The sequence below is a fragment of the Nomascus leucogenys genome, chromosome 11 (genome assembly GCF_006542625.1).
Source record: "Nomascus leucogenys isolate Asia chromosome 11, Asia_NLE_v1, whole genome shotgun sequence".
Classification (NCBI taxonomy): Eukaryota; Metazoa; Chordata; class Mammalia; order Primates; family Hylobatidae; genus Nomascus; species Nomascus leucogenys.
In genome coordinates this window covers 117,683,069-117,824,343 of record NC_044391.1, presented here as the reverse complement: position 1 = coordinate 117,824,343, position 141,275 = coordinate 117,683,069, and the positions used below count along the sequence as shown (strand labels likewise).

At 47.4% G+C, this 141,275-nt stretch overlaps 5 protein-coding genes, 1 long non-coding RNA gene and 1 pseudogene across 9 annotated transcripts in view; 4 read left to right on the top strand and 3 right to left on the bottom strand.

Annotated features, from left to right (window-relative positions):
* Positions 1 to 20,450, top strand: part of MELTF (melanotransferrin) — a 27,911-nt gene extending 7,461 nt beyond the window's left edge. The window contains exons 6-16 of the mRNA XM_004089717.2: positions 837 to 904; positions 4,994 to 5,181; positions 5,916 to 6,096; positions 6,771 to 6,922; positions 11,411 to 11,507; positions 12,382 to 12,576; positions 13,232 to 13,388; positions 13,473 to 13,540; positions 15,468 to 15,655; positions 18,025 to 18,223; positions 18,688 to 20,450. Coding sequence (XP_004089765.2) covers positions 837 to 904; positions 4,994 to 5,181; positions 5,916 to 6,096; positions 6,771 to 6,922; positions 11,411 to 11,507; positions 12,382 to 12,576; positions 13,232 to 13,388; positions 13,473 to 13,540; positions 15,468 to 15,655; positions 18,025 to 18,223; positions 18,688 to 18,767 — 1,573 coding nt within the window. The 3' untranslated portion in view covers positions 18,768 to 20,450. The remainder of the gene's footprint in view (positions 1 to 836; positions 905 to 4,993; positions 5,182 to 5,915; positions 6,097 to 6,770; positions 6,923 to 11,410; positions 11,508 to 12,381; positions 12,577 to 13,231; positions 13,389 to 13,472; positions 13,541 to 15,467; positions 15,656 to 18,024; positions 18,224 to 18,687) is intronic.
* LOC105740517 lies at positions 17,391 to 18,525 on the bottom strand. Its single transcript, XR_001116560.2, has 2 exons — positions 18,154 to 18,525; positions 17,391 to 18,027 (listed from the first exon to the last, which is right to left on the bottom strand). It is a non-coding gene; the product is annotated as an uncharacterized LOC105740517 (long non-coding RNA).
* Positions 20,451 to 34,251: 13,801 nt separating the features above from the next.
* LOC100603165 lies at positions 34,252 to 35,131 on the top strand (annotated as a pseudogene).
* A 16,526-nt stretch (positions 35,132 to 51,657) lies between these two features.
* On the top strand, positions 51,658 to 74,819 carry PIGZ (phosphatidylinositol glycan anchor biosynthesis class Z). 2 transcript variants are annotated; one of them, XM_003280120.3, is made up of 3 exons: positions 51,658 to 52,278; positions 69,237 to 69,447; positions 72,479 to 74,819. In XM_003280120.3, the coding sequence occupies exons 2-3, from the start codon at positions 69,237 to 69,239 to the stop codon at positions 74,005 to 74,007; spliced, it is 1,740 nt and encodes a 579-aa protein (XP_003280168.1). In that variant the 5' UTR covers positions 51,658 to 52,278; the 3' UTR covers positions 74,008 to 74,819. The 2 variants fall into 2 exon arrangements, with proteins under 2 accessions (XP_003280168.1, XP_030678887.1); XM_030823027.1 differs by lacking the exon at positions 51,658 to 52,278 and adding an exon at positions 64,741 to 64,924 and having other exon boundaries at positions 72,479 to 74,807.
* Positions 74,820 to 76,651: 1,832 nt separating this feature from the next.
* Positions 76,652 to 77,573, bottom strand: NCBP2AS2 (NCBP2 antisense 2 (head to head)). The gene has a single exon (XM_003280119.4). It carries the CDS (start codon positions 77,479 to 77,481, stop codon positions 77,182 to 77,184), a length of 300 nt encoding a protein of 99 aa, XP_003280167.1. The 5' UTR covers positions 77,482 to 77,573; the 3' UTR covers positions 76,652 to 77,181.
* A 1-nt stretch (position 77,574) lies between these two features.
* Positions 77,575 to 85,107, top strand: NCBP2 (nuclear cap binding protein subunit 2). 2 transcript variants are annotated; one of them, XM_004089715.3, is made up of 4 exons: positions 77,575 to 77,774; positions 81,085 to 81,266; positions 82,880 to 83,018; positions 83,446 to 85,107. In XM_004089715.3, exons 1-4 carry the CDS (start codon positions 77,604 to 77,606, stop codon positions 83,515 to 83,517), a joined length of 564 nt encoding a protein of 187 aa, XP_004089763.2. In that variant the 5' UTR covers positions 77,575 to 77,603; the 3' UTR covers positions 83,518 to 85,107. The 2 variants fall into 2 exon arrangements, with proteins under 2 accessions (XP_004089763.2, XP_012366107.1); XM_012510653.2 differs by lacking the exon at positions 77,575 to 77,774 and adding an exon at positions 77,841 to 78,485.
* A 693-nt stretch (positions 85,108 to 85,800) lies between these two features.
* On the bottom strand, positions 85,801 to 140,929 carry SENP5 (SUMO specific peptidase 5). Of its 2 annotated transcripts, XM_030823025.1 has the most exons (10): positions 140,713 to 140,929; positions 127,473 to 129,016; positions 113,675 to 113,780; positions 113,383 to 113,521; positions 113,034 to 113,081; positions 109,842 to 109,919; positions 97,310 to 97,447; positions 92,618 to 92,701; positions 90,815 to 90,865; positions 85,801 to 89,689 (listed from the first exon to the last, which is right to left on the bottom strand). In XM_030823025.1, exons 2-10 carry the CDS (start codon positions 128,983 to 128,985, stop codon positions 89,579 to 89,581), a joined length of 2,268 nt encoding a protein of 755 aa, XP_030678885.1. In that variant the 5' UTR covers positions 128,986 to 129,016; positions 140,713 to 140,929; the 3' UTR covers positions 85,801 to 89,578. The 2 variants fall into 2 exon arrangements, with proteins under 2 accessions (XP_030678885.1, XP_030678886.1); XM_030823026.1 differs by lacking the exon at positions 92,618 to 92,701.
* Positions 140,930 to 141,275: the final 346 nt, after the last annotated feature.

Below are 141,275 nucleotides of genomic sequence, written 5' to 3'. Positions count from 1 at the left end.
TTGGCCATGCACACATTCTCTCTGACTCTCTCAGAGCCTCAGAGCCCTCTCCTGATGTCGCCCTCCCCGACCTGCTCTAATCCCTGTGTATTTTCTGCCCGTGGGGACCCAAGCAGCCCCTTTGCCCAGCAGGTCTAACCTGCCTCCAACACTGGGCAGTGACATCAGCAGAACATGTAAAAGGCAATGGTCCCTCCCACTGAGGATTCTGTGGCATGGCATGAAAAGGCCTTCTAGTCCAATCCCCTGCCTCAGGGCAGAATGCTCCTCAAAACACCCTGAAAATTAGCCCAGCATAGTGGCAGCACACACCTGTCATCCCAGCTACTTTGGCGGCAGAGGCAGGATGATCACTTGAGCCCAAGAGGTCAGAGCTGCCGTGAACTATGATTGCACCACTGCACTCCAGCCTGGGCGACACAGTGAGACCCTGTCTCTAGAAACAAAACAACAAAAACAAACACACAGAAAACCGACGCCCTGAGAGTCACGGCTGCTGATACTATAATAGCAGCTGCCCTGGGAGTGCCTTCTCCCTACAGGCCTGAGCTAGGCTGGAGAGGGTCTATACTGGATTATAAGGAGCCTCTCATCCTCAGAGCAGCCCTGTGGGAGCTACTTTCCCACCCCCCTTTACAGATGATAGGGGCTAGGAAGGGGCCACAACTTGGCAAAGCCACACAGCCAACCAGCCAGGGAGCTGGAACCCAGACCACATGACTGGAAAGCCCATGCCCATCGTGGCCACCCCTGCAGCCCAAGCCAGGCCTCCAGAGGTGGAAGATGGGCAGGGGCAGAGGCTCAGCCCATCCAGACCCACAGCTTCTCCTCCGCAGGTGCCTGGCGGAAGGGGCAGGGGACGTGGCCTTTGTGAAGCACAGCACGGTACTGGAGAACACAGATGGTGAGTGGGGGAGGGGCACGGGCCCAGAGGAGCAGGGAGTCAGGCCAGGCCGGCCTGGGGCAGGGACCCTAGATGGCAGAGTTGGGATCAAACGCCCTAGTGCAGTGCTGCTCTGAGTCTCTGGGTGACCTTGGACAAGTCCCACAGTCTCTGAGCCTCAGCACTCCCAACTGCAAAAGAGCAGAGGCAGGTGTCACCAGTGGAGTGCCCACTGCCCACAGGGCAGGAGAAGGGGGTCAGCGAGCAGCTCTGCTCTCCTCTGATTTGAATATAGCATTGGGTTCTGGTTCCACCTGAAGATGAGGGGCTGATTTTTTAAGCAATTTGCAAACCCCTGCACGGGATCTCACCTACCAGCCCTTCCTGGCATTTTTCTCCTCTTGCCTGGAGAATTTGTCCCTCATCCCTGGGAAGATTTAAGATACAGGTTGGTGTTGGGGTTGGGCACGGTGGCTCACGCTTGTAATCCCGGCACTTTGGGAGGCCGAGGTGGGCCGATCACGAGGTCAGGAGATGAGACCATCCTGGCCAACATGGTGAAATCCTATCTCTACTAAAATACAAAAAACTAGCCAAGCGTGGTGGTGGGTGCCTCAAATCCCAGCTACTCAGGAGGCTGAGGCAGGGGAGTTGCTTGAACCCAGGAGGCGGAGATTGCAGTGAGCCAAGATCATGCCACTGCACTCCAGCCTGGTGACAGAGTGAGACTCCGTCCAAAAAAAAACAACAACAAAAAAACAAAGATTGGTGTTATATATTGAGCCATCGTGTCATTTAAGTTTTTTAATTTTGAAAGAACTGAGCTTTGGAAAACTTACAAGAATAACTCAAAGAGCTCCCTTCTATTCTTCACCCAAATTCTAGCTGTTTAGCATTTTTCCACATTTGATTGTGTGTGTGTGTGTGCGTGTGTGTTCTGACCCACTTGAGAGTACATTTGCCTATGTCATACCCCTTGAATACTTTAGTATGTATCTCCTAAGACAAGGAGGTGTGTACCTAGCCACAGTAATCAAAATCAGGACATGCAACTTTGATACAATCCTGTTATCCAATCTATAGCTGATATTGCAGATTCACTCACCGTCCCAGTTCTGTCCTTCATACCCATTTCTTTCAGACCAGGACCTAAACTCTTACCATGCATGGGGTTTAGTTGTTAGATCGCTTTAGTTTCCTTTATCTTGGAACCGTTTCTCAGTCTTTGTTTTTTATGACACTGGCATTTTGAAGCATCAGGCCAGTTATTTTATAGAATGTCCCTCAATTTAGATTTGCCTGAAGATCGTTCCTCTTTTTAAATTGAGATATAATTTACATGCAGCAAAATTTGTTCTTTTTGAAGGACAGTTCTATGAGTTTTGCCAAATACGTACAGTTGTATAACCACCAGCACAAACGAGATCTTGATGGGGCAGACCCTTCAGCCCAGGAGTTCCTCAGGCCCCTGCTAGTTATCCCCCTGCACCTGCCGGCAAGCAGCAAACACACTGTTCTGCCTGCAGTTTTGCCTCTCCCAGGACGTCTGATGATTGGGGTTTTTTTTTAAATCATTGTCATTCTTTGCTGTTATTAATCATTGCCTTTTAAATCAGAAAGTCCATCATGAAGGCAAACATGGACTAGATCTGAGAAGGAGGAAAACGAGTGCCCTGCACACGAGGAAGCACGTAGGACAATGCGCTCTAGTGCTGGGCAAGCCTGGAAATGGGCTCCTGTTCACAGGCCCCAAGACGAGTCTGACAAAGGAGAATTCGGAAAACGGGCAAAGAGTAGGGATATGTTGGGATAAAAATCAGCTCTTTCAAACTTGGGTTTTTTTTTTGAAATGGGGGTCTCACCATGTTGCCCAGGCTGGTCTCAAACCCCCAGCCTCAACTGACCCTCGCATCTCAGCCTCCTGAGTAGCTGGGATTACAGGCATGCACCTGGCAGCTTTTTCAAAGTTTTGATGGTAATCTAAGGCAATCTAAGGAAGTAATTTTTTAAGTGACTTTATACAAAAAGATTGGTAAGAGCAAAGGGGTAGAAGTGGCATAAATGTCTAAAGCAGGGAAGTGACAGGACTTTCATTGTTCTTGGCTGAGGAGAAGCGGGAGTGGCTGATGGAAGCACCTAAATGATGCATTTGTCTGAAGGCAAATGATGCCCCAGAGCTCTAACCAAAGGTTTTGCAGCAGCCGAAAAACAGAGAAAAGTTGGGAAGCGGGGGTAGAACTGCACTGAATCATTAAGAGTGCTGTAAACATGGCCATTAAAAATGACCTTTGTGGAGTTTTCCTAAACTATCACTCTAGTGTGGGTTTTTGGTTTTGTTTTAAAATAGCTTTGCAGTGAAAGCTTTCATGACCATACAAATTATCTTTTTTCTTCCTATTTCCTTGTAGAGGTTTTTTTCCTCCTTGTCTTAAAGTCATAAAAATATTGTTATGTGGGACCATCTGTGGTTTAATTATAGTCCTTAATATTCATCTTCTCAGTAGCCCTGTTTGGTGTTAATAGCTACTCTTGCAAATTTTCTTTTCTATTGAGAAACAAATGAATTTGTGGAAAGTTTCCAATACTGTGGAAAAATACTCTACCAAATAGGATGCCAAATTGCCTGTCAACTGTGTCCTTAACTAGGTTAAAAGTGGTCAAAAAGAGGCCGGGCGCGGTGGCTCACGCCTGTAATCCCAGCACTTCGGGAGGCCGAGGCTGGCAGAACACGAGGTGAGGAGTTCGAGACCAGCCTGGCCAACATGGTGAAACCCCATCTCTACTAAAAATACAAAAATTAGCCAGGCATGGTGACGGGCACCTGTAATCTGAGCTACTCGGAAGGCTGAGGCAGAAGAATCACTTGAACCTGGGAGGCGGAGGTTGCAGTGAGCCAAGATCGTGCCACTGTACTCCAGCCTGAGCGACAGAGCAAGACTCCGTCTCAAAAAAAGAAAAAAAGCCAGGTGCAGTGGCTCACGCCTGTAATCCCAGCACTTTGGGAGGCCGAGGTGGGTGGATCACGAGGTCAGGAGATTGAGACCGTCCTGGCTAACACGGTAAAAACCCCGTCTCTACTAAAAAAATACAAAAAATTAGCTGGGCATGGTGGTGGGCGCCTGTGGTCCCAGCTACTTGGGAGGCTGAGGCAGGAGAATGGTGTGAACCCGGGAGGCGGAGGTTGCAGTGAGCCAAGATCGAGCCACTGCACTCCAGCCTGGGCAACAGGGCCAGACTCCGTCTCAAAAAAAAATGGGGGGGTGGGGTCAAAAGACAGGAAATAAAATAGAAAAAAACGACTTGAAAGAAATATGAATAGTTGCAGTTATGGGAGTTTCTCCTTCCTCTCTAGCCCCAGGGTGGGTAAATTCCTTCGGGGTTTGTTTCCACCGTGGCCCCTGCTCCGGGAGCCTGGTCCCCTGCCCCCTGCTCAGAGCCAGACGCAGTGCCTCGTGGCAGCCGCGAGCTCATCCTAGACTCTTGGTACATCTCTCTCTCACCCAAAGCCTTTTTTTTTTTTTTTTTTTTTTTTTTGAGACAGAATCTCACTCTGTCGCCCAGGCTGGAGTGCAGTGGCGCCATCTCGGCTCACTGCAGGCTCCGCCTCCCGGGTTCACGCCATTCTCCTGCCTCAGCCTCCCGAGTAGCTGGGACTACAGGCGCCCGCCACCACGCCCGGCTAATTTTTTGTATTTTTAGTAGAGACGGGGTTTCACCGTGTTAGCCAGGATGGTCTCGATCTCCTGACCTCGTGATCCGCCCACCTCAGCCTCCCAAAGTGCTGGGATTACAGGCGTGAGCCACCGCACCAGCAAGCCTTTCTTATTTTCTTACTCTTTTTATCTTGATTTCTAAGTATTGTATTACTGTCAGATACCTCCATTCACTTCAGCAATAGAAATTGGTGAGGGCTAGAAAATGACAGTAACGAGATAGAGTCTGTGTAGGTACCTGGAGTTGGGTGCTGCCACCAAGCTCTGCCACCTTCTGAATGCTGAGTTCCCATGTCCATGACACCCAGCCACCCCCAGATTCCCTCTCCTGGGCATTCCCCGCCACCTGCCCCAACCCCTTTCGGAGCTGGCTCAGCCCAGGCTTCCTGCTTCCCAGGGAAGACACTTCCCTCCTGGGGCCAGGCCCTGCTGTCACAGGACTTCGAGCTACTGTGCCGGGATGGCAGCCGGGCCGACGTCACCGAGTGGAGGCAGTGCCATCTGGCCCGGGTGCCTGCTCACGCCGTGGTGGTCCGGGCCGACACGGATGGGGGCCTCATCTTCCGGCTGCTCAATGAGGGCCAGGTGGGCTCAGGGTCCCCCAATCCCCCTGCACAGCTTCCTGGATGGTGCCGGGCCTTGGGGTCGCCCAGCAGGGTGGGACCAGGAGGGGCAGGACCCAGATACTGTCCTTGGGACAGACCCCAGCATCGGGCCAGGTCAGAGTGAGGAACCAACTGTGCTGGCTGGCCAGGAGGAGGGCTGGCCAGGGGAGGGGGGCCCAGAGGAGGGGGACCCAGGGACTCAGGCACCCTCAGAAGAAGCTCCTGATACTTGTGTCTCTGAGAGCTAAAACCAAAACATATGAGCAAACAAACCAAGTAACAAAACCAATGCCTTTCAAAGCACACCATTAATTACATGTGGCGAATAAGGTTTGGCTAAAACCGCTGCTTATGACAGCAATAGACTTCTGACTGCTGGTGCTCCAGGCTCAGTTAGTTTTGCCCCATCCAGGCTGCTACCACCAGCCCCACGGCGTGTCCTCAGGACTGTCCCACCCCTGGCCACAGTCATGTGTCCAAACAGCTGAGTGTGAGGAGGCCAAATGAAATCAGAGCAGACCCAGAACTGGCAGGGCCCAGGGGAAGGAGGCAGCGGATCAGGAGAGGCGCCGCAGAAGAGGGAGGCCTCACCTGGCCCTCAGAGTGGGTGCCTGGTCTGAGGTCAGGGAAGAAGGAGGTAGGGGCCAAAGTGGGAGGGAAGGATATGGCCTGTCAGCACCCTCACCACCCTGTACCACACTCCTTGACACACAGCGTCTGTTCAGCCACGAGGGCAGCAGCTTCCAGATGTTCAGCTCCGAGGCCTATGGCCAGAAGGATCTGCTCTTCAAGGACTCTACCTTGGAGCTCGTGCCCATCGCCACGCAGACCTACGAGGCGTGGCTGGGCCCCGAGTACCTGCACGCCATGAAGGGTCTGCTCTGTGACCCCAACCGTAAGTCCACCTGTCCCGACTGCTGCCAGCTCCAGCCCAGCTCAACCTCGGGCATGGCCAGGCTCTCTGGGAAAGTGGCCGGGGGGAAGACACTCAGCAGGGAGGCCTCTGCGGGAACCTGTCATTTCCACTCCTCTGCCCCTGGGGCTTTGGGGAGGAAGCATCTCTTCAGCTGTATGGCCTATTGTACCTCAGAAGCCCCACCCGGCCACAGCGGGGTAGGGTCCAGACCATCAGAATCTGTCTTGGGAAGGGTCCCCTCGCCCCTCCATCCACAGCCGTGGCGTCCTGTCAGTTCTTCTACAGCCTCTCGCTCCTACTCCCCGCCTCTATCCCGTGGCTACAGCCCTGGCGCAGGCGCTGTCTTTCGCCTGGACTATTACAGTAGTCTACGAGTGAGCTTCTTGCCTTTAGCCCCCCTGGCCCCATATATCCTCCACCTCCAGCCAGGGAAATGGGTGACACACACTGAGTTAGATACACGACAGCCATGGTCTTCCTCAGGCCTCACACTTGCCCCTTTTCTGTATGAGGAAGTGGGATCCGATGGTTAAATAACTTATCCCAGCCACTCAGCTGACAGGAGAAAGGCCCAGAATTTCCCTTGGGTCTGACTCCAAGCTCTTCCGTGGCGGTACTGGCCTGGCAGTGACCGCTTGCTTGCCCCACTCCAGGGCTGGCCCCCTACCTGCGCTGGTGTGTGCTCTCCACTCCTGAGATCCAGAAGTGTGGAGACATGGCCGTGGCCTTCGGCCGGCAGCGACTCAAGCCGGAGATCCAGTGCGTGTCAGCCAAGTCCCCCCAGCACTGCATGGAGCAGATCCAGGTGGGGTCACGCAGGTGCAGCGTGGGCCAGGTGGGCGGGTGGTGGCAGTGCCTGGGCGGTTCTTACTACCCACGCCCCCTGCTGCCTGGGGAACAGAAGAATGTCTACTGCAACAAGCCCACAGGGACAGGCAGGGAGGAGCGACCACCAGGCCGGCACCCACCCCAGGGGACAGGCAGATGGGGTGAGTCCCCTGGAGAGCCTGGGAGCTCCTCGCTGAGCAGGGGCGCCAGGAGCAGAAGGAGCGCTGGCCCAGCTGGGCACTGATGCCCTGTAGCCTGGGGCAAGCCCCTTCCCCTTCCTGAATCTCAGCCTTCCCTTGTGCAATAGAGAGTGGGCGTGGATCATTGTTCAACTTTTTCTTTTCTCCTAATTTTTCTAAATAGACAAATAATATTGTGCATATTCATGAGACACATACTGATGTTTCGATACGTAGAATACATGGTGATGGGAGCAGGGTAATCAGCACACTGTCATCTCAAACATTGCTCGTTTCTCTGCGTGGAGAACATGCAGTATCGTCCTACCTGTTTGAAACTATGTATTATTGTTAACTCCACTCATCCTACAGTCTATAGAACACTGGAGCTTATTCCTCCTGCCTCTCCCAGCCGGGTGCGGTGGCTCACACCTATAATCCCAGCACTTTGGGAGGCCGAGGTGGGTGGATCACTTGAGGTTAGGAGTTCAAGACCAGCCTGGCCAACATGGTGAAACCCCGTCTCTACTAAAAGTACAAAAAATTAGCCGGGCGTGGTGGCACACAGCTGTAATCCCAGCTACTCAGGAGGCTGAGGCGGGAGAATCGCTTGGACCCGGGAGGTGGAGGTTGCAGTGAGCCGAGATCACACCATTGCACTCCAGCCTGGGTGACAAGAGCAAGACTGTCTCAAAAAAAAAAAAAAAAAAAAAACTCTCCCTATTCCTCCCTTCCCTACCCTTCCCAGTCTCCAGTATCCTCTGTTCTACTTTTTACTTCTGTGAGACCAACTTTTTTTAGCTTCCACATATGAGTGGAACATATGGTGTTTCACTTTCTGTGCCTGGCTCATTTCACATAACACGCTGTCCTCCAGTTCCGTCCGTGTTGCTGCCAATGACAGGATTTCATTCTTTTTTATGGCTAAATAGTATTCCACGGTGCATGCCAATGACATTTTCTCTATCTGTCCTCTGTTGTTGGACACCTGGGTTGATTCCATATCCTGGCTATGGTGACCAGTGCTGCGATAAACATGGGGTGCAGGCATCCCTTCCACAGGCTGATTTCCTTTCCTTTGGACAGATTCCCAGTGGTGGGATTGCTGGACCATATGGTATTAAATAGTTCGATGTGTAGTTTGTGGAGGGCCTTCCACACTGTTTTCTATAGCGGCTGTCCGGGTTTACATCCCCACCAACGGTGTGTAAGAGTTTCCTTTATGCTGCATCCTCACTAGCATTTGTTATTTTTTATCTTTTTGATAACAGCCATCCTAACTGGGGTGAGCTGATACCTCCCCGTGGCTTTGATTTGCTTTTCCCTGATGATTAGTGATGCCTGCTGGCATTTCATATGTCTTCTTTTGAGAAATGTCTGTTCTGATCATTTGCCCATTTTCAAGTTGGATGGTTTTCTGCTGTTGAGATGTTTCCATTGCATGTATATTCTGGATATTAATCCCGTTTGATGAGTAGTTTGCAAATGTTCTCTCATTACGTAGGCTGTCTTCATTTCACTCTGTCGATTGTTTTCTTTGCTGTGCAGAAACCTTTTTGTTTGATACAATTCCATTTGCTTATTATTGCTTTTGTTGCCTATGTTTTCAAGGTCTTTTCATAAAATCTTTTCTCAGACCAATGTCCTGAAGCGTTTTGCCTATATTCTCTTCAGCAATTTTATTGTCTTGGGCCCTGCATTTAGGCCCCTCATCCATTTTGAGTTGGTCCCTGCGCAGGGTGAGGGGTAGTTTAGGGCCCCATTCATTCTGCACTTGGACATTCAGCTTCTTCCCAGCAGCATCCACCGAAGAAGAGATCACTCTTTTCCCAAAGAGGTTCTTGGAACCTTTGTCAAAAATCAGCTGGCTGTAAAACTGCGGGTTAATTTCTGGGTTCTCTATTCTGTCTCATTGGTCTATATGTCCGTTTCTATGCCTCTATCTTTGTTCTTTTTGCTTAGGATCGCTCTGGCTATTCCAGGTCACTTGTGGTTCCATACAAAGTTTAGGATTGTTTTTTCTAATTCTGTAAAGAATGTCATTGGGATTCTCATAGGAGAGTTCAGCATTTTTGACGCGCCGTGCACTCAGAATACATTTTGCACGGATCACAATCTAGTGCACGAAAACTTTTCTTTCAGATAGAAATTTAAAAATGTATGTCCTTTATATACAGAGATAGGACACAAACGGTACCCGCTATTTTCTAATGTATTCTCTTCTAATCCTTTGTTTCCTGACACTTGTCATGACCCATTCAATTGATTTGGCCCCCATGAATAGGCTCACCGTCCGCAGCTAGAAGCACTGGCCTGATCTCTAGTGCCTGTTCACCTCTTTCCTGGTTCGCTTCTCTGCCTGGGGACTAACACCAGATGCAGGGGAGGCCCCAGAGGCCCTGCAGTCAGGGAGGACTGCTGTGGTCACGGGTGTCCAGCCTCGGCCCAGAGCCCCGGCTGTCAGCCCCTGGGTGTCCACACTCCCCAGTTTTTGTTTTCAGAGCAAGTAGGTGGGGCCTGCTCAGGGGGTCCCCAAGCACAGGGCCCTCAGCAGTGCCAGCTCTGCCCAGGCCAGGGAACCACATCGACCGGAAGGCCACAAGGAGGAGACCGGGCAAGAATACAGGGTGAGCAGGCCTATGACGGTGACATCACGCAAGCTGACACTCCCTGTGTGCCCCGCACAGTGAGGGCCACTGTGTGGATCATCTCATGTAACCCTCACAACAGCCCTGGCGGTTGTTGTGACCATCAGCCCCACTTTTGGGTCTGGAACTGGGGAGAGAGAGGCTGGGGAAGTAACTTGCCCAAAGTCACCAGCCGGGATGTGCTGTATGAGCTTCCCCACACCGCGTTGCCTGAGCCAGGCCACAGCCATGTCTCCACACTTCTGGATCTCGGGAGTGGAGACCACCCCAGCATCAGGCCAAGGAGTGCCCAGGCCCGAGGCGAGGGTGTTCCAGGAGCTTCCGCAGGCACCGATGGAAGCCTGTCCTTGTGCAGAGCTGAGCGCAACTGTGTGTGACGGTGACAGAGGAGCCTCCGCCGGAACTGCGGAAAGGGCTCGGGCTCGGTGGGAAGGGTCTTTATTTCCTAACGCCTGGCAGGCTGCCCTATTGTTCCAAGAGTGCCAGAGTAGGGAGAGGTGCAGGGAGGGAGGTTTCAGCTCCCTCTGAGTGACAGCCTCCTCTCAGTCTGGGCTCACAGAGGGCCAGGGGGCTGCCCTGGGGCCTGCGGGAAGAGGAGAGACTTCAGGGGCTCCTCAGAACCCCAGCAAAGAGCTCAAAGACCCTCAGTTCTAGCTTCTGAGGTTCTCAGAGAGGAGTCCAGTGTGGCTGTAACACCCATTCCTGCCCTGCCAGTTACCCAGGGAAGGGACCATCAGCCAGAAGGGCCCTGGGCTGCGGTGCAGGGTCTGTGTCCTGCCCAACAGCACAATAGGAAGGGGGAGGCCTGAGCGGTGGAAAAAGGGCCCTGAGTGGTGCACCCTCCTGGCCCGAAATATCAATGCCACTGCCTGTTATTCCACTGCCATCACTTCATGCCTCTTCAGGAATGGTGTGGGACGCCTTCCTGGGGCACAGGTGTCCCCACTCTCCTCCACTGTCATCCCCTTCCCTTGAGGTTAATCACACTGCTGTGGCTTTGTTACCATTTAGCCCCTTGGTGGGGTCCTGGGGCCACCTGTCAAGAGGCTTCCGAATAGACAAGTAGGGTGGGTGCAGGTGACGTGGAGGACCCAGGAGTGTCCTGGGAAGAAGACACTGGACCCTCCCACTGCCTCCGCAGGGAGAGCTCCATCCCTCAGCCCTGGAGCCTCCTCCCCAGGCCCTGAGACTGCCATCGTTTCAGATCCGGTCATTCTTCCATCTGTACACGCATCTAACAGACAGGCATTGCACCACACGGTGTGCTGGTCCTTGGCCAGGTGCCGGAGAGGCGGTGCCCGGCTGTCGGGGGGCTGGCAGGGCACAGGGAGGCCCACGCCGAGCATGAGGGTAGGGATCGCGCTTGCTTTGCTCAGAGCAGGGGCACAGGGGACCCTGGGTGGCCACACACAGGAGTGCTGCGTGGGTGTTTCTGCTCCTGGCCAGGCGTCTTCACAAGGAGAGGAAGGGGCAGACTGCCAGGATGGGGTGCTCCCCACCCACATTCCCCAGGGGAAGGAAGCCTAAGGCCACAAACTCCAAGAGACCAGGCCCTGCCGCCTCCACAGGCACAGGACCCCGACATCCAGAGCCATCCTGGGCTCACCCCGGCCCAGTGGCTTCTTCTGTTCCCTTCAGGCTGGGCACGTCGACGCTGTGACCCTGAGTGGCGAGGACATTTACACGGCGGGGAAGACGTACGGCCTGGTTCCCGCAGCCGGGGAGCACTATGCCCGTGAGTGCAGGGCCTGCCGCCTGGCCTCAGCCGGGAGGTGGGGATATTTCTATAAATGTAAACAAGTGCCCCCCTCAGCCATTTTCAGAAGCTCCATGCCTCTCTCCTGGAGACAGTGGCTGCCTGTCACCAGGCCTGCCCCAGGCCTCAGTTTCCCCAACTATTCAACAAACGTCTCTAAGGGGCTGGCAAACTTTCTGTAAAGGATTGGAGGATAAATACTTGAGGCTTTGCAGACGACAGACAGTCTCTCTTTCAATAACCCTTTCAAAATATAAAAACTCTTCTTAGCTTACAACCCAGGCCATACAGGAGCAGGCCTCGTGCTTTGCCATCTTGGACCACTGGGGCCTCCTCAGCCTCTTCTGGCCCTAACCAGCCATGGAAAGTGGCCCTTCAGAGTCCCCCTGTCAGCTCGTTTGCACCTTCTCAGGGGCCTGGGTGGGGGCTTTGGCCTCTGTCCTCTTACTGGTGACCTCAGCGGCCTGGGTCCCTTCCACCTGGGTGTGAGCAATCTCTGGGCTGTGGGAAAATGCTTCTGCAGCCTCAGCTGCGCCTCCACTTTCCTCCTGGGAAGTGAGAAAAATACCACCTGGGTTTAAGGAAAGGAAGAAGCCCCCGTGGGGAAGGACTGCTGGGGCCAGAGGAAGACAAGGCTGGAAAGTGGAGGCGAGAGGCTGCTTCTCACAGGGGACGCAGGAGGGGCCTCTGCTGGGCCGGCTCTCGGAACACCCCGGCCTCAGGCCTGGGCACTCTTTGGTCTGCATAGCTCAGGCAAAGAGACAGGAAGGAGTGGGTTTGAAGGAAGGACCCCCCAGGCACTTGCCCGGGCTCTCAGATGAGGGGCCCCTCGCGTGAATCCCTCTCTCCCCAGCGGAAGACAGCAGCAACTCGTACTGCGTCGTGGCCGTGGTGAGGCGGGACAGCTCCCACGCCTTCACCTTGGATGAGCTTCGGGGCAAGCGCTCCTGCCACGCCGGTTTCGGCAGCGCTGCAGGCTGGGATATCCCCGTGGGCGCCCTCATTCAGAGAGGCTTCATCCAGCCCAAGGACTGCGACGTCGTCACAGGTACCCCCTTTTTAGGAACGCAGACTGGGGAAGCCTTCTCTGGGGTTAGCTAGGGACCCGCAGCCTGTTGGGGAGGTGACCTTGTTGGAAGGTGGCCAGACTTCTGCATATGTGCCCGGGTATCTCCACAAGCTGGGGACAGAAGCACCCACCATATGCCATACATGAAGCCCTTCCCGTGTGTTAGATCACACAACATTCATGGAAACTGGCAAGATCCTTGGGCTGACAGGCCACACACCTCTGTCCTGGCTGTTAACTCAGAAAACATACAAGCACTTTTTTTCTAACCACTGACACAAGCACACAGAGGGCACTAGGGTTGGCAGCTCCCACTCCCAGACAGCTGGACAGCTGCTCTGATTGGAACAAAATAGTGAGGTAGTGAGACGCTTGTCCCTGAGGGAGTTCAAGCGAAGGCTGGGTGATGTTCGGTGATGGAGTTGCCGTATCTAGACAACCTCTGCACCTCTGCATTCCCCGCGCTGAGATCCTCCAGGAGACACTCCACTCAGAGCTGAGGGGAGCTGAGCGGACAGGTGGCCTTGCAGTGTAGGGTCAGGTGGGTGGGCAGACCTGGGGGGAGCGGCCCGCCCAGCTCCCTGCCACGCTTTCCGCTGCTGGCCCCTCATCATTGCCCTTCCCTCCACCCCAGCGGTGAGCGAGTTCTTCAATGCCAGCTGCGTGCCCGTGAACAACCCCAAGAACTACCCCTCCTTGCTGTGTGCGCTGTGCGTGGGGGACGAGCAGGGTCGCAACAAGTGTGTGGGCAACAGCCAGGAGCGGTACTACGGCTACAGCGGCGCCTTCAGGTACCCGGGTGGCCTGGCGGTCTGGGGCTGTGTGCAGAGGCTGGGACCCTCCTGCCGACGCCTGCCCTGCCCTCTGTGTGGCAGGTGCCTGGTGGAGAATGCGGGTGACGTTGCCTTCGTCAGGCACACAACCGTCTTTGACAACACAAATGGTAGGTGGGGGCCAGAGCAGGGCCAAAGGTAGGTCGGGGGGACTGTTCCCATCCTCAGCACAGTCCAGACACCATGCTGGGTTGGGGCCAAGCAGCAGCTCAGAGAGGCTGAGTCTGGAAGGCTGTGCCCCTGGGAAGCTGGGAGCCCCAGGGGTCACAGGGTAAGAACAGACCTCAGACCACACATCCAGGGGTGCTGGATACATGATGGTCTTTACTGGTCTGGAATTCAAGTCCCTAATCCACCGAAACGGTAGAAACTCAATCCCAGTCGATTTGGAAAGACCCCCTTCTGGGGGTACTTATGTAGCGCCACGCTGTGAGGTGGGAGTGGCATGAGCCTCTCCACAGGGTCTTGAGTTCAATCAGTGTCTGGTCTGTGTTACTGGGCAGGTCACTTTCTCATGCAAGGAAATCTGTCTGCAGCCCCCAAGCCACACCGAGGCAGGGCGCGCCCAACACACCCCACAGGCGGTTGCTTCCTGGAGTCACCGTCCTGGGCTCCACCTGGGATAAAGAGCTCAGGAGCGCTCTGCTCCGGGACCCCCGTGCATACATGGTCCTACCAGAGCACACGCTCCCCCAGCTTGTATCACTTCCCCTTCTTCTTGTTCTCCGTGAAGGAATCTGTGTCCGTTTTGAAGACTGGAGGCTGTTTTCCTCCAACGCCAAAGGCTTGTACGGTCTGCATACCCTGCCTACACCCCAGGCTTTGATACCACAAATGCTGGAGGCCCAGTCTTCTCCACTCACTCCCAACATGTCTCCTCCTGGAGACTTAGCCCAGAAACGCACAACTGTGGCCCGGTGGGGAGGGGACTGGACAATGGGAAGCAAGACATGCAGGGGAAAAAAAAAACGAAAATGAAAACATCAGTTAGTATTTCAAAACTTGGATCTTGCCTCCTATGGGGGTCACCAAGGCAGTAGGACCATTTGCCCCAGCAGAGCTAGGGAGGGTTCCAGGCCCTGAACCCTTCCTGTTACCACAGCCCAGCTCCCCTGCCCAGCCCGCTACCAAGAACACGTGAAACCCTCCCCCAGGGAGGGGCCGTGTGCTCCTGCATGAGCCCAGCGGGCCTGCCTGGTCCCAGGTCTGTGCATGGCATGGTCTGGGATGGGGTCAGGGGAGGCGGGCAGGTGCTGGAGAGGCCTTGGAAGGTTCACTTGCAGTGAGTCACCCGCCTCCCAGGGCCGCTCCTTTCCCTTTTATCTTTAGCTCTCCTCAAGGCCCACCTGGATTTCCTGGAAATGGGAGGACGATGGATACTAAGTGAATGCACAGAGACACGAAAATGTGATTCCTGAGGGCAGCATTTTCTCAGGCAGCACTGGGACCGCCTGCTTTAGAATCACTGGGATGCTGGTTTAACATGCAGATTCTTGAGCCTGATCTGAGACCTTCTGAATGAGATTCATTGCAAGCAAGGACCCTTGAAGCTGCCTTCTGCATCCACAAGTGATGCTATACCCTGTTCCATTTGAGAACTTCAGCCCTTAAGGAGGGCAATCACCCACCACCTTCAGGGAGCCACCCCACCCTCAGGCTTGAGGATGTAATACATAGATGGGGTTCTCTGCCTGGGAGTGATTAACAGCCTCAGTTTCCTCACCTGTAAAATGGGGACAACACCACCTGCCCTGCATTACTGTTGTGGGGATCAAGCAACACGTGTAAAGTGCTTGTCACATAGTAGGTACTCCCTACTCCCTGCTAATGGCAGCTCCTGCTAATGGCATTAACACAGCTGGGTTCTTTCACCGCGGTAACACAGCAGAGCACGTGGAGAATGGAGAGGGTTGGGGAGCTGGCCAGATGTTGCCACCTCCCTGTAGTGAAGGCCTTGGGGTCCCAGGATAGCAGCTTCTCTTTACACTTCTCCCCACTCCCCGAACGTCCCCACACACACTGCTTTACCCCCCTCAGGCCACAATTCCGAGCCCTGGGCTGCTGAGCTCAGGTCAGAGGACTATGAACTGCTGTGTCCCAACGGGGCCCGAGCCGAGGTGTCCCAGTTTGCAGCCTGCAACCTGGCACAGATACCACCCCATGCCGTGATGGTCCGGCCAGACACCAACATCTTCATCGTGTATGGACTGCTGGACAAGGCCCAGGTGAGCCAGGGCGGGGCTGCCTCATTGAGGGGTGTGCAGCAGAGGTAAGCTGAGCCCCTGGGAGGCCTCAGTCTACCTGGAGCAGACCTCTGGAGAAACTGAGGAAGCCCGGGGGAAATTCTGTGATTTTCACTTATGCAAGGACGTCCCTTCAGAAACTGTCCCCTCCGCCTCCTGCATCGTTGATTTTCCCTTCTCAGTCAGACCATTCTCACCAACATGAAACATGCTGTGGTTTCTGCCATCCTTAAAGAACAAACTAACCTCTTGGTCTCACATTCACCCTCTTGCAGCTATAATCCTGCTCCCTTTTTTTTTTTGGAGACGGAGTCTCGCTCTGTCACCCAGGCTGGAGTGCAGTGGCGCGATCTCGGCTCACTGCAAGCTCTGCCTCCGGGGTTCATGCCATTCTCCTGCCTCAGCCTCCTGAGTAGCTGGGACTACAGGCACCCGCCACTGCACCTGGCTAATTTTTTCTATTTTTTAGTAGAGACGGAGTTTCACCGTGTTAGCCAGGATGGTCTCGATCTCCTGACCTCGTGATCCGCCCACCTCGGCCTCCCAAAGTGCTGAGCTACTGTGCCCGGCCAATCCTGCTCCCTTTCAAAGCAAAATTCCTCCGGAGTGGTCTGCTGTGGAGTTAACAAGTCCTCTCCTCTGGCCTCTCTTAAGGATGGAGACTACCCCAGACAGGCTCCAACCAGGGCCCTGAAGCTGTTCTTGTCAAGGTCACAGTGACCCATGATGCTAAACCCAGTGGCCATTTCTCAGTCTTCATTTTACTTGACCTCTCAGCAGCACTGGCCACAGCTCTCCCTCCTCCTGGAAACACCTTCCCCTGCAGCCGCCCAGGTCCTCAGCCCTGCCTGGCTGTCCTCTCACTCTCTGGCCACTCCTCAGTCTTCTCTGCTGATTCTTCCTCATCTCCCTGACCTGTTAGCCCTAGGATTCAGTTCTCAGCCCTCTTCCCTGTCTACGGCTTACCCTTGATCTCATCTAATCCCATGTCATCAAATACCATCTATATACAGATGGCTTCTAAATTTACATCTTCAGACCTCAGTCTCAAACTTGCATATTTAACTACATACTTGACATTTTGACTTGTGTTTCTAACAGTCATCTCAAATGGATCAAGTCCAAAGTTGGACCCCCGTCCCTCCTTCAGTCTTCCCCATTTCAACTAAGAGCAACTTTAGCTTTTCCATTTCCTCAGGAGTCATTTTTGACTCCAGTCTTCCTCTCGTGCTCTATAGCCGATCTATCAGCAAATCCCATTGGTTGTGCTTTCAAAATATACCTAGAATTTAAACCCAGGTTGTCTCACAATGGAGCCACTGGTTTCTAAGCACTCCCCCTCCCCTGACTTATGTTGAAATTGCCTTCTCCACACCCACCAGCACCACAGAACTGCAGAGCTGGCTGGCTCACCAGGCCTGTTCCTAAACTTTGACATTGGGAAATGATGCATGTTCCTTCCTATCATCTTCCCCACAGAACCCCTCTATCCCAGGAGGGCTTTACTCTGGGTCCCTGGGTTTCCCTAGGGGGTTGCTAAGTCCTCTGAAGTAATGTGGGAGAAGAATCCTGGGTGGGTGTGCATTTTTCTGGGGAGAAGGCTGACAGCTTTCATCAGATCTTCAGGAGGATCTGCGAGTCCCTCCAAAAAGACTGAGAGCCACCTGACTCCTTGGTTCCTCCTTGATCAGTACTTAACACCTTACATAGATATTCATGCATGTTCTCCAGCTGTCCTTTATTTATATTTGTATTCGTAAGTTCTCATACTACTTCTGGTCTTTTTAGTAGCTCTTTTAGGGCTGTAGCCACATTCCAGTGATTCTGAGCAGGGTGGAGAGGAGTGCAGCATCCCTGGGCGGGTGGGTCAGTGAAGACACGCCCAGCTCACCCGATATTCTGTGACTGGTTGCAGAACACAAGTCCCTCTCGAAATTGTTTAGGTTTGTGGGGAGATATCTGTAAGATAGAGTGAGACAGCCTTATGGAAAAGGCCAAGAAACGCTGAGCAGGCCCTAGCAGAACACTCAGGAATCCCACCCACACGATCCCTCGTTTCTGGGTCTTTCTTCCTGGACATCTCAGGCCTCAGGCCTGCATCCAGGAGCTGGAGCACCACAGTGCTTCTGAACGCCTCTTCCCGTGGCACATGCGGGCCCAGTGTCCCCACACTGGCTTGGGTGACAGAGGCCAATCAGCTGTCAAGCTTATGACTTCCATTCAGAGTCGTGGGGCCCTGAAATTACTTGCTCTTTGGGTCACTGTATGTAAAGCAATTTGCAGCAAGCGGCACCGGGCGGGTGACCCTGCCTGAGGCCAGTGAGAAGCAGGTCTGCTTGCGGTGCTTCCAGGACCTGTTTGGAGACGACCACAATAAGAATGGGTTCAAAATGTTCGACTCCTCCAACTATCATGGCCAAGACCTGCTTTTCAAGGATGCCACCGTCCGGGCGGTGCCTGTCGGAGAGAAAACCACCTACCGCGACTGGCTGGGGCTGGACTACGTGGCGGCGCTGGAAGGGATGTTGTCTCAGCAGTGCTCGGGCGCAGGTAGGGCAGGCCCGCCCTGCCGCCTCCCCTAGTGCCATTCAGACCCCTTCACCCCAGAACCTTGAGGGAGCGGGGTGGGGGCTGCGGGTCTGGGGAGGCGGGTGGAGGTCCGTTCACAGCAGTGCAGGTGGGGTGTCCCGGGAGGATTTTGGCCAGGAGGCTGCGGGCCAGGAGGGCAGGAGCCCGGCAGGTCTCCCAGACGGACCTGGGTAATGAGTGTAAACGCTCAAAACGGCGGTGAGGGGAGGATCTGGGGCCACGGCAGAAATATGCATGTGGCGCCTTTCTGGAAAGAATGAATATGCAAAGGCAGCAGGGGAAAGGAGCTTTGCAATTGAGCAGAAAGAGGGAGGCTGGGGCGAGTTCGGGCCCGAAAGATCCTCCCACCCCCACCCCAGAGTTGGTGCCTGAGGCGGCCACCGCGGCCCGGGCTTCGGGGCCTGACCCGCCACGTTCGTCCCCAGCAGCCCCGGCGCCCGGGGCGCCCCTGCTCCCGCTGCTGCTGCCCGCCCTCGCCGCCCGCCTGCTCCCGCCCGCCCTCTGAGCCCCGCCGCCCCGCCGGAGCCCGCGCCCTCGGAGACCCGCCGCGCCCCAGAGCTCCCGGAGCTGCGATTCCCGCCTGGGGAGTTTCCGCGGCGGCTTCGCGCTGGAATCCAGAAGGAAGCTCGGGAAGGCCGGGCCCGGCGCGGGCGGAAACAGGCGCCTCCCCGGGAGCCCTGCCGCCCACGGGCGCCACCTGGCGCTGCTACCTGAGGCGCCGCCCCCGGCCCGCGCGGCCCTTCCCGCCAACCGCCGCCTCCCGCCACCTGGAGCCGCGCGGGCCGCACCGGAGGAGGCCGGTTGCCCAGGAAACCGCTGAGTCCGGGCTTCCCGCCGCCCGCCCCGCAGAGTCGCCCGAGGGGCCCGCCAGCCTCCTCCCCGCAGCCCTGCGTCCCCGTCCGCGAGGTCCCCTGGGGACGAGGTGGCCACCGAGGCACCTACACCCGGAGGCCCTCCAAGGAGACCCGGCCCTTGGGACAGCGGCCTCTCCTGGCGGGGGAGGGAGGGAGACCGGACCAGGGTGACGGGGAGAAACCCACCAGGGACCCCTAGGGGAAGGGCGCGCTCGGGGAGAAGCCTTCGCCAGCAGGACCTTGTCCGGGGTGGGGGCTCCAGCTCCTCCGACCGCCCGTGCGCTGGGAGGGAGGCCGACCCCGGGGAACTGCGTGCCCTGCCTCGTCCCCCACTGTGGCCGCGCCAGCTCCATCCCGGGCCAGCCGCGTCCACGGATCCCCCTCCTGAGTCTCCTCAGGCTCTCGCCTCCCCTACCCCCATGGGATGCCCACCGCCCGCACCCACGCCCAAGCCTGGCAGCAGCCGCCGCCCCCAGCCTGAAGGGAGCCGGAGGTGACCCAGGCCGCGGGCTCCCGAGGCCCCCTGAAGGGCTGGGCGTGGGGACATGCCATTCTTCTGGGTTCCGAGCGAGCGGGGGTGAGCTCCGTCTCCTCACCCGGCCCTGCACCTACTGGGCCTGGGGACCACTCACTCCCCGTTCCCGCCCCTGCGCGAGGCAGCAGAAAGAGCCTGGCCAGGGCCTCTCTCTACTCCATTTTGCCACAGTTGTCTGAGAAGCCAGAAAAAGTTTCCAGAACTGCCAGCCCTTAAAAAAAAAGAAAAGGAAGAGAAGAAATGGGAGCAGGCAGCCCTCGTCAGCAGACGGGGAGCCGCGTGGGCCCGGAGCTATTTGCATTCCGGTCTGCGGGGGCTCGGGGATGCTGGTGACAGGCCTGGTTCCTGGTGGCTCGCCCCCACCTGTGGGCGTCGGGAAGGATCCCTTCCATCTCTCAGCCGCAGAGGAGGCCCTGGCAGCGTCCTGGCTGTAGCCATGCAATCCCAAGGAGTCCTGGTCACCCCACCGGGAGGGGCCACAAGGACCTGGGCCTCTGCCACCAAGCTTTGTCCCCTCTTGCTGTAGGGAGCCAGTGATTCTCCTCCGACCCGATGATTGCTTGCTTTTTTTAAAAGGGAGATTTGTGCGGTGAGAAGTGTGTTTCTGTGTGGCTACTCTGGGCTAGTGTGCTGTGGGCCACTGAAGGTGTGGCCTGCATGGGTGTAGTGTAAGTGACGTTGGATTGTCAGGTGGCAGTAGGGGGCCCCTGCTGTGTCAGTGCGAATGAAAGATGTTGGTTTGTTTCTAAAATAAAGCCAAACAAGCCTGCACGTGCAGAGGCTTGGACCCTGATAGAAACTTCCTGCTGCCGAGTTGTTTTGTTTTGTTTTGTTAGGCGCTCAAAGGCCTACCTGCTCCACCCAGAATGGCAGATTCCATTCCCCAAGAGCCAGTCAGGGACCACTCTCGTCCTCTAGTCAGTGAGGCCCCCAACACCCTTCTTCGACCTGGACTGGTTCTCTGGCTCTTGTAGGGCCTCCGCTGTCCTGGCACATTCCAGCTGCCTGCACCCCATCAGTCTCTGAGGTATCTGCCCCTCTGGGGATGGGTGCAGAGAAGGGTGCAAACTTCTCTGCTGCCCCCTGCCCCACACCTCCAAAATAAGCGGCCCACATCTTTTCTCTGGCAAACTCGCTGCTAACTCACTGGAGGGGAAGCGTGGGGAGCTGATCTCCCAGAGACCCTACAGTGGGTGCTCTGTGGTATGTACTGAGGTGGGGGTGGGCCCGGCTGGTCTTTATCAGTGCTCTGCTCTCCCTCTGGAAGGGCAGGTTTCTCTGCTTCCCTCTCTCATGGCTTCACTTGGCCCCCACACCACCACTCCTCACCGCTGTGCCCATCTCCCAGGGCCAGGTCTTGCCCACCACTGCACACAGGCCATTTGCCATGAAGTGGGCTCAGTTATCACAAAGTCAGTCAATTCCTGGGGACCTAGATGGCCAGAGCTGACCGACCTTGTCTCTGCATCACATGGCCCAGTCTCAGCTGCACGGTCACTCCAGCTCGCCTCATGCCACCACTTCCCCACCCTGAACTTTTGGAAAAGGAAAGTTAACTTTTGGGCACCCTAGCTCCTCATCTGAAAACACACAGCAGGATCACCGGCCTGATGGGGCGGCTGTGAATGAAGATCGAGTCTAAGACGCAAAACACTCAGCGCAGTGCTTGGCACACGGCGGGTGCAGGAAGGATGTTCACTGTCACTACTGCTGCTACTCCAGAGCCTGTTTTCTTGTCTTCAATTTCAAATTCCTGGGAGAGATCATCTGATTGGCCCAGTGTGCGTCAGGCATCTACCACTTGACCAGTCAGCACAGGTCAGAAGCAGGGTGTATAGCGGACACGTGGCCACCGAGGCCCCAGAAAAAGGAAATGAAATCCTTGTGAGTCAGGCAGCCATTCCCCAGTGCCCCCATGGCTACCGGGCCTGTTGTAGGGCTATTGGCCATTTGTGGGCAAATACTCACTGATACCTACTTGTCAGTACCACCCCTAGACCTAGGCAAGAGGGACCCTAGTTCTCGGTTTTGTGCTTTCAAGCAGTGCTTTCAGACCTTGGTGCGCACATTAATTGCCTGGGGATCTTGTTAAAATGTAGATTCTGGTTCAGAAGGCCTAGCGTGAGGCCGAGAGTCGGCAGTTCTGACCAACTCCCAGGTGGTGCCTGCGCTGGTGGTCCAGGGACCACACTTTGAGAAGCAAGCCTTCAGAGGCCTCCCCCAGACCGCACCCTACACCCCACCCACAGAGGGAGGAATCACAGGGAAAAGGGATGCGTTCACTCAGGGGTCATCTTTTTTTTTTTTTTTTTTTGAAACGGAGTCTTGCTCTGTTGCCCAAGCTGGAGTGCAGTGGCACAATCTTAGCTCACTGCAACCCCCACCTTCCGGGTTCAAGCGATTCTCCTGCCTCAGCCTCTCAAGTAGCTGGAACTACAGGCGCCCACCACCATGCATAGCTACTTTTTGTATTTTTCGTAGAGATGGGGTTTCACCATGTTGGCCAGGATGGTCTCGAACTCCTGACCTCGTGATCCGCCCACCTCGGCCTCCCAAAGGCCTCCCAAAGGGATTACAGGCATGAGCCACCGCACCCAGCCCCAGAGCCCATTTTTCACACCATGTTCCAGACACCCAGAATCCTGGAATTTATACCCCAAACAGCCCTGAACCAGCTTCCAGGGTTAGGAGGGCCCGTTACCTAGATTCTGCCTCCCAAGGTGGCCAAAGCTCTTGCAGGAGGTGTAGTTGAGCGTGATGAGCAGGCTGCCGTGTCCTCTGCAATGCACAAGGCCCTCGAAGCGTGGGTTGCAGCCTGGATGGGAAGAGAGCGGGTGGGCTATGGTGGGGAAGCCTGTTCTCTCCGCACCTCCTATTCTAGGCTGCTGAGTCTTTATAAAGGTTTGTTTGTCAAAGTAGGAGGACAGGACACATTCTCTTTAATAGCTTGTTAGCTTGATTTGTAACATTTAAATGTGGAGCCACGTGGTAGGCGGGCCTCTGTTGGTACTCCTGTCCCAGGCCCCACAAGTGCTTGGGGTCGGCCAGCCTGCCATGTGCACAGCCCTGTGCTCAGCGCTCTGGAAGGTACAAAGAAGTACATGGCCTACGAGCCCTGCCCTTGGTCTCACTTGGAGAGGCCACTGAGCTGTGTGGTAGAACACTGCTGTGCAGGAGGGACGGTGACAGGATAGATAGACAGGGCCTTGCGGCCCACACGGCACAAGCCATCACCCCCAGCTTCAGACTCCTCCCCAGGTGTTCTTGACTGTTTACAATGAGGATGTACTCCTCAGGACGACGTTCTCGAAAAAGATTCACACAACATTTACGATAGGTATAAATGCTACAATTTTTAAAACAGATATATTAGGCTGGGTGTGGTGGCTCACACCTGTCAACCCAGCCCTTTAGGAGGCTGAGGTGGAAGAATTGCTTGAGCCCAGGAATTTAAGACCAGTCTGGGCAACATAGTGAGACCCCATCTCTACAAACAATTTTTTAAAAAATTAGCCAAGTGTGGTGGCCCACACCACTCCAGCTACTTGGGAGGCTGAGGTGGGAGGATCACTTGTGCCTGGGAGGTGGAGGTTCCAGTGAGCCAGGATGGTGCTACTGCACTCCAGACCAGACCCTGTCTCAAAAAGATATTCCAATTTTGTGGAATAAAAACCAGCTCACTCACCTAAGATTCAGGAAACTTGAGTTCTCGTTCCACTTTGGTATTCACCCTGGGCCAATACTTTCTCCCCTCCCCATCTCAGTTCCCAAATCTATAAACTGAGAAGCGGGTATCGTGCCTCGACGATTTCTAGCTCTAACAGTAATTCTTGGACTAAAACACATCTGAGTCTTCACAGGGTTGCTGTCTGTGCTGAAGTGAGAGGGGCTGGGTGGGCTGTTTTTGTTTCTGCCTTTCTCAGCTGCCTCTGGGTTGGTGCTAACAAGCCAGAAGCTGGGTTTCACAGCGGAGAGTCATATACGTCAAAGGTTCTCACCTTGAGCGTGTATGAGGATCACCTGAGGGCTCATTAAAACACAGACTGCGAAGCTGGGTGCAATGATGTGTGCCTGTAGTCCCAGCTACTTGGAGGTTGAGGCAGGAGGATTGCTTGAGCCCAGGAGTTGAGGCCAGCCTGGGCAACATAGTGAGACTCCCATCTCTAAAAATGTGTATATTGGCCAGGCATGGTGGTTCACGCCTGTAATCCCAGAACTTTGGGAGGCTAAGGTGCGAGGATTGCTTGAGCCCAGTAGTTGAAGACCAGCCTGGGCAACATAGACCCAATCTCTACACACACACACACAAAAAAGTGTTTTTAATTAGCCACGCGTGGTGGTGTTTGCCTGTGATCCCAGCTACTCAGGAGGCTGACAGGGGAGGCTCGGTTGGGCCCAGGAGTTCGAGGTTGCAGTGAGCTCTGAGCTATGATTGCACCATTGCACCCCAGCCTGGCAGGTTCCCAGGTGGTCCGATGCTGCCGGTCAAGCCACCTCACTTTGAAGAACACTGCTCAGGGCAACGTGAGCTCACACCCCATAAGCGCATTAACAGGTGCCTGCCCCAGGGGGTCCAGGGCTTGGGTGGGAAGGGTGAGTGGTTCCCCCTAACCAGGGAACCTCATGGAGGAAGCTGGGCCCAGCCTGGAAGACAAGCCAGGTCTGTGTCCATGGCCCCCGTGGGCTCCATGTGGAGAGGTGGAATGTGCGGAAAGGTGCCTCAGCGCCTCGCCCGGGTCTCCGAGCAAGCGGGCTGCGGGTAGAATGGCATTCTGACTTCACCCTTTCCTAGCATGTGGCTCCCCCGTCTCTCTGGCCCTGCACTCCCCACCCTCACAATTCTGAGCAGGGCCCTCGAGAACAGGAGAGAACTCAGAGATTAGCATGTGAAGGTCGTGTGTGGTCAGAATACCCTCCTTCCTCCTTCCTAGCTTCTCATGTCCCTGGAAACCTCCAACTCCACAGAAAAAACAAATGTTACCTGCTCTACTGTGGTCAGTCTTTGGGTCATTGGAGGTTGAAGAGAAGGGCCTGGTGCTTTACCGGGCATGGCATTCTTAGCCAAGATCCCCATCCAACAACTTGTGGCAGACTCTGCTGCTGGTCTTCTCCCCTTCTTCCTGTCTAGCAGACCCGTTTTGTTCAGGTGGCAGTGTGCCCAACTACACACACTCACTCCTGCGTGCCCCGGCAACTCAGTTCTGGCTGAAGAAACCTGAGGCGTGGGTTTCAGGGCGGCTTTTTAAGAGGAACAGAGAGCTGGCACCGCCCATTGCCCTGGAGCCCTTCTCCCTCTTCCTGCCTGGAAAGTGGACAGGGTCGCTGGAAAATGGAGCAAGGAGCACAAGGAAAAGGACCGCGTGGTCCGGACAGCAGAGCAAAAAGACAAAAGCATTCGGCTCAGGTGGCAGCACCCAGGCCCGGAACAGTCTAGACGCCCTGACAGCTGATTCCTGTCTTCTCTTGTTTCAGCTGGCTGCATTCTGAATTGATATAAGTGGTAACAGTGGAAAGAGCTCGAGATGGGCCCTTGGGGCTCCTAGGCTCTCGTCCTGGCTTTGTGTGGCTCAGGGAAAGTCATGGCCCCTCTGTGGGCCCTGTTTCTTCATCTGTGGGGTGACCCAGAAGGCCTCCAGGGTCTCCTTAGGCCCTTCTGTAGCTCAGATCCAAGAACCAGAGCTGGCCCCAGCTGAAAGTTCCCGAGATGGGCATAAGTGGGGGGTTTCAGGGATGGGGCAGGAAGTCACCTTGTGAACAGGTGACAACTGGGGTTGGGGTCTTCTCAGTGTTCAGCCAAAAGGAAACCTTGAAGCACAGAATTTGAGGGGTCTGCAATATTCATTCCAGTTGTTGGAAGCATTTTAACATCCCAAAGGGGAATTGTTTCTAAGTATCTCTTTGACACCTTGGGATTCACATTTGTCCCTGGCAGAAGCCCCAGGGGATCTCTGCAGACCCGTTCCCGGCCCCACACGGCTTGTAAGTTAGGTGGGATGGCCGGTTGGAGCTGCCTCAAGAGAGAAACCTGAGGCCCTTTTGATTGGTGGCAACCAGGTCATGAGGCAACCTCTGTGATGTGTGGGCCAGCTTAGGCCTGTGTCACGTGGCAGAGCCCTGGTTCTGGGGGCAGAGCCATCCCCTCCAGAAGTACAAGGTCTGAGACTGGGGAAGAGGAAAGAGCAGGGTACTGTCAGTAAAGAATGAAACAATGGGAAGTAGATGCAGCTGCCCCAAACCACACCATCCTCCACCCTGGCCCGGCCACAGCCCTGTCCCGGCGTGGATTCCTTAAAGCACCTGTCGGGTCTGTGGGCTTTCTAGGGAGGCGGGAGGGTGGGGGCCTACTGTCGCAGAGGCAGAATGCACCAAAAGCACTTTTCAAAGGCCATCTGTGGGCAGAGGCACTAACTGGAGACTGCAGCAGATGTTTGCATGATCGAGCTCGTGTGAGTTGGCTCAGAAACAGTCGCCCTCCACAGAGGCAACCTGTGAGCCTCCGCTACAGAGGATCACTGGCCAGATTCCACCACGAAGGCTCTGGGATTCTGCCTGCTCCCTCCTTCTCTTCCTGCCCTCTTTGGAAGGCCTCCTCCAGACTCCAAGCCCAGCCTGTGATGGAATCACCACAGCCCCAGTAAACCAATCTGTGACCGTGGGACACACCGCAGGGGTGGAGAGGAAAGCTTGCCTCTGAAAACAGTAAAACACATTCACCTAGGTCTCTTCCCTTGGCAAAAATGTGTGCGTGTGTGTATGTGCACGTGTGTGCGTGTGTGTCTGTGTCTGCGTGTGTGTGTCTGCTTATGTGTCTATGTGTGTCTGTGTGCATGTGTGTGTGTGCGTGTCTGTGTGTCTGTGTGTCTGTGTGTGCATGTTTGTGTGCGTCTGTGTGTGTGTCTGTGTGCGTGTCTGTGTGTATCTGCATGTCTGTGTCTGTGTGTGAATGCGTCTGTGGTGTCTGTGTGTCTGTGTGTGCATGTTTGTGTGGTCTGTGTGTGTCTGTGTGCGTGTCTGTGTGTATCTGCATGTCTGTGTCTGTGTGTGAATGCGTCTGTGTGCATGTGTGTCTGTGCGTGTGTCTGTGTGTGCGTGTCTGTGTGTGTGCGTGTGTGTCTGTGTGTGCGTGTCTGTGTGTCTGTGTGCGTGTCTGTGTATGTGGGTGTCTGCGTGTGCGTGTGGTGTCTGTGTGTGCATTTGTGTCTGTGTGCGTGGTGTCTCTGTGCGTGTGTCTCTGTGTGTGCATGTGTCTGTGTGTGCATGTGTCTGTGTCTGTGCACGTGTGTCTGTGTGTGCGTGTGTGCGTATGCATGTCTGTGCGCATGTGTGTCTGTGTGTGTGTGTCTGTGTGTGTTGGGGGCAGGGGAGTTGCAGTTTCACTGCAAGGCATAGTTTTAAGAAAGGGAGGCTAACTACAAATGTATACACAATGTTGGATACATGTCGTTATGGATACATTAATCCAAATCCACAGAGGGACAACTGTGGGCTCTGAGTGATAAGGCTGTGTGTAAAGGAAGGGCTGTGAATTGTGACACACGCACCACTCTGAGCGATGTAGTGACAGCTGTGCCTGTGTAGGGGCGGGAGGTAGACAGAAAATCTCTGTACCTTCTGCCCAACTGGCCTGCTCTTTCAACTGCTCGTAAATATAAAGAAAGTCTGTGTTTTTTTAAAAGGCCTCACCTGGCCCATCTATAGACCATAGTCTGATCATGGAGAAACTACCCCCATCGCCTCCCAACCCCCTTTCTTATTATCCACCCCCGACCAAGTGCATGAGAATTGTCACCCCTATGGTCATCTGGCTGTGGGTCTCTCTCCTTCCAACGGTGAGCTTGACTTCGATCCCACCGTCTCAGTTCCTGTGCCGGAGCCTGGAGAGAAGCAGCGGCACTAGGTCAAGGCTTCCATCCCGGCCGGGATGCCCTCGGCCTGCCAGCCGCCTTCGGCCTGAGTTTCTTTAGCCCACTTGCCTCCTGGAGGAAAAGCCGAGCCCCCTGCAGAGCTGCAGGCCGTCCTCAGGCCCCCCAGACTCCAGCAGGAAGCCGAGCAGACTGTCACGGGGACGACTAGTCACGACGTTAGATTCGGACTCGGGGCAAGGGCCCCTCTCTGCCTCTCCCCCAGAACTTCCCGAGGAGAAAACTGTCTCTTTGTGTGTGTGATTCTGCTGCCCTGGCCCCTTGGGGAGGAGCCCTGGATTTCCTGAAAACGAGGATCTGCCGTTGCAATGAGGCAGCACAGCCCCCGGATCTGCCATTGCAGTGAGGCAGCACAGCACCCTTGCTTGCTGTAGGGATTGTTCTTTAAGACCAACCTGCTGAAATGGACCTAAGACAGCAGCTGGACAAATGGCCAAGACAGAGGTGTCATCGTGCCCATGCCTCAGTTTTTTGTAATAAGAGACATACTGGAGACAACCTAAATGCCCAGTATTAGGTTGGGTAAATGAAACACGGTTGATGCCTTCATTCCCAGTGGAATGCAATGGATGATGGTCTGCAGCTGTTAAATGAAGGGTACAGCTATATTTACCGATGTGGAAAGAGTTCCATGGCATATTGTTGAGTAAAAAGAGCAGGTTATGAAACAGTATATAATCCCATTATCATAAAATCTCACATACAAACTCACACGCACACTCACACACACAGAGCTGTCTGGAAATCTGTTCACCAAACTGTTAACAGTGACTAGCTCCAGTTGGTGGAATTTAAGGGTAATTTTTACTTTCTTTAAACTTTAGTTTCAACTCTTTATTTTGAATTTTAAAGCCTTTTAAATAACTAATCAATATCATTTTGGAATGAATAAATAAGCAAGCAAATAAAAAGTAAAACAGCTGGGTGCAGTGGCTCACGCCTATAATCCCAGCACTTTGGGAGGCCGAGGCAGGTGGATCATATGAGGTCAGGAGTTCAAGACCAGCCTGGCCAGCATGGCAAAACCCTGTCTCTACTAAGAATACAAAAATTAGCCGGGCGTGGTAGCGGGCACCTATAATCCCAGCTACTCAGGAGGCTGAGGCAGGAGAATTGCTTGAACCTGGAAGGCGGAGCTTGCAGTGAGCCGAGGTTTCGCCACTGCACTCCAGCCTGGGTGACTTAGCAAGACTCCATCTCAAAAACAACAACAAAAAGTAAAAGTAAAACTTCCACTGTCCCAATCACAGTCCCAATGTCACCTCTCAACTCTGAACAACGCAGGTGGCCTCAATGAGGAGGCTGAGGGGGCTGCGGAAGGAGCTCCGGCTTGGAGCTACTCAGTCCTGGATGTGGACGTGGTAGATGTGGCCCTGTGACCAGCTGTGTGGCCTTCAAGCTGTCACTTAGCCCTTCGGAGCCTCCATGTCTTCCCTGAGTGCCTGCCTGCGGGCTGGCTGGGACGGGATGCAGGGAGGCACCCACAGCCCAGAAACGGGTGCCTGAGCAGCGTCCTCTCCAACTTCCCCAACTGCTAATGGTCCTGAGTGCACACTCCTGCCAGGCTGGGGCAGACGCAGGAGGAAGAAAGGGAAGTCTAGGAGGCAAGGGCATCCCGAGGAAAGTGGACTAAGATCCAGGCCCAGCTGGGGCAGCGACAGGTGCCCTAGCATCAGAACCTGGGAGGGCTCGGGGGAGGAAGGGGAGGGCCCGAGCCCAGGATGAAACAGGCTGCTTCGGGCAGTGTGGGCCCCAGAAAATCTCCTCCAGACTCCTCCATCCACTACCGTTCGCTTATTCACACTGTTGGCTCCAGGGCGCTCCCATCCCGCCCAAACCCCTCTCCCTAGTTCTCGGGCTTGTGTAGGATGCTAGAGCTGGAAGGGACCGCGGTGAATCAGCTTGGCCAATCAGCTCGCCTCACCCCCTCATAGTTCAGGAAACCGAGGCGTTTAGGAGACAAGGCTTCCTGCTGATGTGGACGCAGCCATCACAGCTCTGGACTTGAACCCAGGGTCTGGTTCCCAGCTGCGGCATAACGGGACACACCGTGCGGGACCAGCCTCCATCAGCACATCCCTCCCACCAGCTCCCCGCCGGGCGAGTTGGAACAGCCGTGCCACAGCCATGTGCCTGGTCCTGCTTGCCAGCTGGCCGGCAGGGGACGCAGCACCAAGATCCCATTTTAGAGTCTGTTCCTAGGATCCTTCCTGGCACCAACTGTCACAGGTTGGGTTCCCAGGAAAACACTCGAGGAGAGATTTGTGTGCAGGCTTCTCAGGGAGTGCTCTCACAAACAGTGCCTGCCGGGGGTAAGAAGCCACGGGACAGGCAGACAGAGGAGTGAGTGCCATGCAGTAGCCAGGAAGGCCCCGGCTGGTGAACCTTCCGAGTTATCTTGCCTTGAGGCAAGAGGGCCTGGCCTTTCTATCCCTACGGCAGCCCTCACGGACGCAGGTTTGGAGATGGGGGTGACCTTGAGCGAGGTGGTTCTCTTCGGCTGAGGGCACCTCCCAGAGAGAAACCCAGCTGGGCCCCACCAAAGCCATCAACACTCCCGGCAGCTGCAGGAACCAGAGCCTCTGTCCTGAAGGGGCACTGGCCAGGGCCCCACAGCGGCCACTACAGAGAGGTGGTGACCTGCCCTGAGATCAGGTCGCCCGTGAATGGTGGCCCTGAATTCACTTCCAGAGGACCAAAGCCCACACCTTAATCCCAGTAAACATATGAACATCTAACACTTAGAGGGTGGGCTTACATGCACTAAGCCCTGCCTATAAATGTCATTGTTTAACCCTCAAAGCAACATCATGAAGTATTAGTATTCAAGACACAGTTTACAGATGAAGAAACTGAGTCTTGGAGATGATAGGTGATATGTTTGGCTGTGTCCCCACCCAAATCTCATCTTGAATTGTAGTTCCCATAATCCCCACATGTCATGAGGGACCCGGTGGGAGGTGAATGAATCATGAGGGTGGTCCCCCACCTCATCTGCTGTTCTTGGATGGTGAGTTCTCCTGAGTCTGATGGTTTTATAAGGGGCTTTCTCCCTTTTGCTCAGCACTTCTTTCCTCCCCCTCCGCCATGATTGTAAGTTTCCTGAGGCCTCCACAGCCCTGCAGAACTGTGAGTCAATGAAACCTATTTTCTTTATAAATTACCCAGTCTCAAGTATGTCTTTATTGGCAACATGAGAACGGGACTAATACAACGGGTAACTTGCCCAAGGTCACTCAGCTAATAAGCCAGGATTGAAGCCCAGGCAATCCGATACCAGAGCCGCTACATGATCAGGCCACACTGATACACTGGACCTTGCCCGGCAGCTTGTGGATAAACATCCATTTCGGGGAGAGAGTGGTGAACTTTGACCTTGGCAAGCTGGTGGTCTGCAGACTGATAGCGGCTCGGAGGAGGCAGAAGCTGCCTGGGATCTTCCCATCCCTGCAGGCTCCCTGCCCTAGTCCCCGTGAGCTCCAGTGCTCAGGGGGACGCAGCCTGGCAGGAGAAGTCATCCCGCTCAGCCCTGCTCACAGCCCATGTCTGTAGAGCAGCAGGTGCCAATACCAGCCAGGCAGCTTGTGTTCGGCCACACAGTCTCTGCAGAGCCCTGGTGCCTTGGTGTACAGAGCTGTAAAACAACATATTGTCCCTGTTATCATCAAGCTCGTTGCTCCCTCGGGTCTCTCTGAGAGGGTCGCTGGTGAAAAATGATGATGGTGCACACAGCAAAATGTGGGTGCTGGCCATGTTCTGCAGGGTCACCAGGCCCTGCAGAGGTTGACTTGGACAGCCAGCCACCCCACATTCCTTGGGAGAGGCACCTTTCCTACCACTTGTGAGAGGCTGTCCTGAGAACCAAGATCCTCATTCCTCAAAGGTCTTGAATGCGTGAAAAAGGAGGCTGCCCTAAGGAAAGAGACCAGAGGTCCCCGGGCCATCCTTCAGCCCAGCTTTTCTCTGTCACACTCAAGAGTCTGTATTTGGGAAGGGCCTGTCTCCCCTCCAGGCTGCCAGCGAGCCCTTTAAGGGCAGGGACAGAGCCTGCCCCCTGCCCAGTACATTCCCAGTGCCCAGCCTCACCTGCCACAGGGCTGTCGCCCAGACAGTGTTTGCTGAACGCATGAATGAGATGAGACGTTTGTTTTGCCTCCCAGAAGTTGGACTGGTCCCGGAGCTTGGTCCTCCCTGGCAAATCGTGGAGTGCAGAGCTGATTTTAAAAAGGATCACTGTTGGCGTCACGGCTGGCCAGTATCTGTCCCTGGTCCAGAGGCTGACCCCCCGTCCCAGGGGATGTGTGTTGGTTTGCCAGGGCTGCCGTAACAAGGTGCCACAACCTGAGTGCCTTACACGACAAGTGTATCGTCTCACAGTCCCGGAGGCCGGGCGTCTGACGCTAAGATGTCAGCAGGGCTGGTTCCTCGGCCTGCAGAGGCACCACCTACACTCGGCCTCTGTCTTCACACAGCACTCTTCCTGCGTCTGTGCCCAAATTCTCCCCTTTCAGGAGGACATCAGTCATACTGGATTAAGGCCCATCCTAATGACCTCATCTTAACTAATGACATCTCAAACAACCCTATTTTCAAATAATGTCCCATTTTGAGGCAGTGGGTGGGGGTTAGAGCTTCAACACAGGAATCTGGGAGGGACACCACTCAACTCATAGCAGCTTGTGATTGTTCTGTTGGTCAGGGCTGGGCACAGAACACCCCATAGGCTCTCTGCCCCCCCTCCCCCCAACCCTTGTTCCCTACCCTCACCAATGCTAAAATATGAAGATGATGAAGATGATGTCCAGGTGACGTGCCAACCCAGAGAGATCAAACCATCAGGCAGCATTACCCCAGCCCCGGGGCGTGCCCTGACCCTCCGCTTAACTTCCCTTGGTGAAGAGGTGAAGGAGCAGGTGTAGATGAGTCTCACCCGCAGCTAGACGGGCTCAGAGTTCTCTCTGGTGCTAGTTTTGGTACATGTGGGAGGGAGAAGAAGCCGGCTTTCCCAATACCAGGCTCTGGGCACCAGGCTTAGTGCCACCGGGGCGTGCTCATGCCCGACCCCAACTCTCTCACTCTACTTTCTCTCCTCCTTTCCTCCCCTCCAGCTCCAGCTGTTGCTGGTTCCTAGAACCCAGACCACCCATCGGGGACTGGAAAGGAAGAGAAATGACCCCAGCATTTCCCAGGAATGTTACATTTTGACAATCAATTTCCAACTTTAGGTGTGACCTCCTCTTCTCCCTCCCAACTCCCCACAGGGGAGCTGTTAGCATTCTCCCCCTTCTACAGGACTGGGAAATGAGGCTGTGAGAGTGAGGAACTGAGGGACTTGCTGGGATTTGAACACGGGCACAGCCAGCCCCAGAGGGTGGTGGTGGCGAGCCTCCACCAGGCCAGGCTGGGAAGCCTGTGCTGCCACAGGCCTGGCTGGGCCACCTGCCTGCAGCCTCCAGGACATTCGAGTCAAAGTCCAGATCCAATTGCCTTTATCGCGTCTGCTGCAGTTCTACACAATCATCTCAAGGACACCGGCCAGGTGGCCCCCAGGAGCAGGAGGCTGGTCAGCGTTTGTCAGAGCAGGGCTCATCACTGATAACAAAAGTGCTAGCCACGCCACTGCTGGAGGCAGGCTGGGGACTGTGCTTATCTTTCAGAGGACGGAATTCCACAGCAAAACTTTTCAGCCTGCAGTGGCTGCTCATCTGAGCCTTGGTCAGGGCGTGAGGTCCGTCCTCCTCTTGCTGGGAGTAACCTAGAGCAGAGAGCTGTTCTGCCTAAGGTCTGCCCTGCCATTGGCCCTCCTGCCTGAAGGCTCTTTTGCCCTACGGCTAGGAAGGAGTGACTTGTAGGGAAAAATGGGGCCATCTGCCCCAGATACTAAGGCATGGAGAATGATGTAACATATTCTCAACACACGGGCAGGTCCCCGTGTGGATGTGACGGATGTGTGTACACAAGGGCAAGCATGTACACCCCTGCTTCCAGGCCTGGCCCCCTGCAGAAAGACAGAGGAGCCGGATCCTGCTCAGCAGAGAACAACAGGATCTGCCCTCGCCCAGGACGGTCTCAGGACTCCAAACGCATGAGGCCTCACTCTATTCCTGTTTCATTTCCATTAGAGGCTAAGAACTTATTAACAGCCAGGCTTCCTTTCTTTCTACTCCAACTTCAGGTTCCTTCTGAGACTTCACCGAGGAGAGGGATGGGGGCTGCTTTGAAATGCATCTGCTTTGCTTAGTCTCTTCTTAGGCAACTTTTAAAAATTGTGATAAAATACACCATTTTCACCATTGTAAGTGTAGAGTTCTGTGGCGTGGACTCTGTTGTGCAGCCATCATCCACCATCCATCTCCAGAACCCTTTTGTCCCCATCTGAAACTCTGACCCATTAAACACGGACTCCCCACTTCCCCAGCCCCTCAGCCCCTGGCAACCACCATTCTACTTCCTGCCTTGATGAGCTTGATCATTTTAGGCACTTCACATAAATGGGATATACATACTGTATTTGTCCTTTAGTGACTGGTTATTCTCTTTGAAACTCAGCCTTCAGGTTTCATCTATGTTGTAGCATGTATCAGAATTTCCTTCCTTTTGCCTTTCCGTGCTACCTACAGAGGGTTCCATCTGGCATTGTTCTGGATTCTCGTCGTAACTTAAAAGCAAACTTCCACAATGTCCGGAGCCCTTGATGTCCTGCAAATGAAGAAAGAGGATGTCCTTAAGTTCCTTGCAGCAGGAACCCACTTAGATGGCAGCAATCTTGACTTCCAGATGGAACAGCGTATCTATAAAAGGAAAAGTGGTGGCATCTACGTCATAAATCTGACGAGGACCTGGAAGAAGCTTCTGCTGGCAGCTCGTGCCATTGCTGCCATTGAAAACCCTGCTGATGTCAGTGGTATATCCTCCAGAAATACTGGCCAGAGGGTCGTGCTGAAGTTTGCTGCTGCCACCGGAGCCACTCCAATCGCTGGCCACTTCACTCCTGGAACCTTCACTAACCAGATCCAGGCAGCCTTCTGGGAGCCATGGCTTCTTGTGGTTACTGACCCCAGGGCTGACCACCAGCGTCTCACAGAGGCATCTTATGTTAACCTACCCACCATTGCTCTGTAACACAGATTCTCCTCTGTGCTATGGGGACATTGCCATCCTATGCAACAAGGGAGCTCACTCAGTGGGTTTGATGTGGTGGATGCTGGCTCGGGAAGTTCTGTGCGTGCATGGCACCGTTTCCCTTGAACACCCGTGGGAGGTCATGCCTGATCTCTACTTCTACAGAGATCCTGAAGAGATTGAAAAAGAGCAGGCTGCTGCTGAAAACACTGTGACCAAGGAGGAATTTCAGGGTGAATGGACTGCTGCAGCTCCTGAGCTCACTGCTACTCAGCCTGAGGTTGCAGATTGGCCTGATGGCGTGCAGGTGCCCTCTGTGCCTATTCAGCAGTTCCCTGCTGAAGACTGGAGCGCTCAGCCTGCCATGGAAGAGTGGTCTGCAGCTCCCACTGCTCAGGCCACTGAATGGGTAGGAGCAACCACTGGATGGTCCTAAGCTGTTCTTGCACAGGCCCTTAGGCAACATGGAAATAAGGTTGATGGAAAATAAACATCAGTTTCTAAAAAAAAAAAATTCCTTCCTTTTTAAGGCTGTATAATATTCCTATATATAATATATTATATGTAGATATATAATATAATATTATATATAATATATAATATAATATTATATATAATATATTGTATATCATTATATATAACATAAATAATATATAAATAACGTATGTACTATATAAATAATATATTTCTACATATTATATTATAGGATTATACAGGCTAAAAATATTATAGATTATATAAACAGGTAATATATAATATTCGTATGTATATAATATACAGATTTGTTTATGCATTCATCCATCAATGGGCACTAGGGTTCCTTCCATCTTTTCGGTGCTGCTATGTGCATGAGTATACACATCTCTGTTTGAGTTCCTGTTTTCAAGTCCTTCTCTATATGCCCAGAAGTGGGATTGCTGCGTCCTGTGGAAAGTCCATGTTTAACCCGGGGGGAGTCATCATACTGTTTTCCACAGCAGTGGTGCCATTTGACATTCCTACCAACAGGGCACAAGAGTTCCCATTTCGTCACATCCTCACTAACACTTATTTTCTTTTTTCTGATAGTCATCCTAATGGGTGTGAAGTGGTATTTCGTTGTGGTTTGGATTTGCATTTCCTTAACGATTAATGATGTTGGCCATCTTGTCATGTACTTACTGGCCATTTGAATACCTTCTTTGGAGAAATGTCTATCCAAGTCCTTAGGTAACTTCGCATTTTTAAAAAACTCCTTGATGCCCTGAAGGTTGTCATTGGGGACCATTTCTCTCTGAGATTTCCTGTGGCCCATCCCTGCGCTTCGCTTGCTTCCAACACAGGCGTTCCTCTGGGAGCAGGAGGCAAGATGGGAAAGGGAGCTGGAAAGACAAACATCGCCCAGCCTTGGGACCAGCCTGGAGAACTTTGCTCTTGGGGATTTCAAGCTTGTTGCTTGAGAAATCCAGAAACTCAAGCTAAGCTGTGGCCAGTATGCCGTGCTTCCCCCAAGACAGAGAGGCCAGCTTTGAGGGACTTTGTCTGGGCTGGGAGGGCTGCTGACACTGCGCTCCTGGCAGGAATGTGCAGCCCCTGCCTCCAGACCTGTCTTCGGGCCCCCAGCTTGTGATTTTCTAGGGAGAACCTGCTGCCTACTGGCCACATGACACCCACGGTCACACGCACAGGCCTTTCTGCTGATAGGAAAGATTGTAAGTACGTCTGTAACTGGAAGGTGTGTACAGGGCTGGGCTCATCATCCACCTCGGTTCAGAGTTTATTGCCAGTACCAGCCTCCAGGCCCTTCTCCTGTTTCATTCCTCTTCCCCACCACTTCATCTCTGGGCCCAATTCCTGTCCCCACCTCCTCCTCACCCCACCACGGCCATCCATTGCAAGGTGTCTGATGTGTATCCCTGCATCTTTGTCAAACGCATGTTTTTGTGTGTGTGTCTTTAATATACACTGTCCTGTGCTAATAAATTGCATTCTCTTTCTCACTTTATTGTTCAGTTAACACTACGTTTTAAAAACCATTCATACTTTAGTATGTGTTTCTAATTCATAGAGGATTCCATCCTGCCTTCCATATCTGGGAGATAGACAAACAGGTACCGCCATTTCCTGATACACCTGCACTCTTTTTTTTTTTTTTTTTTTTTTTTTTTTGAGTCTCACTCTGTTGCCCAGGCTGGAGTGCAGTGGCGCCATCTCGGCTCACTGCAACCTCCGCCTCCTGTACTCAAGTGATTCTCGTGCCTCAGCCTCCTGAGTAGCTGGGATTACAGGCGCCCACCCCCATGCCCGGCTAATTTTCTGTTATTTTTAGTAGAGGCGGGGTTTCTCCATGTTGGTCAGGCTGTTCTCAAACTTCTGAACTCAGGTGATCCACCCGCCTCAGCCTCTCAAAGTGTTGGGATTACAGGCGTGAGCCAACGCACTCGTCCCTGATCCACCTTTACTCTTAAGGTATGAACTAAATTAATCTAATCATCTATGCCTGCACTTGCTTTTTCTATTGAACTATCTCTTCCTGAGAAGGTGGCTTCCTTAAGATCTCCAACTACAATTGTTGAGCTGTTTCTTCCTACAGTTCTGCCAGTTGTTGCTTCATAGTTTTTTCAAGACTATTGTTTTACGTGTGTGTGTGTGTGTGTGTGTGTTTGTCCATTTTATCATATGCTATATCCCTCTTTGATAATATGATGGTTTTACCTTCAATTATATTTTTTAGCTGTTAATATCACTACTCTTTCTTTGGTTCATATTTACCTGCTATATCATTTATCCGTCTCTTTTCAGTCTTTCTCTATCCTTTTAAGTATATTCCTCACAGTTCTCAGTATCAAGACTAAGAGTTTCTGCCTAGGTATTTTCTGCCTTTTTATTTAGCTACTGACATTTTATTTATAGTTATTATTAATACTGTTACTTTAGGACTTATTTATACCTTATTTTATATATCCTATTTACCATATGTTTTGTTAACTTTTTCCCCTTTCCTTCTGCTGATTTGAAAGTGTGTTTTAGAACCCTGTGAAATGCACCACTGAAGAGAAGGCTCTTAGGAGTCGTGGTGACTGAGAACATCACAGTATCCTGGCTGTGGTCCTGGAACAGAATTGGGCATTCGTGGAAAAACTGGAGAAATCCAAATAAAGTCTTCAGTTCAGTTAGTAATGTTATATCAATGTTAGTTTCTTAGTTTTGGTAAATATATTGCAGATGCGTAAGATGTTAACATGAAGGAAATCTGTACTACCTATACTACCTTTACAATTCTCCCACAAATCTAAAGTTATTTCCAAATAAAAATTTTAAGGTACATCTAGGTTTAAAAAGTACATGTATGCCCTGTAATCCTAGCACTTTGGGAGGCCAGTGTGGGCGGATCACGAGGTCAGGAGTTCGAGACCATCCTGGCCAACATGGTGAAACCCTGTCTCTACTAAAAATACAAAAAAATTAGCAGGGCGTGGCGGCGGGCGCCTGTAGTACCAGCTACTCGGCAGGCTGAGGCAGGAGAATGGCGTGAACCTGGGAGGCGGAGCTTGCAGTGAGTCGAGATGGTGCCACTACACTCCAGCCTGGGGGACAGAGCCGGATTCTGTCTCAAAAAAAAAAAAAAATACATGTATGCATGTATGTATGAGCAGGCAACAAGAGATTATCAGGAATGAACAGATAGCTTTTTAAAAACTTTTGAAATGAAACATACAAATCTTAAAATACCAACTAGGGAATTGGGAGTTAACAAGCTACCAAAATTGCAACCCTGAAAGACAAATAGAAGAAAAACATAAAGGAACACAAGTGAGGATGTGTGTGTGTGAAGATGCACATGTATGTGTAGCCAGGTCCTCAAAAATGTAGAACAGAGAGGATGAGGGAAATAAGATATTCATAGAGATAATGGCCATGATATCTTCAGAACTCGTGAAAAACATATTAGAAGTCTAGGAACAAAAATGCATCCCAAGCAGGATAAGTAAAAATAAATCCTTATATAGACACATCTCAGTGAAAATGAAAATGCAAAAGACAAAGGTAAGATTTTAAAGACAACCAGAGTGAAAGGGCAAGTCACCCACAAAGGCTAACAGAAAGACAGCCAACTTCTCAGCAGACACAACAGAAGTCAGAAGATAGTGAATACAGTCTTGCAAACGTTGACAGAAAATAACTGTCAACCTAGAATGATGAACCCTGCGAGACTATCTTTCAAGATTGAGGGTGGTAAAAATGGGGAGTTTGTCATCAAGAAAGTTGAACTAATGAAAGAAAAAAATTGATCTCAGAAGAGCAATCTAAGATACAGGATAAAAGAGAGAATGCTGAGTAAATGGAAATAATGTATATAAATTCTAATATTGTCCTTAAAAATTATAGTAATTGTATTTATAGATATCATCAAATTGCTCTACTCAGAGGCTTTACCATTTTATAATCACCAGCAACATAAGGAAGCACCCATTTCCCTATCTCTCTGATACTGTGATTTTTACTAAACCAATAGTTGAAAATGGTATTTCAGCCAGGCATGGTGGCTCATGCCTGCAATCCTGGCACTTTGGGAGGCCAAGGTGGGTGGATCGCTTGAGCACAGGAGTTTGAGACCAGCCTGGGCAACATGGCAAAACCCCATCTCCACGAAAAAAAAATTTAAAAAATAGCCAGGCGTGGTGGTGTGCACCTGTAGCCCCAGCTACTCAGGAGACTGAGGTGGGAGGATCACTTGAGCCCAGGAGGTCGAGGCTGCAGAGAGTCGAGATTGTGCCAGTGCACTCCAGCCTGGGCAACGGAGCAAGATCCTGTTTCTAAAATATATATATATATAAATAAAAATTAGCATGTGGTATGTCTTTCTGTATATTTAAATCATCTTTTGTATCTCTTACAATTTTAAAATTTAATTCATAAATATGTTTCATGTATCTCATTAAGTTTGTTCCAAATTGTTTCATTTTGTGTCATCATTGTTTGTTGCTTTTGTTGTTGTTGTTTTTGTAAATGGACTTAAATGAACATTCTTCCATTAGTTTTTCTGTTAATAACTAGTTGTTGTTTACTTATGTGAAGTCTATACTTTCTGAATATTAATATCAAACTAGACAATTTACAGAATTATTCAGTAAATTTACTGAATTTAATTTTACTGAATTATTGTAACACTTTCTTAATAGATTTTATTTATTTTTATTTTTTATTTTTTTTTATTTTGAGACGGAGTCTCGCCCTGCCACCAGGCTGGAGTGCAGTGGTGCGATCTCGGCCCACTGCAATCTCCACCTCCCGGGTTCAAGCAATTCTCCTGCCTCAGCCTCCTGAATAGCTGGGATTACAGGCACCTGCCACCATGCCTGGCTAATTTTTGTATTTTTAGTAAAGACGGGGTTTCACCACGTTGGCCAAGCTGGTTACGAACTCCTGACCTCAAGCAGTCCACCCACCCACCTCGGCCTCCCAAACTGTTGGGATTACAAGCATGAGCCACCGCACCCAGCTAGATTTTATTTTTTTAGAGCAACTTTAGGTTCACAACAAAACTAAGTGGAAAGTGCAGGGATTTCCCACATGCCCCCAAACCCTCGCCACCCATACCACCTCCCCCACCATCCTGCACCAGAGTGGTACATTTGTTATGGCCGATGAGCCTACATTGATTGACACATCATTGTCAACCAAAGTCCACAGTTCACATTAGGATTTACTCTTGGTGTTGCCTGCTCCATGGGTTAAGATGTGTCTTGACATCTATCACTGTGGTATCATATAGGATAGTTTCACTTCTCTGAAAATCCTGTGGGCCCTACCTATTCATCCTCTCTCCCGCAACCCGACAACCACTGATCTTTTTAATGTCTCCATAGTTTTGCTGTTTCCAGAATGTCATATAGTTGGAATCACATAGTATATAACCTTTTCAGATGGGCTTTTTTCACTTTAGTAATACGTGTTTAAGATTCCTCCATGACTTTTCACAGCTTGACAGCTTATTTCTTTTTAGTGCTGAGTCATGTTCCACAGTCTGAGCGTACCAGAGTTCATGCATTCACCTATTGAAGAACGGCTTGGTTGCTACCAGGTTTTGGCGATTATGGTTAAAGTTGCTGTAAACATTCACATACAGGCTTTTTTTTTTTTTTTTGAGACAGAATTTCACTCTGTCACCCAGGCTGGAGTGCAGTGGTGCAATCTCGGCTCACTGCAAGCTCCACCTCCCGGGTTCACACCATTCTCCTGCCTCAGCCTCCCGAGTAGCTGGGACTACAGGCGCCCGCCACCACGCCCAGCTAATTTTTTGTATTTTTAGTAGAGATGGGGTTTCACCATGTTAGCCAGGATGGTCTCGATCTCCTGACCTTGTGATCCACCCGCCTCGGCCTCCCAAAGTGCTGGGATTACAGGCGTGAGCCACCGCGCCTGGCCTCATGTAAGGCTTTTGTGTAGACCTGAGTTTTCAGTTCATTTGGATAAATATCAAGGAGCTCGACTGCTGGATTGTGTGGGAAGAGCACGTTTAGTTTTGTAAGGAACTGCCAACTCTCTTCCAAACTGGCTGTATACCATTTTGCATTCCCACCAACAATGAATGGCCCTTCCTATGGCTTTTCATCCTCACCAGCATTTGGTGTGTAATTTCTGAATAAAATCCTTTGTGTTTTCCAACTATACAGTTATTTTGATCTGAAAATAATAATTTTTCTTCCATTCTGATTTCTCTATCTCTATATTCTACCTCTTGTCAAATTATATTGGCTAACACATCCAGAAAAATATTAAGTAATAGCCGTAAAAAGGGATAAACCTCTTTTGTTCTTGACTTCAAGTTTGGGAGAACTTTTATTGTGTCCCCATTAAGTACAATGCTGGCTTTTATACTGAGATAAGTATATTGTTTCGTATTAAGAAAATATACCTGTTCCTATTTTATTAAGAGTGTTTACCAAAAATAAGCTGTTGAATTTTTCAGTATCTTTAGGAATGATCACATCATTTTTCTCTTTTATATGCTAAATATTAATATGATCAATCACATTGATAGATTTCATAATATTAAACCATTCTTAAATTTCCGGAAGGTAACCTTTTTAGAAAAAAATCTCCTTAGGTCTGGCACGGTGGCTCACACCTGTAATCCCAACACGAGTCAGGCGGATCACTTGAGGCCAGAAGTTCAAGACCAGCCTGGCCAACGTGGTGAAACCCGTCTCTACTAAAAATACAAAAATTAGTTGGGCGTAGTGCCGCATTCCTGTAATCCCACCTACTCGGGAGGCTGAGGCAGGAGAATCGCTTAAACCCGGGAGGAAGAAGTTGCAGTGAGCCAAGACTGTGCCACTGCACTCCAGCCTGGGCAACAGAGTGAGACTCCGCCTCAAAAAGAAAAGAAAAGAAAATCTCCTTAAATTCATAAAAACAACGAAACTTATGTGTGCCCTGATCTCTGAAGAGAATGTTAAATAAATGCATAAATATGAAAAAGCTGCTCATGAAGTGCTCCTGTGTTTTTGGCACACCCAAGTTCCTCCACGTATGGAAAACCCTGGGGCCTTTTGGCTAGAAAGACAGAGGCAGAGCGCCCACGGGGACCTCCCTGTGAACGCAGAGCCTTGCTTAGCTTCCGTTCAGCCCAGGGACTGTTTGTCTGAGGACCCGCCTCAGGCCGCGAGCTATAGCGCTGGGGGGCCCCTCCAGCCTCCAGGTGACTCAACACCACTGTTAGACTCACTAGGCAATTCTGGGAATGATCTGATATCTTTCTAACGTTTCTCAACTTCTTTCACAATGCTGGGGGCCCAAAGCCAGCCCTGCGCTCCTGAGAAAGGAGACATGAGGAGCAGAAGGTCAGGGTCAGCGGGGCACGGTGAGTCTTTCGAGTTTCTTGGGAAATGCTTCCTGGGCTCAGCAAATACAAAATGGGAGCCTTCTGCTTCCACAAATCAAAATCCTGTGATTGCCCCCTCTGACCTCAATTCCTTTTTTCTTTTTTTTTTTTTTTCTTTTTTTTTTGAGACAGAGTCTCACTCTGTCGCCCAGGCTGGAGTGCAATGGTGCAATCTGGGTTCACTGCAACCTCCGCCTCCCAGGTTCAAGCGATTCTCCTGCCTCGGCCTCCTGAGTAGCTGGGACTACACGTGCACGCCATCATGCCCAGCTAATTTTTGAATTTTTGTAGAGACGGGGTTTCACCATGTTGGCCAGGCTGGTCTTGAATTCCTAACCTCAGGTGATCCACCTCCCTCGGCCTCCCAAAGTGCTGAGATGATAGGCGTGAGCCTCCGCACCCAGCCCCCTCAATGCTAATGCTCTCTTTCTAGCCCTCTCTTCCCAGCTCGGATGGGCCCTTGGCCCCAGGTCTCCAGTGGCAAGTCCGGGCGGGCTCCTGGGCCGACTCCTGCAGGCTCAGGCCATCCGCGCCGTAGACACAGCCTGGCCTCCCAGATCTTGGGCAGCTTGGGCTGCACAGAGAATCCAAAAGGCTTGCGAGGAGCCCCAGCCGGTGAGTCCATGGAATGTGTTCGTGATTCGCTGAGATGGAGCCGAAGGGAAACAGCCCAGGGCAGGGACACTGCCAGTATTAGGTAGAACCAGATGAAATTGCAGATAATTTGCTGTTTTTGACCTACGAAAAACCAGCATTATCATACTGTTCAACCAAACCCAAAGGCTGCCTTTGAGACCAACATAATCACAGAACCAATTCTGTGGTGCCACCCAGTGGTCAGAAGAAGAAAACAGAGCTTGATTCTTAAATGATGATGCTGACGATGCTGCTGCTGACAGTGACGCTTCTGGAGCTTCCATGACGTGCTGGGAATAGAAGTTTCACCCAAGTGATTATTTAATGTTTCTGTGTTTGTCGCAACAATCAAGTATACTTATATAATACAAACAGCTCTCCTGAGGTAAGCAGGTAGGTAATATTATTATTCCCATTTTAGAGGTGAGAAAGATGCGGCTCGGGGGGTTTAGCAAGTGGCGCAAAATCGCACAGCCAAAGGAGGCAGACCCAGGTTTGAGCTCAGAGCCTGGCTCAGAATCATGTTCTTCACATGCAGGTTCCCTTTCCACGTTAGGGAGAAGGGGAGGCTCCCAAGCCACAGATCCCAACTCTGCGAGGTCCCCAGGCAAGACTGACCTAGGTGCACACACCTGAATTTCTCAGCACTTCACATCACATCAGAACAGAGGATGAGCCGGGCGTGGTGGCTCGTGCCTGTAATCCCAGCACTTTGGGAAGCAAAGACGGGCAGATTGCTTGAGCCCAGGAGCTCCAGACCAGCCTGGGCAACACGGTGAGACTCCATCTCTACAAAAAATACAAAAATTAGCCGGGAGTGTGGTGCTTGCCTGTAGTCCCAGCTACTCGGAAGGCTGAGGTGGGAGGATAGCTTGAGCCTGGGAGGTCGAGGCTGCAGTGACCTGAGATCGTGCCACTGCATGCCAGCCTGGGTGACAGAGCAAGACCCTGTCTCAAAAACAAAAACCAAAACCCAAAGAACAGAGGATGTCAGTGGAACCATTACAGCAGGATATTAAAGTAATAATTTCAGTCCCAGCACGGTGGCTCACGCCTGTAATCCCAGCACTTTGGGAGGCCGAGGCAGGTGGATCACCTGAGGTCATGAGTTTGAGACCAGCCTGACCAATATGGTGAAACCTTGTCTCTACTAAAAATACAAAAATTAGCCAGACGCCAGTTACTTGGGAGGCTGAGACAGGAGACTTGCTTGAACCTGGAAGGCAGAGGTTGCAGTGAGCCAAGATTGTGCCACCGCACTCCAGAGTGAGACTCCATCTCAAAAATAAATAAATAAATAAATAAATAAAGTAATAGTGTCAAAAATTGCATTAAAGAAAGTTCATTAAAATAAAAAAGAAAACTCTGTGCTATAAAGGACATTGATCAAGTAATTAATTGTTGGCTTTGTGAAATTCATTCTGGAAAGTTATCTAAAAATTAATCAGTATTTGTATAATTTGGATTCACTGTTTTGATTCAAATCTTCTTGAAGGATAAAAATATCCTTCAAATCCTTTGAATGGCAAGGTCCAAACATTACCATTCCATGCTGCCATTAATCACAGTAGGGGGGGTAGAGGCTGGGAGGAAAAAGGCTGCTTGCCAGTCAGGCTGAGGAAATGGCAAAGCAGGCAGGATGCGTCCTCCCCCAGGGCTCCTAATATGGGCTCTGGGCAGCGGACTCCCCATGAACACAGAGTCAGGAGGGAGCCACAATGGCCGGTCCCTGCAGATGTCCCATGAGCTGACACCATGCGACTATCGGCGCCATCGTGGCCTGAGAGGGTCGGGGCTATATCAGGGGTCTTACCCCCAAGACATTGGCTTCCTAGAGATCACTGGTCATATGACAGATGGGGAAGCCGAGGCACCTGAAGAGGAATCAGCTGACTTGGGGTTACACATCTAGTGGGTGGCAGAGCCAGGACTGTTACTCAGGCTCTGACTTCCCGTCCAGATCCTTCCAGCTCCTCACCGAGGTCAGAAGCGCTGCTGCTCTGACTGACCTGTAACTTGGTGAGTTAGGAAAACCACAGGAAGGCCAGACCAGGACTTCAGGTGTTCCTGAGCCTGGTTCTGCCTGGGAACTTTGTGCCACTCCATGCGGGCCTGGGGCAGAGAGAGAGGGAGACAAAGATGCTTACAGCATGGGCTCTGCACCCATCCCCCAGCTTCCTACAGTGTCTTGGCACCCTTGGGGTGCTCAGTCGTGCTTACCAATGGTGACAACGAGGACAAGGAAGAGGAAAGGTGAGAGGGGACAAAGGAAGGGGAGAGGACTTGATGACAGGGAGAAGCGGGGCTGGACTATTTGAGGGAAGATTACAGTGAGGCTGACCCAGAGAAGGCCTTAGAGTTACTCAATTACATCTCAGACTAAGGAAAGGCTCTTATATTAGGGGCTGTTTCTCATTTTAAGTTTTGTGGGCCGGGCACAGTGGTTCACGCCTGTAATCCCAGCACTTTGGGAGGCCGAGGTGGGCAGGACCACTTGAGGTCAGGAGTTTGAGACCAGCCTGGCCAACATGATGAAACCCCCACCTCTACTAAAAATACAAAAATCAGCCGGGTGTGGTGGCGTGCACCTGTAATCCCAGGTACTTAGGAGGCTGAGGCAGGAGAGTCGCTTGAACCTGGGAGGCGGAAGTTGCAGTGAGCCGAGATCGCACCACTGCACTCCAGCCTGGGTGACAGAGTGAGACTCTATCTCAAAAAAAAAAAAAAAAAAAGTTTTGTGTATCTATCCGAACTTTTACAATTGTGCACATATATTACTTTGGTTAAAAATGTAAATTAAAGGAGAAAAGACTTCGATCAAACACAAGAACCTAAAGGGTGACAAAGCATTGCTGTGGCAGCTAGAGAGGTATAGATCCCCAGCAGGCAGGGGCCTGAGGGGAGGCAGATAGCACCTGCCAGCTGGGCCAGAGAAAAGAAGGGGCCTTTTCCCTTCTTGCCCCAGCAGGGTTCCACAGTAATCTTATTTTGTCCCATGGATCAACCACTGTCCTCATCAGAGGCTCTTAACCTTTGTGGGGTCATGGGCCCTGTGAAATCAGAAACCCTATTTGCCCCAGGAAGAACAGTGTACATGTATGCATACCCCTAAAACTGTCCGAATAACTCCCTGGGTTTACAAGCTCCTGGTTCACCCCTGCTCCACGCGCTGATGTCCAACCAGACTGTTTTCCCAGCCAGACTTCCCTTCTGAGCTTTAAACCGACACATTCAACTTTCCTCTGCATGGAAATCTCCCAACAGTACCTCAAAGTGTCAAGTAGCTAAAATCAAATTTAAAACCCCCCTAAATCTGCTCCACCTCCTGTGCTCCCTGTCTAGGGACTGGAACTGTCATCCACCCATTTGCTAAGTATGACATCCGCTGTCAACTTGGAGCAGTGGTTCTCAGCGCTGGCTGTACATCAGAAGCCACCGTGGCGGTCTGTAAAACACAGAGACCTGGGCCTCCCTGCTGGCCCTCAGACACAGAGCCTCTGGCAGGAAGTCCAGCATGGCCAGTCTGAAAGAAGGCTGAGAACCACTGCCCCAGGCAGAACATCTTTCTGTCAGTCTCACTCCAAAACAGTCACCAAGTCCTGTGGCTTCTAGCTACTGAATTCCATGGCATTTATTTAGAATAGGTCATTCTCAAGCACGATACGAAAGTCAACTCTTAAAACAAGATAGACCAAGCACGGTGGCTCATGCCTATAATCCCAGCACTTTGGGAGGCCAAGGCAGGAGGGTTGCTTCAGGCCAAGAGTTTGAGACCAGCCTGGGCAACTTAGTGAGACTCCACCTCTAACTAAAAGAGAAAACAAAAAGGATAATCAGAGGAAGTTTCCCTTCCGATCATCATCTCCCAGTTACTGGCCAGCCTGCCTCCATTTGAACCTCCTTCAGTCCTTCCTCTGCAGCCAGAGTCAATGTGCCAAACTGCCAATCTGGCTGTGTTATTTCCCTGCCTAAAGCCTTTCAGCGGCCCCTCATCACTCCCAGGATAAAGTGCATGCTCCTTAGCAAAGCACATGAGGTCCCCGCCCCACCCCTGTCTGCGTCCTGCCTACTTCTAGCTCTACATCTTCCCCACACCCAGCTACACCTACACAATCCACAAAAACACAACTCTAAGCAACCAACAGGCCCTCTGCCTGGATTCCTTTGTTGCCCCTCTGGGAAGGCTTCCTGGACTAGACCTGGCTGGATTAATTGGGTGCCCCCTTCTCAAGGCGCCCAGAGCACCTCCTGCTTATGTCCAGCACTGGATTAACCACAGGTGATTTTTGACAAAGGTGTCAAGGTAAAGATAGCTTTCTCGACAAATGGTACTGGAAAAGTGGATATCTAGATCTATATCTAAAAATGAGCCTTGGCTGGACGCGGTGGCTCACGCCTGTAATCCCAGCACTTTGGGAGGCCAAGGCCAGTGGATCACTTGAGGCCAGGAGTTCGAGACCAGCCTGGCCAACATGTTGAAACCGTGTCTCTATTAAAAATACAAAAGTTAGCTAGGTGTCATGGCGGGTGCCTGTAATCCCAGCTACTCAGGAGGCTGAGGCAGGAGAATCACTTGAACCCAGGAGGTGGAGGTTGCAGTGAGCCGAGATCATGCCACTGCACTCCAGCCTGGGCAACAGAGCGAGACTTCATCTTAAATAAATAAATAAGACCCTTTATTCTTACCTCACACCACACATAAAATTAGTTTGAGTGTATCATAGACCTAAACAAAAAGCCAAAACTATACAATTCTAGAAAAAAATATAGGAGAAAATATTTGCAACCTAACCTTAAGGTAGGCAATCAAACAAAATGTTTAATAAATTGGATGCTGTCACAATTAGAAACTTTGGCTCTTTGAAAGGTAACATTAGGAAAATGAAAAAACAGGTGGGTGTGGTGGCTCACACCTGTATTCCCAGTATTTTGGGAAGCTGAGGCAGTAGGATCACTTGAGCCCAGGAGTTCAAGACCAGCCTGGGCAACATAGCAAGATCTCATCTCTACTAAAGATAAAAAATTGAAATAAAAATAATTAGCCAGGCATGCTGGCGTGTGCCTATCATCCCAGCTCCTCAGAAGGCTGAGGTGGGAGGATCACTTGAGCCCAGGAGTTCGAGGTTGCATTTAGCTACAATTATACCACTGCACTCCAGCCTGGGAGACAGCATGAGACCCTGTCTCATGGAAAAAAAGAAAAAGAAAATGAAAAGACAAACCATAGAATGCTATGGGCTCTCATACATTGCTGGTGGTAATGTCAAATAGTATGACCACTTTGAAAAACAATTTCTTACCATGCAGCCAGGCACGGTGGCTCAAACCTGTAATCCCAGCACTTTGAGAGGCCAAGGCGGATGGATCACGAAGTTAGGAGTTCAAGACCAGCCTGACCAATATGAAACCCCATCTCTCTCAAAAATACACAAATTAGTTGGGCGTGGTGGCGCATGCCTGTAATCCCAGCTACTCGGGAGACTGAGGCAGGAGAATCACTTGAACCCAGGAGACGGAGGTTGCAGTGAGCCAAGATTGCACCACTGTACTCCAGCCTGGACGACAGAGAGCGACTCCGTCTCAAAAAAAAAAAAAAGGCTGGGTGCGGTGGCTCATGCCTGTAATCCCAGCACTTTGGGAGGCCGAGGCGGGTGGATCACGAGGTCAGGAGATTGAGGCCATCCTGGCTAACACGGTGAAACCCTGTCTCTACTAAAAATACAAAAAAATTAGCCGGGCGTGCTGGCGGACGCCTGTAGTCTCAGCTACATGGGAGGCTGAGGCAGGAGAATAGCATGAACCCGGGAGGCAGAGCTTGCAGTGAGCCGAGATGGCGCCGCTGCACTCCAGCCTGGGCGACAGAGCAAGACTCCGTCTCAAAAAAATAAATTAATTAATTAAATAAATTTAAAAAAAAAGACTCACCATGCAACCAAGCCATCCCACCTACTTCCAGGCATTTTACCCAAGAGAAATTAAACATATGTATATTCAAAAAACGTTCTAGGAAGGCTCAAGTCAGTTTTATTCACAATGCCTTCAAACTGGAAACAACGCAGACGTCCAACAACAACGCCACATCCTCCTTTGGGGTCCTGAGACGGTGCCTCCCCACCAGCCCAGCCTGGCCAACTTTAGTCCATCAATGTCCAAATGGACAAACAGCCTGTGGCATATCCATACAATGGAATACTACTCACCAGTGATAAGGAGGGAACTTGATACACACTCTAGTAAATACCTGAAATTTTAGGTTGCTTCAGTTTCCATTTTGAGTATAGGGTTAACAATTTCATACTAGAAGCAGGGCTTAGTCACCTTGGATACAGTTTCCAGCTCTCTGCCTTCTCCCAGTTTCTCAACACATTCCACCCAGATATCTGGTCCTATGTAGCCACCTCATGGTAACTGCCTCCCTGTGGGATGTATACATACAACCAACTAGACTCGCCCCACTGACGCCCACACCCTGCACGGACTACACAGATATGCCCCAGTGACCACTCCTAAGTCACAAGGTGGCCCCACAGGACTCCAGTCCGCTTGCTCTAGGTGAACCAATTAGAGCTCCCCTTGGGAAAACTGCTTGAGTAATGCCCTGGACTCCAGTAAAAGCCTCAGCCCACAGGTCGGTCTCTCTCTGGCTCCCCCCCACGACGATTGTGTACAGTGTCCCCAAGACCTTCCCGATGGCCCTCGGTGTGCCCTCTTCCCCTGTGGATCTGTAATAGGACCGCTTCTGTTAGTTCCTGTGTTTCATTGTGTTGCCTGCTCTGTGTCGTGCCTGACTGAGATGCTCAAACCTAACGTTTTCCCTGGTCAGGGCTTTTCCTAGACAGCAGCCATCTTGGTAGGAATAAACTAGATACAGGTCAGACAAGAAGCACAAGGAGATCTGCCAGGATAAATATGTCTCCTGGGAGAGGGACACCTGGTCACAGGTCAGCCGGGATACAGAGATGCCCCACGAAAGGCCCACTGCAAACACCCACGACCAAATCCCAGGAGCCCGTCAGGGCAGAGTTGGCCTTTACAGTGGCTATCCGGGGAGGCCTCAAGACCAAGGTAAAGGAAAATACAACACACACACGCCACATGGGTGATGCTCAGCTGCATCGTGGTAAGCGAAGAAAGCCAGGCACAAAAGACCACACAGTGAATGGTTCTCCTTGTATGCAATTCTGAGAAAGGCAAAGTGCAGTGACAGAAATCAGATGAGCAGTTGTCTGGAGCCAGGGTGGAGGGAGGTGAAGGATGAGCTGCAAAGGGGCAGGAGGGTACTTTTGGGAGGACAGGACTTCTTAAACTGGGAGGGAGGCCAGCCTGGTGGTTTCATGTGTCAAAAGTCATGGAACGAGCCGGGCATGGTGGCAGGGCCTATGGTCCCAGCTACTCGGGAGGCTGAGGCAGGAGGATCACTGGAGCCTAGAAGTTCAAGTCTGCAGTGAGCCGAGATCGTGCCACTGCACTCCAGCCTGGGCGACAGAGACCCTGTCTCTAAAAAATAAAAAATTCATAGAACTGTATACTTCCATGTACTGTACTTAAATTTCCTGGTATTTATCGTATGTATATAATACCTCATATCTTAATAAAGTCGTTTTTAATGTGAGGGTTGCTATGGGGCATGGAGGGCGATCTGGCTCCCGACCCTCGGAGGCGGCGTCGGAGTCGGAGGCCGGCGGGGAGGTCTGGTCCGCGGCTCGGCCTCGCCCGGGCTCCTGCAGCGCTCTCCCGCCAGGGGGCAGACGTGGGGCCGGCGGCGCGGGCGGGAAGCTCAAGCGGCGGGGACGCGGTGGTGCCGTCCTCCCCCGGCGTGGTGAGGGGCCGCGGCGCGCCACCCCGCTCTCAGCGCAGCCCGCGGCGGCGAGGCCACCGGGTGGGACATGGGTGCCCGCGCGTCGCGAGTCCCGAGACAGAATCTGGCCCCTGGGCACTGGCTCTCTGTCCACGCGGCGGCCTCCCTGCAGCCCCCTAGGGCCGGTCGCCCGTCCCCGCCTGCGGAACGCGGAGGGGCAGCACGGCCCGCGCCCGGCCACTCGAACCTGCTCCCCGGCGCCGCGTGACCGTGTCAGGTCCCCGTCAGCCTCGCTGTGCCGACCCCCGGGCGCCTCCACAATGGCCCGGAGGCCACTGATGCCTGGACGCCTGGGTTACACGAGGCTCTCCCACCCCGACAAGCCCGCCGATCCCACAGGCACAGGCTGAGGAGAGGGAACCGCGCGCCTGCCCCGCGCGCCGCCGCCGACCCCTCTGGGTCGCACCTCCCCGCGGACGCCGCTCTCACGCGCAGGGAGAGGCCCCTCAGGGTCGGCCCGGAGCGGCTCCTGCGGGGGTCGCGGCTCTTCTCCCGGCCTCCTCTCGGCTTCACTTTCCTGTCAGGTCTGGGGCTGGCAGTTCCCAGGCAGTCACGCCGGGGAACACCTCACACACGCGGATCACCGCGGGGCTCAGCAGCCTCCCTGTGCGCTGAGTCACTTGTCATGAGTGACTCCATTGTGAGGCGTTTCGGGCCACGAAGCAGGACCGTGGGCCGCACTCCGGGTCCGCGCCCTGCCCTCGCCGACCTCCCGCGCGTGGAAGGGGGACGGCGGCGGCGGAGCTCCCCGCCACAGAGAGCCCCGAAATGGTCATTCCGAACAGGAGAAGTGTGGCCTGGGGTTCCTGGTTTAAGAGGCCCCCGCGCTGAAAGGCTGTTCGCCGAGGAGGGGCTGCCGGGGAGGGAGCTTGAGCGCGGCGGAGCGAGACCCGTCCCCGCCTGGCGTGGCCCGGCCCGAGGGACAGCGGCGCCCCCAGGACCCTCCCCAGCGTGGCCCCAGCTCGCTCCGGGACCGCGGGGCCAGGCCGGGCGGGAGCGCGGGGACGTACACGGCGGCCCCGCCCGCGCGCTCCTCCTCCCTCCCGGCCGGCCCTGCGCAGGCGGCGGTGGCCCCGATCTCCGCGCTGCTGAGGCGCGCCCGGCCGCTCCCACGGCCTCCCCTCCGCCCTGCGGTCCCGCCGCCTCCGGGGCCGCCTGGGACCCTGGCCCTCGCCGGGCAGGACGCCGCCAGCGCTGAAGGCGCAGCCCGGAGGCCGCGCGGGTGAGTCGGTGCGCAGCCCCAGCGGCTCCAGAGGAGCGGGTGCGGGGAGGGCGAGCGGACCCCAGTCGGCTCCGTTCCCACCTTGCGCGCAGCCGGGAGACCAGCAGGCCCAGCCTCTAGGGAGGAGGCCAGGGGAGCTGGGGGCCGCCCCCCACGTTCTCGCAGGCACCTGTCCCTAGGCCGGGGTCCGCTGGCTCAGAGCACTGACCCGCCCCGGACCTAGGGGGACGGAGGCAGCGGTGACATTTGCCCAGGAAGGGCGGCCGTGGGTAAACTCCACTCCAGAGCACGGGCCTGGGCCCAGGTTGAGGCCTGGGGTTGAATCCGCTTCTGCTAGAGGCCAGTGTTCTCAGGGAGGCCCATAACCGGACTGGGTCTCAGTTCCCCCAGGTATGAAACAGGGACAGGGCATGAGGAGGGGACCATGCCACGCTGCAAAGCTCTGAGCACGAAGCCGAGAAGAATCTCGGCTCCCGGCCTCGGGGGCTGCACTTCGGGCCAGGCCTGCACTCCCAGGATGCGAGCATGGCCTCCTGGCCCAGGGGTGGCATGGAGGCGCGGAAAAAGCAAAGGCGACCCTGCCAGGGAGCGCCCAGCGCTCCGGTTGGTGGTCATGGGGCCTTTGCGTGGGACTCACAGTGTGGCCGGGAAAGTTCTGTAATGAGGACATTTCTCATCATTCCTTCTTCTCAAAAGTCATTCGTCAGCCCCAGACACCTTTGCCTCGGAAAACTAGGAACTACTTTCAAAATCCTCAACACCCCCATCTCCTGCTACAGAGCGGAGTCCCCACTTTGCAGAGGCACACTGCAAGGTCGCGGGTGGTTAAATGGTGCCCCTGCTTGATGAAGATGCCTTGCTCTCTTTCACTGTCTTTATGTGTGTTTAATGTTGTGTGTTGCGTTCTCTGTGAAGCGAAGGATAAACACGGGCCCTTTCAGGCAACCAGATGAAGAAGGCGGCCAGCATCAGATCTTCCCATGCTTCAAGGTGGAGCACCCTGCAGGGTTTACTGCAGCGCTCAGGGTCAAAGTGAGGATGCAGTGCGGCACCAAAAGGCAAATGTACTCTGGAGAGCCACTCTCACCTTGTACCCCTGGAGTAGACCCCGAGGACTGGAGGACTGGAACACGATCTTAGTCCTGAGGGCCGGAGACGCAGCCTTTGGTGGTTGCGCAGGGGCCCGGCTTTTCCCGAAGTCTTAAAGCCTGCTCCAAATGCCAGATTCAGAGAAAGGGGCCGAACCTTGGGCCCGCCGCCTTCTCCCATAAGCCGCGACCCAGCAGCTTTGTTAGGAAGTTTACCCGCGCGGTGGCTCACGCTTGTAATCCCAGCACTTTGGGAGGCCGAGGCGGGCGGATAATGAGGTCAGGAGATCGAGACCACGGTGAAACCCCGTCTCTACCAAAAATACAAAAAATTAGCCGGGCGTGGTGGCGGGCGCCTGTAGTCCCAGCTACTCGGAGAGGCTGAGGCAGGAGAATGGCGTGAACCCTGGAGGCGGAGCTTGCAGTGAGCCGAGATCGCGCCACTGCACTCCAGCCTGGGTGACAGAGCAAGACTCCGTCTCAAAAAAAAAAAAAAAAGGAAGTTTACATATGAAGGTAGGGACCTTTCTTGGAATGAGCCACACGCGATGGCTCTGCCATTCCGGACGGTGCTCGTTCACTGCTGTCCCTGGAGCAGACACGGTTCTGCGCACACACCTGGGCGCCGGAGAAACATGGGGCACCAAAAGCGGGCCCAGGCCCTCGGACTCAGCGAACTGGACAGGTGTCCCCATCACCTGCGGCTGGCAGCAGCAGTGTTTCTACCCCCTTCCCTCCCCTCCTCCCGCTCCACAGATGTGCTGTCTTTCCCGGCCTTCCCCCGTGCCCAGCACAGTAGCTTCTGCTTGGCTGTTCCCCTGTCTCCCAGATGGTCTCTCCTTGCTGCTTGCCCTACACATTCTCCCACACACGCGCGCGGGATGCCCCTGGCGGCGTGTTTGTCAATGCCTGCTCCCCTGCCCCACAGTCCAATCTCCACGACTCTGGGCCCTGTCCCTTCATTCTAAAGCCTTCCGCTCACGAGCCCTCCCAAGGACCGACCCCCAGGAGGCTACTGGAGATGCAGGATTTGGACCCGCACCTGACCCGCACCCTGATAGATCCCTCTGAATGAATGAATGAATGAGCAGGCTGCATCCTGATTAGGTTAAGGTGAGTGGTTGCCACGCTTGGCGTTGGCTCTGTCCCCTGGGATAAAAGGCGAGGCAGCCACATGGACAGCTCCTCCAGTGAGGTCTCAGACTGGAGAGACGCCAGCGGGCGGGGGTCGTTCCCTAGAGCTGCCGCATTTGTTATGGTCGATGCCCCACTACCTTGTCACCTTCTCCGGAGGACCTCCTGCACTGTCCTTGACAGATGGGCCCCAGTGGGCCCGCCCAGGCTGGAGATGAATCTCAAAGGGATTCCATGCCTGGGAGACCTCAGCTAAGCAGGGCAGAGAAATAATCAGACAACAGTCAATGCATGGCGCCTGCAGAGTTTTGCACAGGGTCCTTCAGAAGGAGGTTAGGGAAGGCTTCTTGGGGGTTAGGGCAGTTAAGCAAAATGGATAAAGAAAGCAACTACTTATGTCTGCATATTTTCTTCATTTCATCTTCACAACAGCCCTGAGATAGGTACTCGTTTTACAGCTGAGGTATAAATTGGGGTTCAGAGAGATTGAGTGCTTTCACCATGAACAAGTGACAGAGAGCAAGGACTTGAACCAGGTTACTTGACGCCACTGCTGGTCTTAACCTCCATGTTATTAGCATATTGGGTAAGTGAAACCCTGTGAGCCAAGAAGCTGGGGTGAGAAACAGCACAGAATAGAGGAGAGGGCTGCAGAAGGCGTGATGTTTCTGGAGCACCGAATTCTACTCACGAACACAGGAGTGGAGGCGGGAAGGGGACACTGGAAGCCGTGGAGGGCCTTGTCAGCCACCATAAGGAATGTGGACCTGGTCCTCAGGGTGGTGAGGGGATGGCCCCCCATCCAGAGGCTTCTCACAGGGGAGTGATTCAGCCTGTCTCTGCCGCAGTCAGGAGGAAGGATGCAGTGAGACAGGGAAAGTGGAGAGGCGGATGGCGGTGCAGTCTACTCCAGGTCATGCTTCTTAACATCTCCCTCATTATTCATACACGGAAAATGATTGCTGTTGTATGACACACTGGTTAACAAAGGAGGGGGCTGTTTGCAGACAGAAACAACCAACCCAGGGCCTCCAGCCATCCAAAGATTCTGCACAGCCAGCCACCCCTCAGGCTAAGAAATCCCAGGCACATGCGCACCAGTCACAGCATACCCGGACCCAGACAGTGACAGTGGAGAATGAGGAACAAGAGCTGGGTTCAAGGAATAATTAGCAAGCAACGTTGGCATTACATAGCGAAGGGACAAAGGAGGAGGGAGATAGCCCGTGGGATTCTGGACTAAATTGGGCAAATGGTATGACATGGTTAGGCTTTTGTGTCCCCGCCCCAATCTCATCTTGAATTGTAATCCCCAAGTGTTGAGGTAGAGACCTGGTGGGAGGGGATGGGATCATAGCGCGGTTTCCCCCATGCTGTTCTTGTGATAATGAGGGAGTTCTCATGAGATCTGATGGTTACATAAGCGCCCGTCATTTCCTCCGCTCACACTCTCTCTTGCCACCTTGTGAAGAAGGTGCCTGCTTCCCCTTCTGCTATGACTGTAAGTTTCCTGAAACCTCCCCAGCAATGTAGAACTGTGAGTCAATTAAACCTCTTTTATTTAGAAATTGCCCAGTCTTAGGCAGTTTTTTATAGCAGTGTGAGAATAGATTAACACAGTAAATTGGTACCAGGAGTTTGGGACACTAATACATGGTAGTTCTCTCATTGCTGTAGGGAGCTTGGGGACAGGGCTGGTTCCAGGGAAGGTGATGAGTTCTTCTGGGCTGCCCTGTGTTTGAAGTAGGTACAGAAGCCTAACAGGCAGTGGAGCAGGGCAGTGGAGTCAAACAGACCGGGTCCAACTTCCAGCTTCACCAACTTATTAGTTCTGTTACCTTTTGCAAAAAGCCTGTTCATTTGTCTTTAAAACAGGGATAAGAATAGGTTTATAGAGGCTGAGGTGGGAGGATTGCTAGAGCCTGGGAGGCGGAGGTTGCAGTGAGCTGAGATCATGCCACTGCACTCCAGCCTGGGTGACAGAGCAAGACGCTGTCTTAAAAAAAAAAAAAGGATAAGGTTATAGACTTGTGATAATTAAATAAGGTACAAAGCCTGGAAGGTAATATGTATCTAATAAATGGCAGTGCTAGGCTGGGCACGGTGGCTCACGCCTGTAATCCCAGCACTTTGGGAGGCCGAGGCAGGTGGATCATGAGGTAGGAGTTTGAGACCAGCCTGGCCAAGATGGTGAAACCCCATCTCTACTAAAAATACAAAAATTAGCCAGGCGTGGTGGCACATGCCTGTAGTCCCAGCTACTAAGGAGGCTGAGGCAGGAGAATCGCTTGAACCTGGGAGACAAAGGTTGCAGTGAGCCGAGATCGTGCCACTGCACTCCAGCCTAGGCAGCAAGCAAGACTCCATCTCAAAAAAATTAAAAAAAAAAAAAATAGTAGTGCTAGGCTGGGCACGGTGCCTCATGCCTGTAATCCCAGCACTTTGGGAGGCTGAGGTGGGTGGATCACGAGGTCAGGAGATCGAGACCATCCTGGCTAACACAGTGAAACCCCATTTCTACTAATAATACAAAAAATTAGCCACTCTGGTGGCGGGCGCCTGTAGTCCCAGCTACTCGGGAGGCTGAGGCAGGAGAATGGCGTGAACCCGGGAGGCGGAGCTTGCAGTGAGCTGAGATCGTGCCGCTGCACTCCAGCCTGGGTGACAGAGCGAGACTCCGTCTCAAAATAAATAAATAAATAAATTAATTAATTTAAAAAAGGTAGTGCTATTATTATTGTTATAGTATTCCTTATTATTATCAGTAAATCTGAAGCTCAGAAAAGAAGCAATTTCAGAAGGCATCAAGTAGAAATGGAAACCATGAGAGTAAATGAGATGATCCGGAAGAGTGTATATGGAGGACGTTGAAGACCAGGAACATTGACATTTAAGGGGTGGACAGAGGAAGAGGAGCCTAAGAACAAATGGCCTGAGGAGGAGGAAAGCTGTGCGAGCCCGTGGAAGCCACGTGTAGCAGCCACACAGCTGATCCTCTGCCTCCTTCCTCCTTCCTAACAGAACCTGTTGTTAGGGTAAAGCTCCCACAGTGCTAGCTCCAACCCAGGAGTGAGTCTTCATCAGTAATCTCATTTCCCTTGCCAGTGGCTGGTTTGGGAAGGTGTATTTGATGCAGTTCTGTTCAACAGCACTTGATAGAAAGTCTGCTGGTGAACTTCTGGAAAAGATTTCCTTGATCTTAAAAAGAAATGCAGGTGCAAATCAAAACCACAATGAGATACCACTTCACACCCACTGAGATGGCTGGAATCCAAAAGTCAGATAACAAGTGTTGGTTAGAACCGTCATACATTTCTGGTGTTCGGAATGTAAAAGACACAGCCACTTTGGAAAACAAGCTGGAAGTTTCCCCAAATGATTAAACATCAAGTTACCATAGGATGCAGGGACTTTACGTATATACCAAGAGAAATGAAAACATATGTCCACGAATAAACTTGTACACAAAAGTTTATAGTAGCACTGTTTATAATAGCCAAAACATGGAAACGACTCAGAGGTTCATCAATAGATGAGTGGACACACAAAATGTGGTATATCCACACAATAGGATATCACTTGGCCATGAAAAGTAAGGACGTACTGATACCTGCTACAACATGGATGAACCATGAAAACATTCTGCTAAGTGAAAGAAGCCAGCCACAAAGGCCTCCAGACTGAAGGGGGTCTGCCCCTCCACACCTGTGGGTATTTCTCGCAAGGTGGAGACAAGAGACTGAGAAAAGAAGTAAGACACAGAGACAAAATATAGAGGAAGAAAAGTGGGCCCAGGGGACCGGCGCTCAGCAAGTGAGGACCTGCACCGGCACTGGTCTCTGAGTTCCCTCAGTGTTAATTGATCATTATCTCTACTATCTCAGTGAGGGGGATGTGGCAGGACTATAGGGTAATGGTGGGGAGAGGGTCAGCAGGAAAACATGTGAGCAAAAGACCCTGTGTCATAAATAAGTTTGAGGAAAGGTGCTGTGCCTGGATGTGCACGTAGGCTAGATTTATGTTTAACTTTACATAAACAACTCAGTGCAGTAAAAATCAGTATTGCCGCCAGCATGTCTCACCTCCAGCCATAGGGCGGTTTTCTCCCACCTCAGTAAATAGAATGTATGATCAGGTTTTACACCAAGACATTCCATTCCCAGGGGAGCAGGAGACAGATGCTTTCCTCTTAACTGCAAAGAGGCCTTCCTCTTTCACTAATCCTCCTCAGCACAGACCTTTTATGGGTGTCGGGCTGGGGGATTGTAAGGTCTTTCCCTTCCCACAAGGCCATATCTCAGGCTGTCTCAGTGGGGGGAAACCTGGACAGTACCCAGGCATTCTGGGGCAGAGGTCCCTGCAGCTTTCCCCAGTGCACTGTTTCCCTGGGTAATCGAGAATGCAGAATGGCAATGACTTTTACCAGGCATACGGCCTGCAAACACATTTTTAACAAAGCACATCCTGCACTGCCCTAAATCCATTAAACCTTGAGTCAATACAGCACATGTTTCTGTGAGCACAGGGTTGGGGCTAAGATTACAGATTAATAGCATTTCAAAGCAGAATAATTTTTCTTAGTACAGATCAAAATGGAGTTTCTTATGTCTTCCTTTTTCTACACAGACACAGTAACAGTCTGATCTCTCTTTCTTTTCCCCACACGGACCTTACGATTTCATTCATAGGGAAGTTCAGGATAGGGAACTCTATAGAGACAGAAAGTAGATTAGTGGTTTCCAGCGTCTGGGGTGGTGGACAAGGATGGGAGGTGATAACTAAATGATACGGGGTTCTTCTTGAGTGATGAAAATTTATAAAATTGACTGTGGTGATGGTTGCACCTGTCTATGAATATATCAAAAACCATTGAATTGTACACTTTAAATGAATTGCATGGTATATTAATTATATTTCAATAAACCTGTTTTAAAAAGAGATAGCCTCAAAAATACAGACACTTCTCAGTGTTGTCATGTCTGGATGGGATGGCTGGAACTGAGGGTTATGTCCACACAGAGAGAAAGGCAGCATCAAGACTGACCTGAGAAGCGGCAAGGGACCCTGGCAGTACCAAGCCTGGTTGTTTTTTTTATGTGACATGATGAATTGTTTCCTGCTTTTTCTTTTAAGAGATGGGGGTCTCACCGTGTTGCCAGGCTGACCTTGAACTCCTGAGGTCAAGCAATCCTCCTGCCTCTGCCTCCCAAGGAGCTGGGACTACAGGGGTGCACCACCACACCTGGCAACATGATGAATTGTTGAAGCAGCATTGTTTTTGTTGTTGTTGTTTGCAAACAACTAAACGTTTTATGCAAAAAGGAGTTAATATAGGGAATTAGCTGCTTAAAAACCTTTGGAAGTGCTGGGTGATCAAGCTCTAGGCTGAATCCCCAGGAATGACTCCTAGAACACTGCAAAACTGACCAACGGAGCTACTACTTCTGTCCCCTATCAGGAAGTGGGGACTCAGGAGACCAACACTGGAACGATTGCATTCAAGAACACAGCACTGTAATTATGACTCAGGGTTAGAAAGCCATTGCCAAACCACCACAGCCGCCTGTCAGCAGCACCCAACGAAGCCAGTGAATGAACATGGAATACTACTTCAGAAACTGTATCCATCTCCTATACCTTACTTGCTAGAAGAAAACAGTCAAAGCAGCAGGAAGATGGTATTTATTTGACTTCCACCTTCCAGATGTCTCTCATTTAATGACCAACTTATTTGCTCTTTATTCCTACTTCCGTCTCAGATCTATCTGGAACCATTTTTCCTTCTGCCTGATATATACTCTTTATAATTTTCTGAAGATATGCTTGTGAAGACCTTTCAGTTTTGGTTTTCTTGAAAATCTCTTTATTTTGTCCTTGTTCTTGAAAGATTTTTTTCTTTCTGGGCATAAAGGATAGGCGGGTAGTTGTTTTCTTTCTTTCTTTCTTTCTTTCTTTCTTTCTTTCTTTCTTTCTTTCTTTCTTTTTCTTTCTTTCTTTTCTCTCCACCCTTCCTTCTTTCTTTCTTTCATCTTTTTTCTTTTTCTTTTTTTTTTTTTTGAGACAGAGTCTTGCTTTATCGCCCAGGATGGAGTGCAGTTGTGCAATCTCGGCTCACTGCAAACTCTGTCTCCCAGGTTCAAGCAATTCTGCCTCAGCCTCCTGAGTAGCTGGGATTACAGGTGCACACCACCACTCCCAGCTAATTTTTGTCTTTTTAGTAGAGACAGGGTTTCACCATATTGGCCAGGCTAGTCTCAAACTCTTGATCTCAGGTGATCCACCCGCCTCGGCCTCCCAAAGTGCTGGGATTACAGGTGTGAGCCACCGCTCCCGGCCGTTATTTTCTTTAGCAAATGAATACTGTCATCCTTAAGGGCCTATTAGCTGCAGCCACTTCTGATACCAAATGGTGAAGGTTCAGTACAAGAAATAGAAGCCAGCAGAAAAGGAATTTGATACAGGCAAATAGGTAGTAAAAATCATTCGGTACACTGAAAAATGATCTCTATTCAGGCCTCCAGGAAAAACTCTCTGAACACCCAGAAGTAACTCCATAAAGCAGCAACCACTCTTGCAACAGTCAGGCTACTGTAAAGCCACCTGTAGAACTTAGCTGGGTTTCGTAACACAGCACTGTGGCCACCATAACTGCAGCTGTGTCCTCCATTCCCACAAAGCGGGGACTGGATAGTGGAAAGCTGATGCACGAAAACCCCATGTCTTCAACGATCTTGTTTCCCAGGAGAAAACAAAGAAAACTGCAAAAATATGGCCTGTCTCACATCTGCTTTCTAAATTCTGAAAACCTAATTTGCATAACCCAACTTCAAGAGTATCCACAAAATGTAGCTTTTTGTTTCCTACCCCTCACAGTACAGTAAGACACCCTAAAAGGAGCTAGGAATAGTGGAAGGATCCCTGCTGTCGAATGGCAGGCAGTGCGGGAGCCTGAAGTGGCCAATGGTTTTGACAACGCGGAGGCCAAGGAGGCGAGAGCCCCTCTCTAAAAAAAAAAGAAATTAAAAAGCGAGGAGTGAATTCAGTGAATGCAGATGGTTTGAGGATCCCTGTGAAGGGAGGAGGACAGAAAGGTAGTAGTAGAAAGAGGGGACATACAGTTTCAAGGGAGTTTTGGTTGGTTGTTTCTCTAAGAATGGTAGAGAGATTCACGTGTCTATTGATGGAAAGGAAGGTGTCAACCAAAGAGAACAAAGGGAAGGAGTAGATGCATGATGGAAGGAGAACTTGCAGCTGGTGGGAGGGGATGCTCATGATATATGGAAAGATGGTCATACTTTGCTAAGTGACAAAGCAAATTTTAAAGCAAACATTGTATGATCCCCTTCCATTTACAAATATATAATAGATACATTGAAAATACTCACTGAATTGTCAGACATCCCTTACAGAGACAAAACTCAATTTCAGTGTTGCAAAGCTACACTACTGAGATGGAGCAGCCCCAGGCAATGGCACAGGCTTGGGCAGGGTGTGTAGTAACTGGAGGGCAAAATAAGAGTGGGTGAGGGTGAGATAGAGGACAGCAGAGCCATGCTATCGAAGGCCACATGCCCATGAGACTGGCTTGCTCATAGCGGAAGTCATGATGCCAACTTGCCCACCCTCCCACATGCTGAGGAACAGCCTGCCATCAGTTCTTCTGGAGCCCAGCTCAGAGACCTAGGTATAGCATCCTCCATTCCCACTCACCCTCAGCAGATGCCTTCAGCAGTTGTGGAGATATACAAGTTCCCCCATAGTAGTTTTGAGACACATCCTGTGATTGCAACACAGTCCCCTCATGTTTCCTGCACCCCTCCCCCAAATCATGACCAGAAGGATCTGCTGACCAAGGCTGTCTCTTAGATAGATGACTTCCTTGAGAATAACTTGACACAGCTTAAACTAATTTAGCTTTTCTCAATCCCTGTCTTAACTCTCAACATGACTATTTCTTACGCCAACGTTATGCCAAAGTGTAGATATATAAGAATAAATAAATATAATCCTATATTTTCCAAGAAAATCATATATCAAAATGTTAACAGTGTTTTTTGTTTGTTTGTTTTTGTTGTTTTTTGTTTTTGACGAAGTCTTGCTCTTGTCCCCCAGGCTGGAGTGCAGTGGCACGATCTTGGCTCACTGCAAACTCCGCCTCCCATGTTCAAGCAATTCTCCTGCCTCAGCCTCCCGAGTAGCTGGGATTACAGGTGCCCACCACCACGCCCTGCTAATTTTTGTATTTTTAGTAGAGATGGGGTTTCACCATGTTGGCCGGGCTGGTCTCAAACTCCTGACCTCAGGTAGATCCACCGGCCTCAGCCTCCCAAAGTGCTGGGGTTACAGGCATGAGCCACCGCGCCCAGCCTAACAGTGTTTTTTTGAGTGACAGGAACTGCATGTAATTTCCATTTTCCCCTTTTGGCTTATTGCACTTTTTGCTTTTTCTACAACAATCTTGTATTATGTTTATGAATAGAAATAAAATAAAGGTTGTTAAACAGGACACAAGTGGAAAGTTGTCCTTGAATTATAAAAGGAATAAAGTGCTGAAAATAACTAAAATGCTGGGTAAAATAGTATGTAAGCCAAATAAAATGTAAGTAATACTTGGGCATGAAGACAGGGACTTAGAGAGGTATGCAAAGCGCAGGAGCCAGATTTGGACTTGAGGATACATACAAAACTGTGAATTTGAGAGCCTCCTTGGCTTCCTCATTATCCAAACCACTGGCCACTTCAGGCCCCTACATTGCATGCCATTTGACAGCAGGGACCCCTTCCACTATTCCTATCTCCTTCTAGGGTGTCTTATTGTACTGTAAAGGCTAGGAAACAAAAAGCTATTTTTTGTAGATACCCTCAAAGTTGGGTTATGCAAATTAGGTTTTCAGGACTTGGTAGCTTCTCGGGACTAGCAGGACAGAAGATAAAACCTACTGCCCACCAGGAGGGAAGCCTAACAGGAGACTCCCCGCAAAACTGTGACTCTAGAGGGCCACGTTCTAACATAAAGGTGGCCTAAGAAATAAATTTGGCCGGGCACGGTGGCTCACGCCTGTAATCCCAGCACTTTGGCAGACTGAGGCTGGCGGATCACGAGGTCAGGAGTTCGAGACCAGCCTGGCCAACATGGTGAAACCCATCTCTACTGAAAATACAAAATTAGCTGGGCGTGGTGGCGCATGCCTGTAATCCCAGCTACTCAGGAGGCTGAGGCAGGAGAATTGCTTGAACCCGGGAGGCAGAGGTTGCAGTGAGCCAAGATCAGGCCATTGCACTCCAGCCTGGGTGACAGAGCAAGACTCTGTCTCAGAAAGAAAAAAAAAAAGGAAGAAAAAATATTCCGTCCCTACAGGACTGAAAGGAAAATTGCCCTAGCTGGATCCTGATGCCAATCAAATTGAGCTGGGGGTGGGGTATCTCCCTTCAGAATTTGTAATCATGAGCCTGCCCTCATGAATTTACATGACCAGGCACTATCCCCCTTCCTAAAAGATACACACACACACACACACACACACACACACACACACACACACAAACCTGGAGCCAAAAATTTGATTAGAAATGGTCCTAGGCTTGTAATGCCCACAGTTACCTGAGAGAAGCAAGTGTAAATCCTTTCAAGAGGAACTCAGAAATTTGCCTTCATCCCTGACCTCAAAGAATTCCCACAGTAATATTCCAAAGAAAATGAGCAGCCCATAAATAAAATAATTTACTAACTATACAAATAAACAGGGCACTATGAGTGAGATCCGGCAGAAACAAGACAGCAGATTCAGATCCAGACTTTAGACGCTGGAGTTATCAAACCTAGTATATCCAACGAGTATGTTTGATGTCATTTAATAAATAAAAGAGAGTCTTGAAAATATCATAAAAGAGCAAGCACATGTGGAAAAAAAATCAAACAGCTTGTAGAAATGAAAAATATAACAACTGAAATTTAAAACTCCATAGACAGGTTTAACATCTAGATACAGCTGAAAGGATGATTAGAGACATGTAAGACAGAAGAGAACTTACCCGACATATAGCCAAGAGAGCTAAAGATAGGGAAAATATGATATAGAACTTAAAGAGACATGGAAGATAGACTGAGAAGGTCTGTGATATGGTTTGGCTGTGTCTTCACTCAAATCTCATCTTGAATTATAGCTCCCATAATTCCCACGTGCTGTAGGAGGGACCTGGTGGGAGATAATTGAATTATGGGGGTGGTTTCCCTCATACTGTTCTCGTGGTAGTGAATAGGTCTCACGAGATCTGATGGTTTTATAAGGGGAAACCCCCTTTGCTTCCTTCTCATTTGCTTGCTTCTCATTCATTTGCTTCTCATTCGCTTTTTGCCTGCTGCCATGTAAGACGTGCCTTTTCCTTCCACCATGATTGTGAGGCCTCCCCAGCCACGTGGAACTGTGAGTCTATTAAACCTCTTTTTCTTTATAAATTACCCAGTTTCGGGTATGTCTTTATCAGCATCATATAGTCTAATGAGGGATTACTTTCTATAAATGACAAAAGGCCCTAATCCACAGGTTCGAGAAGCCAAAAAACTTTCGACTATAATAAATAAAAAGAAATGTGCACCCAGAATCATCATAGTGAAGACACATAACATAGTATACTAAATATTAAAATATTAAATAATATATGGTATTTTATAGCATATTGGAAACTGAGTATATGTAACTTCCAAACTGTTAGAGAGAAAAGAGAAAAAAAACTAATCCAAAAGAAGGCAAGAAAGAACAAAAAAAAAAAATTGAAAAAACAAGAAAAGAAAACACAAAATAAGATGGTAGAAATAAATGTATCAATAATAACACTAAATTGGCCAGGCGCAGTGGCTCACATCTGTAATCCTAGCATCTTGGGAGGCCAAGAAAGGCAGATCACCTGAGGTCAGGAGTTCGAGACCAGCATGGCCAACATGGCAAAATCCCATCTCTACTAAAAATACAAAAATTAGGCAGCCATGGTGGTGCGCGCCTATAGTCCCAGCTACTCGGGAGGCTGAGGCAGGAGAATCACTTGAACCCAGGAGGGGCAGAGGTTGCAGTGAGCCAAGATCATGCCACTGCACTCCAGCCTGGGCAACAGAGTGAGACTATCTCAAAAAAAAAAAAAAAAAAAGAAAGAAAAGAAAAGGGTGGAAAATGATGTACCAGGTAAATACTAAGTTTCCAAAAAGTGTGTATAGCTACATTAATATCAGACAAAATATATTTTAGGACAAAACAGAACTAGAGATTAAAAGATTACTATATAATGATAAGATACTCAATTTTCCAATAAGGCATAACAATTATAAATTTCTACAGATATAATAATATAGCTTCAAAAATGAACTAAAATTGACAGAATTACAAGGAAAATTAGACAAGTCAACTATTTCATGAGCTAGTTCAACACACATTTCTGTGATTGATAAAATAAGCAGTAAAAAATCAATAAATTAAGAATATAAAAGATTTGGGCCAGGCAGGGTGGCTCATGCTTGTAATCCCAGTGCTTTGGGAGGCCAAGGTGGGAGGATTGCTTGAGCCCAGGAGGTCAAGACCAGCCTGGGCAACAGAGCAAGACCTTGTCTCTACAAAAAATTTAAAAATTAACCAAGGATGGTGGCACGTACCTGTCTTCCTAGCTACTCAGGAGGCTGAGGTCAGAGGATTGCTTGAGCCCAGGACGTCGAGGCTACAGTGAGCCATGATCGTGCCACTGCACTCCAGGTTGGGCAACACAGTGAGACCCTGTCTCAAAAAAAAAAGATTTCAACAACACAACTAATAAGCTTGATCTAATGACAATTTCTAGAACTCTATATCCAGTAAGTATAGAATGTATGGTGTTTTCAAGCATCCATGGAATATCTACAAAAATGACCATTAAAAATTAAATCCTTCAACCATAAGGCATTAGTGGAAGAAGAAATTACAATGGCAATTAGAAATATTTAGAATCAAAAGTTGATGAAATTATTACATAGCAAAACTTGTGGTGTGCAGTTAATAGTGTATTTAGAGAAAAATCTGTAACCTTTAAAACTTCTCATAGAAAATAAGGTTCAAAATTAATGAGATGTGTTTATATCAAAAGATTTGAAATAAAACAATAAAATAATCACCCAAAAGAGTAAAAGGAAAGAAAAAATAAAGATGAGCAAAGAAATTAAAAACAAGGGCAAAAGTTGATGTTTTGAAAAAATTCCCAAAATCAACAAAATTCTGGTGAGGATTATAAAGAAAGAAAAAAGAATGCACAAGTAAACCAATATTAGGAAAAAAAATAAGTTTAGAATATAAGCTACCGTACAAACTACAGTTAGAAGATTTAGTTTCTAATGTTTGATAGCGGAGTAGGGTAACTGTAGTTAACAACGTTTTCTTTTTTAAAAAAATTTTATTGATTGACTGAGACAGTCTTGCTGTGTCCCCCAGGCTAGAGTGCTGTGGCGTGATCTCAGCTCACCACAACCTCCACCTCCTGGGTTCAAGCAATTCTCGTGCCTCAGCCACCTGAGTAGCTGGGATTACAGGTGCACACCACCACACCTGGCTAAATTTTGTATTTTTTTGGTGGAGACGGGTTTTTGCCATGTTGGCCAGGCTGGTCTCGAACTCCTGACTTCAAGCAATCTGCCTGCCTCAGCCTCCCCAAAGGGCTGGGATTCCAGTCGTGAGCCACTGCACCCGGCTTTTTTTTTTTTTGACAGGGTCTTGCTCTGTCACCCAGGCATAAGTGCAGTAGTGTGATCATAGCTCACTGCAGCCTCAAATTCCTGGGTTCAAGTGATCCTCTTGTCTCAGCCTCCTGAATAGCTGGGACTACCAGCACACACCACTGTGTCCAGCTATTTTTTCGTAGAAACGGGGGTCTCACTTTTCTGCCCAGGCTGGTCTGAACTCCTGGTTTCAAGCGATCCTTTCATCTCAGCCTCCCAAAGTTCTGGGATTATAGGTGTGAGCCACCTGACATTACACCTGACAGCAAGAACTATTTAAGGTCAGAATTTAAAATATCAAGAAGTCAGGGCAACATCACTATTTCTGGAGGAGGGACAAGCAGGTTGTCAAGCTTGCTTTCCTGTCAGCGATGCTCTGGACTTACAGATCCGGCATGCAATGGGCTCAGATTGTCACTGCTCTTTGAGTTACATAGCAAAACTTGTGAGATGCAGTTAATACCATATTTGAGTTGAGGGAGTTAGAATTCTCATCATACAGAGTTACAGATGTTCCCATCACCTTCCAAAAGGCAGATTCCAGGGTGTGTGAAAGTTGGAGGGAGTGACTGGAAACAATGGGGTTGAGTGTAATTTTTGCAGGGAAACAGGTGGCATCCGTTGACTTTCCCAAGTTTTCAGAAATGCAAGCAGCAGCCTGCCATGCTGGCCTGTGGATAGGAGCTGGAGATCAGGATGGGGCTGCAAGACCCAGATTTGTTTGGTACCCTAATCTTCCTTGCAAATGTCACATTGAGCAAATGTCTTATTTAGACCCTGTATAAGTCAGGGTTCTCCAGAGAAACAGAAACAATAGGGAATAGGCTTTATCATTTACTATGAAAATTAGCTCATGCAATTATGGGGGCTGGTGAAGTCCCACAATCTGACACCCGCAAGCTGGAGAACCAGGAAAGCTGGTGGTTTAATTCTGTCTGAGTCGGGAGCCTTAGAAACAGAGGCGCCTACAGTGTAACTCCCAGTCCTAGTCCAACGGCCTGAGAACTTGATTCATGGAGGTGGGTTGGGGGGCACTGGTGTGAGACACAGAGTCTGAAGGCCCAAGAACCAGGAACACCGATGTCTGAGGCGGGAGAAGATGGCTATCCCAGCTGAAGAGTACAAATTCACCCTTCCTCCACTGATGTCTGAGGGCAGGAGAAGATGGCCATCCCAGCTGAAGAGAGTGCAAATTCACCCTTCCTCCACCTTTTTATTTTATTCAGACCCTCAATGGGTTGGATCATGCCCACCCACATTGGTGTAGCTGATCCTTAGTCTACCAATTCAAAGGCTAGTCTCAGCCGGGCGCAGTGGCTCACGCCTGTAATCCCAGGACTTTGGGAGGCCAAAGTGGGCGAATCATGAGGTCAGGAGTTCAAGACCAGCCTGATCAACATGGTGAAACCCCGTCTCTACTAAAAATACAAAAAGTAGCTGGGTGTGGTGGTGTGTGCCTGTAATACCAGCTTCTCGGGAGGCTGAGGCAGGAGAATCACTTGAACCCAGGAAGTGGAGGTTGCAGTGAGCCGAGATCATGCCACTGCACTCCAGCCTGGGTGACAGAGCAAGACTTCGTCTCAAAAAACAAACAAACAAAAAAACCACAACGAAGGCTAATCTCTCCCTGAAATACCCTTATAGACACTGCCAGAAGTAATGTTCTACCAGCTATCTGGGTATCTCTTAGCCCAGTCAAGTGGACACATAAAATTAACCATCAGACTCCTTAGCAAATATGATCAGCAAGTAACCGAGTTACTCAGCAGAGGCCTCCATTTCCCCATCTGTAAAACAGGGATCCTAAGACCCACTGCCCCAGACTGTGGAAAGGATTAAATGAAATATGCATGTCAAGTGCCTGGCAGTTAGTGGGCATAGAGTATAAAGTAGCTATTATTATTATTGTCATTTTTATTAAATGACAGATCCATTTTGAGTTTGTTCAGACAGTTGAATACATTATAATTTACATCGTGATAACCAACAAGTGTTATCCTCAACAGATGCAGATCTGTGGATCCAGCGTAGCATCTGCAGCAGCCGGGACATCATTCCAGGTTTTGGGCCCGGTGTGTTGGCAACAACTGGATCTGAAGATGGCAGTCAGGGTGCTTTGGGGTGGCCTCAGCCTGTTCCGAGTGCTGTGGTGTCTCCTTCCACAGACGGGCTATGTGCACCCAGATGAATTCTTCCAGTCACCTGAGGTGATGGCAGGTAAGACTCCGCATGTGTGGCTGAGACGAGTTGCAGCAGAGTCTGGTTGAGAAGCTGACGGGAGACTTTGTGGGGAGGGAGTAGCATGTCTGTGCAGATGAGTAGTGAATCCACAAGCAGAGCAGCAGCCTCTCTTTCTGGGGGAAGAACTTGGAAGTGGGGACTTCATATCTCCTTCCCGAGTGGTAACACTGACCTTCTGGGTAATGCTAATAAACCACCAGTCTCTTTGATGTATCCCTGCTTGGATCAACAACACAGGTCATTCAGAATGAGAGCTGTGTTGGACTTCCCAGGGGAACACTTTTAGAGTTGGGCTTCCCCAGTGTTTGGCAAGAGCTTCCATAGGGCTGTGATCTGAGATAATGAAACTTCTTTTCTGTAGATTCAAGTGAGGGGTAAGGGAACCCAGACCTGGGACACTCACTTATCTGTTAGGTGGTATGGGACACACCATGAGGGTAGTTGCCTTGCCCATGCCGTCTCGCCCAAAGGCCTTGAGGCCTTTCAGATGTGATGGGCATATGGCATCATCCTCATAGTTCAAGACGGCTGCTTGAGCTCCAGCCATCAAGTCTACAAGCAGTCTTTCCAGCCAACAAAGGAGAAGGGCATTACTTCTCTCTTTAAGGTCATATTTTGAAGGTCACATGCTTTTTGCCCATTTCTATCACACTGGGCAGAATATATCATGAGGTCACACCTAGCTGCAAAGGAAGCTAAAAATTATAGTCTTTATATCTGACCAAGTGCTCAGATAAAGAGTCAAAGGAGTCAGATGCGGTGGCTCACGCCTGTAATCCCAGCACTTTGGAAGGCCAAGGCATGTGGATCACCTGAGGTCAGGAGTTTGAGACCAGTCTGGCCAACATGGTGAAACCTCATCTCTATTAAAAATACAAAACATTAGCTGGGCATGGTGGCAGGCGCCTGTAATCCCAGCTACTTGGGAGGCTGAGGCAGGAGAATTGCTTGAACCCAGGAGGCGGAGGTTGCAGTGAGCCAAGATTGTGCCACTGCACTTCAGCCTGGGCAACAGAGCGAGACTCCATCTCAAAAAAAAAAAAGTCTCATGAAGGAGGAGGGAATAGACATTTTGGAGGCATCAGCTTTCTTTGCCACAGGGCTCAACAGGTGAATTTGTTTTTTAAGTTAAAAGGCTCATCTTCTTTCCCTCACATTTTTTAACCAGAAAAGCAGCCAGATAGATTTGATCCTGGATTTTGCTTCCCTTTCACCATCTAACATAGACAGATAAAACAGCTGAAAGGCTGGAGAAATAAGTAGCAGAATCAAAGAGCCTGAATGATCCCCAGGCTGTATAATCAGCTCAAAACAGCCAGCAGGTGATCAAGCAAGAGGCGCTGTGAACGATGAGGCTTGGAGTGGAGCTGCTTCCTCACCCCACCCCTCAGAGCTCTGGGACGTTGGGGCACAGGGTTACAGAACAGGCAGCAAGTATTTCTTAAATTATGTAAGTACTACTTGGATATATTCTTCTTATAAAAAACTTAAGTATCATAGGCAGGGTGCAGTGGCTCACGCCTGTAATCCCAGCACTTTAGGAGGCTGAGGCGGGTGGATCACCTGAGGTCAGGGGTTCGAGACCAGCCTGGCCAACACGGTGAAACCCCATCTCTACTGAAAATACAAAAATCAGCTGGGCGCAGAGGCAGGTGCCTGTAGTCCCAGCTACTTGGAGGCTGAGGCAGGAGAATCACTTGAACCCCAGAGGCGGAGGCTGCAGTGAGCCAAGATAGCGCCACTGCATTCTAGCATGGGCGACAGAGTGAGACTCTGTCTAAAAAAAAAAAAAAAATTTAAGTATTGTAAACAAACTAAACATAAATCACCTCTGACATAACGCTGATGGCTTATCCCCTACCCCTCTTCTCTCCTCCCATCTCCTGATAAGTCATTATCAGAGATGGGGCTCTGCTGTCAAGCTTGACAGGTGTAAGGACAAGGGTCCTGGTCCTTGACTTTTGAGATCTTGGAACCCTGAGAAGAGGTTAGGCCTCCCCCACCTGCCTGCCTCCCACACACTCTTCCCAGGACACACTGCCGCCTCATCTCCCAGGGAGGCACCTCCTGCCCTCTGCACTCTGAGCTCCCCTGCACTTGTTTCTGCCGCTGCTGACAAATCCTCAAAATCCTAGCAGCTTAAAACTGCACCCATTTGGGAGTTCACAGTTCTGTCGATCAGAAGTGCGGCACGGGCTCTCTGCTCACAAGGTGGACATCAGCATATGGACTGGGCTGAGTTCTTGTCTGGAAGCTTTCTAATTCTAGCAGAATCTAGTTCATTTCAGCTGTGGAACCCATGGTGCGGTTTTCTTGCTCTTAGCTTTCAGAGGCCACCCACATTCCTAGCCAATGGCCTCTTCCATCTTAAAGCCAGCAGTGGCATGTCAAATCCTTCTCGTGCTTTGAATCTGACTGCCACTTCTGCGTCCAGCTGGTGAAAACTCTGTTATTAAAAGATTGTTGTGATTGGGTCCGGCCCACCCCATAGTCTCCCTATTTTACAGTCAGTGCTCCTGTATACCGTAACCTAATCACAGCAGTACAGTCCATCCTGTGGGCCAGGTGCAGTGGCTCAAACCTGTAATCCCAGCACATTAGGAGGCTGTGGTGGAAGAATGGGTTGAAGCCAGGAGTCTGAGATCAGCCTGAGTAACACAGCAAGAGCTATGATCTCGCCACTGCACTCCAGCCTGGGTGACAGAGACGAAGGAAGGGAAGGAAGGGAAGGAAGGGAAGGAAGGAAAGGGAAGGGAGGGAAAGAAAGGGAAGGAAGGAAAGGAAGGAAGGGAAGGCAGAGAAGGAAAGGAAGGAAGGGAAGGGAAGGGAGGGGAGGGGAAGGAAGGAGGGAGAGAGGGAGCGAAGGAAGGAAGGGAGGAAGGGAGGAAAAAATCCATCCTGTGCACAGTCCCAGGGATTATGCAGGGCACACACCAGGGGGTGGGAATTTTGCCCACTACAGCCCTGAGCTTGGTACTGGCTCACCTCTGCCTCTCTCTCTCTGCAGAGGACATCCTGGGCGTTCAGGCCACCCGGCCCTGGGAGTTTTACCCCAGCAGCTCCTGCCGCACGGTGGTCTTCCCCCTGCTGATCTCTGGCTCTACCTTCTGGCTGCTCAGGCTCTGGGAGGAGCTGGGGCCGTGGCCTGGCCTGGTGAGCGGCTATGTGCTGCTGGTGGGGCCACGACTCCTCCTCACTGCTCTTTCCTTTGCTCTGGATGGGGCCGTGTATCACCTGGCCCCACTGTTGGGGGCGGATCGCTGGAACGCCCTGGCCCTGCTGTCTGGTTCCTACGTCACCCTGGTCTTCTACACAAGGACCTTCTCCAACACCATTGAGGGACTCCTCTTCACGTGGCTGCTGGTGCTGGTATCCTCCCATGTAATGTGGGGCCCTACACGCAAGGAGCCTGCGCCGGGTCCATGGTGGCACAGCTGGCTTCTTGGAGGCATTGTGGCTGCTGGCTTCTTCAACCGGCCCACCTTTCTGGCCTTTGCTGTGGTCCCCCTCTACCTCTGGGGCACTCGTGGAGCCACAAACCCTGGCTTGAAGTCCCTGACCCGGGAGGCCCTGGTGCTGCTCCCTGGGGCGGCCCTCACAGCAGCGGTGTTTGTGGCCATGGACAGCTGGTATTTCTCCAGCCCCGCTACAGCCAGGACCCTTGTCCTTACACCTGTCAACTTCTTGCACTACAACCTGAATCCCCAAAACCTGGCGAGGCACGGCACGCATGCGCGGCTCACTCACCTGGCAGTCAACGGCTTCCTGCTCTTCGGGGTGCTGCACGCCCAGGCCCTGCAGGCTGCGTGGCAACAGCTGCAAGTCGGCCTCCAGGCCTCTGCACAAATGGGCCTCCTGAGGGCACTGGGTGCCTGGAGCCTGCTGTCCAGCCCCAGGTCCTATCTCCTTCTCCTCTACTTCATGCCTCTGGCCCTGCTATCTGCCTTTAGCCACCAGGAGGCTCGGTTCCTGATTCCCCTCCTGGTCCCCCTGGTCCTGCTTTGTAGTCCACAGACCCAGCCTGTGCCTTGGAAGGGCATCGTGGTCCTCTTCAATGTCCTCGGCGCCTTCCTCTTCGGCTGCCTGCATCAGGGGGGCCTGGTGCCTGGCCTGGAGTACCTGGAGCAGGTGGTCCACGCCCCTGTGCTCCCAAGCTCACCCACCCACTACACAATCCTCTTCACTCACACCTACATGCCCCCCCGGCACCTCCTACGCCTCCCAGGCCTGGGGGCACCAGTGGAGCTGGTGGACATGGGTGGGACTGAGGACTGGGTCCTGTGCCAAACCCTCAAAAGCTTCACCAGACAACCAGCCTGCCAAGTGGCTGGTGGGCCATGGCTCTGCCGCCTCTTTGTGGTGACACCTGGCACCACCAGGCGTGCCGTGGAGAAGTGCAGCTTCCCCTTCAAGAATGAAACACTCTTATTTCCCCATCTGACCCTGGAGGATCCACCAGCCCTGTCCTCTTTGCTGAGTGGGGCTTGGAGGGACCACCTCAGTCTTCACATCGTGGAGCTGGGGGAAGAAACCTGACACTATGACGAGCACCCACTGCCCAAGACTCAGCCATGGAAGATGCTGCCCCACCTTCTACTTGGGTAGCTGGGCTGGGATGCTGGGACAGGACCCCGGTTCTCCTTCACGACTCCCACTGCTGCCTCTCCTGGGCACAGCTGTTAGCTATTCTGCCTTCTGGGTGAGCTGGCACTCTTCTCCCTGAGACCAAAGATTTGACCTGTCAGTCTTGATGTAAGGTCCCCAAAGACCAGGTTAAGCGACGACATCTGTCTGTTCCTGCCCTGTTGCTTCCAGCCACTGTGATGTTTGAAATATGTAATAGTACCTGGTTGTGAAAAAAGACAATGAACTGCTAGTGACATTCCTCAATGACCTCTCCCAAACCTCCCATGATGCCTTACCCTTGCTGTCATGACAATCCTCTGGCTTCCTAAGACCCATCTGCCTATCGAAATATGTGCAAGTCAGTGAGACAAAGTATAGAGAACAGGTGGCCCAGATCCAGGGGACCCAACTTCTAGCCCCTTGGTCTGTCACCCCCTCGCTGTGTGATCTTGAGAAAGCCCCTTCCACTCACCCACCCCACTTCCCAGTCTGTTGGGATCAGAGGATCTTTGAGGTGTCTGTCAGCTAACATTGTGTCATTTCTGGAGTCCACAGTACATGTCCCCTGCCTCGACAGGCACAGCTCTCACAAAGCTCTTCAAGCATGGAAGTGGGAGTTGTGTTGTACTTCATGGCACTCTGATGCCTGCTGTCTCAGTGTTTGGTTATTATGCAAACAAGTAATGTTTGAAATATATAATAGCACTGGAGATTTTCTCCCTTCTTTTACTCCTGTTCCCGAGAGGTGGTGGGAAACTCTCCAGCCATTTCTGCACCTTGTCCTTGAGAGTCATTCTCCTGGCTGGGCATGATGGCTCCCACCTGTAATCCCAGTACTTTGAGAGGCCAAGGCAGGCAGATCTTGAGGTCAGGAGTTCAAGACCAGCCTGCCCAACATGGTGAAACGCCGTCTCTACTAAAAATACAAAAATTAGCCAGGCGTGGTGGAGCGCACCTGTAATCCCAGCTACTCAGGAAGCTGAGGCAGAAGAATCACTTGAATCCAGGAGGCAGAGGTTGCAGTGAACCGAGATCCACTGCACTCCAGCCTGGGAGACAGAGCAAGACTCCGTCTTGGGGGAAAAAAAAAAGGTCATTCTCCCAGATTAGGGAGCCAGATGTTCTTCCTCCTTAGAACCGTGGGTCTCAAGCCCTCCCATCCTGCCCCAGAGAGCAGAGAACACACGACGCTCAGCTAGTGTCTGGTTACCAGCCTCAATTTTTCCGATGGCTTCAAGCTTTCTAGATTGCATGATTAACTGTGCTGCCTAATTAGAAATGATCAGAGCTGGGTGTGGTGGCTCACACCAGTAATCCCAGCACTTTGGGAGGTGGAAGCAGGAGAACTGCTTGAGGCCAGGAGTTCAAGACCAGCCTGGGCAACAAAGTGCAATGCCATCTCAACCAAAAACAAAACAAAACAAAATTGTGGCTGGGCGCAGTGGCTCACGCCTGTAATCCCAGCACTTTGGGAGGCCGAGGTGGGCAGATCACAAGGTCAGGAGATCGAGACCATCCTGGTCAACGTGGTGAAACCCTGTTTCTACTAAAATACAAAAAATTAGCCAGGCATGGTGGCACGCGCCTGTAGTCCCAGCTGCTCAGAAGGATGAGGCAGGGGAATCACTTGAACCCGGGAGGTGGAGGTTGCAGTGAGCCGAGATCACACCACTGCACTCTGGCCTGGTGACAGAGTAAGGCTCCGTCTCAAAAAAAAAAAAAAAAAAAGTTTTTAATTAGCTGGGCATAGTGTCATGGGCCTGTAATCCCAGCTACTTGGGAGTCCCAGGGAGGAAGATCGCTTGGCCCAACAGGTCGAGGTTGCAGTGACAGCTAGTATTGTGCCACTGCACTCCAGCCTGGGCAAGAGTTAGGCCCTATCTCAGAAAAAAAAAAAAAAAAAAAAAAAAAATCAGAAATTTAGCTAGGAGCTTCAAATGACAGGACATTTCTATATACAATGGATTTCCTAATCATGGCTCCACTAACTAGCTGGACCATAGTCTTAGTTTGTATCCCTGACCCTGTAAAACGAGGGATAGGAGTCCAGGTAACTCGTTCCATGGCAGGCAGTAGTCTTTTTTTTTGAGAAAGGTTCTCGCTGTGCTACCCAGGCTGGTCTCATCTTAGGCTCATGGGATCCTCCTGCCTCTGCAGTGGCTGGGATTAGATACAACTGCCACCAGGCCCTGCCCCTAGGCAGTAGTCTTAATGCTTGTCGTGGGGGGTTGGGGAAGGAAGGCGTTGAGTATCAGGGTAAATGCTGCAGAGCTGTTAAGGACTTAGGCCCTGGAGTCAAATGCCTCTGCTCACATCCCACTCTGCAAGACTTTGGGCAACTTAAGCAGCAGCCTCTGTTTCCATCGCAGTGGCTCTTGCCTATAATCCCAGCACTTTGGGAGGCTGAGGCAGGAGGATCGCTTGAGCCCAAGAGTTCGAGACCACCCCACCTCTACAAAAAAATCCAAAAAGTAATCTGCTTCCTCATGTGAATGTGGTTGTGAGGAGTGACATAACACATAGAGTGCAATGAGCAAGTCCCAGCACAGAAGACTCATTTCATAAAATACGTGTTTATTATTACCATAGGCCTACAGTCCCCGGTATTCTTAATGCATCTTGCCTGAGAAGTATCACACTCATGCCTATCAACCAGCTCATACATTTAATCAAAGGAATTTGGCAGCTGTAGGGTTGTCTTTTCATCCATATCGTCCCTGGAATTAAGTGTCCTGCTATACCAGTGCAGATTCAGCAGCATCTGTCAAGAGTTTCAGTCCCATTTGCAGAGGAAAGGCTCTCCGGCTTCGGTCCGTGGCTCTCCGTAGGTGCCTTGTCTGGACCCAGCCTACCTTCATCTCTGTTAGGTTTCGGGGTCTTTCTCCACACTGTGTCTTGTCCAATCACAAGACTTCAACGGAGCCGGCGGTCTGGCCTAGGCTCTTACGCGTGGGATGTCTGCAGGCCAACAATCCGAGTCGGGATTCGAAGCCGCGCGCAGTGCCCGGAACGACCCCTCCACGTCGAGGCCAGTGTAGAGCCCGGAAAGAAAAGCAAGCGGCCTCGGCCCCGCACAGCCCAGGATTAAATGTTTGCGCCAGGGCCCCTCTGGCTACCTGGTGGTGTCCCCGAGCGGCCTCGGAGGCCGCGACGTAGCTCCTGGGTGAAGGCGTCTCTGAATCTCTCAGCGCGGCGGCACAGGGAGCCCACCGGCCCAGCCGCGAGGTCCTGCAGGCGGCGGGCCGCGTCCTGGCCCCGCAGCTGGGCCTGCAGCAGTGCGAAGGCCGTGAGCTGCGCGGCACGTCGGATAGGCCGCGACTCTGACAGACGTTCCACCAGCTGCGGGCTGTGCAGCAGGGCGGCCAGCAGCCGCCGCAGAACCATCTTCCCCAAGCGCCCAGAACCCGACCTCGCCACCCTTGTCTTCCGCCCCGCGGCGCCCGACTCGGACGTTATATGCGCCCGCGCAGCTTGATGACGACACTGTCGCCCTCGGATTGGGTCCAATGAGATGCGCGCCTCCCCGCGTTTCCGCTTCCGCCATCGCAGTCGCAGCCTCGTGCGGGGAGTTGCTGCATTCACGTCCGCTTCTCGGCGCTATGTCGGGTGGCCTCCTGAAGGCGCTGCGCAGCGACTCCTACGTGGAGCTGAGCCAGTACCGGGACCAGCACTTCCGGGTGAGGGAGGCCGGGCCGCGAGAGGGGAAGGCCCTGGGCCAGAACGCTGAGAAACGGTTTGCTCTTGTCTCATTGTGTTGCCTCCCATTCAGCTGCAATCCGCAAACGCCAAGTGGGGCCCCGGTGCCTGCGAGCGAGGCAGGGAATGGGTGCTGGGAGGGTGCTTGGATATCACTGAAGCCACTCTCTCTGGAAGACAGGGAATTTGAGGCTCGCTTTCCCATTCCCTCGCAGCCGCTCCCTGTACCCCAGCCAGTGCCGAGAGGTTTGAGCGGTGGTGGAAGTGGTGGCTCCCGTTTCCACGGTTGTGCCTCGGCAGATGACTACGTAACAAGGGGGAGGGGTGCCCTTCTCTCTCCCAGAGTATGTAGAGGCGCCTTCCTGATGCAGATGCGGGGCGTTTTACTTTGTTTTTTAAATCGGCGAAGCAGTGCCCTTCGGCGATTCGGGCCCCTTCTCTGGGAGGATGGTGTTAGGGAAGCTGTACGCGGTGCGTGGGAGACAAGTGGAGTCCTCACTCCGCCCTCGGGGAAGCTGCGGAGTGGGGAGGTGGACCCGCCAAGCTAGACACTTTGAGGGTGTTCGGATGTAAAGATCGGAGAATTGCTGGATTTCAGAAGAGGGAAATTTTTAGTCCGGACTATATCACAGTATATTTTGTGGAAAAAGGGGAGGCAGCAGATGTTCATAGACTTCTCAGTATCAGCAGAGGTAGGGATGGAATACGGTTGGGGGTTGGCGGGGCGGGACTCATTAACCCAATTATTTAGTAAACGTTTATTGAGTGCTGTCGCCAAAGCCTTGTGCTAAACCCTAGAGGGAGAGGGAAGACAGTTTCTGCACTCTGCGAGCTCATAATCCCCTGTAGTGAGGATTCAGAAAAGGGAAAAATCCTCTTGTGATTGGGAAATGAAGGGGCGCATATAGCAGAGGGTAAGTGTGGAGAATGTGTGAAATGTTACTAGAGTAGGGAAAAGGAAATTTTGTTTGACGCCACATTAGGGAAGCAATTAAATTTATTTAGTCAAGGCGGCTCACGCCTGTAATCCCAGCACTTTGGGAGGCTGAGGAGGGTGGATCACGAGGTTAGGAGTTCAAGACTAGCCTGGCCAAGATGGTGAAACCCTGTCTTACTAAAAATACAAAAATTAGACGGGCGTGGTGGCGGGCGCTTGTAATCCCAGCAATTTGGGAGGCTGAGGCAGGAGAATCGCTTGAATCCGGGAGGTGGAGGTTGCAGTGAGATTGTGTCACTGCACTCCAGCCTGGGCGACGGAGCGATATTCCTTTTCAAAAAAAAAAAATTATTCAGTTAATCTATTTTATTTTTTGAGACAGAGTCTCGCTCTGTTGCCTAGGCTGAAGTGCAGTGGCGCAATCACGGCTCATGCAGCCTCAACCTCCGGAGCGAGCCTAAGTGATCCTCCCCACGTCAGCCTCCTGAGAAGCTGGGACCACAGGCTCTCGCCACCACATCCGGCTAATTTTTTGTAGAGACAGGGTCTCCCTGTGTTGCTCAGGCCGGTCTCGAACTCTGGGACTCAAGCGATCCACCTGCCTGGGCTTCCCAAAGTGCTGGGATGCCTAAGTGCCAGGCATGATTTGCACTTCCACCACTTTTACAGTTACTACTTGAGACAGTTCCACATCCTGACCATTTTGAACTTAAAGCATCCTGTGAGATGAAAACTGAAAACTTTTGACTTTGTCTGTTATTCATCTCCTCAGTCTAAAACCTATAGCTTTTTTTAGATGGTAATGCCATACTGTCATGTGGAATTTCTAGCATTCTGTGAATGGAATCCATATTAATATACTTTAAGTACTTACACCACAGTTATCTTAAACTGTAGGCTATTTATTTGGATCTTACTTACATGTGTGAGAAAAGTAGAAAGAAAAAGAAGATGCCTCCTGTCCATGTTAACAAATCAGTAACAAGTAAAATGAAAGGAATTTACTTTCTCTAATGTCTCACTCCAGAGTTCCGAAAACCTCTTTTTAACATACAATGACTACTGTCCTGTGCACTTTTTGTTTTGTTTTTGAGATGGAGTTTCACTCTTGTTGTCCAGGCTCAAGTGCAATGGTGCGATCTCAGCTCCCTGCAACCTCCACCTCGCAGGTTCAAACGATTCTCCTGCTTCAGCCTCCCGAGTAGCTGGGATTACAGGCGCCCACCACCATGCCCAGCTAATTTTTTGTATTTTTAGTAGAGACGGGGTTTCACTATGTTGGCCAGGCTGGTCTCAAACTCCTGACCTCAGGCGATCCACCTGCCTCAGCCTCCCAAAGTGCTGGGATTACAGGCATGAGCCACCGCGCCTGACCCCGATGAGCCATTTTGGACCCAGGGATTTGTCTGTCAGGTGTGTTGGATGAAGCCCAGTTATATTCTTGTCTCTGGCTTCATCCTGTCATCCCAATTTGGAAGCCCATTAAGAAAGTGAGCTCTGTTTTGTTTTTAGTGATCACTACATTTTTTCCTAAACTCAGAGAAAAAATATATGAGCATGTAAAGCATCAAAGTTGTTGCTTTGAACAATCTCTATGGGGTTATTAAAAGAGGAACTCTATCTCTGAAAATCCACTTTTCACTATAGAGGATAAAAGGGCCCTTTGTCATATATTGGGTCAAGGTCCAGAATCTAAACTTGGGCTTAAAGGATGCACTGCTGAGGATATGATGTGTGCAGGGAAAAGGCAAGCCGCTTGTGTGGCAGTCTGGCGTAGAAGTGACTTTGTTGTATGCGGAATAACTTTTGAGCCTTGTCTCTACTAAGAGTCTGGACTTTGCATAAGCACTTCACAGAATGTGAAGTATTGCACTTGAGCCTGGACAACAAGAGTGAAACTCCATCTCAAAAACAAAACAAAAAGTCCACAGGACAGTAGTCATTGTATGTTAAAAAGAGGTTTTCGGAACTCTGGAGTGAGACATTAGAGAAAGTAAATTCCTTTCATTTTACTTCTGTTACTGATTTGTTAACATGGACAGGAGGCATCTTCTTTTTCTTTCTACTTTTCTCACACATGTAAGTAAGATCCAAATAAATAGCCTACAGTTTAAGATAACTGTGGTGTAAGTACTTAAAGTATATTAATATGGATTCCATTCACAGAATGCTAGAAATTCCACATGACAGTATGGCATTACCATCCCTTTTTTTGGGCAAGGGATTTGTGGTAGGCTGGGATGAGAGAATTTGATTTCCAAATCAGAATTAATGAATGTTCCTACCATACTTAGAAATACTATTTAAGCAAGGCTCTGAAGTTGCTTAACTTTTGTCTCTATTTGAAATTCTAGGGTGACAATGAAGAACAAGAAAAATTACTGAAGAAAAGCTGTACGTTGTATGTTGGAAATCTTTCTTTTTACACAACTGAAGAACAAATCTATGAACTCTTCAGCAAAAGTGGTGACATAAAGAAAATCATTATGGGTCTGGATAAAATGAAGAAAACAGCATGTGGATTCTGTTTTGTGGAGTATCCTTCCTGTGGAACTAATGTAGCTGCTGAACCAGGGTAGAGCTGAGAATGGTAGCTCATAAGCGTCCCTGCACTCGCCCCTACGTTTTCCTTCATCTCCCTCCTACCTTCCGCCCAGTGTGTCTCTGCTCTTATACCGTAAAGCCGATACTATTTATATTCTCTTCTGAAATCCATGCTTTGTGGTTCTTTAACAAAAACAGTTTTTCAAGAATGTTTGCCCTTCACGTAAAAAAAAAAAAATCCAAAGAATGTAGTGAAAATATAAAAATCTTGTACTGTTCTAAACCCCTAATTCCCTTTGCCAGAGGCAGTCAGTTACCAGTTTCTTGGGCGTCTTTCAAGTAACCCTGTGGGTGTGCGGTAGTGTATTTCATGTGCTGTTTTTAAAATCTTTATTTTTTATTGTTCCATTTCAGCACATGTAGGTCTGTTTTTAAAATAGCTGTACAGCTGGGCATGGTGGCTGGTGTTTGTAGTGCCAGCTACTCAGGAAGCTGAGGCAGGAGGATCAGTTGAGCCCAAGAGTTCAAGGCCACACTGATTTGTGACTGTGCTCCAGCAGGGGTGACGGGTTAAGACCCCATCTTAAAAAAAAAAATTTTTAATAGCTGTATAGTATTTCATTATATAGATGTATATACGCTGATTGTGTAGGTACAAACCAAAACTGTATTTACTTGTGATCATTTAATTCCCTTACTCAGACTCTTTTAAGTATTGGGCCTCTTGGATTTATCCTGTGTTCTTTTTACTGTATGTTTTGGTCAATTTAATATTCTGAGAAATTTTGCAGACCCAATCTAATGTATCTTTTGAATTTTTTCCTGTACCCTGAATTATGTTTGTTTCGGTTGAAATTTTTCCTTAAGTGTCTGTGATCCCTGGATTTCTGCTCATAATTAAGGAAAAGAATGCTGACTCACTGGACCCAGGCAGGGCTTCTCTCCCAGATTGCAGGCTTGCCTTGGGGATACGCGGGTTTCCCAAATGCTAGAATGAAAAGAGATTTTATTTTGGCTTGCTAACATCAAAGATACTAGTTTCTCCAGATGGTTTATTCAGAACACTGTTGTCTTATTTTTATTTGTCTGAGATTAAATGTCTTCCCCTTTAATTAAAGGGAGGTCTCTCTGATTAAGTAGGTTTGGGAACTGCTACCTTGGTGATAACCTTGAGTCTTTCCTTCAGTGAAATGCAGCGCAAATTCCATATGCACGGTGACCTTCTCTTTATTAGGGTGCCTTGGAATATATAGCACCTAACTTGAATATATAGCACTTGTTTCTTGGATAAGAAGTGTACAGCGGTCTAAACTTGCACTGAACGTGTTTTATATTTTGCAAACCAAAATACGGAGATGACGGGACCAAAAATTATCAACAGGAATGTCCAAGAAATATGATCAGTGTAGCCATGGATATGTGTCATATTGATTCTATGTGCTTCCAAACCAGTCGCAAACAGGCCTGTGCAAGCTGAATTACTGTCTTTGAACTCCATCTGGTTGGATTAGCTCTTGTACTTTTTAACAACGCAGCTTCATTTACATGTTGTTCCCCTATTTCCAGAAATGTTTGGAAAAATGCTAGTGTTCCTTAATACTTAAGATATTACTCACGCGCAGATGCGGAAAACGCCATGCGGTACATAAATGGAACGCGTCTGGATGACCGAATCATTCGCACAGACTGGGACGCAGGCTTTAAGGAGGGCAGGCAGTACGGCCGTGGGCGATCTGGGGGCCAGGTATGCGAGAAGGGTCTCTGGGCTCAGACACTGCCTGGGAGTTCTGTCACAATGACAGGTGTTTTGGCAATTTGTATTTACTCTTTTGTAAATAACTTTGTGTCTGTAACCTTGGCTTGAAGTGGATCTGAAAACCACCCAACGGTTTGGGTGAATTGTTTTTTTAAACCCTGAAGTGGTATGTTCTGTACGTTTCTAACAAGCAACCATTCTTGAACTTCTGCTAGGGCTAGATACCTTCCACCTGCAGGAACATCTAGAATGAAAGCAAAACGCACTGAAGTGAGTTGAAGTGCATATGTCCTGCTTGAAATGTTCACATTGTGGCATCTGAACAGGTTTCACTGTTTGTCTAACATGTTTGTGGGAGGCATATTTGTTACGCCATTCTTTTCCATACTGTAACTCTGGATTCTTTCCATTAAAGGTTCGGGATGAGTATCGGCAGGACTACGATGCTGGGAGAGGAGGCTATGGAAAACTGGCACAGAACCAGTGAGTGGTGAGAGCTCTGTCAGTGACAAACACTCCCTTGGCCTGTTGAATTTATTGAAGAACATCACCTAAAGTCTGCAAACGAGCCCATTTTTACCAAGATTTGATCAGTGTCTTCACTGAGCTGGAAGCCTCTGAGAGTTATTAAAGGACAGAATCCAAAAGAATGCCTTTTATTCTTGTCTGAGAATCTTGGCCATGTGTCAGATTATCAGAACAATTTTGTTACCAGGTCAGAAATTGTGTTCTTTGACAACAGATTGGGTCTATAATGTTCATTAGTCTTTAGCCATAACCACTACACTTTTAGAAAGACAAAAAAATTTAAAAATTTGTTTTTACCATAATGAGTCTTAAGTAGGTTCATGATCTACATTGGGGCCTGGGATGATTTTTTTAATTTTAAGTTTGCATGAGATAGCCTAATAAATGGAGGTGGGGCCAGGCATGGTGGCTCACACCTGTAATCCCAACACTTTGGGAGGCTGAGGAGGAAGGATAACTTGAGGCCAGGAGTTTGAGACTAGACTGGGCAACACAGCAAGACCCCGTCTCTACAAAGCAAAACAAAAAACAACAAATGGAGTTGTGCTATGTTGTATTGCTTTGCACAAAATTAGGAACAGGTGTTTGACAACTGAATTTGTTTTCTATGAAATCTAACCTCTAAAGGCAAGCTTAGAGGTCATGGACCTTCCTGTATAGTTGATGCAAAAGCAATCTCCACAGGAAAGCACTGCTTCCATGCTTTACACATCAGGAAATGAGGCCAGAACTTGAGTATTTACTAACACGTTTTTCAAAAGATGTCAGTGTTATACCTAAAGCTAAAAAAAAGCAAGGGTTTGTCATAGAGGGAACCTCTAAATAATTTCAGGGGTAGGGGAGATGTTGTCAATAGGAAATGGGATAAAACATCAAGAGACCATGAAAACACTGCCTTGACCTAAGGACCAGCAAGTTTATTCTTTACATTTTCAGTGATGCTGGGAACGGACTGGGTTTAAAAAGGGAGCTTGAAGATGGAATGTCTAACAGTCACAGAAGGTTCCTGCAGGAGATGCCTCTTTTAGCCATTTCTCATTTCCTCAAATTTTACCTACTGAGGCTCAAGCCTTCACAGTGAGCTGATGGTCTCTCCAGGGGAGGGGAGTCTAGGGAATTTATTTGGTATTTGTAAGGCAAGAGGTGATTAGGTGATTTCTCTCTGAGTTATTGCTCATTTAAAACTGTTAAGTCCAGTATAATTTTCCCTGATATGAAAAAATGTGAATTTTTTTCACTTGGCAACAAAGTACCTTCTAATTTCCAATAGTCCGTGAAAGTTGGGGCTGAAGTACCTTAGTGTGAATGTCTCTCATGTTAAACGGAGTGTAGAAATCTGAATTTTTAAAAGAGCTATAACTAGTTGTAAGTGCTTAGGAAGAAACTTTGCAAACATTTAATGAGGATACACTGTTCATTTTTAAAATTCCTTCACACTGTAATTTAATGTGTTTTATATTCTTTTGTAGTAAAACATAACTCAGATTTCTACAGGAGACAGTGGTTTTATTTGGATTGTCTTCTGTAATACGTTTCAATAAAGCTGGATTGTTGTTGCTGCCTGTTTCCTGGCCTATAAAGAGGGTTGTGTTCTGGAACTCCTGTACTCTGGATACACATGAATGAGTTCCAGGGGGATTCTATGAATAATGTGGACAATTTGCACGTCCATTTTGATTGACAGTTGGAAATAACCATTGCTGCGTGTGAAGAGAGAGCACAGATATTCTTGTGAAAGCGATAAAATAGGCACCAAGCAACCTCTACTGATAGAAGAATAGGTTAGTTTTCCAAAAAACATGCTCTGGATGATTGCAGGGGAAGAGAAATTGCAGGCGAATTAAGAGCATCTTATGTTTCCTGGGCTTGAGAACACTAAATGTGAGTCTCTTTACTGCACCATTCTTTCCTATTTCTCATGGACAGCACCTGACCTGTTTCTCACTTTAATCAGAGAAAGTGAAAATTCAAACATACACTAAGATGAAGGAATCACTATTAATACATGTTAGTGAAGTGTGAGAAACATTCAGTTTCTCAGTCAAGCTAAGATGAAGCTATAGAACATTTCCATTGCAGAAAATTCGAGTGATGGTGCTGCTGCTCTAAGGGTGAGGTGCTCTAAGGGTGAGCTGGTTAGGGCCTGCACTGCTCACTGTTGTGAAATGACCTCTGTCGTGACTGGAATGTCACAAGAAAAAAATTACTCCTCGCCAAACAGTACATGTTAAGAGAACACAAGTTTATAAAGGCATTTAGTTTATTTTTCAAAAAAATACTTTGCTAGAAGGGTTGAGTACTGTAATTTTACGTGATCATAATCTCTAAATAAATTCTTTTTCTGACCAACAGTTACCAGTTAAGTGAACAGCTTGTCTAGGTCTGCTTTTGTAACACCCAAATAATTAGCACTTCTCTGGTGGTATTCCCTGGGCCATCTTAATTCTCTAGAGGCCAGGAGGCAGAGCCTAGCACATAACAAAGTATGTGCTTTATAACTGCTGATTAATTCAGTTTCTTAACTAGGCAGAGCAGGTCATCAGTATATCTAATTCACACTGTTAATACATTGTCTTGCTGAAGAGTCTGACCTGCCCAGAACCCCGTTACGTCTAGCCCAGGGAAGCAGTAAACTGCAAAGCAGAGAAAAGGCGCAGCTAAGATGAGGCTAGTGCTGGCTGAGTCCCAGTTAGGTCTGTTACTGTTCTCTTCCAACTATAAATCCAGGATGACTTACTCAGATTCAGTGCTATGTAGAAAATAGAATGCACAGCCAAAAACATAATTTGGGGATGACTGGCAGCACCTTCTTTTCCCTTTCTTAAGAGGCTAACTGAAAGTTGATTAGGATTCTTGAGAGAACGTAACTAAAAGGTGAATCAAATCTATATTCACTGCTATAGATTTAATAAAAGGAAAGACCACTGTAAAGAGGCAAGTACAACCTGATGCGTTTGCTGAGGAGGGGACTGGGCAGCTTGTTGAAGGCTCGTCAAAAGTAGCGCTTAGTTAGCACAAGCCCTGCACTCAACCTCAAAAGCATAAGGTCTAGGCCGGGCGCGGTGGCTCACGCCCGTAATCCCAGCACTTTGTGAGGCAGAGGCGGGTGGATCACCTGAGGTCAGGAGTTCGAGACCAGCCTGACCAACATGGCGAAACCCTGTCTCTACTAAAAATACAAAAATTAGCTGGGTGTGGTGGCACACAGCTGTAGTCCCAGCTATTGGGGAGGCTGAGGCAGGAGAATCGCTTGAACCTGGGAGGCAGAGGTTACAGTGAGGCGAGATCACATCACTGCACTCCAGCCTGGGCAACACAGCAAGACTCCATCTCAAAAAAATTAAAAAAGGCATAAGGTCTGCCTACCTCATGGGCACCCAAACAGTTCAGTGCCAAACTAGTACCAGTAAAGCCATGCCTGCCTCTTTCACCAACAGTCCAGAGTATATTTCAAAAATATCTTTATTAACCAAGTAAGCAATTACTGCAAACATCAGGACAAAGGACATTCTAATCTAGGACTTGAGTTAATGGGGTTTACACCTAGTTACAAGAAGAGAGGGAAAGCAATTACATGTGCTGAAACTAAGTTTCATCAATGACAAATATTTTAAAATGACTTTTAAAATACTTAACATTGGCCAGGCACGGTGGCTCACGCCTGTAATCCCAGCACTTTGGGAGGCCCCGGTGGGCAGATCACTTGAGGTCAGGAGTTCAAGACCAGCCTGGCCAACATGGTGAAACCCCATCTCTACTAAAAATACAAAAATTAGCCAGGCATGGTGGCACACACCTGTAATCCCAGCTACTTGGGAGGCTGAGGCAGGAGAATCGCTTGAACCTGGGAGGTGGAGGTTGCAGTGAGGCGAGATCGCACCATTGCGCTCCAGCCTGGGGGACAGTGAGACTCTGACTCAAAAAAGAACAAAAAAAACCCTCAACATTTAGTCTAAGCCACACTGGGCAGCACACCTCAAGGTGCCCTATTAAGCATGAGACTGGAAGTGAAAGTCACTGGATTTGGGCAGCTCTCACTCTGGGCGTTGATTTTCTTCCAGGAACAATTCTGTCTTCTGCATGCCAGGTTCTGTCACTGAGGAACTGAAATACTTCCTCACTCTGAAGTACAAGATATTTTGAATCGACAGCCCAGTGACTGGCTACTTTGGTATACCACACCCCCACCAAAAAAAAAAAAAAAAAAAAAAAAATCAGAGGCAAATTTCTGGCATGTTTTGAAAAATCTAATGTTTGCATAATTATGTTTGAAAAACTCATGATGAGATCTTCCTTACCCTAAACTGTCATTTTTTCCTAACGCTGACAGAACCCCACCTATAGCAGCATGAAGTGTCTCTACTCTCAGTCTTTTTAACGACTTGAAACACAGTAAGAAACACTGACCCGGTTTGACATTAAGGATTTTGAGTCTGGAGGACTCAGGAGAGGAAAGTGCTGGGGCTGCTTCCCAGTGTCACCACTGGTGTTGGGAACCCTGCATGTAAACACGGTCGGACTTGATCCTCAACTGCCGGCAGGCAGCCTTCTCAGCCATACCTTAGGGCCAAATGAAACTAAACATTTTGGCTTTTTCAACACTCCAAACCTACACAGGCATAAACTTGAGAATCTTCTGCCATTTACTTGGTGTTTTTCTATTCAAACTTCTGAGTTTCTCATACGTACACTGGTTGGTTTTCCTCCCGATTCAGAAAGGGTAATTGGGTAGGTTTAACATACAACTTTCCAATATGTCACGAAAGGCTGGATTAAAGATGTAAGATGCGTGACACTAATCCTAATGCAGCTAAGTGTATGGACAAGGGCCACTTGGGCCTTTCTTCAGAAGATGAGGTTCAATAGAAGGAGAAAAACAACTGTGCTAGTGTCAGCACTGGTCATGCAGAAGCAGATGTGCCCTGCATGTTACTGAGGTCACTAAAGGGACAGGAGAAAGAACCTGACACGGTTGCTGCGCTCCCATGGGACTAAGTTGTCTCTATTACCTTCCTGCTTCTCTCCAGCCACCTGCAAAACATCTAAAGTCAGTCAGCCTTCAGTTTTGAATGTTTAAATTTCAGATACCCTTGAAATAGAAATGCATTTGGTAAACCTTAACTTCTTCCAATTGGGAGGCAACACAGGGAAATGACAACTTAAAAATTACTCTGAGAACAGCTGCATTCTCATTTGTTTGACCACTAGTTTGATGGATGTTAATATTTTTTTAACAGGTCGAAAACAAACATTCAGGGAATTCAATATCTCAGCAAAAGCCTTTATGAGATGTACGCCACGAATAATTCTTAAAACCACGATTGAAATCTGTCATTGTTACTGGCCTCCAAGGTTGCTTTTTCTCACACCTTACTCTTCCCAAAGCAGCCACTGTGCTTACAAGTGTTGCCTCCAGAAACAGAAGACACCAGTCAGTTTACGACCACTTCCATCTCACCCTTCAAAAGGAATGGACTGCATTCTCTAAGACTCACTTGGAGAAGGAAGTTGGTGAAAGTTGCCGCTGGTAAAGTAAAACAGGACTGGATTTGTCAAAACCACCCCCAGCTACCCTTAATGCCCCAGGGAACACTTAACTATTCTCAGAGTTATGTTGTATCAAAAACATCTTGCATTTTTAGGTTCTGGGAGTAAATCTGAAACCTGTATTCAGTTCACGTCTAACTAAGTTTCAAAAGCTGCACCAAATCTACTAAGCTTTTTTTTTTTTAATACTCTTCACTGCATGCTCTGTCTATATGCATGCGTTTGAATAATAAATATTAAATATGGGGGACGCACAGAACCATAAAATCAAAAATGAAACCAAACTGAATATTAAACAATAGTACATGGTAGCTGGAGAAATGAATAAGGGCAAAAAATAAATTTGAGGTAACAATAGTGGCCCAACACCACTGATCTGAAATATCTGTAAAAATTCAACTAAGTGTTTGGAGATTCAAGTAACAAACCATCTGCTCCAACTGGGTCAGACTTCCCAGAGTCCCTGCTGAGTTTCAGTCCATGAGCCGGCACTCACATAGCTCCTTGTAAATCCTCTTCCGCACTCGGGGCATGTCTTCTTGTGAAAACTGGAAAGGCTGCTCTAAGGCGAGGCACTTGCAGTACTGCAAAAAAAAGGTCCCAGAAACACTTCAGTGGCACTTGGAGTTGTGGATCAGCCCGTTCTGTTTTACTAAATGCAGACCTAATAGTGTCTAAGGCAGAAGACCCCAACCTTTTGGCACCAGGGACTGGTTTCGTGTAAGGCAATTTTTCCACAGACTTGGGGAAGAGGGGGTTGGTTTCAGGATGAATTATCAGGCATTAGTTAGATTCTCATAAGGGGTGAGCAACCTAGATCCCTCGCATCTGCAGTTCACAACAGGGTTCATGTTCCTGTGAGAACCTAATGTGAACGGTATCTGTCCGTGGCCCAGGGGTTTGGGACCCCAATCTAAGGCAGCATTTTCATGTCTGTTTAAACTACTGTAAAAATACACTGTTTTAAGCATTTACCCAAATTATAGGTGACTGACCAAGCTAGTGCATGGCTTGGGATCTCCTCTCCCTCCTGACCCAATACTGTGAAAAGCAGCAACTGATGAAAAGGCCTCAATTCCTCCCAAAGTGCAACCTGCTGCGAGTGCAGCTAGACACATCATGGCCCTTAATGGGAACTTGAATTTGTTTATAAAAGCCCAAACATGCATGAGGTATACAAACGAACCTGTCTTCCAAGATCTTTGCAGATGTCTAAATTCATGCATCATATTCTGTAATTTTCTTCATAAATATATGTATAACTGAATTTTTTCCATAGCCCTTTTCAATCTCTAAGGAGATCTACAGCACGAGATGGCAGTTTTTCAATGTGGACCTTATTTAAAATCTAATCACTGTGTCAAAGACCTGCAGATTGCTTGCCAATGGTTTTTTTTTTTTAATTCTGCAAATGCCAATGGTTATGATATGGACAAATTCAAGTCAGTCTCCAATGTGGCTTACTAATAACCTCCAATGAGACATGGATGATACCCACAGTTCACTCTTGAACCCTGGAAGGTGGTTCTTCCTAATGATAACATCTGAAAATGCAGAAACTACTGCTCCTCAGCAATAAAGGGGAGAGAAAGTACTCCGCTGCTTGTACCTAGCATCATATACACATACAGGAACTGCCATCTCTCCCCTCTCAACCCAACAAACTCAATTCACATATTGTAAATTCTGAAAAAGCAGTATTTCTTTACCTGGAGCACAAAGACTCCACAGTCACTGTCATTTTTCTGTTGTGGAATACACTGAAGGGAAAAACAAAATAGTCATTAAAATAAGATCAATTACTTCTCTTCAGATAAGAAAAACTCCTTTATGGAAAAATGCGCAAAAGATAGGAAACTTTTCTCTCTCCAGGACAGCTGGTATATCTGATATCTCAAGCAACTAATTTTATGGAGGCACCTGGCCACATAAAAAGAGCTATCAGGTGGCAACCCCAATTTATAGAACAATGTTTTACCTAAATATGAGAAATGGGAAATCAAATGTAAAAACCTATTTTAAAACATGCATTTGGATACTGAGCTCTGCTATCAATTCACTGACAGTGGAGTCAAAATGGAATTGTAGCTGGGAGAACAAAGGCCCGGGCTCTGGATGCTAGGATGGTGACAACTCCGCTGAGCAGTCTTCACTTTTGATCTCACATCACACGACCCTGTTCTATTCTTTGAACGAAATCGTGAAGGTAAACAGTATGGTTTTTGTTTTGGGTTTTTCGCGACAGGGTCTCACTCTGTCGCCCAGGCTGGAGTGCAGTGGCACAGTCTCAGTCTCCTGAGTTCAAGCAATCCTCCCACCTCAGCATCCCAAGTAGCTGGGACTATGCTGGCTAATTTTATTATTTGTAGAGATGAGGTCTCACCATGTTGCCTAGGCTGGTCTTGAATTCCTAGACTCAAGCAATCCGTGCACCTTTGCCTCCCAAAGTGCTGGGATTACAGGTGTGAGCCACTGTGCCCAGCCAACAGTATGTTTCTAAAAGAACTGGTTACTGTATTCTGCCCAAAGCGGTAATACAGAAGATCTGACTAAATTTAGAATACCTAGATTTTTTAGTTGGGTAAAATTCAGGAAATTTACTAGTTCTGGTTTGAACTGGTATACTAGGTTATTCAAAACACAAACTTAAGCTTAATTTTAAAATTTAGCATTTGGTTCAGTTCACAGGCGAACTAATAAATCTTGTCTCTTTGGGTTTGGGTTAAAGGTTTGTTTCAAGATCCTGCCTATAACATCGTGTCAACGATCCAGACAGACCTGCGTTTAAGGACCTGACTCTGTATCAATAGTTTTGATGTCCTTTGGGGAAAATCATACCTGGGCTTCAGTTTTCTCATTTGAAAAATAAAGACGATGCTTATCCCTAAATGACCTGCCTACCTCACAGGTTATAAGGATCAAATGAGATCTAATACACAAAAACACTGGAAACAACACAGCCCGCTATCAGTGGAAGACACTGGTATTTACGACAGGAATGAGCGGCTGTGCCTGGGCACTCTGCCCCACAGTTTGAAAGTCATGGGCCAAGCATGGTGCTGCATCCAGACAGTGGTGGGACTAAAGCACCTGGGCTACTATCTTCCCCACATGCCTGGCAAGTAGCCCAATGCACTTTCTCCCCCTCAGTGGATCCAAACAGTCATTTCAGCATTTCTCTGGGTCTATATGGGTCATCTGGAAATAAGAGCCATGATGCAAGAGGCAAGTGCCACCCAAAAAAGGTTTTTTTCTTCCCCAGAAGACCAAACACATCATTAGCAACTTCCTCAGGGAGGAAATGACTGAAGTGATTTGCTCCCAGGAAGCACTGGGCAACTGAGCAGCGATGATGAATACTAAACTGAAGTTTATTCTCAGCTGCCTCCCTGGAGCCTCCAGGGTCTCCTTGGTATCTCTGTCACTAGCCTTCAAATGCTCTTAAAGGCACCCACCCTTAGATAATTCCATCCCCTGGACATGCCTGGGTTTCATTGTTATCACATACTTACCTTCGTAACAGCAGTCTGCCAACCCTGAAGAAATTCAGGTCTATTTTTTTCTCTGGCTTCAGTCAGCAAATACTTTCTTATATTCTGGTTAAAAAGAAACCACAACACAGATGCTGTGTTCCATCAGTTGGTGAAAAATGGAACATGCCCATAGCAGACAGAAGGAAAGGAGGAGGCTGTGGCCCCATAACTGGGCAGAGTATGCATTAAGAAGCTGGAACAATTTTTTTTTTTTTTTTTTTTTAAGAGAGAGGATCTTGCTCTGTCACCCAGGCTGGAGTACAATGGCGTGATCACAGCTCACTGCAGCCTTGAACTCCTAGGCTCCAGAGATCCTCCTACCTCAGCCTTCCAAGTAGCTGGGACTACAGGTGTACACCACTGCTCCCGGCTAAAGCTGGAACTTTATTTCAGACTCTTCATTTCATATTGTTAAGGGGGAGTCAGACCTTCTGTATTCAAGGTATGCATCAAGACTGTAGACGCTGGCATTTTTTTAATCAGAACATTTTATGAGATGGTTAGCCAGCCCTTCCCAGCAGTGGTCAGCTTGCTGCATTTGAAACTTACATACTGCCAAGTCAAAAAGAAAGTCTTTATCATTGCCAATGCTCAACAGAGGAAAGGAACCCATGGCAGACATCATTAATAACTAAATGAAAAGCATTCCAGCCTTAGATATTCTGATACACTCCTTATTTTTGAGGGCTGCAGAAAAGGTTAACATTCAGCTTCTGGAAAGTTATACTAAAATTCATTCTGAATACTAAATATGGTCAAGTCCACTGTTGAACTATCTACCAAGATGAAGCCTGCTGGAGTTTCAAAACGTCCCCAGTGCTCTCAACCTCTGTGCGTCTCTCTCCACATCAAGAGTGAAGTCAGAGGTTATGTGAATAACCCACCCCACCCCACCGCCCAACAAAAGTGGACCAGGGCCAGACGTGGTGGCTCACGCCTGTAATCCCAGCACTTTGGGTGGCTGAGGCAGGTGGATCACATGAGGTGAGGTCAGGAGTTCAAGACCAGCTTGACCAACATGGTGAAACCCCATTTCTACTAAAAATACAAAAATTAGCCAGGCATGGTGGTGCACACCTGTAATCCCAGCTACTCCAGAGGCTGAGACACGAGAATCACTTGAACCCAGGAGGCAGAGGTTGCCATGAGCCAAGACTGGGCCACTGAACTCCAACCTGGGGGACAGAGTGAGACTCTGACTCAAAAAAAAAAAAAAAAGGTGGACTGGAAGCCACCTCTTCAGAACAAAAAACATGATGAAAGCAAATAATTATCTAACAAAGTATGACAGCAATATTGCACTGCTCCCTCTAAAGAAGTAACTTCAAGTCCTCAGAATAAGCAGTATATATAAATTCTTTTTTTTCTGAGATGGAGTCTTGCTCTGTTACCCAGGCTAGAGTGTAGTGGTGCGATCTCAGCTCACTGCAACCTCCACCTCCCAGGTTCAAGCCATTCTCCTGCCTCAGCCTCCTGAGTACCTGGGACTACAGGTGTGCACCACCATGCCCAGCTAATTTTTGTATTTTTAATACAGACGGGGTTTCACCATGTTGGCCAGGATGGTCTCTATCTCTTGACCTTCTGATCTGCCCGTCTCAGCCTCCCAAAATGCTGGGATTACAGGCGTGAGCCACCCTGCCCGGCCAGTGTATGTAAATTCTTAAGTAAAATACAGGCAAAAAAGATTTGTCCTTAAAAATGGTCACCAGTGCTCAAAATGTACTGAGCATCTCTAATGGTTCAAGTGCTGGGGACACTAGTGAATAAAGCTCTTGTAGTCTCTGCTGCCATGGAATCTACACATTTATGTGGTGACTGTTTAAAACACTTTTCGTCAATTCTTTGGAAATACAGGCCCCTAACTTAGTTAAGAGCCACTTCTACAACCCCTACATCCTCTCAAAACAAAAAACAGCTTGACCCCACCCGGGCAGATGACTGAACTGTATTTGGCTCTAAATGACTTCTAGCTATCACCTAAAAGGAGTCTGTTCTTAGGGTGTTTTTGCAAATGTGCAAAATTATTAGGCCAATTGTAATTTTGCTGAAAAGGTAAGAACTCTGCAGGAGGGCTTGGGCAAAAATTCAGAAGATGAATTTTTATTACTGTGCAGAACCAGGCCCTAATGATTCAGAATCGACTTAAACCCAACTGCATGTTTTACAAACAAAATCCTGTTTAACCATCATTCACTCCATGAAGGCCAATGTCTCTCTGGCCCCTACCTGACTCCCTAGCATCAGTGCCTGGCACAAAGCAAGAGGCACAGTAAATAGTTCCTACATGAAACAATTTTCCCAACACCTCTGCTCTCCTCTGCCTGTCAGAATCTGATTCTTTTTTTTTTTTTTTGAGATGGAGTCTCGCTCTGTCGCCCAGGCTGGAGTGCAGTGGCGCGATCTCGGCTCACTGCAAGCTCCACCTCCCGGGTTCATGCCATTCTCCTGCCTCAGCCTCTCTGAGTAGCTGGGACTACAGGCGCCCGCCACCACTCCCGGCTAATTTTTTTGTATTTTTAGTAGACACGGGGTTTCACCGTGGTCTCGATCTCCTGACCTCGTGATCCGCCCGCCTCGGCCTCCCAAAGTGCTGGGATTACAAGCGTGAGCCACCGCGCCCGGCCCAGAATCTGATTCTTAAAGGCACTGATAGGGCTGCACTTCTGGTTATACCTTTGCAGGTTTGTCTAGTAAAGAGACAATATAGACAGGCTCTGGCAGGTATGGGAATATGTTGGTTGAGAGAAAGGCAAGGAGTTAGGGGAAGGGAACTGGAAAAGACGCTCACATCTGGTATTGTGAGAACTCGGGGCCCAGGAGGCTTCTCGTTTTTGGGGTATTTTTTTCCTGGATTTCTTGGAAATGAAAATATGGATTCTGAAAACTTCATTTTCCTCATAGTTTGCATTATACTTAATTTTTAAATTAAATGTTAATTAAACAAATAATACAATATTCTCCTTGTAAAAAAAAAAAATCCCAAAATAAGGCCAAAATATTCTCCTTGTAATTAAAATATCCTAAATAAGGCCAAATCCCCTTTAACTATTAGTCCTGCTTTTCTACACTTACCCAAAGGTAATAATCATTGATATAAAAAATGGTAAGATCCCATCTTTTTACTTACAAATACGTATGTATATATGTGTCTACACATACACCTGCATGTATTTGTATATATACACATATACATATTTTTTTTCTATAAATGTACTACACCGTATCATTCCACAATTGGCTTTTTAAAGCTCTATGTCTTGGACATCTTTCCATTTGAGGACTTGAAGGTCTACTATATTCAATTTAACTGCTATGGTCAGTTTAATAGTATGGATATACTGTACCATAGTGTATTTAGCTATTCTCTTGCTAGATCTAAATTTGGGTTGTTTTATTTTGCACTATTATAAATAATGCTGCCATGAACATCCTAACACATGCCCCATCCTTGTGTGCATATACAAGCATTTTTATGGAGGAGATACCAAGAAATGGAACTGATATGCAACAGAATTTGTATCTTTTTAATTTACAAAGCACTTAGAACTGATGAGAACTGCAACTATCCCCAAGCGGCTGTATCAATTTATACACTCCACCAGAAAATATGAGAATGCCTATTTCCTTACATTCACATAGACACTTGAATAGCATCACTTTTTCTAACATAATGGGCAAAAAATGTAACTGATGTAGTTTTCATCTGCATTTCTTTTATTTCTGGTGGTGAGGCTGAACACCTCTCTATGTGTTTTAATGGTCATTTGCATTTTTCCTAAAATTTACTAAATTAGCCTTTGTCCATTTCTATTAGGTCCTTTTATCCTCCCCTTATTCATTTGTAGGAGTTTTCCATGTATTCTGGATAGTTATTTTCTGTTATTTACATCATACATATTTTCTCCAAGTCTGTTGCTTGTCCTTTAACCTTATGATATACAGAAGTTTTAAATTATGAGGTGGTTAAATTGATCCAATTATTCCTTATGTCTTTTCTTTGGTTCCATGAAAGAAGTCCTTCCCCACTCTGTGAACATAACATTCTCCGTATTTTATTCAAATACTTTTACAGTTTTGTACAGATTTCTTTTAAGTACCTAAAGCTTTAGGAGTTTTCATCATAAAGAATTTCTACATTTCTTCCTAGGGCATATTCCTGGGTTACTTATGTTTTGTTTCTTTTATAAATGGAATCTTATTCCCAGTTACATTTTCTTACTGGTTCTTGATAGTGCAGGAAAATCCGGAAACCTACTCATTTTTCCTGATTTTGTATCCCACCATCTGTTTATTAGCTGAGCACTAATATTTTGTCAACTGATTCCGTTAGGTTGTATTTTATTCTACAGGAGTTATTTTGCAGATACAAGCCAATTTTAGCTCTAAGATGATCAAAGAAAAACAATTTCTAACCACGTTCAAGATGTAGTTTTAAGGGAAAAGCAGAGAAAATCCAAGTGGAGTATCTCAGAGGGGGATCTGGATCCTAGACAGATCCCCTCCTCAGCCAGATTCCTCTTCTAGTCCTTTTCTCAACTAACATTTTAGAGGATTTTCATGACATAAACTGTTCCTATATGGTTTTGACTGCTGCTGTTCTATTTAGAACTAAGATGCTATTTGGCCAATTACAAAATAAATGAAAAAATAGGCAGTATATCAACTTACCTCTACACAAAACTTAAAATGAATGCCTTGGGAATCATAAAATGAAATAATTCGATTAGAGAGTGTCACAGTAATGAGAGACCAGTGGACTTCCAGGTGAATAGGAATCAACAGAAGGCTCTTTTTAAACAAATCCACCTGATCAAGAAAAGAGAAAGAAATGCAGCCATCACCACAGGCTATCCAAACCACCAAAAAACAGCAGCTTCCATTTGCTGACCTTTGACCTGCACAAGGGCAAAAAAGTAGGAAGCAATGAACCAGAATTTGAACCCAGATCTTACTCTAAGCCCATGCTTGTAACTATTAAGCTATAATACACAACAATAATACAGAAATAAAGATATACACAGTACAGTTTTCCAGTTAATCTACTAAACCTGTGTGTCAAGTGCCTGATATGACTTGGCTCCTTGTTTACCTCATTTTCTCATATAAATATTTAACCTGGATTCAACTCTTGTTTAGAAAGGAATCTGGTATTAGAAAATGGTATAAGGGTCCAGGCACGGTGGCTCACACCTGTAATCCCAGTACATTGGGAGGCTGAGGCAGATGGACTGCTTGAGCCCAGGAGTCTGAGACCAGCCTGGGCAACATAATGAGACTCTGTCTCTACAAAAAATAAAAAATCAGGCAGGGCTCAGTGGCTCACGCCTGTTAATACCAGCACTTTGAGAACCAACGCAGGCAGATGGTTTGAGCTCAAGAGTTCGAGACCAGCCTGGGTGACATGGCAAAACCCTGTATCTACAAAAAAACACAAAAACTAATCGGGCATGGTGGTGTGCACCGGTAGTCGCAGTTACTTGGTAGGCTGAGGTTCAAAGGATGGCTTGAGCCTGGGAGGTGGAGGTTGCACTGAGCAGAGATTGCACCACTGCACTCCAGCTTGGGTGACACAACCAGATCTTGTCTCAAGAAAAATAAATAAATAAAAAATCAGCCAGGTGTGGTGGTGCACGCCTGAAGTCCCAGCTACTTGGGAGGCTGAAGCAGCAGGATCACTTGAGCCCAGGAGGTCGAGGCTGCAGTGAGCCATGATCACACCTCTGCATTCCAGCCTGGGCGACAGAGTGAGACCCTGAAACTGCATCTACAGAAATGGTGTAAGCAGCAGTTAAGATCATGGGCTCTGAAGCAAGTCTGCTCAAGTTAGACTCATTCGACAGACATGGTGTAAGCAGCAGTTGAGATCATGGGCTCCAAAGCAAGTCTGCTCAAGTTCAAATTGTGGCTCTTCCACGTATTGGTCACATGACTTTGGTAATTTCCTTAGCTTCTTTGCACCTTGATTTCCTCAACTAATAAAATGCACAGAAAATAGTACCTACCTTATGAAGTTTTTAAGAGTAATAAAAGAATATGTGTAAAATGCATAAAACTCTGTTTAGCACATTATAAGTAGCCAAATATCTTAGTTATTATTATGATTACTTGCTTGGGTCTCTCAAATGTCAAAATTGAGAAAAACGTCCTTGATAATACTTTATGCATCCTTTACAATCCTAACACATCGTTTATATCGTAATATATATCCCTTTACAATCTAGAAATGCTTGCTATTCCACTCAAAATTCCAGTTGTAGAGTGGGTGATAAAGTAGTACGTGCTCCACACACATTTGTAAAAGAGTGAATCAATTTCCCTTCTCAGGTATTTTTTTTAGCATAATTTGGTGATTATTTGGGTTAAAACATTTTAAACTACCCCATATTCTCTGAAACTAATTTCCCAAGATTTCCTTCTTGTTTTCTGATACTCAAATAGTGTCCTGCTCTAAATGAATCTTCTATAAGTCTTCATGACCTTGGAGCAAAATCACTTTAGCTTTTCAGTTTCTGCATCCATAAACCTGGGGGAGTGAGGTGGGCAGAAGGAAATAGTGAAAATAATAAACAATGTTCCTTTCCAGATTAAAAATTCTGAGTATCCATTTTTTTAATTCCGAGTATCTAAAACAAGGAATCATATTTAGAATACAGTAGTAAATAAAACCAGATTTATATTCTTCTCAAAAAGTAATGTTTGTTACATTGTAAAACAGATTTTTGTATAAAAATTAGAAAATACAGAGAAAGATACACTTCACCTATCTTTCCAAATCATTTTCTTCTTCTAACACATTAAGACATACATAGAGCTTTATACAGGCTGAGTATCCCTAACCCAAAAACCTGAAATCTTCCAAAATCTCGAACTTTTTGAGTGTTGACATGATGCCACAGATTGTCCACAGGGGTGGCTGAGGTAGTGACATTTTTGCTTTCTGATGGGTCAATGTACATAAACTGTTGCATATACAAAATTACTAAGAATATTGTAAATTACCTTTAGGCCATGCATCTAAGGTGTATATGAAACGTAAGTGAATTTTGTGTTTAGACTTTGGTTCTACCCCCAAAATATCTCATTCTATATATGCAAATATTACAAAATCTGAAAGAGTCCAAAGTCCAAAACACTTCTAGTCCCAAGCATTTTGGATAAGGGATATTTAACCTGTACACATAATTAAGAACAATGTGCATGACAGATTGTATCACTGACCCCAGTTATTTGTTGCCCTCCCTGTGAGAAGATTATACAGACCTGCCCATTGCCATGTGACTTCTCTGCCCTCCCAAAGAGAGAAGTGTAGTCCTGTCATGTGATTTGATTTAATCAAAAGGATGTAATAAGCAGAAGTGAAGTTATGTCATGATCAAATTGAAACTTTAAGAGCTACCATGTGAGACTGCCATGTCTCAGGAAAGGTGCTGCTCCTTCAGTTTGGGTCCCATTCGCAGAATAAAGAAGAAAAACCATAGGTTCATCTGCTTAGATGCAGGAAAAGCATTTGATGAAATTCAGTATTTACTTATGATTAAAAACTCTCAGGAAAATAGGAATAATAGGAAAGCCTACAGCTGACATCATACACAATAGTGAAAAACTGAATGCTTTCCAAGATTGAGAAGAAGGGAAAGATGTCCTCTCTCATTACTTCTATTCAACATTGTAGCAAGTCTTAGCCAGTGCAGTAAGGCAAGGAAAAAATGGCATACAGATTGCAAAGAATGAAATAAAACTGTCACTACTTATAAGTGTCTATGAAAATTTCACAGAATATACAAAAAAGCTCCTAGAAGTAGTAAATGACTTTGGTAAGGTCAGAGGATACAAAGTCAAAATACAGAAATCAACTGTATTTCTACATACAAACAACTAGAAGATAATATTTTTTAAAATTCTATTCATAGCCATTTCAGAAACATGAAATACTTAAGGATACATTTAACAAGAATGTATATATAAGATGTATACACTAAAAATTAGATAATACTGAGAAAAAACAAATGCAAAGATATACCATGTTCATACACTGAAAGGCTTATTATTATTAGATGTCCATTCTCCCCAAACTAATGTATAAACACAATCCCAATCATTCCAGCATGCTTACTAAACAACAGAGTTTGATAAACTAATTTTAAAGTTTATATGAAAATGCAAAGGACTCAGAATTGCCAAAACAATCTGGAAAAAGAATAAAGCTGGCAGACTCACAGTGATTCTGAGACACACTATGAAGACACAGTAATATTGTGTAGGGTTAACATAAAAAATAGGCATCAGTGTAAGAGAACAGAAAATCCAGAAGTAGACCTACACATATGATCAGTTGACTTTCTGTAATGGTGCCAAAGCAATTAAATTGGAAAAGAAAAGTATACTAAGAAAAAAAAAAAATCTTGATCCCTCAGTCACTTTTTTTGTTTTGTTTTGTTTGAGATGAAGTTTTGCTCTTGTTGCCCAGGCTACAGTGGAATGGCACAATCTCGGCTCACTGCAACCTCCGCCTCCTGGGTTCAAGTGACTTTCCTGCCTCAGCCTCCCAAGTAGCTGGTATTACAGGCATGCTCCACCACACCCAGCTAATTTTGTATTTTTAGTAGACACGGGGTTTCTCCATGTTGGTCAGGCTGGTCTTGAACACCTGACCTCATGTGATCAGCCCACCTCAGCCTCCCAAAGTGCTGGGATTACAGGCATGAGCCACCGCCCCCGGCTGGTCGTGTTGCTTTGTTGATTTTTTGTTTGTTTGTTTTGAGATGGAGTCTCACTCTGTAGCCCAGGCTGGAGTGCAGTGGTGCGATCTTGGCTCACCAAAACCTCCGCTGCTAGGGTTCAAGCGATTCTTCTGCCTCAGCCTCCCGAATAGCTAGGACTACAGGTGCCTGCCACCACCCCTGGCTAATTTTTGTATTTTTAATGGAGACAGGGCTTCACCAAGTTGGCCAGGCCGGTCTTGAACTCCTGACCTCAAGTAATCCACCCACTTTGGTCTCCCAAACTGACAGGATTATAGGCGTAAGCCACTGCACCTGGCCCTTTGTTGATTTTGAGTCCAATGTTGAAAGTGGGGTGTTGAGGTCTCTAGCTATTATTGCATTGTTGAGTCTCTCTCTCTCTTTGGCTCTTTTTTCTTTTCTGTGTGTTTTTGTTTGTTTGTTTGTTTTCTTGCCTTCTTTGTGATGGTATCTCTCTTTAGCTCGGATAATATTTGCTTTATATATCTGGGTGCTCCAGTGTTAGGTATGTGTGGATATATATATGCAGATACGTAATTTTTATATTGTCTTACTGACCTTTTTATCATTATATAATGACCTTGTCACTTTTTAATAATTTTTATCTTAATACCTATTTTACCTGACAATAAGTATAGCTACTCTGCTTTTTTTGGCTTCTATTTGTATGGAAAAAGAGGAGGTCTGGTTTTTCCAGCCCTTTCAGTCTGTGTATATCTTTATAGGTGAAGTGAGTTTTTTGTAGGCAGCATATAGTTGGGTCTTATTTTTCTTTCCATTTGCCAATCTATGTCTTTTGATTGGAGACTTTAGTCCATTTACATTCAATGTTGTTATTGATATGTAAGGACTTCCTACTGCCATTTTGTTATCTGCTTTCTACTTGTTTTATGGTCTTCCCTTCCTCCCTTCCTTCTTTGTGTTGAAATGATTTTCTCTGGTAGTATATTTTTATTTCTTGCTTTTCATTTTTTGTATACCTGTTGTAGATTTTTTGTTTTGAGGTTACATGGTTACCTCAAAATAAAAGCCTCATAAGGCTTGCAAACAATATCTCATAACCAACTATTTTAAACTGGTAACTCATTACAAACAAACAAACCAAAAAAGTCAAGAGAAAACTAAAACAGAACTCTACACTTTAACTCCAAACTCCATCACCCTCTTTGACTTTTTGTTGTTTCTTTTTTTTTTTTTTTTGACAGAGTCTCGCTCTGTCTCCCAGGTTGGAGTACAGTGGCGCAATCAAGGCTCACTGCAAGCTCCACCTCCCGGGTTCACGCCATTCTCCTGCCTCAGCCTCCTGAGTAGCTGGGACTACAGGCGCCCGCAACCACGCCCAGCTAATTTTTTTCGTATGTTTAGTAGAGACAGGGTTTCACCGTGTTAGCCAGGATGGTCTCTATCTCCTGATCTCATGATCCACCTGCCTCGGCCTCCCAAAGTGCTGGGATTACAGGCGTGAGCCACTGTGCCCGGCCATTGTTTCTATTTATCTTTTTATATCATCTCTTAAAACACTGTAGTTATAATTTTTGATAGGCTTTGTAGTCTTCCTACTCAGAATATGGCTTACACACAGCGATTGGTGTGTCAGGCCACTCTGTTCTAGTGTGCTTACTGATGCTGGTGAGTTTTGTACCTTTGGAGGGTTTCTTATTGCTCATTCATGTCCTTCCCTTTCAGATTAAAGAGCTCCCCTTAGCATCTCTTATAGGTCAGGTCTGATATTGACAAAATCCCCCAGAGCTTTTGTTTGTCTGGGAAAGTATTTCTCCTTCATGTTTGAAGTGTATTTTCGCTGGGTATGTTATTTTAGGATAAACGTTTTCTTCAGCACTTGACATGCCACTCCCTCCTGGCCTGTAAAGTTTCCACTGAGATGTCTGCTGCCAGATGTATTGGAGCTCCTTCATATGTTATTTGTTCCTTTTCTCTTGCTGCTTTTAGGATTCTTTCTTTATCCTCAACCTTTGGGAGTTCGATTATTAAATGCCTTGAGGTAATCTTATTTGTGTTAAATCTTCTTGGTGTTCTAGGACCTTCTTGTACCTGAATATTGACACCTTTCTCTGGGTTTGGAAAGTTCTGTTACTATTTGAGTGAAGTTTCTACCCTCTCTCTCTCTCTCTACCTCCTCTTTAAGACCAATAACTCTCAGATTTGCCCTGTGACTTCTAGATCTTGTAGGTTTGCTTCATTCTTTTTTCTCCTCTGTGTATTTACATATAGTCTGTCCTTAAGCTTACTGATTCTTTCTTCCACCTGATCAATTTTGCTGTTGAGAGATTCTGATGTATTTTCTAGTTTGTCAACTGAATTTTTCAGCTCCAGAATTTGTTTTTTGTGTTTTGTTGGTTTTTTGTTTGTTTGTTTTGAGACAGAGTTCGCTCTGTTGCCCAGGCTGGAGTGCAATGGCATGACCTTGGCTCACTGCAATTTCTGTCTCCCAGGTTCAAGCAATTCTTGTGCTTCAGAGTCCTGAATATCTGGGATTACAGGCCCGTGTCACCATGCCCAGCTAATTTTTGTATTTTTAGTAGAGACGGGGTTTTGCCATGTTGGCCAGGTTTGTCTCAAACTCCTTGCCTCAAGTGATCTACCCACCTAGGCTTCCCAAAATGCTGGGATTACAGGTGTGAGCCATTGTGCCCAGCCTCTGCTTTTTATTTTTTTTTAAAAATATGTCAATCTCAGCTGGGTGTGGTCGCTCAAATCCCAGCACTTTGGGAGGCTGAGGCAGGCAGATCACAAGGTCAGGAGTTTGAGACCAGCCCGACCATCATAGCGAAACCCTGTCTCTACTAAAAATACAAAATTAGCTGGGCGTAGTGGCACATGCCTGTAATCCCAGTTACTCAGGAGGCTGAGGCAGGAGAATCACCTGAACCTGGGAGACGGAGGTTGCAGTGAGCCAAGATCGCACCATTATACTCCAGCCTAGGAAACAAGAGGGAAACTCTGTCTTTAAAAAAAAAAAAAAAAAAAAAAAGAAAGAAAAAAAAAAGTCAATCTCTTTCTTAAATTTCTCTGACAGAATTCTAAATTCCTTCTCTGTGTTATTTTGAAATTCTCTGGGCTTCCTCAAAACAGCTATTTTCAACTGAGAAGTTGCATATCTCTGTCACTATGAGACTGGTCATTGGTGCCTTTAGTTTGGTGAGGTCACGTTTTCCTGCATGTTCTTTTTTTTTTTTTTTTTTTTTTTTTTTGAGAAAAAGTTTCATTCTTGTCACCCAGGCTTGAGTGCAATGGTGTGATCTTGGCTCACTGCAACCTCCACCTCTCAAGTTTAAGCAATTCTCCTGCCTCAGCCTCCTGAGTAGCTGGGATTACAGGTGCCCGCCATCACGCCTGGCTAATTTTTTTTTATTTTTAGTAGAGAAAGGGTTTTACCATGTTGGCCAGGCTGGTCTGGAACTCCTGACCTCAGGTGATCTGCCCGCCTCAGCCTCCCAAAGTGCTGGGATTACAGGCATGAGCCACCATGCCTGGCCGCTTCTCTAGTTCTTTTAATTGTGATGTTAGGATGTTGATCTGAGATCTTTCCAGCTTTTTTATGTGGGCATTTAGTGCTATAAACTTCCCTCTTAACATTGCTTTAGCTGTGTCCCAGAGATTCTGGTACATTGTCTCTCTGTTCTCATTGGTTTCAAAGAACTTCTTGATTTCTGCCTTAATTTCTTTATTTACCCAGGAGTTATTCAGGAACAGGTTGTTTAATTTTCATGTAGTTGCCTTTTTTATTTGTTTTAAATTGAGACAAGGTCTCAGTCTGTCACCCAGGCAGGAGTACAGTGGCGTGATCAGGGCTCACTGCAGCCTCGACCTCCCAGGCTCAAGCGATCCTCCCACCTCAGCCTTCTGGATAACTAGGACCACAGGCTGCCACCATGGCCAGCTAAGTTTTTTTAATTTTTTATAGAAACGGGGTCTCACTTGGTTGCCTAGGCTGATTTCAAACTCTTGGGTTCAAGCAATCCTCCCATCTACAGTAATTGTAGGCCTCCCAAAGTGTTGAGATTGCAGATGTGAGACACACCACCCAGCCTCTTTAAATGTCACTTCATTTTCAACCTTTCTTTTTCATATTATTTTATGTATATTTCTTATATTCAGCATATAGCTGGGTTTTTTTCTACTTAACCCAATCTGAGAGGATCTAGAGCAAGCTTGTCCAGTCCACAGCCCACAGGCAGCATGCAGCCCAGGACGGCTTTGAATGCAGCCAAACACAAATTTGTAGACTTTATTTTATGAGATCTTTTTTTACAATTTTTTTTGTTTTAGCTCATCAGCTATCGTTAGTGTTGGTGTATTTTAAGTGTGGCCCAAGACAACTCTTCTTCTTCCAGTGAGGCTCAGGTAAGCCAAAAGATTGGACACCCCTGATCTAGAGGAAGGAATAATTTAGTTTATTATTTAATGAAACAACTCACATATCTGACTTTATTCTTTCACTCTCATGTTTATCATTCAGATACTTTTCCATGAATGTATATTTTTTGCCCACACTGCTTGTAATTTTTCCCCACCCCAAATGGAATATAAGCATCTTTCATTATCTTTTTTTTTTTTTTTTTTTTTTTTTTGAGACGGAGTCTCGCTCTGTCGCCCAGACTGGAGTGCAGTGGCGCGATCTTGGCTCACTGCAAGCTCCGCCTCCCGGGTTCAGTCTCCTGAGTAAGTGGGACTACAGGCGTCCGTCACCACACCCGGCTAATTTTTTTGTATTTTTAGTAGAGATGGGGTTTCACCGTGTTAGCCAGGATGGTCTTGATCTCCTGACCTCGTGATCCGCCTGCCTCGGCCTCCCAAAGTGCTGGGATTACAGACGTGAGCCACTGAGCCCGGCCCATCGTTCATTATCTACACAACTTTTCCTGCTTAAGTAGCATCCAATTATATGGCTGTACATTTTAAATTTGAACAATCCTCTACAAGTTGTCCTACATTTTTCTAATGTAAATACAACCATAGACCATCCAGTCATACAAGTCACATACTTGGAAGTCATCTTTCACACTTCCTTGTCCTTCATCTCCATAACCAACTTATCACCAAATCCTGTTAATTTTACTTCCTACATCACACTCATCTTCCATCTCTCCTGCTATCATTCTAGTTCAAAGTACCATGAATCTGAAATGGTCTCCTGTTCTATCCACATCAACTTTGCTCCCATACCCATCCGTCTTCTTCAGTACTGTTAGAACAAAGACTACAAAGTGGATAACGTTACTTAAAACTCTTCAATGGTTTCCTATTACATTTAGGGTAAAATCCAAAATACAAACCTCAAGGCCCTGATCTGTGGATCAGGTTCACTTCATGCCACTCTCTTCTTTACTCTCTGCATTTCAGCTACACTAGCCTTTTCCCATTCTTCTACCAGATACTTATTCCTTCTATGTTTCACATACCCCTATTCTCCATTTACCTAGTTAACTTGTATTCATCTTTGATATTTCTGCTTAAATACTACTTCCTATGAGAAACATTCCCTTACCCTCAGGCTAGGTTAACCAAACCTGCATTCCAATACACTCCCATAGTACTTTTCTTTTGTACCCACTAAACAAATAACTACACCACCAAAAATATAAATACAAACTGTGGTAGGTGCTGTCTCCACCACTAGACTGCAGACTTCATGAAAGCAAAAACTGTCTCTAATATTGTTTTACTTACCACTTTATTTCTTGATTTACTATAATGTCTGGCACTATAATACTGTAAAATAATAAATTTGGTCTTTGACCTCATTTCTTGGCATACAACTCCTAAAGTCCTTGGAATTTCTGATGTCTTTTTTTTTTTTTTGTAGAAAGTCTTGCTCTGTCACCCAGGCTGGAGTGCAGTGGCGCAATCTCAGCTCACTGCAACCTCCACCTCCTGGGTTAAAGCGATTCTCCTGTCTCCAAGCGATTCTCCTGTCTCAGCCTCCCAAGTAGCTGGGACTACAGGCACATGCCACCACACTCAGCTAATTTTTGTATTTTCAGTAGAGACAGAGTTCCACCATGTTGGCCAGGCTGGTCTTGAACTCCTGACCTCAAGTGATCTGCCTGCCTCAGACTCCCAAAGTGCTGGGACTACGGGAACATGAGCCCAGGCCCAAAGTGATGTCTTTTTCTATATTAATGATTAACTGATGGCTGGCAGCTCCTAGGTAGCTTTAGGATAAGAGCAAGGAAGAATTAGAGGATTGTGACTTTCAGCCCCACCCAACTCCCCAACCACCAGGGAGAGAAGAGAAGCTAAAGGTTAACCAATGGTCACTGGTTTAGTCAATCGCGTATGTAATGAAGCCTCCATAAAAACTGACTGCACTGGGAGAGCTTCCAGAAACTAAATATGTGGAGGTTCCTGGAGGGTGGTGTGCCTGTGGAGGTCCTAGAGAATCCCTGTGCCTTCTCTCCTACATCTCTTCCCATGCATCTCTTCATCCGAATCCTTTGTATCCTTTGTAATATCCTATATAATAAACTGCTAAATGTAGGTAAGAACTTCCCGGAATTCTGTGAACTGCTCCCGCAAATTAATCAAATTCGAGGAGGGTGGCGTGGGAACCCTCACTTGAAGTCTGTTGGTCAGAAGTTTCAGAAGCCTGGACTTGCAACTGGTGTCTGAAGTGGGTGGGGGGCACTCTTGAGGCATGAGCCCTCAACCTATGGGATGTGGCGCTGTCTCCAGGTAGACAGGTCGGAATTGAATTAGAGGGCATCCAGCCAGTGGTCGCTGCAGAACTGCTTGCTTGCTTTGGTCACAGAAGTCTTCTGTGCTGACTACTGTTGTGGTGTGACAGCAGAGGAAAAAACAGTTTTTCCATATAGGCACATAACAGGTACTCAACAAACAACTGTTTAATGCCGGGCATGGTGGCTCACGCCTGTAATCCCAACACTTTGGGAGGCTGAGGCGGGCAGATCACCTGCCTGAGGTCAGGAGTTCGAGACCAGCCTGGCCAACATAGGGAAACCCCGTCTCTATTAAAAATACAAGAATTAGCCAGGTACGGTAGCAGGGGACTGTAATCCCAGCTACACGGGAGGCTGAAACAGGAGAATCACTTGAACCCGGGAGGTGGAGGCTGCAGTGAGCGAAGATAGCGCCTGCAAGATTCCACCTCAAAAAATCAATAAATAAATGTTGAATGAATGAATGAATGTTGCTAAGGACAATCCCATCTATCATTCACACACACACTCATACACACTCCTCACCTGCTGCTTAAACCCTCTAATGTCTTCATCTTTATTTTTTATTTAGTTTTCTTTTGACATGGAGTCTCACTCTGTCACCCAGGCTGGAGTGCAATAGTGCAATCTCGGCTCACTGCAACCTCCACCTCCCATGTTCAAGTGATTCTCCCATCTCAGCCTCCCAAGTAGCTGGGGTTATAGGCGCCCACCATCACAGCCCGGCTAATTTTTGCATTTTCAGTAGAGACAGGGTTTTGCCACATTGGCCAGGCTGGTCTCGAACTCCTGACCTCCAGTGATCCGCCCGCCTCAGCCTCCCAAAGTGCTGGGATTACAGGTGTGAGCCACCGCGACTGGCCTAAACTCTCTAACGTCTTCAAATTGCCCTCATGATCCAAACTCTTTACCAGGGCCTATATGGCCCCACATGACTTGATCCCTGCCTCCTTCCCTGATCTCATGTGTATAATACTCCAATATACCAAACTCACTTCTGCTTCAGGGCCTTTAACATTCACTCTTCCATCTACTGGAAATGGTCCTCTGATCCTCACAGTTTTCAGTGAAATGGGATCTCTTCAAAGAGGCCTTTGCTGATGAGCCTATCTAAAAGAACTAGCCCATCTTCCTCCTGCTACCCTATCCCAGTTACCTTGTATTCTCATACTGTGTTCTGATGTTTCCATAGCAAATAGCACTTACCACTCTCTGACTAGAGTACATCATACATAGTAAATTAGGTACATGGTTTTTGGAAATTCTTTCAATTACATGTATGTATATGATTTTATGAATAGACTGTGATATAAACGTTATTTCTCCTGATGGATCAGTTAACATTTTAAGAGACAAGATCTGGCTATGTTGCCCAAGCTGGTCTCAAATGCTTGTGCTCAAGTGATCCTCTGGTCTCAGCATCCTAAGTAGCTGGGACTACAGGTGCGAGGCACCATGCCCAGCACCGGCAAAAAATTGTTGAAAGCTTCTGCTGTCTGCTGACAAGCCTACCAGATAATACCAAATGATGGCAGCTCCTTCTTTATCATCCCACTGTTCTACCACTATAATTGGGACCAGGAGGCAATTAAGGTCTTTCAAACAATAAGATTTAAAAGAAACAAATTTAAAGCTTGTCACATTAAAAAGTCTGTTTCTACTTAACATCATATTGGCATTAAAGTTCTTATCCTTCCACATAAAGTGGTTTATCATCTGCATTTCAAATTTGGAATAAAAAAGAAATAAAGAGAATACCTTTTTAGTCCATCTTTTTACTCCATTATATCCTTTGGTTACCAGCTGTCTATGGAAAAAGCTGTTGAAGAAGTGAACCTAGAACAGACAACAAATACAAGCAACCAGATTATATTAGGCTGTGCCCAGATTTAACTTCAAAAGAAAGAGGAAATTTTAAAATGTTTGAATATAAAGCAGACAAAAAGAAAGGAAAAATTTCTTCTTAAAAACAATGATTGAGGAGGCAAGTGGATCATCTGGGGTCAGGAGTTTGAGGCCAGCCTGGCCAACATGGTGAGACACTGTCTCTACTAAAAACACAAAAATTAGCTGGGCGTGGTGGCACTCATCTGTAATCCCAGCTACTCAGGAGGCTGAGGTAGGAGAATCTCTTAAACCTGGGAGGCAGAGGTTGTAGTGAGCTGAGATCACATCACTGCACTCCAGCATGGGCACCAGAGCAAAACTCCGTCTAAAAAAATAATAATAATGATAATGATCAAAATATAGAAAATACATTACATGGTTTACAGAAAATGCTGTTCCAAAGTTTTATTGGAATGGCCTTACAGCTGTGGTCTAAAGTCAGATTTGGAATGGGGCAGTAAATAGATTACCTGAATCCAATCAAGTAGAGACGCAACCTGACAAATCTCTCTAAATCAGGTGAAAAAGTTGAAAGAGGCTATGAAAAAATGAGGTAACAATTACCTTGAACTCAAGGGAGATGGATTACAAAACTAACTCCATGTAAAGGATGTGGATTTAGAGACTCCTGTTGTCACAGTAACTATAAAAAGGCCTTGGCATGATTATTTCTAGTACCACAGAATTACCCTGGCTGTACAGATTATCAGGTCCTGCATCCTTGGCTTTGAATTTCTGACTTATAAGTAAGTGGTATATCAGCTCATCTCAGATGGTAAACATATTGTGGTCTAAAAGTGCTCATTCAGTAACTTGAGGTGATAAAACTGTTCCCTTAGCGCTGTGGTTCTCAGAGTGTGGTCAGTAGTGTCAGCATCATCTAGGAACTTGTTAGAAATCCAAATTATCAGGCCTCATCCCAGACCTAATAAAGCAGAAACTCCGAAGGTAGGGCCCAGTAATCTGGTTTTGTAAACCTTTCAGATGGTTCTGAGGCACATTCTTTTGATAACCATGCAGCTTAACATACAGATTAAAAGAGCTGCCAGACATAGTGGCTCACACCTCTAATTCCAGCCCTTTTGAGAAGCAGAGGTGAGAGGATTACTTTAGCTAAGCCCAGAGCTCAAGCTAGCCTGGGCAACATAGCAAGACTCCTGGCTCTACCAAAAATAAAAATAAACTAGCTGGGTATAGTGGCACAGTGGCAAGTGCCTCTAGTCCCAGCTACCTGGGAGGCTAAGGCGAGAGGATTGCTTGAGCCCAGGAGTTCAAGGCTACAGTGAGCTACAACTGTGCCACTGCACCCCAGCCTGGAGTGTCTTTTTAGTGTCTCTAAAAAAAAGGTTATTTTTTATAATTTTAATAAAAATAAATAAATAAGAAAGAGCTTATAGTAGCTGTCTCTAGAGCAGTGATTCTCAAAATTGGTATCCATCAGAATCATCTGGAGAGCTTGTCAAAACACAAATCAGTGGTCCCCACCTCCAGTTTCTGATTTAGTAGGTGTGGGTTGGAGTCTCAGAATGTGCATTTCTAGTAAGTTCTCAGGGGATACTGATGCTGCAAGTATGGGGACCATGCTTTGAGAACCACTGCCTTAGTTAAGTGTCCTTTTGACTCCATGAATGTTTAGAATTAAATGTACAATGGTGGTAAATGAAACCCTTGAAATTAATACTTTTATGTTAAAGATAATCTATATTGTTTAAATTTTCTGATGATTAAGAGAATTTGACAATAGAGCATCTAGCAGATTAGCCTCATGATTCCAATTTATAAGTGTATAACAGATTTATAATTTAAGTGGAAAGTCATAAAACATTTTCTATATTCATAAACGGTATCAGAATCTGACGTTTTAGAATTTATGTTACTTTATTAGATTGCTAAGTTTTATAAAGCACTTGGAAATTTTTGCACCCATCAGGCATTCGTGTACTCAGAAAAATACATTAAGTAAAAAAATAGTTTTGATATGTAACAAAACTCTTAAGAGAATTTAGAGTTTATGAGGGTTCAATCTGTATTTGAACTGAGTATCAAAGATTTATCCAAGGAAAAATGAAAGATGAGTATTTTTTTACATTTTTAAAGAGAGCAAGATTTTAAGTTAAATGTAAAAAGCTGGCCTGGCATGGTGGCTCACATCTTTAATCCCAGCACTTTGGGAGAGGGAGGTGGGCGGATCACCAGAGGTCAGGAGTTCAAGACCAGCTTGGCCAACATGGTAAAACTCCATCCCTCCTAAAAATACAAAAATTAGCCAGGCATGGTGGCACGCTCCTGTAATCCCAGCTACTCGGGAGGCTAAGGCAGGAGAATTGCTTGAACCCAGGAGGTGGAGGTTGCAGTGAGCCAAGATCACGCCACTACACTCCAGTCTGGATAACAGAGCAAGACTCGGCCTCAAAAAAAAAAAAAAGTAAAATAAATACATAAATGTAAAAAGCTTAGCCAGTCCCTTTTGCACATCTCCCTACCAAAAAAAAGCCCTCTCCAGATATCAACGAACATATCTACCCTAACACAAATAAATAGGAAAATAATTGCACAGTGATTTTCTTATGCCGAAGTGATTTGATGGGGCCAGGCGCTGTGGCTCACACCTGTAATCCCAGCACTTTGGGAGGCCAAGGCAGAGGCGGATCACCTGAGGTCAGGAGTTCGAGAACAGCCTGACCAATATGATGAAACCCTGTCTCTACTAAAAATACAAAAATTAGCCAGGCATGGTGGCAAGCGCCTATAATCCCAGCTAGTCGGGAGGCTGAGACAGAAGAATCGCTTGAACCTGGGAGATGGAGGTTGCGATGAGCCGAGATCATGCCATTGCACTCCAGCCAGGGCAACAAGAGCAAAACTCCATCTCAAAAAGAAAAAAAAAGAAGTGATTTGATGGAACTTATGGGCAAGCCCAGTACATGATCAAGACAAAATTGATCTCTTCTTTTAAAAAATTTAAGGAATGTCAGATAATTACATCAAATGTAAAAACAAAAAAACGACTCGTTTTAATACACAAGGACACTCTCTCCTGCAGAAGAGGAAGTTTTCACTTACTTTGTCTGGGACTGCATCCATTATCAGTTCACCATACATATTAATGACCTATAAAAAGTCAACATAAAACCAGCTTACTATCTCTGCCAGTAAGTTGGAGAAAGAAAAACAAAAGAAATAAATAAAACCAGGCTACTAACCCTATACAATTCAGAACATCCCAATCACAATAAATAATATATTATTACTGCCAACAGTAATCAAACCGTTTGGATCCTGGGGCAAGTAACCAGTAAAGAATAAAGAATCCTTATTCCAAAAGACAATTGAGAAGCCAAACTAGAGATTATATTTTATTGACTAACATCCTCTGCAACTTCTCCACACTGACAAACTACAATATACTAACCTGGTCATTCAGCCAGTTCTGACCATCCAGAGTCGCTAGGTCGTCCATATCTAGCATGTGTTTATTATAGAAGATACGGAAGTTACATTTTTGATGTCTGGCCCGATAGTTTGTTATTTCTCTATTGATAAATGGTTTTCTGAAAGAGAAAGATTTTGAAACAAAAGGTACAAAAACATGAGTACTTCTTAATTTACTGCTAAATATCTTTTTTTTCCTGTAAATCAAGAGAAAAGTCATATATGCCAAAAATTTTATTTTCAAGGGCTTAACTGTAGCATCGTTTATATACCTATTAGAAAAGTCTTCATTAAAGACATCTTTTAATCTTCCAAGGACTTCTTTTTCACTGAGTGGAACCAAACTGCCATACTTCTTCATAACCTCATCTAGGAATCCTTAAAAAAAGGAAGAAAGAAAAGTTAAGATGGAAAAACAAGCCATTTTCAGTAGAGTCATTCTCCAAACACTTAACCTATACATAGCACTTAACACATATAGTGGTTAACCTATATTACTATATAATATTGATACTATAAATATTTTTAAAGTTAGGTCTTTTGTAAAAAATAAAATATATTAGGCTCTAACCAATGCAATCTAGAGAGACATACTGTGAGGAATCATTTCACATTAGATTTTTAAGTTACTGATGCATTGTTAGAGAAGGAATGGATAGCTAGAAGGAAATACTAACAGCTTCCCACAGCTTAACCTTCTCTTAAAGTGTGGTTTCTAAAGGGCTTAATCACATAGTCAAATGTGCCTAGCCTTTTCGTAACTGAAAGAATTATTGTTTTAAAATCACAATTAGCATTAACTGATGAGATCATTGTGACTCTATTATTTGGTAAAGGTATGTACTTTAGTATCAGCAAGGGACAATATCATACAACTTGATAAGTTATTATACTCATGACACCAAATAACCCTGTGAGGTGAGCTCAACTGGATAACAGCTAGTGAGGCCTTTTTTTTTTTTTTTTGAGATGGAGTCTCGCTCTGTTGCCCAGGCTGGAGTGCAGTGGCACGATCTCTGCTCACTACAAGCTCCACCTCCCGGGTTCATGCCATTCTCCTGCCTCATCCTCCTGAATAGCTGTGACTACAGGCGCCCGCCACCACGCTCGGCTAATTTTTTGTATTTTTAGTAGAGAAGGGGTTTCACCGTGTTAGCCAGGGTGGTCTTGATCTCCTGACCTTGTGATCCGCCCGCCTCAGCCTCCCAAAGTGCTGGGATTACAGGCGTGAGCCACTGCACCCAGCTAGTGAGGCACATTTTAAGACAGTAAATAGAATTTTTTGGAGATGGGGTCACTTTCTATCATCCAGGCTGGGGCATAGTAACACAATCATAGCTCACTACAGCCTCAAACTGCTGGGCTCAGGCCATCCTTCTGCTTGGATAGTTAGCTGGGACTATAGGCATGTGAAACCACACCCAGCTAATTTTTTAAGTTTTTTTTTTTTTTTTTAAGACGGGGTCTTGCTATGTTGCTCAGGCTCGTCTTGAACTTCTGGCCTCAAGTGATCCTCTCGCTCCAGCCTCCCAAGATAAGAAATAAAATTTAAAGGTGGCTTTTTGGCCACACCATAGGACAGTCTTCAGGTAAATGTAAGTAACATATATATGTGCTTATATATATCACTGAATGATCCACTGAACCTAAAAAAGCCCCAGGAAATAAACCCAGGACGTTCTTTCTTTTCTTTTTTTTTTTTTTAAGACGAAGTCTTGCTCTTTTCACCCAGGCTGGAGTGCAATGGTGCGATTTCAGCTCACTGCAAACTCCCACTCCTGGGTTCAAGTGATTATCCTACCTTAGCCTCCTGAGTAGCTGGGATTACAGGCGCCCACCACCATGCCCAGCTAATTTTTGTATTTTTTTAAGTAGAGATGGGGTTTCACCATGTTGGCCAGGCTGGTCTCAAACTCCTGACCTCAGGTGATCCACCTGCCTTGTCTTCCCAAAGTACTGGGATTACAGGCGTGAGCCACCGCGCCTGGCCACCCAGGACATTATTTCTAAGTAAATACAAAAAAGCTGAGGCAAGGCTTAGACGCTCACAAAAGTACAGACATGACTTAGGCTGTTCACCAATGCTGAATGGGCAGAGCAACAACCTAGCTAACCATCAGTCTGACAGTTAAGTCTGCTGAGTTAAGACAGAAAAAATGAGGATTGTTAGCCACATATCTTAACCAGCTCCCTTTGTAACTCCAAGAATGACCTCTGCCATGCATTGATATAAACAGGATAGAAAAGATGATAAGAGTGTCTTGGGAATGAAGTGTTTTGTCTTTTATGAGGGGAGAGACAGACAAAGAAGTGAACAATTTATTTTTCCTCCTGTTAATCTCCCACCAGAGTACCTGTCAATTTTAAAGGCTTAACATAGCAGCAAAGGTCAGGGTACGGTAAACAGAAAAGAGGTCCTTTCTCACGTCCATTCTGCTCTAGGCTTTGGGCAAATACAGTAGACAGGAAGATAGTCCCATGCTCCAACTTCATCAGAGTATAAGATAAAGATTTGGAGCTTCTAAACTAGGAACAGACCATATACTTGCCTCTAGTGTTTACTATTTCACATCTTACAGTTACCTGATCATAACCCTGTGTCTACATGGGGGAATGGGCCCAATGGAGGATAAGGAATCTCACCATTTGAGAAACTGCATTGAGAATTATTTTTCGTAGTAAAATAATACCCCTAACAACAACAATAAAAATTAAACTTTAGGCCCCACAACTTTGATTGGGGCTCCTCAAATAAGAAGGCAGTGTCCCCCACAATGGGATATGGACGTGAATTTCAAACTGGTATCACGGTGCTCTTGTTAACAATGTTATTTCTGGTGGCAGAATGATGGAGATTCTAAATTGTTACACATTTTCCTCTTATCTGTATCTTTATTTTCATTTTCAGATGATAAACATGGATTTCTTATTCAGTAGAAATGCCCTTCAAGGTATGATCTTCAAGAAGAACCCTAGATGACAGTGTCTCACTTACACCATTATCTCACTGGGACCAGAAGCAAAACGACAGTTAAAAAATATATAAGACAAGCACTAGCATGTCTCATTTAGTTCTTATAGCCTCCCTGGGTGTTAAGATACTATCCCTACTTCACAAATACAGACACTGGGCCAGGTGCGGTGGCTCACGCCTGTAATCCCAGCACTTTGGAAGGCGGATGGATCACCTGAGGTCAAGAATTCAAGACAAGCCTGGCCAACATGGTGAAACTCTGTCTATGCTAAAACTACAAAAATTAGCCGGGCATGTTAGCATGCCTGTAATCTCAGCTACTTGGGAGACTGAGGCAGGAAAATCGCTTGAACCTGGGAGGCAGAGGCTGTAGTGAGCCGAGATTATGCCACTGCACTCCAGTCTGGGCAACAGAGCGAGACCTCATCTCAATCAATCAATCAATCAACCAGTCAATCAAATGGAGACGTTAGAAGCTTTGAGAGGTTAAGTTACCTCCCCAAGGGCACTAACTAGCATATGGTAGAACTAAGATCCTGATTGTAGGTCCCGTGACTACAGAAACTGGGCTGTTAACTATCATACTATGCCACTTACAAAGCAAGAAATATCTGTTATCTTTTCTCTACAAAAACAACTTGGTTCTTTCACCTTTCCTTTTTAATATCTGTGGGCCAAGAACTATCCAGAAACAGATTTTATAAAATGACAGTTAAATCCACCATTCTTTATCCACTTGCTTTCACTAAACTAATCAACTAAAAAAGGAAAAGTACACTTGGTATATACAATTTATTTTACTCAGAAACAGATTTTATAAAATGACAGTTAAATCCACCATTCTCTACCCACTTGCTTTCACTAAACCGATCAACTAAAAAAGGAAAAATGCAATTGGTAGACACAATTTATTTTACTCCCAAAAGTACTAAAATTTCAAAGTGACCCAAGAAACAAAGGATAAAATGTCAGGAAAAAACAACAAAAACTGGAGTTCAAATTATAGAGCACTCTGCAAGTACAAAAGGTAGTAATATAAAAAACAAAACCTGAGGTGTCATTTTAGAATTTAAAGTACCCGGCCAGGCACGGTGACTCATGCCTGTAATCCTAGCACTTTGGGAGGCTGAGATGGAATGATTGCTTGAGCTCAGGAGTTCAAGACCAGTCTGGGCAACAAAGTGAGACCGCTTCTCTACAAAAAATACAAAAATTAGCCGAGCGTGTTGGCACATGCCTGTAGTCCCAGCTACTCAGGAGGGTGAGGTGGGAGGATGGGTTAAGCCTGGGAGGCAAAGACTGCAGTGAGCCAAGATCCCACCACGGCACTCCAGCTTGGGAAACAGAACCAGACCCTGCCTCAAAAATAAAAAAATAAAAAAGAAAGAACTTTTTTTAAAAAAGAAGTTAAAAGTAAGGCCAGGCGCGGTGGCTTACGCCTGTAATCCCAGCACTTTGGGAGGCCGAGGCAGGTGGATCACGAGGTCAGGAAATCGAGACCATCCTGGCTAACACGGTGGAACCCTATCTCTACTAAAAAATACAAAAAATTAGCCAGGTGTAGTGGCGGGCGCCTGTAGTCCCAGCTACCCGGGAGGCAGGAGAATGGCATGAACATGGGAGGCAGAGCTTGCAGCGAGCCAAGATTGTGCCACTGCACTCCAGCCTGGGTGACAGAGTAAGACTCCATCTCAAAAAAAAAAAAGAAGTTAAAAGTACCCATCATGTTAAACCAACAGCACTAGACAGTTTTTGTTTGATACAACTGACCTGGGTCACATTCCACCCTGAATGTGGAATGAGGTTCACTGTGTTGTGCACATAAGAAATGCAACCACATGGTTCTCCAACAAAATACAATACATACCTCAGAAAGGGCCCATCAACAATAAGGAAGGTATAAAGTATCTAAGAACAAACATAAGGAATGTGCAGAACCTAAGTGAAAAGCTGCGAAATATTACTAAGGGACAGGAAGTCTTTCGCAATGAAAGCAATTGTCCCTAAATTAATCTATAAATACAATGCAACATCAAGTAAAAACCATACTTTTTAAAAAGATTACAAAACAAATCCAAAATTTACCTTGGGACAAAAATGTGAGGAATTCCTAGAAATTTTTGAAAAGAATTAAAGGAGAGGTGAATAAGGAGCACCAGGTCCTGTCAAATGATAAAACTATGCTAATTAAGGCAAATAGAGCCAGCATGGAATAGAGATCAAATCCAAAGAGACTCAGTGGTAGGTTGCATTTCTGAACCACAGGGAAAAGAGCAAATTACTCAATCAACAGTATTAGAACTATCAACTAATTTCATTGGTTCCCAGACCCATGGGAATGAAAAAAAAAATTCGCAACTAAATATTTTATTAACAGCTGGAATTCATTTTGGTGTAAAGAATGAGGTAAGGATCTACCTTAACTTTTTTCCAAAGCACTAAATTAAAAATAACACATTGGGCCGGGCGCAGTGGCTCACATTTGTAATCCCAGCACTCTGGGAGGATAAGGCAGGCGGATCACCTGAGTTTGGGAGTTTGAGACAAGCCTGACCAACGTGGAGAAACCCTGTCTCTACTAAAAATACAAAATTAGCCGGGCGTGGTGGCGGGCGCCTGTCATCCCAACTACTCGGGAGGCTGAGTAGAGACGGAGTTTCACCATATTGGTCAGGCTAGTCTTGAACTCCTGACCTCAGGTGATCCACCCGCCTCGGCCTCCCAAAGTGCTGGGATTACAGGCATGAGCCACTGCACCCGGCCTAAACTTACTCTTCTTGAAGCTGCTTTTTTCCATTCACTATATCATGGACAGTTCTCTTTTCCCTGAAAAAATGCATACTGTATTATAACCAATTCCCTACTGATGGCCATTTATTTTTACCACTAAATAATGTAACAATTAAAACTCTTGATCTATCCTAGTTCTACTGTTTCCCTTGGACACACCTGCTACAAGTCAAATTTCTGGGTAAAAGGGCATGCATATCTAAATTTTTAAATTTTCATCTAACTTTTGCTATAGACACACACATGCACACAAGATTTAAATGTTTGTAGAGTCAATTTGGTATAATTTTCATTGCTTCTGAGCTTCCTATCATGGGCAAAAATGTCTTCTCAATATAAGATTATAAAAATGGTCTGCTCAAACAACTGAATAGCAAGAACATAACCCAATTTAAAAAGCAGGCAAAGGACTTGAATGTGGAGAAAAGGGAACCCTGTACACTGTTGGTGGGAATGTGAATTAGCAGAGCCATGAAGGAAAGCAGTATACAGGTTCCTCAAAAAATTAAAAATAGAACTACTATATGATCCAGCAATTCCATTTCTGAGTATGTTTCAAAGACAATGAAATCAGTGTGTTGAAGAGGTACCTGCACCCCATACTCACTGCAGCACTATCCACAATAGCCAAGACATGGCATCAACCTCAATGCCCATGAGTGGATGAATGGAGAAAGAAAATGTAGTATATATACACGATGGAATACAATTCAGCCTTAAAACATCCTGTCATTTGCAACATGGATGAATCTGGAGTATAATATGTGAAATATGCCAGACACAAAGAAATATACTGCATGATCTCACTTATATGTGGAATCTAAAGTCAAACTCATAGACGTAGAGAATCAAAGGTGGTTACCAGGGGCTGGGCGTGGGGCAGATAATTGGAAGATGATGGTCAAGGGTTATAAAGCTTCAGTTAGACAGGAGGAAGCAGTCCTAGAGATCTATTGCACAGTCTGGTGACTATAGTTAATAATAATGTACTGTGTCTTGAAAATGGATGAGAATCGATTTTAAAAAATGTTCTCACGACAAAGTGAGTGATGGATATGCTGATTATCTTGATTTCACAAAGTAAACATATATCAAAACATCACATTGTACCCCATAAATATATATAATTTTGTCAATTAAAAATAATCTTTAGGTCAGGCACAGTGGCTCATGCCTGTAATCCCAGCACTTTGGGAGGCTAAGCCAGGCGGATCACTTGAGGTCAGGAGTTCGAGACCAGCCTGGCCAACATGGTGAAACCCCATGTCTACTAAAAATACCAAAAATTAGCCAGGCATAGTGGCGCACCTCTGTGGTCCTGGCTACTCCGGAGGCTGAGGCACGAGAATCGCTTGAACCCGGGAGGCGGAGTTTGCAGTGAGCTGAGATCACGCCTCTGCACTCTAGCCTGGGAGACAGAGGGAGACTGTCACAAAAAAAGAAACCAAAAACTTAAGAAGAATGATTTCCTGTATTTTTTTTTTCTTTTTTTAAGAGACAAGGTCGGCCAGGTGCAGTGACTCACGCCTGTAATCCCAGCACTTTGGGAGGCTGAGGCAGGTGGATCATGAGGTCAGGAGACTGAGACCATCCTGGCTAACACAGTGAAACCCCATCTCTACTAAAAATACAAAAAATTAGCCAGGCGTGGTGGCACGTGCCTATAGTCCCAGCTACTCCGGAGGCTGAGGCAGGAGAATCGCTTGAACCCAGGAGGCAGAGGTTGCAGTAAGCCAAGATCGCACCACTGCACTCCAGCCTGGGAGAGAGAGCGAGACTCCGTCTCAAAAAAAGAGAGAGACAAGGTCTTGCTGTCACCCAGGCTGGAATGCAGTCAAGCTACCATAGCTCACTTCAACCTCAAACTCCTGGCTTCAAGCAGTCCTCCCACCTCATCCTTCTGAGTAGCTGGGACTACAGGCATGCACCGCCACACGCAGATAATTTTATTTTTTGTAGCGACAGAGTCTCACTAAGTCTATATATATCCCTCTATGTATTTATATTGCTATGTTGCCCAGGCTGGTCTCAAACTCCTGCCCTCAAGCGATCCTTCTGCCTCAGCCTCCTAAAGTGCTGGGATTACAGATGTGAGCCACCATGGCCAGCCTGTATTTGTTTCTTTTTAACAGCTTTATTGAGATGTGATTCACACACCACAAAATTTGCCCCATTAAATAACACAATTCACTGTTTTTTAATATATTCAGATTGTGTAACTATCACTACTACCTAATTCCAGAACACCTTCATTACCCCACAAAGAAACTCTATACCCATTAGCAGTCACCTCTCATTCCCCTTCTTCCCAGCTCCTGGCAACCATTAGTCTACTTTATATCTCTATGTATTTGTCTATTCTGGACATTTCAAATGAATGAAATCATATGTTATAAGGCCTTTTGTGTCTGGCTTTTCACTTAGCATGTTTCCAAGGTGCATCCACATTTAAGTACATATCGGTATTTATTCCTTTTATAGAATAATATTCCATTGTATAGGTATACCAAATTTTATTTATCCATTCATCAGTTGTTGAACATTTAGGTTGTTTTCACTTTCTGACTATTATGAATAATGCTGTTACAAGCATTCGTGTACACATTTCTGTGTATTTCTGTGTATTTGGTTTTAATTAGCCAAACTTTTAATCCATCTGGAATGTTTTGTGGCACAGGAATCTATCCCTTTTCCCTCCAAAAGAAGTAACCATCCAAGTTATTTCTCTTGGATGTGCTATAATTTTACTACACTAAATTTAATGTTGAATCTGTGTATGTATTTGTGTGTGTTTTAATCCTGACTGGCACTTACAAAGCCTTTCAACTTTAGACTCAGACCTTTCTTTTCAGTTCTAGAAAACATCCCTAATTTCTTCAGTTTCCCTTCCATTATCTCCTGGCATACTCATGACATAGAGGTTAGAACTTTAAAGTGAAGCAAGAACTTAAGGAACTCGCAAAGTAATCTCAGTACAGAGTTCTAGATTTTCATACACTCCCTCAAATCTTTTACAGTTGTCTTGCATAAGCATATCAGTATTAATTTTTTTTGCAGCAACCCGCTACTGTCATTACAAAGCATTCAACTTGGTTTTCAAGGGAGCAGCTTTCTTCTTACACTCCTATTTCATTTTATGTAATACTGAATAAAATTATGAAACTGCAACAAGTAAATTTCCCCTAAGTATAACTGACTCTTAAACATGTAAATCAACTGAAAGGAGCATAATGTGAAGTCATATTAGAGACAAGCCAGCATTCAGCACACCACAGAACTCAATAGTGGCTAATGTTGTAGAAGTCAGTTAAAGGATTATCTATTGTACTCATTGCCCCATTAATCACTACTGAGGTTTAGTTCTGTTATTTGCTGAATTTGTCTATTTCATTGTGTTGGCTTTTCTCAGAGGATGGCGATAGACTATTAGTTCATCTCTACTTAGGTAACTTGCTGAGAATTGAGGGCAAAGGGCTGTGATGGGCAGTAGCTGCTGCTCGGCCTAGAACTATTTTCAGTGGGAATAAGGACACTAAGAACCCCAGCAGCTGTTCTGAAAATGGATGTTCTCACTCTTGCCAAGTGTTACAAGGTGTACGTGTGTGGGTGAGTATCCTGTCTCTCTCTTGTCCTTAGAATTTTGGCTTGATAACAGATTTGTTCTTTGCTGATATGTGGCACAGGCAGGGAGAGATTCCCCAACTACCCAGTCTTTACCGTGGGTGTTCCCTTTCCTCTCCACTTCCACCATCTCCAGAAACATGAGCACTCAGTATCACATCACTTCCCTGTACTAATCTTCCTTCTGCCCGCCTGGACCTTCCCTCTACTTTTTGCCCAGTGAGAGCTGATTCTCAGTTTTTGATCCACCAAAACTCTCTCCTCCTTGTTTGTGAGTATGAAGACACGTGTTTTTAATATTTTTTCATAATTTCTATGGATTTGGTAGGAGGAAGAAGAGACTCCATGAGCTTACTTCATTCTCTTAAACCTGAAACTGCTATTGGCTTCTGATTGATATTCTTTAGTAATTGAAGGAAGCTTCCTTTATTACTAGTTTTCTAAGAGATTTAAACACAAAAGGAAACAATTTTTACTAACAGGCTTTTCAGCGCTGCTGAGATACCATTTTTTTCCCCTCTGGCCTATTAAAATAGTGAATTATACTGTCACTAAACGTGAATTCTGTAAGAATTCCTACTTCCTCAGGTCATGCTACAGGTTTTACTATGTGCATATTCAATTTATCAATTGTATTTGAAAGTGTTACACCTATAAAGGTTAATTGGCATTTGTGGGTAAATACTAATTTTTTTCAGGTTTAAGTATCATGGGTCTGCTAACTTCAGTAGGGAAATCTGGCTTTACTCTCTAGGACAGTATAGACAAGAGTTTTTTTGTTTTTTGTTTTTTTTAATTTGCTAGGACTCTGTACTTTGTGTCTTTTTGTGAGGAAGAATTTATTTATTTATTTTTAATTTTTATTTTGAGACACTCGCCCAGGATGGAGTGCAGTGGCGCGATCTCGGCTCAAGGCAAGCTCCGCCTCCCCGGTTCACGCCATTCTCCTGTCTCGGCCTCCCAAGTAGCGGGGACTACAGGCGCCCGCCACGACGCTCAGCTAATTTTTTAAATTTTTAGTAGGGACGGGGTTTCACCATGTTAGCCAGGATGGTCTCAATCTCCTGACCTCATGATCCGCCCGCCTTGGCCTCCCAAAGTGCTGGGATAACAGGCGTGAGCCACCGTGCCCAGCCAGAAGAATTTATTATACTTAATGGTTGGAAAAAGAAAGTGCTCAGAACCGTTTCAACTACCACGAAATAAACCTCCTAACTAGCTCCCTAAAGCCAATGGTAATAATATCTGTCCAGATGTCCTATACAAATGCATATGCCCCCATATATACACACACTCATCCTACATATGTCATATATATCTTTTAACAAAATGGTTTCATACCATTTTGCAACTTATTGTTTTCACTGTTTTTTTTTTTTTTTTGAGACAGAGTCTTGCTCTGTTGCCCAGGCTGGAGCACAGTTGCGTAACCTAAGCTCACTGCAACGTCTGCCTCCCAGGTTCAAGCGATTATCCCTGCCTCAGCCTCCTAAGTAGCTGGGATCACAGACACGCACCACAGCACCTGGCTGACTTTTATATTTTTAGTAGAGATGGGGTTTCACCATGTTGACCAGCCTGGTCTTGAACTCCTGACCTCAGGTGATCCGCCCACCTCGGCCTCCCAAAGTGTTGGGATTACAGGCGTGAGCCACAGCACCTGGCCTGTTTTCACTTTATACAGACATCTTTCAGTATCAAAATATAGATCTATATTCTTAAACAGCTGCATAGCAAACTATTGCCTGAATGGGCTATAATTTATACTATCATATTGTCTTCCAAAAAAATGTTTACACTGGTTTACCTTATAGGATAGATTTTTGACAACAGAAGGCTTCTTAAAGCATGACGTAAAAACTTGAAGCCTCAAAGTCAAAGATAGATAAGTTTTAGGCCGGGTGCAGTGGCTCACGCCTGTAATCCTAGCACTTTGGGCAGACTGGCCGAGGCGGGCAGATTGCCTGAGCTCAGGAGTTCGAGACCAGCCTGGGCAACATGGTGAAAACACTGTCTCTACTAAAATACAAAAAATTAGCTGGGCATGGCAGCGTGTGCCTGTAGTCTCAGCTACTTGGGAGGCTGAGGCAGGAGAACTGCTTGAACCAGGAAGCAGAGGTTGCAATGAGCCGAGATTGCGTCACTGCACTCCAGCCTGGGTGACAGAGCAAGACTCCAACTCCAAAAAATAAAAAATAAAAAAAGACAGATAAGCTTTACTATGTAAGAACTGAAAACTCCTATTAAGCAAAAATATCAAACAATTTTGGGGTACTGAAGGCTTTTACCTTTCGTGAGGGACCATTCTTAGAACATTTATAATCAGCAATTAATTTAACATTTTTATGACTAGAATGACACCAAGTTCCCTGAAGGTCATATATTCTGTTCATTGCTACATTCTTAGGAACCAGCACAGTGCCTGGTACATTGAGCGTCTCCTATATTAAAAAAAAAATAAAACAGAAACAATCCAATTGAAAAATAGTCAAAGGGGCAGGGCACGGTGTCTCATGCCTGTAATCCCAGCACTTTGGGAGGCCAAGGTGGGTGGATCACCTGAGGTCAGGAGTTCGAGACCAGCCTGGCCAACATGATGAAACCCCATCTCTACTAAAAATACAAAAATTAGCCAGGTGTGGTGGCGGGCACCTGTAATCCCAACTACTCGGGGGGCTGAGACAGGAGAATCACTTGAACCCAGGAGGCGGAGGTTGTGGTGAGCCAAGATCGCATCATTGCACTCCAGCCTGGCGACAGGGTAAGACTCCATCTCAAAAAAAAAAGAAAAATAGGCAAAGGAAAACCATGTACACACAAAAAAGTGGCCAATAAACACAGAAACAGATGTTCAAACTTAAAACTCAAAAATGCAAATTAAAACAAAACTCTGTGATCTGTAAGACTGGCAAAGCTTAACAAATGTAAACTGGGCCCTTCCTTCCTTCCTTCCATCCGTCCTTTTCTTCCCTCTGTTGCCCAGGATGGAGTGTAGTAGGCTCGCTGCAGACCCCCTGCCTCCGGCTGCCGTGATTCTCCTGCCCTGGCCTGCGGGCTGCCTGGGATTGCGAGCGTGCGCCACCACCCCTGCCTGGTTTTTGTCCTTTGCCTGGAGGCGGGGTTTCGCCATGTTGGCCAGGCTGGTCTCCAGCTCCTGACCTCGAGTGGTCTGCCCGCCTCGGCCTCCCGAGGTGCTGGGACTACAGACGGAGTCTCGCTCACTTGGTGCTCGGTGTTGCCCGGGCTGGAGTGCGGTGGCGTGGTCTTGGCTCGCTGCAGCCTCCACCTCCCAGCCGCCTGCCTTGGCCTCCCAGGGTGCTAGGATTGCAGCCTCTGCCCGGCCGCCGCCCCGTCTGGGATGTGAGGAGCGTCTCTGCCCGGCCGCCGCCCCGTCTGGGAAGTGAGGAGCGCCTTTGCCCGGCCACGCCCAGTCTAGGAAGTGAGGAGCGTCTCTGCCTGGCCGCCCATCATCTGGGATGTGAGGAGCGCCTCTGCCCGGCCGCCCATCGTCTGGGATGTGAGGAGCGCCTCTGCCCGGCCGCCCCGTCTGGCAAGTGAGGAGCGCCTCTGCCCGGCCCGCCAGGAGCGCCTGCCGCCACCCCGACTAGGAAGTGAGGGGCGTCTCTGCCTGGCCGCCCCGTCTGGCAAGTGAGGAGCACCTCTGCCCGGCCGCCACCCCGACTAGGAAGTGAGGGGCGTCTCTGCCCGGCCGCCCATCATCTGCGAAGAGAGGAGCGCCTCTGCCCGGCCGCCCCGTCTGGGATGTGGAGAGCGCCTCTGCCCAGCCGCCCCGTCTGGGAGGTCTACCACGGAGGCCAGACGCAATGTTGGGGCTGGACGTGGTGGCTCACGCCTGTAGTCCCAGCTCTCTGGGAGGCCGAGGCGGGTTGATCACTTGAGGCTAGGAGTTCGAGACCAGCCTGGCCAACATGGCAAAACATACGAAAAATACACCAGACCAACCAACCAACCCAGCAACAACAAAACAGGTCTACCCTGGAGTCATACTCTAATTTTTTCTATTTTCCTCCCTTTCTGATCCTTTATCCCACTTTCTTTTTCTTCCTCTCCCTTCTCCTTCTTGTCAAATAGTGGATTGAGTTATTATCATTGATCCATACAAAGTCCCTCTCTCATTTATTTTCTTTAATTCCCAACCCCCATTTCTATTCCCCGTCTTCCCATGTGCAACCTTCCTGTTTGATATGCATCTTTTTGTATGTATTTTTAGAAAATGTTTATTGTTTTGTGTGCAAAAAAAAATTTAAAAAGAAATATATAAGAAAAGAATAGAATAAACGCAAGTGATCAAATTTAAAAAAAAAATGTAAACTGGTTCAACTTTTTGGAGGGTAACTTAATTATCTTAAAATTTTAAGTGTGAATATTCCTTCACCATCAATTCTAATAATGAGAATTTAGCTTACAGAAACAAATGTATAAATGTAAAGAAATAATTTCATCACACTATTAGCTTATGAAAAAAATGGAATCAATACAAGTGTCTATGAGGATTAAATGATGGAACATCTACATAATGCAGCAATATAAAAGGCTTCAAGAAGACTAACTGGTTTAAAGAAATATCCATGAGTGGGAGAAAAAAATAGGACTCTTATTAGCAAGGATAATGAACAGCAAATGTGAGCTTGGAGTTTGAGGGAGAATAAAGGAAAAGTGCATACCAGAAAGACAGACTGACAGCTGTTCATCATCCACTGGAGAGGCTTTTTGACTGTTCTTTCCATCTCCTGCTTGATTTTCTAGTTTGAGTCCACTGCACACCAAGGGAGCCTCCAGTGGACTTTTACAGTAAGGGTGGTCCAGCAACTCAGAACTAAGAATGTTCTGCTTGAGAGATCCATCCTCCTCCATCTGGTATGAGTTCTCATTTTGAACAGCCTTTTGGGACACAGGCCCATCTACGCTACTCACAGATGTACCTGCTCCAGACACTGACAGTTTTACTCTGTCATCACTGACAGAACTTGTCTGATTTTCCTGACCCAGAGTCATAATTTCTCTTTCAGTTTCTGAAATGAACACGGTATTAGAACGACGTTCTGGTAAGGGGATGTCATGAATCAGCTCTGTACACTCCCACTTAGGAGAAGAACAGGATGACTGGTCCCAGGCGTTTGTGGCACTGCCATTCTGTTGGTCAGGGAATGCTTCATCTAAACTAAGCTCCTTGCCCAAGAAAGAGCTTCCTTTAGTGTGGCAATCAGGCACACGAGAGTTCGTCCCCTTCACCACAGCATTGCTGTCCATATCTGGAAAGTACGGCTGATGCCGACAAGAAGGGTCTTTAGGTTCTGGGGAAGGAAATGGGCTGCAACTGCCACCCTCACCGTTCTCCCTACGAGTCTCTTGATGGTCCCCAGTGACCTTCTGTACCCAGCTTCGCTGGGCTTTTCTTAGCTTGCAAACCTTGCTTTTGGTTCTGAAGTGCTGGGATCTGAGAATCCTGTACCGAAATCTAATCATGGATAATTTCTCATACATCATAAGAGGAGATAATTTTATTCTTCTATGTTGGTTAAGTTGGAACTTTTTTGGAATCAAAGGTCCCCCATTCCTGTGGTGCTCCGGCCCTTGGCAGCAGCCGTAACAAAAGCCCTTTCTCTTATGGTTGCTCAAGGTGACCACAATCGTGCCACTCTCACCTGGACTTTGGCTCTCCCCATTGAACTTCATGGGAAAGTCAGAAGCTTGTGGGTCTGTCCTAGGTCTGTGACCATTGGCCTGACCTAAAGCACTATTTGATGGAAAGTCAGTAACTGCCTTCAAGAGATTTTTCTCTCTGCAGTATTCATGGTCAGAATTATTTGCTGATGCCAACAACTTCTCTGCTTGGAGTCTCAGGAGAGTCCTTGAGGAGGAAATGAAGTGTTTAGTGTCCTTTCTTTTCACTTTAGAGGACAACGTACTAACATTTTGAGTAGCCACATTGAACTCGGTCTTAGCACAAAGGGGTTCATCCTTGATCCACGTTTTCTGGATTTGAAGAGCTTTCTTTCTACCCTGGAAATGTCTCAACTGTCTATTCCAAGTAACTGGCCTTCCCAGCTTAGCTTTCAGAATGCACAAGTGTTGGTGAAAATAAAACTTCTTAAAGCCTCCAAACCCAGTATTCCATTTCTCAGAAAAAGCTAAGTGGATTCCTTTCCTCCATAGAATTTTCCTCTGTTTTTTCATTTTTCTGATGCATAATGAGATCTGGATACAGCTGTAAAGAAGAGAAGTAAGTTATATTTCTATCTAAAAATAAGGTCATGAAGACATATTCACAGTAATTAAGGTAGAAAATTGAGAAAAAAAAAAAGAGTACATATACTTTGAGAAAAAAAAGAGTACATATACTTCAATTTAGACTATCAGACACAATGAAATCTTACCCGACCAAGGTTTCCATCACAATGAAAACTGGAGAGGAGGGAGGACATGAGTAGTCTAACAAAAAGCCATTTGCTGTACAACTGCCTCTGAGAAAAATAAACTTAAGAATCATTTTCGACCAGGCGCAGTGGCTCACACCTGTAATCCCAGCACTCTGGGAAGCTGAGGGGGGAGGATTGCTTGTAATCCTCACACCTGACACAAGCTCCTGGGGAGGCTGAGGCAGGAGAATTGCTTGAACCCTGGAGGCGGAGGTTGCACTGAGCCAAAATTGCACCACTGCACTCCAGCCTGGGTGACAAGAGCGAAACACTGCCTCCAAAAAAAAAAAAAAAAAAAAATCTGACTTCTGTAACCTCAGTGTGATTTGGAGAGGGAACTGAGGTAAACGTGTTCAGTCCTCCATTTTTTTTCCCCAGAGAAAACTTATACACAGAAAGGTAATACAGCACTTCTGAGTAAATTGTTAGCAAGCTGAAATCAGAATATTGGCTTCTGATTCATAGTCTTTCTTCCACTCTACCTGCAGTGGCTGGTTCCTTTCTTTCCAGACTAAAGAGCCTTCACTAATATTAGATCTTATTAAATCCTGAGGGGAAGTTATTGTTTGGTTTTGACTGTCATTCATTTCCATCTACTTCTAGAGTGTGTTCCTGCAGTATATGTGTGTATGCTTGTGTTGGTTCTTTTTTCTTATATTCACTTGAGATCCACAACCATCACTGGGTGACAGCATTTGATAAAGTCCTGTCCTTGCACGGCTACCCAGTCTTTGACTGGTAACACTGGAGCATGGCCTCCCTCTTGAGATGCTGACATCACATGTATTTACTAAATTATCTACTGGTGCATGACTATACGGAACAAAAGTACCTGCTCTTTTAAAAATTTGCTGTATGAAACAAATTATTTTGCTATGAGCAAATTATAATTAAGTCAATATGGAATCAGTCTTAAGTGGTATTTGGTCTCCTCTCCCTTCCCCATCCTTCATTTTACAAATGAGAACACAGGGCCAGGCGTGGTGGCCCATGCCTGTAATCCCAGCACTTTGGGAAGCCGAGGCAGATGGATTACCTGAGGTCAGGAGTTTGAGACCAGCCCGGCCAACATGGTGAAACCCCGTCTCTACTAAAAATACAAAAATAATTAGCCAGGCATGATGATGGGTGCCTGTAATCTCAGCTACTTGGGAGGCTGAGGCAGAAGAATTGCTTGAACCTGGGAGGTGGAGGTTGCAGTGAGCCAAGATTGCACCACTGCACTCCAGCCTGGGAGACAAGAGTGAAGCTCTGTCCCAAAAAAAAAAAAAGAAGCTACAGGACCTCAGAAAGCAGAAAGGCTCAGAAGCAGAGGCAACATAATACCTATGAAAGTCAGGAGTATGGGTGGTGCTGAAAAGGAAGGGCTGGCTCAAAGTCTGAATAAGAAGCAGTGAAACTCCTAGATACCATCTCCTACCCTGGCAGATAATGAAAAGTTTCACTTTCTGTGGAGGATGACCCAGGATAGTCCAGTATATCATGTACAGCTGAGCACAGGGGTATACCAGGAGGATAAATGAGTTTACACCGTGAATTCCCCTCCAGGTCCTTCCCCACTCAGCTTCCATAAGACTGGCAAGAAGCTCTATATCCACAAGAAGGCGACTAGTCCCTGGTGGAAAACAAATCATTCACAGAGAAAAAACCAACAGATAGTGATATTTGGGGATGCCTCAACAAAACAAGTCTGAACAATTACTCAATAAGGTGGCCTAAAGTTTAAGAAGCAATTAAACTCCAGATCCCTACTTAACTCCACATGGCAGGTAAGTGACCCTCCCCTACCCAAGATTGGAAGTTTATCCTCTAGATAAAATAGTAAAATGTAAAATATAAAAAAGAGTAAAATGGAAAGTCTGCAGACAGAGGGACTCCAGGCACAGTTTGAAGATGGAATTATATACTGCATATGAGACTCCAAACACACTTTGCCACTCATCTCCCAGAATGCTAGCAGTCTGTCTCACCAATACAAGCAGACGGAAGATTCTTTTCTGGAGACTATAACTAGTCCACAAAAAAAAAAAACAAAAAATCCATAAAGATACAGATATTACCCCACAAAATGGCCCACGGTGTACCCCAAAGTTGACACGTCCCACTACATGTTAAGAGTTCCCAAGCAGTTTCTTAGTGGTCATTCTTAAAAACAACTAGACAGGCTGGGCACGGTGGCTCACGCCTGTAATCCCAATACTTTGGGAGGCCAAGGTGGGCAGATCACTTGAGGTCAGGAGTTTGAGACCAGCCTGGCCAACACGGCAAAACTCCATCTCTATTAAAAATACAAAAATTAGCTGGGCATGGTGGTGCATGCCTGTAATCCCAGCTACTTGGGAGGCAGAGGTTGTAGTGAGCTGAGATCACACCACTGCAGTCTAGCCTGGGCGACAGAGCAAGACTCTATCTCAAAAAAATAAAATAAAAAATAAAGGATGACCAAGAATCACCAGATGTCTAGGGGTAAAAACAGACCAAAACAAACAGATAAAAGCAAAAACTATATAAAGTCAACTTTTATAAACCAACAGGGAGGGGGAGAAAAGGGAGTTATTGCTTAATGGGTACAGAATTTCAGTTTGGGAAGATAAAAAGGTTCTGGAGATGAATGGTGGTGATGGTTGCACAGCAATGCGAATGTACTTTAATGCCAATGAACTGTACACCTAAAAATGGTTACAAGCATAAAATAGTAAATTTTATGTTACGTATATTTTACCACAATTAAAAAAAAAGAGGGGGCCTGAGTGTGGTGGCTCACACCTATAATCCCAGCACTTTGGGAGGCCAAGACAGGTGGATCACTTGAGGTCAGGAGTTCGAGACCAACCTGGCCAACAAGGTAAAACCCCAACCCTACTAAAAATGCAAAAAAAAATCAGCCAGGTGTGGTGGCATGTGCTTGTAATCCCAGCTACTCGGGAGGCTGAGACATGAGAATTGCTTGAACCTGGGAGTTCTGAAGGCTGCAGTGAGCCGAGATTGAGCCACTACACTCCAGCCTGGGTGACAGACCAAGATCACCTGCCTGGGCAACACAGGAAGATCCAGTCTCCAAAAAAAATAGCCAAAAGTGGTGGTACATGCCTGTGTTCCCATCTACTCAGGAGGGTGAGGTGGAAGGATCGCTTGGCATAGGAGGTCAAAGTTTCACTGAGCTATGATCACACCACTGCACTCTAGCCTGGGTAACAGAGCAAGACCCTGTCTCAAAAAAATAAAAAAATAAAAATAAAAAAAAAGGTCAAATTCAGGGTACAATGGAAATATCTAGCAAAAGGGTCAGGAAACACCTCTCTGAAGAAATTATTTTTTCTCTGAAGAAATTACTTTTCAGCTGAGACAAATGATGAGCAAAAGTTACTAGGAAAGAGAGGGAATTCAGTATTTCAAGGAACAGAAAGAACTTCAGTAACACTTAGAGGCACCGAAGGGGTAGGTAAGGAACAGAAGAGCTAAATTTATGATGCTGATACTTAACATAAGGTTGGTGTGAAGCCACTGAAAGACAAAGATCTGATTCATATTCTTGAAAAAAATCATTCTACCTGCAATGTGAAGAATGGCTAGGAGAAGGCTACGGCAGAAGAAACCCATTAGGAATCTGTTACAGGTAAATCAGTGCAGATACAGTGGGACAGCTTCTTGGATTAAGAGAAAAACTGGGAGGATGTAGCAAAGTGAATCAATCTTCAGGACACAGAAATGACAGGATTTGTCATTTGTCAAAAGCCTATCTGTTGGGGGTAAAAGTTCCAGTATCAGCTACTAGGTAGATAGTGGTATCACTGATACGAAACACAGATGGAGATTGATTAGGGGAAGGTTATACTGACTATGCCTTTAGTCTTTCACATGTTCAATTTGAGATGACCATTAGAAATCCAAGTGGATATATACAGTTGGATACACAGTTCAAGAATTCTGAAAAGAGGACATCATGTGAATTCCAGTTTTCAGCTTAGAGTAACCAAAGCTATAGAAAATGATAAGATCACCTAGAAAGAATTTGTAAAAGGTAGAAGAGAATGAGAGAATGTACCCTAGGGCAATATCCCAAGGAAGTCTGGGAATTTTTTTTTTTCCACTCTTGTTGCCCAGGCTGGACAGTTTTGCTCGTTGCCCAGGCTGGACTACAATGGCACGATCTCAGCTCACTGCAACCTCCGCCTCCTGGGTTCAAGCAATTCTCCTGCCTCAGCCTCCCAAGTAGCTGGGATTACAGGCATGCGCCACCACGCCCAGCCAATTTTGTATTTTTAGTAGAGACGGGGTTTCTCCATGCTGGTCAGGCTGGTCTCGACCTCCTGACCTCAGGTGATCCACCCAAAGTGCTGGGATTACAGGTATGCCCAGCTGGAACTCCAGGATTTAAGAGTGAAATAAAGAAAGAAGACTAAGCAAAGGAAAGTGAAAAAAAATGACCCGGGAGATAAGGTCGAAAATCAGGTAAAGGTGGTATCAGCAAAGCTAGAACACGTTTCTAAAAAGAGGGAAACGGTCAGTCAAAGATTGTTGAGAAGTCAAGCAAGATAAGCATTAAGAGTGTTCACTGAATTCTCTTGACATTTGCAGAAGAAATTTAAGTACAATGGAAACGACAAAAACCAAGGTGGAATAAAAAAGGCAATATATAAAAATTGTTGAAGAAGCCTGGGTAAAGCTGAAACATTTTTTTTTGTTGTTGTTGAGACGGAGTCTCGCTCTGTCACCCAGGCTGGAGTGCAGTGGTGCGATCTCGGCTCACTGCAAGCTCCGCCTCCTAGGTTCACGCCATTCTCCTGCCTCAGCCTCCCGAGTAGCTGGGACTACAGGCGCCCACCACCACGCCTGGCTAATTATTTTTGTATTTTTAGTAGAGACGGGGTTTCACCGTGGTCTCGATCTCCTGACCTCGTGATCCGCCCACCTCAGCCTCCCAAAGTGCTGGGATTACAAGCATGAGCCACCGCGCCCGGCTGAAACATTTTTTTAGTGGAGATTCTTATATATGTTTAAATTCTGATGAAGTCCTTTACTTGTGGATAGAGACTGCAGATTAAGCAGACACATTTTACCATCATTCCCTCCTAAAACTTCATTAAGAATAAAAAAATTGTCCTTTATCTTTTTTTTTTTTTTTTTTTTTAAAGGTCTCATTCTGTCAGCCATGGCTCACTGCAGCCCCAAACTCCCAGGCTCAATCAAGTAATCCTCCTGACTTAGCCTTCTGAGTACCTAAGATTACTGGTGTGAGCCAATAAATTAATTTTTTAAAAGAAAAAACCAGCCAGGCACCATGGTGCATGTCTGTAATCCCAGCTACCCAAGAGGCTGAGGCAGAAGGATCCTTTGAGGTCAAGAGTTTGAGACCAACCTGGGCAACACAGCAAGACCCATCCCTAAATAACTAATTAAAATTAATTTATGGGTTTTTTTTGTTTTTTTTTTTTGAGACGGAGACTCACTATGTCACCCAGGCTATAGTGCAGTGGCACATCTCGGCTTACTGCAACCTCCGCCTCCCAAGTTCAAGGATTCTCCAGCCTCAGCCTCCCGAGTAGCTGGGACTTCAGGTGCCTGCCACCACGCCTGGCTAATTTTTTGTATTTTTAGTACAGATGGGGTTTCACCGTGTTAGCCAGGATGGTCTTGATCTCCTGACCTCATGATCCACCCGCCTTGGCCTCCCAAAGTGCTGGGATTACAGGTGTGAGCCAAGAATTTTTTAACTTAATTTTTTAAAGATATAATTTACCCACAGTGAAATACATAAATCTGAAGGGCTTTTGTTTTTTAAAGCATATATACACAAAATGGAAGACGGAACAACAGCAAAAACATTTTGAAAGTTGGAATGTGGATTGACTTAAAGATCTAAAGAAGTCTCGGTTGGGGTTGGGCGCGGTGGCTCACGCCTGTAATCCCAGCACTTTGGGAGGCCGAGGCAGGCGGATCACCTGAGGTCAGAAGTTCAAGACCAGACTGACCAACATGGAGAAACCCCATCTCTACTAAAAATACAAAAATTAGCCAGGCATGATGGCGCATGCCTGTAATCCTAGTTACTCAGGAGGCTGAGGCAGGAGAATCACTTGAACCCAGGAGGTGGAGGTTACAGCGAGCCAAGATTGCGCCATTGCACTCCAGCCTGGGCAACAAGAGCAAAACTCCATCTCGAGAAAATAAATAAATAAATAAATAAATAAAACCTCGGTCGGATGTGGTGGCTCACGCCTGTAATCTCAGCACTTTCGGAGGCTGAGGCGGGCAGATCACCTGAGGTCAGATGTTTGAGACCAGCCTGGCCAACATGGCAAACCCCATCTCTACTAAAATACAAACATTAGCCGGGCATGGTGGCATGTGCCTGTAATCTCAGCTACTTGGGAGGCTGAGGCAGGAGAACTGCTTGAACCTGGGAGGTGGAGGTTGCAGTGAGCCAAGTTCATGCCACTGCACTCCAGCCTGGGCAACACAGCAAGACTCCGTCTCCAAAAAAAAAAAATTAAATCTCAAGCTTGCAGGGAGGAAAGCAATCTAAAGAACAATACTGCAAAACAGGTCAGGAATTGTTCTACAGAGGGATGTGAATATGAATACGATGCTAAAAATAAAAGGATTGGTCAAATGATTTAAATATCCTCCCACATGCCACAAAACCAGCCAACTGTCCCCTACCCATCCTTGCAGAAACCTGGAGTCTTCTTCTCTAGACTAGAACAGCACAGCCCAATAAAATTTCTGCAATGACAGAAATATTCTATATCTGCTCTGCCCAATATGGTAGCCTCTGGGCAAATGTGGAAATGTGTCTAATGCAAGTGAGGAACTAAACCTTTAATTTTAATTATTTAGATTTAGGCTGCTACATGTGGCTAGCGGCTACCATACTGGATAGTGCAGCTCCGTTATCCAATATGGTAGCCACTAACCACATGTAGCAGCTTAAAACAATCTTACGTAAAAACAATTCCTGGACTGGAAAGCTTTTCAACTGGTCCAGTTGAGAATGAGGTCATCTTACTGAAAACAGTTGAGTTAAACGAACATGAATGAGTGTTTATATAATAAATGCTAAGACCTCCAGCCTTTCCCTAAGTTTAGCAGCCAGACTGCTGGAAGCCCAATTTGTACTCTCCAAGTAGGAGATCCCTTCTTCTTTAGGGAATCTGACCCTGGAGCGAAGACAAGATACTGCCATTGAAGGTTCTCAAATACAAGGGTCCAGTAATTAAAAGCAAACTTCACATGCGTTTCCTTTACATTTCTGCCCCTGTATTCCCAGCCATGCTGCTGTATGTTCATATTGACCAAATATCAACATTCCTTCAAAGATAAAACACACACATAAGGGAAATAGAAGTAAGGTTTACACTCCTGTTAGATAGATACTCACCGACCCTAGGACAGCCCCAAGCCTAAACAGCCCCTTAAGGAGCCCAATATTTGGGCGAAAGTTCGCAGAGCAGCTACTGTACAGGTTAACTGAAGCTTCACTATGAAAAAGTTGTATCGGCCAAGTGTGGTGGCTCACGCCTGTAATCCCAGCACTTTGGGAGGCCAAGGCGGGCGGATTGCTTAAATCAATCTGCATTCCAACTTCCAAAATGTTTTGCTATTTTTCTGTCTTCCATTTTGTGTACATATTCTTTAAAAAACAAAAACCCTTAAGGTCTATGTATTTGACTGTATTTTTTTTTTTTTTTTGAGATGGAGTCTCGCTGTGTCACCCAGGCTGGAGTGCAGTGACCTGATCTCGGCTCACTGCAACCTCCACCTCCCAGGTTCAAGAGATTCTCCTGCCTCAGCCTCCTGAGTAGCTGGGAGTATGAGTGTGTGCCACCATGCCCAGCTAATTTTTGTATTTTTAGTAGAGACGGGGTCTCACTATGTTGGCCAGGCTGGTCTCAAACTCCTGACCTCAGGTGATCCACCCACCTCGGCCTCCCTAAGTGCTGGGATTACAGGCGTGAGCCACTGCGCCAGGCCGTAAATTATATCTTTAAAAAATTAAGTTAAAAAATTCTTGAAAATTCTAGTGTCAAGTAGAGTCAGAGCCAGAAGACTGCCTCAAGAGCCAGCAAGTGACTTCTAACCTTCAATTTTTGCTAGGTTGTTACAACTCCCTAGAGCTGCTTTGTTTCAATGTGAAATCTACAGTATCAGTTTAGATTGAAAGTGTAACCCTGGGTTCATACTAACCCTTCACATGTACCTCTACTTGTCTCCTGTCAGAATCTGAAATTCAACAACAATTAAAACTTCAGAATTAAGGTATTCTAGACACAAAAATAAAATTTTAGAGATTCAGCTATTTGGTTTCTCAGATACATCATACCAGGTCTCTCTAGACTCTGAATGTATTAGACAACCTATGTGTTAACATGACTTGTTTTTTGTTTTTTTTTCTGAGACGGAGTCTCACCCTGTTGCCAAGGCTGGAGTGCAATGGTGCAACCTCCGCCTCATGGGTTCAAACGATTCTCCTGCCTCAGCCTCCCGAGTAGCTGGGATTATAGGCGCCCGCCACCATGCCCAGCTAATTTTTTTGTATTTTCAGTAGAGATGGAGTTTCACCATGTTGGCCAGGCTGTTCTGGAACTCCTGACTCGTGATCTACCCGCCTCAGCCTCCCAAAGTGCTGGGATTACAGGCATGAGCCACCGCGCCACACCAACATGACTTTTTAAATCATTGACTTTAGGATGTCCTTTGTCATCTGGTTGCAGAAAATCAACATGCTGCTGACCGGATACAGTGGCTCACACCTGTAATCCCCGAGCTTTGGGAGGCCGAGACAAATAGATCACTTGAGGTCTGGAGTTCAAGACCAGCCTGGCCAACATGGTGAAACCCCATCTCTACTAAAAATACAAAAATTAGCCAGGCATGGTGGTGGGCGCTTGTAATCCCAGCTACTTGGGAGGCTGAGACAGGAGAATCACTTGAACCCAGGAGGCGGAAGTTGCAGTGAGCAGAGATCAAGCCATTGCCCTCCAGCCTGCACAACAAGAGTGAAACTCTGTCTCAAAAAAAAAAAAAAGAAAATCAACATGCTATAAACATGACCATTTTAGAGAAAAAATAATTTAGTATATTTGGAGAATCTGTGATGTAGGGTCCACTTCTGGCTCTACTAATAATAGAGTAGGAATTGCTAAAGCAATGAGAAGGCTACCAAAGAATAATTGGAGAATGAATATATTTCCCTAAAAGAGAATGTTCAACACAGCCTGATGGCCTATGTACCTTAATTTTGAAAATATTACCTACACCCAAAAAAAAAGTCACAAGGGTTTCACCATAATAGGTAAGAAAAATACATGTAAAACACTGTGACCACCTTATCAGTTGACCCTTTCTGAGCGTCTACCAAATTCTTTAAATCAGTGACAGAGTACAATCTAACCAAGAAAAGAAAAAGGAACTAAAAATTCGCAAAGACATGCTTAATATCGCGAATGCCAAGGTGATCTACTTCAATCAGATGTTTGGCAGCTAGAGAAGCACAGAACCCCCTGTTCTCAAACTGAGCTCCATAGGAAGCTGGCTAACACCACAAAGTAAATGGCCATGCATGCCAGGATGGAGGAGGCAGAAAGGCAGGCCTGTGTATAGAGCACTGGGTTTATGACAAGCTAGAATAAAAGCAAAATATTGTTAAATTTCCATTTTTCTATGATTTTTGAAGGATTCACATAATAGCCTACCAAAAAAAAGGCTGATTTAGAAAGTGAAGTAGCCCAGGCGCAGTGACTCATGCCTGTAATCCCAGCACTTTTTTTTTTTTTTGAGACGGAGTTTTGCTCTTGTTGCCCAGGCTGGAGTGTAACGGCACGATCTCAGCTCACCACAACCTCGCCTCCCGGGTTCAAGCTATTCTCCTGCCTCAGCCTTCCGAGTAGCTGGGATTACAGGCATGCGCCACCACGCCTGGCTAATTTTGTATTTTCAGTAGAGATGGGGGGGGTTTCACCATGTTGGTCAGGCTGATCTCGAACTCCCCACCTCCGGTGATCTGCCCGCCTCTGCCTCCCAAAGTGCTGGGATTACAGGCGTCAGCCACCGCGCCCGGCCGATCCCAGCACTTTTGAAAGGCCGAAGCACGTAGATCACCTGAGGTCAGGAGGTCGAGACCAGCCTAGCCAACATGGTGAAACCCCGTGTCTACTAAAAATACAAAAATTAGCCGGGCGTGATGGCGGGCACCTGTAATCCCAGCTACTCTGGAGGCTGAGGCAGGAGAATCGCTTGAACCCGGGAGAAGGAGGTTGCGGTGAGCCGAAAAGATCGCGCCACTGCACTCCAGCCTGGGTGTTAAGAGTGAGACCCTGTCCCCCCCAACAAAAAAAAATTGTGAGCCAAGGTGTAAATGAAGCCTCCCTCCCCACCACCCTCCTCAACATACCAAGCTTTTCTCCTAGAAAAGATGCACTGGGAAAAAGCTATCTTGAGTAAAGATCAAAAATGATATAAGTCATCCCTCATATACCAATAATATGCCATCAATAAGCGTGAGACATGTGGATGGCTAGGAGAGAGTCTGGTTTCTTCCTGATGCTGCCCACCCAAAACAGAGACTGCAGTTAGGCTCTGACCACACAAGCGCCTGGCATCTCTGGGCACCCTTCTCCATACCAAGCTTAGTTATTCCGGGCAAAATGCAAAAAAAAAAAAAAAAAAAAAAAAAAAAAAACAGAATTAGGAACCTATCATGAAGTGTCCTGGATATTCTTAAATTAAATTTAACCAGATTCTCAAAACATTTCATAACTAACGTCTGCTTTCTTCATTTAATTCTCCAAACATTATAATTTATATTGGTAGAAGAAAGTCCCACTTTACCTGCGGTGAAAAAGGTCGAAACGTCTAGCATGAGATGAAAAACACTACCAGACAGCAGGGTAGGATTTCACCTCGGCTATTCTCGCTCTAAGTCCAAAACTCCCACATCCTCTCCGCATCCCTCCACCCCGACAAAGTGGCCACAGGGCGTAGAGCGGAGGCCGATACCGCTCAGAGCAGACCGAAGGGAAAAGACGTCTCCCACCGCGCTCATGCCCAACCGGGCTCTCTGGAAAAGGGTCCCCGGAGCGCGAGGAAAGAAACCAAGGCCGGAAGGAGGCAGAGCGGTCTAAGCAAATAAAAAACCCGGACTTCCAAGGCGGCCGGAGCTGGAGGCCTGTGACAGCGGCTCCTCCACCCAGAGCTTTCCCGGCTTCAGGAGGAGCTGGGGGGCGCCAGCTTCACGGTGCCTGCGACGCACAGCCCGGCTGGAGCGACAGCGCAGGGCAGCGGCCCCTCGGGATGAGCTCGCGCGCCTCCCCCGGAAAGGGAGGCTGTGGCCCAGACGGACGGCGGCCTTCAGCTCGGGCGGGGGAGGGCGGCTCGAGGCCTCCGGACCGGGCGCTGAGGTGGCGCACCGGCGCGGGAATGGCCCCAGCCAGCCCCGCCAGGCGATGGCTGAGTCCGTCACTCGGCTGCCCGCGTCCCCGCTTACCTGCTACCCTCGTTCCTGGCAGCTGCCCCGCCGCCGGCCCCGACGCGGCAGCAGCCTGGACCGCGGACCCCGCCTTCGTCAGCTCCAGGGGAAGCCCCGCCAGCGACGAGGCGTCCGGCCTGCTCGCCGCGGCCACAGCCGCCGAGCTTCCTCTGAAGCGGCTGCCGCGACGCCGGCGCTGGTCTATCGCGTCACCTCCTCCGCGCCCTTCCGCCTGAGGGGCTGGGCCTGGCACCGCCCGCTTCCGGCGCTCCCGCCCCGCCTCCCGACCCGGAGCCGCCCCGCCCCCGCCCGTCACCGCGTCCTTTGCCCCGGCCTCCCTCAGAACGCGCTGGGATGGGAACCGCGTTCAGGAGCTGCTAAGCGCGTTTGAGACTTCAGCCCCTTCTCCAGCTTTTAACCTAAAAGGGCTAAATCAGACCGCAGCTAGTGTACACCCCTACCCTCCGCTGATCCCGTCACCCCTGCGCCGAAAGCAAAAGACCCACTCCAGCTCTGGACGTTGTGAGGCCTGGCCCAGGCGTCCGCTCTCTGGTTTTCCCATTGATCTTACCCCTGGTATT

Excerpts from the sequence above, each read along its gene's own strand:
- NCBP2 (XM_004089715.3), top strand. The coding sequence starts at position 77,604 with ATGAGATGCGCGCCTCCCCGCGTTTCCGCTTCCGCCATCGCAGTCGCA. Across the intron at positions 81,267-82,879 it reads TGTGGATTCTGTTTTGTGGA|ATATTACTCACGCGCAGATG; the intron begins GTATCCTTCCTG and ends TTAATACTTAAG. Across the intron at positions 83,019-83,445 it reads GTGGGCGATCTGGGGGCCAG|GTTCGGGATGAGTATCGGCA; the intron begins GTATGCGAGAAG and ends TTTCCATTAAAG.
- PIGZ (XM_030823027.1), top strand. The coding sequence starts at position 64,892 with ATGATTGTGAGGCCTCCCCAGCCACGTGGAACT. Across the intron at positions 64,925-69,236 it reads CTCCCCAGCCACGTGGAACT|ATGCAGATCTGTGGATCCAG; the intron begins GTGAGTCTATTA and ends TATCCTCAACAG. Across the intron at positions 69,448-72,478 it reads GTCACCTGAGGTGATGGCAG|AGGACATCCTGGGCGTTCAG; the intron begins GTAAGACTCCGC and ends CTCTCTCTGCAG.
- NCBP2AS2 (XM_003280119.4), bottom strand. The coding sequence starts at position 77,481 with ATGGTTCTGCGGCGGCTGCTGGCCGCCCTGCTGCACAGCCCGCAGCTG.
- SENP5 (XM_030823025.1), bottom strand. The coding sequence starts at position 128,985 with ATGAAAAAACAGAGGAAAATTCTATGGAGGAAAGGAATCCACTTAGCT. Across the intron at positions 113,082-113,382 it reads AGAACTGGCTGAATGACCAG|GTCATTAATATGTATGGTGA; the intron begins GTTAGTATATTG and ends GACTTTTTATAG. Across the intron at positions 89,690-90,814 it reads GTGGAGTCTTTGTGCTCCAG|TACTGCAAGTGCCTCGCCTT; the intron begins GTAAAGAAATAC and ends TTTTTTTTGCAG.